General features: G+C 32.9%; 3 protein-coding genes across 3 annotated transcripts; 2 read left to right on the top strand and 1 right to left on the bottom strand.

Annotated features, from left to right (window-relative positions):
- The first annotated feature begins 48805 nt into the window (after positions 1–48805).
- On the top strand, positions 48806–76160 carry LOC133332647 (uncharacterized). Its single transcript, XM_061541035.1, has 6 exons — positions 48806–48914; positions 56949–57045; positions 71331–71468; positions 73390–74029; positions 74096–74734; positions 76029–76160. The coding sequence occupies exons 1-6, from the start codon at positions 48844–48846 to the stop codon at positions 76148–76150; spliced, it is 1707 nt and encodes a 568-aa protein (XP_061397019.1). The 5' UTR covers positions 48806–48843; the 3' UTR covers positions 76151–76160.
- Positions 76161–85279: 9119 nt separating this feature from the next.
- On the top strand, positions 85280–93625 carry LOC133332645 (DNA mismatch repair protein Msh3). The gene is made up of 3 exons (XM_061541033.1): positions 85280–85300; positions 92486–93109; positions 93170–93625. The coding sequence occupies exons 2-3, from the start codon at positions 92495–92497 to the stop codon at positions 93623–93625; spliced, it is 1071 nt and encodes a 356-aa protein (XP_061397017.1). The 5' UTR covers positions 85280–85300; positions 92486–92494.
- Positions 93626–120260: 26635 nt separating this feature from the next.
- On the bottom strand, positions 120261–125395 carry LOC133332646 (coiled-coil domain-containing protein 43). The gene is made up of 3 exons (XM_061541034.1): positions 125223–125395; positions 124930–125148; positions 120261–120544 (listed from the first exon to the last, which is right to left on the bottom strand). The coding sequence occupies exons 1-3, from the start codon at positions 125382–125384 to the stop codon at positions 120275–120277; spliced, it is 651 nt and encodes a 216-aa protein (XP_061397018.1). The 5' UTR covers positions 125385–125395; the 3' UTR covers positions 120261–120274.
- Between the last annotated feature and the right edge of the window lie 18784 nt (positions 125396–144179).

Below are 144179 nucleotides of genomic sequence, written 5' to 3'. Positions count from 1 at the left end.
TCAAACTTAATTCAATACGCTATGCAAAAATCGAAAGAACATGGGACTTTGGTGCACTATTTACATAAAATCGGACGAAAATATATATGGGAGATATATCTAAATATGAACCGATTTTCTCCAATTTCAATAGTGTTCGTTCTTGGGCCAAATAAGTGACTGGTGCCAAATTTCATCCAAATCGGATTATAAATGCGACAAATCGAAAAAATATTTATAAAAAATCCACGCGTATATGGAAGTTGAAAAAAGAGTTTTAAAAAATCCAAGCCCATACATGGAAGTCGAAAAAATATTTTTTAAAAAATCCACGCCTATATATGAAAGTCGAAAACAGAGTTTAAAAAAATCTACGCCCATATATGGAATTCGAAAAAATAGTTTTAAAACTCCACGCCTGCTTATGAAACTCAAAAAATATTTTAAAAAATTCACGCCTGCATATGGAACTCAAATATGGAAGTCGAAAAAAATATTTTTAAACAAGAGATGTTAATATCTACAATATCCTGTAGCTAGAACAGACATAGAATCTTTGTATGACCATTGAGATGGAATCGGGCAAAATAAATGTGCTATCTACCATACACATACCATTCTGAAATCAATGAAAAATTGCATGTCAAACGGGCAGACTTGGATTCTTTGGTGTACCATTTGTATGAAATAGAGTAAACTTATGTATGGGACCTATATATAAACACATGGGCCTAATTAAGCAACCTTTGCATAGTTGCTTTGCAACCTATTTAACATCCCTTGCGAAATTTCGTGTAAACTATAGGCCCAATCGGACAAATATTGGGAGTTTGGTGCATCATTCACAAAAATTCGGACGAAACTATATATGGGAGCTATGTCTAAATCTGAACTGATTTTTACAATGCTTGGCAAATTTCGCATACATAAGTATGGACCTGATTCTGTGTGTTGTACAAAATTGTGTCCCAATCGGACAAATATTGAGATTTTGGTGCATCATTTACATAAAATCAGACGAAACTATATATGGGAGCTATATCTAAATCTGCACCGATTTTTTTCCAATTTCCATAGGGTTCGTCCTTGGGACAAATAAGTGAACTGTGCCAAATTTCAACCAAATCGGATCCCAAATGCGACCTGTACTTTGTTAACAAAAATACATGGACGGACGGACAGACGGACATGCGTAAATCGACTCAGAAAGTGATTCTATGCATATTCTCAAAAGGAACCATGGGTCAATTTCGATTCCTTTTGCCTGTTACAAACATATGCACAAAGACATGATACCCTGTACCACAGTGTGGTGAAGGGTATAAAAATTCATGCCTATATACGGAAGTCGAAAAAAATATTTTTATACATGGAGGTCGAAAAATATTTTAAAAAATCCACGCCTAAAAATGGAGAACAAAAAAACAACAACGCCTACATATGAAACTTATGAAATATTTTTAAAATATAAGGAACTCAAATAATATTTTTAAAATTCCACGCTTAACAATTTTTAAAATTCACGCTCATATATGAAACTTTATTTAAAAATCAAACCGAGTGTAGGGTATAATTGATATAATCACCTAACACCGGTTTCTGGCAGAGAGAGTAGGCGTTCTAAGCTAAGTGTAGAAGTGTGGCGTATGAATGAAATTGTGGTGAGCGGTTTTATTATTATTTTTTTTAATATTTTGTTTTTTTTTTGTTTTTTTGCCTAAGGTCAGACAGACCACAATTCAAATTAACATGACAATATTCACAACAACAATGCCAATGAAAAATTATTTATTTGTAATATAAGAAGTTACAAGTTCTAAAACCAGTCTACATTTTTTTTCATAAGACGTAAAGGGAATTCTCATTTTTTTATTCTAAATAAATTTCTATTACAAATTCAGATCAGGCAAGAAAGTGTCGTCTCTATTTTTATTATCTTTTTTTCAAAAGCAAACAATTATAAATTTCTGTTGTTTCTTTTTATTATTTTTTGTTTAAATTGAAATTAATTGCTTTATAAAAATCGGGAGGGTAGGAAAGTAGAGTACGTGTATACGAAAGTCAGTCACCAGTCATTATTGGACCACTCATTTTTATTATTGGTAAAACTACAAAAAAACAAATGATGAAAGTATCATCTTCTACATGATCATGATCATCGTCATCATCAGGATCACAATCATCATGGTGAATAAGTGCTGCAGTCACTGAAATATGTCTTGTTTTGAGTTAATGACAGACGTTGGCGGGTATCAGAGCTATATAAAGTGATCTTCATTAATTTGAATTCAAATAACAGTGACTTCAAAAAATACCAGTGTTTCTGAGGCCAACCTTTTTTCTACAGAGCATTTTTTCATAGGAGTGGATGTTTGTAAAAATATTTGTTCACTTCAATATATAGGATTTTATAATTTTTTTCACTTCAACAAACAGGCGTGGATTTTTTAAAAATATTTTTATGACTTCCGTATATAGGCGTGGATTTTTTAAAAATATTTTTATGACTTCCATATATAGGCATGGATTTTTAAAAAAAAAATTTCGGCTTCCATATATAGGCGTGGATTTTTTAAAAATTTTTTCGGCTTCCATATATAGGCGTGGATTTTTTTTTAAATATTTTTTTGATTTCCATACATAGGCGTGGATTTTTTAAAAATATTTTTTTGATTTCCATACATAGGCGTTGAGTTTTTAAAAGCATTTTTTTCACTTCCATACATGTGGTGTATTTTGATGTGTTCGAACCACTGTCTAAAACATTGGATGATGACTCTCTTCACGATGAGTAATTAAAATAGCTGTACATGTGTAATATAGCGGTTATTCCGTTGTTATTATTTTCTTCTTTTTAACTACAATATAATTTGAAATTAATTTAAATAAAGATGCCATTTACACTGTTTTTAACAATGTTGGCTCCAGCAACATTTGTCTGCTGCCGGCATTTTTATTGAGGCTGATTAATCCGATGCGATCTCTCTCTGTCATGACAGACAAGTGAAATGGCGCTTGATTTTTAGCATTGCAGGAAGTGTAATTAATATTTCTTTGTGTTATGTCTTAATAAAAAATATTAAAAAATTACAAACATATATAAACGGAAAATTGTAATCTCTAAAATTATTAAAAAAAACTAAAATTTAGCCTTAGCATTTGGAGAACAAACCCCCTAAAATTCTAAATAAAATTCCCTATTCTAAAACTTGTTTCTTTTTTTCTAAATATGTAAAATAAGCGATAAATATATACTTTGGATATCTCAAAGCTCTCAATGGGACCTTTCAAAAACAAACACCCCTTTGGTACTCGAAAAATAATTCAACCCACCCAAAGAAATAATCTAATAATTATCATTCATGCATTAACAAGTTTTGACCACAGAAACAGGTCACAACAAATGTTAGCTAATAGAATATTTAAATAATTTTTTGGACAAAAAAAAAAGCAACACCAAAAAATATTTACCCACACAAATATACTCAAATATTTTTTTGTTTTGTTTTTGGTGAGAAATTTTTGTGGCATTCTTTAGTGACATACGTGTATACATCATCACATTAGCATGTGGATTTGAACCGAAATGCTTGCATAAAAAATTTTATTTTCAAAAAATATTTTTTTGTTTTATTCTAGTCTAACAAGATGTTTTGTTGTTTGTTTGTCATAAACAAACATTGCTGACCATGAGATATCTGGTATTTGACATATTTTTTCTCATATCTGACTATTAAATAAATGTAGATGATTGTTTATTTTTAGTATTATTCTTTTTTTTGGCCATAGATTAACCAAATATGGATAAAATTGTTACACCCACTCCACATTTAAAATGGATATATTTTTATGACAGTTATAAAAATTGGATAAATTTAAAAATTGAATACATTTTTCGAAAATATACTTTGACATTTATTTCTTGTATATATATTTTTCGATTTTTGATGCGAGAGTCATTGAAAAAATGGAAAGTCAAAAAAATATATTTTTAAAAAATCCACAATGAACTCTTATGTATGGACCTACAAAAAATATTTTTAAAAATTCATGTAAAAAAATATTTAAAAAAAATTACGCTTATGTATGGACCTACAAAAATATTTTTAAAAAATCCACTCTTATGTACGGACCTTTAAAAATATTTTTAAAAAATCCATGCATATATGTGGACATTTAAAATTTTTTTTATTAAATCCACGCCTATATGTGGACCTTTAAAAAATATGTTTATAAAAATTCACGCCTATATGGCGTGAATGTGGAAGTAAAAAAAATGTTTTTAAAAGTCAAAAAACAAATTTTAAATATCCACTCCTATATGTGGCAGTCAAAAACATATTTTTAAAAAATCCACTCCTATATGTGGAAGTAAAAAATATATTTAAAAAATCCACGAATATATATGGAAGTCAATTTTTTTTAATCCACTCCTTTATATGGAAGTCAAAAGAATATGTTTTTTAAATCCACGCTTATATATAAACCTTCAAAATATTTTTAAAAAATCCACGACTATATGTGGAAGTAGAAAATAATATTATTATAAATCCACGCTTATATATAGGCCGTAAAAAGATTTTTCTATATATAAGAAATTAAAATAATATTTTTAAAAAATTGACGCCTATATATGGTCCTAACATATATTATTGAAAGATCCACGCCTATATATGGTCCTAAAAATATTTTTAAACAATCCAAATAATTTAAAAAATACACGCATTTAAATTGAATGCAAAAACTATTTTTAAAAAATCCGCGCATCTTTATTGAACTTGAAAACTATTTTTAAAAAATCCCTACCCATATATCGTTAGCTAAAATACAAAAAGGAGTAACTAACAAAAAATTTAAAATTGACTTTTTGAATGAATATTGTGAATGTCAATAAACTACATGTGTTGACATTCAAAAAGTCAATTTTCAATTTTTTGTTAGTTACGCCTTTTTGCATTTTAGCTAACGATATGACCATTAAATCCATACCTATATATGACCATTAAAAAATATTTTTAAAAATTCCACGCATATATAAGAATATAAAACGGTATATGGACCTTACAAATATTTTTAAAAATTATTAATATAAACTCCGCCTTATGTTGGAGAATATATAAACGGTATCGAAGTATATTTCGTTCCACATGCCCTTAATACACCTAATGTCATCTATTTGCCTATTTGAATCACGTCTTCTGTCAAACAGAAAAAAAAAATCCTCTACGCTGGAACAATTATTACACACTTATCCTTACGAAAAAATAAACCTCTCACACACTTCACATTAGCTAATTCAATACAATGTCAATGTCATTATCGCACACTCACTCCAAAAAATAACATATTTAACTTAATTAGGAACTTACATGTTATACATACATATATAATTTTCCTATCATCTCTTAAACAAACACGTCTTGACAATTTTCCAAAAAACGTAAAACAAAAAAAAAAATAAAATAACAAAAAATATAATGTGAGCCTTCATACCAAATTTTCCTATAGAGGGAGGGAATTGGCAGAAGCCTCGTAGCTTTTTAGGAAGGCGTTTATTTCATTCAGCAAACCAAATTACCTATGAAGTGCGTGTCAGGCAGCCAGTCAGCCTGCCTTCCCTTCCATTGCATACGTACTTTAGAATGTTTTACTACAAGTTGTACTAGAAAATGACAACTTTCATTGCTGATGGTTTTCATCTCAATATGTGAAAGTTGTTGGTAGTTTTCTAGTGTTGAAGGTAGTTGGTGGTGGGGGGGACTTAGTAGGGGACATGCTGCTGTTTAATAGGAAAGTGCGTGACTTTTTAGGTTCTTTTGTGAAACAAGGCAAACACAAAAAATATATAAAACGTTTCTGTTTTTTCGGGAGATGGGGGACAGACCCCATTCAGTGTTCACTTTTAGAACTTCAACAGCCATGATGATGTAGATGATGATGACGACAACAAAAACAACATTTGTGAATGACACGTAATATTAAAGTGTTCTTTTTAAGTTGATTGTAGTGTTTTCCCAAAAACAAAACTTTCTAAAAATTTTCCACTTTTATTATTTGTTTGAAAGTGTACGTGAAATTTTGGCAAAAAAATTAAAATTTCAAAACTTTGTCGTACAACCAACATGACGACTACCTTCAATGTAACTTCAAACTTTTCGGTTTATGACATTTTATGTCGAAAAAAGGAGTCAGGTTGTTCCAAAGGATTACAATTTGAAGGCAGGTATTTTTGGAAAGTTTAACTAGGAAAGACACCATAATTGGAAATTGTTGGATATTGGCTTTTAATTTTGAAAATATTTTAGAAAGAAAAAACAAGAAAATGTGGTATACAAATAACAATTTGTATAAAAATAAACTAAACCAACAAAATGTTAATGAATATTTTCCTAATTTTTTCCTTTAAGCAATGAAAGAAATTATGAAAATATTCATGCCATTTTTTTCTGTATATAAACAGTTGTATACGAAATTTTTAAATTGTAAACGTACATCGTTTAGAATATAAATAAAAATTATCATGAGAAAACCACTATTTTTTCCAAAATATGTAAACTTTTCATTAATATCAAAATTATGTTCCTACATTGATTTATTTTGCCACTATTTTCGCTTTTTTATCTTTCTCTCTTTCACTCTCTTTTGGTATCGGCCTCAGTCTCTCCCTCTCACTTGGTTGCTGTTAGTTTTCCAATTGTTTGTTCTCTTGTTGGTCTCTCTATTCACTCGATTGTAGCTAGTTATGCTTCCCATTGTTTCCTTATTTCAGACACTGTTTTATAAAATTCGTATATGTATTTTCCAAATTATTTCGATATAAATGCCAAAGGCAATATATAAACAGGCGTTGATACCATCAATAAGCTCAGCCGAAAGTATAACATTGTATAGCATTCTTATAATGGCGTAAAACAGGAACATGTAAAAGTAAGTATGAAAAAATCAAAACAAGATAAAGCAAAGAAAAAAATATTAAAATAATAAAAACGACAAAAAGTTTCTGTGCCATAGTAAACCATCCGTCAAAAAAACACAACTCCATCTTTTATCTTTTTGACAATAAGCAAGCATATAAAATTAAATGAATTGAATTCATAAAATGCAGAAATCTGGACATTGGCAACACTTTCTGGACTAATATATACAAATCTTATGTTCTGTGTATAAAACTATAGTTCTTCAATACCATGCAGTGTCGGTTTGTGCGTCTTCTGTATCTAAAGGATTTTCACTAGTCTTTATAACTGAACGTCCTTCTGAATAGTTCTTAAACCTCTGTGTATCTATATATATAAAAGAGCTTAGTGTTAAGTGAGTGAGTGAGTGACTGACAGATCATCGCCCAGACGAAACGGCTAAAGCTAGAAGCTTGAAATTTTGAGTGTGGGTTGGTGTTGGTGTGTAGGCGTGAGATAAGGCTGGGTTTTTGGAAATTCGAACTAGAAGGGTACGAAAAGTACTAAAATGTACCAAATATGGTACCCTTTGTATTAGGCGAACGGGAAGAGCTAGAATTCTGAAATTTGGAATGTGGGTCACTGATGTAAAGTTGGGAAGATGTACAAAAGCGTTTTTGGAAATTCGTACTAGAACGGTACGAAAAGTACTAAATGTGATACCATTTGTATTTGGCGAACCGGTAGAGCTAGAACTCTGAAATTTGGATTGGTGGCCGCTGAGTGTAGGATAGATGTACCAACGGGTTTTTGGAAATTCGAACTATAAATATCCGAAAAGTACTAAAATGTACTTAATTTTGTACAATTTCGTAGCATGTGAATTGATAGAGCTAAAAACTTGAAATTTGGAATGCGAATTAGGGATGAGATGTAGAGTCCATTTAAGGAGCTGGTTTTGGAAGCGTGTACTCATGTGTACGAAAAGTACTATATGGTACTATATTTGGTACAAATTTAATTTGGAGATACAAATCGAGCTGGAATCCTGAAATTTGAAATTAACATTACCGTCGGAGTGTAGGACTTGTAATGTACGTAGTTTTGGAATTTTTTACCAGTTTCAGTAATTTATATGCATGGGTACTAAATGGTACAATTTTAATTTTATGCGAACCAATAGAGCTAGAATCATGAAATTTGGAGTCAGGATCACTGTTGGGGTGTAAGATCGAGATATGTAGGATGTTTTAAAAAATTTTGGAAATTCGTACTATAGTGTACTAAATTTGGTACACATTGAATTGTGGATGAACCGATAGAGTTGGAATCCTGAAACATGGATTTAGGATCACTGTGGGGGTGGAGGATTGGGGTATGTAGGAAGTTTTGGAAATTGGTACTACTATGCACTAAATTTTGTACAATTTGAATTGAGGGTGAACCGATGGAGTTGGAATCCTGAAACTTGGATATAGGATCACTGTGGGGGTGTAGGATTGGGGTCTGTAGGAAGTTTTGGAAATTCATACTACTGTGTACTAAATTTGGTACAATTTGAATTGAGGGTGAACCGATAAAGTTGGAATCCTGAAACTTGGATTTAGGATCACTGTGAGGGTGTAGGATTGGGGTCTGTAGGAACTTTTGGAAATTCGTACTACAGGGTACTAAATTTGGTACAAATTGAATTGTGGATGAACCGATAGAGTTGGAATTCTGAAACTTGGATTTAGGATAACTGTGGGGGTGTGGGTTTAGTAAGAAGTATTGGAAATTCGTACTACTCTGTACTAAATTTGGTACATTTAAATTTGAATTTGGAATCATTATGAGGGTGTAGGATCGGGGTATGCAGGAAGTTTTGTTGGAAGTAGAAGGGTACGAAAAGTACAAAAATGTAACAAATATGGTACCCTTTTTATTAGCGAACGTGAAGACCTAGAATTCTGAAATTTGGAATGTTGGTCACTAATGGAAAGTTAGAAAGATGTGCAAAAGGGTTTTTGGAAATTCGACCTATAAGTGTACTAAAGGTACTAAACTTTACTGAATTTAGTTCCTATTGTATATATATTGAACATATATAGCTGGAATCTTGACATTTTAAATGGAATACAGGTTGGGAAGTGGTGTTGATGTACGGAAATGGTTTAAGACATTCGTACTTATGTGTATAAAAGTGTAAAATGGTACTAAATTCCGTACTAATTACTCTCAGTTGAGTGTGTAGAGATGGAATCGTGATAATCGGAATTAGCTTTAAAAAATCGTACTTATTTGTACGAAAAGTACTAAATGGTACTAAATTTGGTGGAAGTTGGATTTAGGTGAACAGATAGAGCTGAAGTCTTTAAATTGGGAATTAAAATGACTGTTGGAGTGTAGGACTGAGGTAGATTATGAAATTCGTACTTATTGGTACGAAAGGTATATGTGGTACTAAATTTAGTACAATTAGGATGTTGCTTGAAAGGATAGCACTGAAAACCTGAAATTTGGAATTAAGATTTCTGTCGAAGATTGAGCTATAGAGACATCTTTGGAAACTCGTATTTATGTGTACGAAAAGTACTAAACGGCACTAGATGGATTTGGGTGAAGGGAGAGAGCTGGAAACCCATAATTTGGACTAATGGTTGATGTTTGAATATAGAATTGAGATATGGAAGCATATTACCTATGTGTACTAAATAGTACTATATTTGGTACAACTTGATTACGTGTGAACGGATAGAGCTGGACTCCCGAATTTTTTAATTAAAATTACTGTTGAAGTGTAGTATTGAGCTATGGAGACAACTTTGGAAACTCGAATTTATGTGTACCAATAGTAAATAGAATAGAAAATTCACTAAATTTGGAATAATTTGAATTTGGGTAACGGAGAGAGCTGGAAACCTAAAATTTAGAATGTTGGTCATTGACAGAGAGTTAGAAAGAAGGACCAAAGGGTTTTGGTACTAAATTTAGTGGAGATGACGGTAGAGGTAGTCTTGAAAATGTATAATTATGTGTTCGAAAAGTTCTAAATGGAATTACATGTGGAACCTGTACGTTTTTGCTAATGTGTGGATTTCAGATTGAATTTTTTATTTATTTAATGTTTTAGAATAACTAGCTACAAACTGCCTCTGAGCCCTACGAAATTTTTCTATAGAAATATGTACGCTTACGTACGTACGTGTTTTTATAAAAATATGTATGCATCAAAGTCTTACCAACAATTGTCTATGGAAATATGTTGGCCTCTGAAGCTAATAGTTCGTTTACATTTAACCGGATTTCGTTAACCCAGTGGGTTTCAATTGTCAATTCCTTTGCATATATGTCAAATAAATTTTCATAAAGTAGATTAACCCGGTAAAAAGTTCTAATGTATATGCCGTTTAAGAATAATTTTCAAAGTATATTTTGAAGACCTCTCAGTTTCAAAGCTAGAAATTCTTGTTTTAACCCTATAAAGCTCGAAAGCCTTCAATAGGTCTGTTGGATCTTATACATGCACCAATATGAGAGTCAACGAAAATCATTTCTAAAAAATGTATATTTCTCAGAAGCTTAAGGAAAAAGTCCTATAGAAAATGTGTAGGACTCTAAGCTTTACCAAAAAGTCCTACAAAGACTCTGAAACCTACGAAATTTTTCTGTAGAACAAAAAATTTTCCAAAGAAATTTTGTAAGCCTCAAAGCGCCTACCCTAGCTCTTTTATAATTTAACTTTCATTCAAACGTTTCCTGAAGGCAGGATTTTCAGTGCGGGGTTTTTAGCTTGAAATTCTTATTTTAATCTTTTAGAGCTTGTAAACCGCTCCGAGTTATATATCCTATTATTGCTCGTTTATTACTTAAATTTATTACGAATTGTTCGTAAAGTCCTTGCCTTTGTTATTTCATAATATAACTTCCATCCAAAAGGTTCTTGAAGGCAGGAGTGGGGTTTGTGCATATGTTAGTAACAGGCAAAAGGAAACGAGATAGACACATGGTTTATTTTGAATCACTTCTATGTCGATTTGTGCATGTTCGTCCGTCTGTCTGTCCATGTTGAATTGTAAACAAAGTACAGGTCGCATTTATTATTCGAGTTGGATGAAATTTGGCTCAGCTCACTTATTTGGCCCAAGGACGAACCCTATTGAAATTGGGAAAAATCGGTTCAGATTTATATATAGCTCCCATATATATTTTCGTCTAATTTTATGTAAATGGTGCACCAAAATCCCTAAATATCCTTGAATTTGCACGGAATTTTGCATAGCGTACTGAATTAAGTCTAGAACGGTAAGTGTTAAGATTCGTGAAAATCGGTTCAGATTTAGATATAGCTCCCATATATATTTTCGTCCGATTTAACATACATGATGCACCAAACTCCTAATGTTTGTCCGATTAACAAGAAATTTTGCAAAACGTTTGAAATTGAGACTTGAATGACGTTATAGCGTTTTATTGAAATTGATGCAGATATAGCCATAGCTTCCATATGTATTTCGAACGGGTGTCTAATTGAGATTAAATTTTTAACAGTGCGACGTATCGAATATCGTGTATCAATTTTGCTATACATCGTATCCCATAAATTTGTCCCATGGTACGCAGACGACTCCAAATCTGCCCGAATGAAATTAAATTTAACATAGGTTCCAGAAAGGCATGAGTATGTTCCTTGACATTGACACGCAATCGTAAGGGTACATTTGTAAAATATACCCAAAGTGGTGAAGGGTATCATATAGTCGGCCCAGTCCGAATTTACTACTTTCCTTACTGGTTTTTAATCTTTTCGAGCTAGTAAATCTTCAAAATCTTCGGCTAGTAAATCTTCAATAGACCCCTCGGAGATAATAATCCTATTCTAGATCTTCTATAACTTAACATTCTTCTGAATTGTCCCTAAAGCTAGACGAGGTCTTAAAGCCACAAAATCTTATTTTGATCTTCTTCTTTTTCTGCCTAGTAACCTTGTTGAATCGCCAACCGGCCCTCAATCAGCAATATCACAAATGAAATCATCGCTTAATTATATAACATCATAAAACTACAACACCCACTCCGCCTCCCTCTCCTCCGAACCACCACCACAACTTGGCCCTATAATCATTTATTTTATGAACGCTTGGCAATTCTATTTAAATTGTTAATGCCTGAGAAGGAAAGCAGGTGTTTTGCCCCTTTCAAGTTGTTTTTTTTTTGCATTTTGCCAAGAAGGCAATCAACCAGTCAGACAGGCAGCCAGACTGGCAACCAAGACCAGCATTCCCTTTTCCGACCCTCTATCTACAAAGTATTGAGAGTGAGCAACTGAAAAAACCCCTCACAAATTGTAATGTTTAATGTTGTTCAAACGAATTTCTGTGTTCATGTTTTTCTTTCGTTTATTTGCTGGCTGGTTTCGTTTTCTTCCTCTTTTTCTTCTACACTTTTTCGCAAACTACTGCTGCAACTACTACCACTTCTTCTTACTGCTGCTGCCGTTGTTGTTCTTGTTTGCAATTATATTGTAATCAAGTTAAAAGCAATGAGAATTTCTGTACCGAACGGCAAAAAGGGCGGGTGGTGCTGGTGGTTCTTCAACGATTGCCTGGTCGATTAACAAACAGAAACAGGCATTTGCTCAAGTATTTGGCAAATAAAAGCAGTTCAACTTGAGCCAGAGCGAGTGCAAGCGTGGTTTTATATTTGTCGGGATCGGGATCGGTGTTGAGAGTTTCTCTCTCTTGAGAGAGTAATTAGAGTTGCGCTATTTTTAATTTTGTAACAAGCGTACTTTTGTTCACAAAAGGTACGAATTGGCATAAACGTACCAAAACTAAAATTAAATTTTTTATTATTCTTGAATACATTTACGCTTAAATTATAACATATATTATTTATGCAAATAACTAGTATAAATATTGGCCAATATTTATCGATAATTATGATTTATTATCATTTCAAGTAGAATTTTAGGTACCTTTTCGTACTTTTTTGTTCCTACCTGTGGTAATATTTTCCAACACAAATCACAATTTACCACTGAGAGAAGGAGAAACTCTCAACACCGATCCCGATCCCGACAAATATAAAACCACGCCAAGAAGTGTACAAGCAAATTTGTCGACAAGAATGAGAACATCAACTATCCAGGTCTACGAGAGAATGAACATTCAGGTAGTCGTTGGGATTGGATTTCCACCTCCGTTCCTAAGTACTTGAATTTCCCTAGAAAAGAAATTTCCACCTTCTTGAAGATATACACAAGACATTAAAAATGGTATTTGCAAAATTTGTTTACTGTATGCGTGTATGTGTGAGAATTCACTTCACTATGTATGTGTTAGTGTGTCCATAGAAATTTCCTTTTATTTTATTCCTTCTTGTTGTACAGCTGGCTGACTCGTCCTGACGATGCAATCATTAATGAAAATCTTTGCTACAACTTCTTCCACTTCAGGTACACAACGTTGCAAGGAAAAATGTTTCGCACCTGACCAAATATACCTGGTACACCAGCAGCATGTTGTAATCCAGATTTGAATAGTTTGAAACTTGAGCAAAAGACCAACCAACAACATTATGAGTTGTTGGGTGTGCAAATTCTTAATGATAATTGTCATATTGTAAATTGAGACAATTCAGGGAGATAATTAAGGAAAATCTTGCACTGCACATTGTGTGTGCTCAAAAAGATAAACAAATGTGGAGGAATGTTGCAAGGTGTACCGGAAGGAAGTAGGGAGAATGATACCTGCAGCTGCATAATCCAACATCAACCTATCTTAATGGATGAAGGATTTAATATTGTCAATGACGAAATATTTCCAAAAGAAAACGAAAATACGCCATACGAATTATACAACTCGAAGATCTATCCAAATTCGTAATATAGACGAGTTGGAGTTAATAAATCTCACATGTCTACAAGATCTTCAGCAGGATTAAATAAATTCGAAAAAATCTCAGAGTCCATCTGAAATTATGCTTGAGAAGATATTATAATTACCCATATTTATAGGTCTTTTGGGACTTTAGAAGCCTATGACAAATTTTAGGCCTCTCTGAAGCATACGAAAAAAATTCGTAAACAAATTTGTAGATTTCAGATGCTACACACATTAAGATATGTGCATGCTCCATAAACCTTGTAAGCAATCTGAAATTAGGTATGATTTAGTTCTAAACCACTGAGGGCTACGCCAATAGAAAATATCCAATAGCAAATTTGTAACTTTCGGAGGTCTTCGCAATATATTTTATAGACATTTTGTGGTCCTCTGAAGTCTACAATGAAAATCTGTCTCAGTTATTATTATCGATTGCAGTGTTGGACTGCATTTTAAATCCCATCCCCTTAGGAAAATAAAAATACGGATGTCTGAAAAGTCTTAGGAAAAGAATTTCGATAATTTTGGGGAAAATATTCTTATAACTACGTGAGATAAGTGTCAAGTGGTCTAGGGAAAAAATTCTTAAAAATCCACATATCATATTTCTGATTTTTTTTTAATCCACGCCTTATTGCTACTGTGGTCTTTAGGAAAAGTATTCTTAAAAATCCACGCCTTACGCTTTCTTACAAATCCACGTGTTATTGGCCCTGTGACCTTTGGAAAATTTCTTCTTAAAAAGCCACGCCTTATTGGTCCTATGGCCTTTGGGAACAACCTTCTTAAAAATCCACAATTTGGCCCTGTGACCTTTGGGAAAAATCTTCTTAAAAATCCACGCCTTATTGGTCTGATGGTGTTTGGGAAAAATCTTCTTAAAATTCCATGACTATTCTTTGCAAACAACCACGTCACAACACCATAAATATCCACACCTCACTAGTCCTGTGGTCTTTGGAAAAAATTCTTCTGTAATTCCACGCCTTACAGATCTGTTAATTTTGGGCAAAACACTCTAAAAAATCAGTGCCTTATAGATCTGATGGTCTTTTGGAAAAATATTTTTTTAATAATCCACGCCTTACAGGTAGTCTTGTCTTGGGAAAGATAATCATCATGGTTTCCTATAAGAAGATCTCACGGTTATACGAAGAGGAGTTATGGACGTCTAACAAAACCCATAATGGTATTCTAAAGAATATCTATTGCTCTTCTATGATGAAGACTTGAAGCTTTTCTATAAAGAAGACCTCAAGCTTTTCTATGAAGAAGACCTCAGGCTTTTCTGTGAAGAAGGCTTCAGCTTAACTATGAAAAATACCCTAAGTTCTTTTATGAAGAAGACCTCAAGCCCTTCTATGAAGAAAATCGCATGATCTTCTATAAAGAAGACCTCAAGATCTTCGATGAACAAGGCCTCAAGTTTTTCTATGAAGAAAACTTATTTCTCATCTATGAAGAAGACCTCAAGCTCTTCTATGAAGAATTTCGTAAAGAGTTTTTATAGAATGCCAAAATACAAATAAGATATCTAATAAATTGGTCGAAGGCTTAGAAATTTTTTAGGAAATATTTCAAGGCCTCCACACTTATACGGGAACATTGGCATTACCTCAGAAGACTACACATCTGTTTTCGCTGGTCTCAGATTTGGTCCTTCAGAGAAAACTTCTTACTCTTCCATTTGAAGATATTTTGTTTGGGTTTCGGGGAGATCTTCTGAAGACCTTTTCCTCGAAAAATATTTGCCTAACTCACCCTTATCCACTACATATGGGATTATTATTCCTTTCTTCGTAATCCCTTCACAAAATCCAGTTCTTATCCTGCGAGTAAATATATTTGTGTATTTAAGGGATTTGTGATAAATTGGTGATTGTGTTCTTCCCCATCCCCTTTAAAGAAAGTGACTTCATTTGTCGCATTTTCCATATGACTTTCGTGCCATAACACCATCATCATTCTGCACGTATCTGCATATGTATAAAATATTTTTTTTATTTTATTTGATTTGATTTGAATTATTTGAAGGAACGCAACGAAATATCATAGAAGGATTGTAGGTTTCTTCCACAACAGTAACTGGAAAATATGTTCTCATATTTCCCGCATTTTCCATAATAAATCACAGAAAAGTCAGTAAAGACACGCACACGAACACATACATACCTAATACACATATGTGTGTTTGCACGTAAATCCAATCCAGGATATGACGCTGGTGACGACTACAACAATGATGGTGGTGATGATGATGATGATTATGGTGCTCTAAGTCTCACTGTAGGTTGCTGGTTTTTGTACCCAATGACACACATGTAGACTGACAGACAGGCAAGCTAGCTGCCTGTCTTGTTGACTGACATAACCATAGATGTACATGACTGACTTTCTGACAACGCCTAAACGAGCTGGGCCGTTTTTCTCGTCGTAGTCGTTGTCGTTCAATTGCAATAAAACTCAATGTGGAAAGAGCAGCGATTTTACAACCTGGGTGGTTGCCGACGATACTGATGATGAGGTGTTCCTTAAATGGCAGCCAAGGAAGGCAAAGATGCTGTAGAAGATGACGGCGATGAAAATGATGCCGTTGCTGGTAATGATGATGAAACATATGGGTGTTTTGAAATGAGAGCCATAAACAAGCGACAGCAACAACAGCAACACCTTAAAGGAAAAACTTGTTTTCTTTTGAAATCGACTAAAGAAAATTGCGCTTTAAATTGTCACTTCAAAATGAAAAAAATAAACAACAAAAACCTGGCGTGCTAAAACATTTTCTTCATGCGATTATTTCGATGAGATTTCTAATAAAGATTTGGCAAGACTTATATACACATACATACATGCACACACTCACTCACGCTCCTCGCATAAATGCGTTTTAATGCATAAAACTTGAAAACCTGACTCGTTGCCAGGAACATCTTTTTTGCTTTCAGACTCATCCGACAACGTTCATTCATTCAATTGGCGGTCTCTCCACTTTCAATTGGAGTTGGATTTCAAAATATAATTACTTGTGGCTGGCTGACTGGCAGGCTGGCTGTATTGGCATTTCGGTTTGTTTTCCAAACCACCGCCACCACCATCGCCATCATGTCCAACTTGTTTACAAGTTATGACAAAAGCAACAAAAAAGCGACGAGAAAAACACGCAATTTTTACTTTCTACGCATGAAGCGCCAACATTATTTCTTCTATTAGCCATGTCTATAGCGACCATAAATAATATCTTATTTTTTTTTGCTCCGCTCTGCTTTGAACGTCTCCATATGTCCATATGTATGAATGTCGGCTATCACGATGTTGTGGTATTTAAAACTTCATTAAATTGAAATGAAAAGTTTCAGCAGTTGGTATTTGTTGTTGTAAGAAAAAGAAAAAAAAATGAAAAAGGACAGTGGGACAGAAATAAACAGCAGAGGCTTCAGGAAGGATAACCATGAAAGTTGATCCTTTGAAAAAAATTTTGGCCCTCATAGGTTTCCTGAGAGGGCAACTATGAGATTTTATCCCTTGAGAGAAAAACTATTTATATTCTATAATAAGTAGTTTCATCGGTTTTCTAGAGGCGTACTCCTTACTATGGGATTGTGTTCGTATACCTTAAAGGATTACAAGTTCCGGAATCCATCAAATTTATAAATGAAATGTGTGGTAGGCGTTAGTGGACTATATATTTAATAATATCATTGGCTTCACTGGCTTAAAATTTTTATACGATATATTTTGTAGACCTAGGCCTAATATTTTTTGTTTCAACATTTCATAAGAAAATTTGCATGGGTCTTTTATGACGTCTTAAATGTCTATGACCTATAAATTTCTATAGAAAGTTCTTCGTGAGCGTCAGATTGATTCGGATATTGAAAGAAGTATATTTTGCTAAAAATGAATTATAACACATCTACGAAAAGACCCCTGGAATTGATCGGTTTTGAATGGGATTCAAAATGCAGTTCGACACTGTAATCCAGAAAAAATGAGACAAATTTTTATTGTAGGCCTCAGAGGACCACAAAATATCTATAAATGATTTTTCGAAGGCCCCGAAAGTTACAAAATTGCTATAGGACATTTTCCGCAGGCCTTAAAGATTGCAAACATTAATTAAGAAGTTTTTCATGGCCCTCAGTTGTCTAGAACATATCTGTACGTAATTTGTTATATGGGATATCTTTCTAATCATTTCATTAGGTAATTTTTTCGAGGGCTTCAAATGCCTACAAGATTTATATAGAACACTGAGACTCACAAATTTATATTGGAAAGTTTTCGTAGGATCAGAGGTTTACAGCATTTATATAAATAATTTTTCGAATGCTTCTGAAATATTTCGTGACTTTCAGAGGCTTTTAACTTTTAATTGTTTTTTTTTTCTTTTTTTTGGAACTCGTAGACCTTTTTATAGGAGTCTTACAAAATTTCTTGAGAAATATTTGCGTAGTCTCCTACTTATTTCCATGGGACCCCTCTGACGCCTGAAATATATTCTAACTATTGCAGGAAATCATCAAATTCCTATAATTTTTTTCCATTGGCCTCTTAAGATTACAAACCTGTGTAGGAAGACTTAGCAGAGCTCAGAGTTTGTTCTCTGAAAAAAATCTTATTATTCTATTACTATGTCTTTCGGACCTTTAGACCTTCTATGGAAGACCTTTTGGCCTTATTGAAGTCCCCAAATTCCTATGAAATTGTTCATGGATTTTTTTCGGTTGCCTCAAATTTTAATACGAATTGTCCTTAAATGAAATATTTAAAAAGAACTATGTATGTATATAGGGGAGACTGGGGCACCTTCGGCACTTTTTTTTTAGAGCTCTATATCTCAGTACATATTCAACATATATAACAACTATATGGCTGATTATTGTCCTCTGACACTTAATTATGAAAAATAGTACCAAAAAGATATATAAAAATAGTATTAGTTAAAAAATTTTACAGTTTTGTAAAAAAAGTCAAATTCGCCGAATGTGCCCCAACCCGGGGTAGCTTCGGCATTTGATGGGGCACATTCGGCACCATAGTCATAGCCGGGTAATTGTCATTGCTATCAGTCTGGTTGAAATTCTGATCCTCTAAAGGCTCTATTTGGTTTTAATACGCCACACAATGTTTGAATTATAGGGCTTTATTTTCTAGCGGCGGACGTTTACATCTCAAGGTCGCACACACCATCAGAAATAGGGGTTTTCTATCGCATTTTCGTCAATATAAGCACGTTTGATCTTTTATATGCAATTTCGAGCCATATTAAAGGATTAGTTTTAAAGACAAACTCAAAAACATTTTAAGGAAATAATATTGCACAACCTGTATATGGCCGAATGTGCCCCAATTTAAAATGCCGAATGTGCCCCGAATGTACTTTTTATAGTTTTTTTCATTTTTTTCGATCAGTTTTGTAAAAATATTATATTTTTTAATATTTCTATAATAATACACATCGTAGTTAACCACTTTTTAATAATATTGTTTTAAAAAATTTAAAAAGTTTTATACACGAAATACTTACGAAATGGAATTGAAATATTACAGAAACATCTATAAAAATACAAAAACCTATGTATCTAAATAAGCTTAATAGCTAGAAATTTCAAACTTTGTGTAAGTTATTTATTTCGATATTCGATACCTATGTATCGAAACTAGTGATGTACGGTGAGAGCTTCATATCGAAAACGCGATTGCCGAAGGTGCCCCGATGCCGAAGGTGCCCCAGTCTCCCCTAATACTTAAAAAAATAGTTTTAATAAGACTACGCTTTTTAAAGTCGATGAAAATCTACGCCTGTGCATAGTCATTGAAAAAATTGTTTTAAATATCAACGGTTATTAAAGATCGTTAAAAAATATATTTAATAAAAAATCTTCGACTATTGGAGTCCACAAAAAAATACTTTAAAAAACTAAACATATCCTTTTGAAGTCTTTGACAAAATATTTTAAAAAAAATCTACGCCTATATAAGTCTATGAAAGAAATATTTTTAAAAAATCTGATCTTTTTCAAAAATCTACGTCTTTTGTAGTCATTTTTAAAAATGTTCACCTATTGACGTCCACTAACAAAATAGTTTTAAAAATTCTACGTCTGTGTAAGGACTATACACAGACAAAATATTTGTAGAAAATCTACGCCTGTGTATAGTCCCAGAAAAATATTTTTAAAAAATCTGCAGACGTAGTCCTTAAAAAATTTGTTTCAAAAATATTTTTTCCTATGTATAATTCATAAAAATATTTTTAAAAAATCTACGCATATTGAAGTCTATGATAACATATTTAAAAAAAAAATCGACGCTTATTGAAGACCATGAAAACAATATTTTTGATAAATCTTCATCTATTAAGGTCCATTAAAAAATATTTTAAAAACTTGACGTTTGCTGAAGTCCATGAAAAATCACATTTAAAAAATCGCACCTATATATAGTCCTTGAAAAGCTATTTTAGAAAAATCTGCGCCTATTGAAGTCCATGAAAAAAAAATATTTTTAAAATCTACGCCAATGTGAGTCCATACACAAATTTTAATTAACACTTTCGGTGTCAACAAATTTTTTTGTCAGAATAAAAATCTAAACTTTTGTATTTAAGATCACAGGGCACAGGGTTTAGAAAAATTAGCAATGTTAATTTCAACCCTCGGCCAGGTTCGTCTGTCTTTCTGCAAAAACAAAAACGTCAATAGTAACGGTACATAGGATAACCGAAAAATCGCAAAGAAAGAGAGTACTTTTAAATGTCGAATATATTCGAAAACAAGTGAAAAAGCGTTAAGTTCGGCTGGGCCGAACTTTGGATACCCTCCACCATAGATATATTGACAGATACTTGAAATGAAAATATAGGGAACATAACAAAAAGTGGGCCTATACCGTCATTTTTACAAACCGATCATGTAAATCATAATGTACACCAAACACAAATTTCAGCTTATGGCTATTGGGGGTGTATACACGTTGATACAGTTTAAATGTGCCTCATCAAAATATTGTTTCTAGACCTCATGTTCCTTTGGACCAAATCCGTTTTGATTTCTTCCAAACTTAGTTCAAGTTCGAAGATGGGGAATATCGGTCCTCCCCTTCGGATACGTCCAACGCAGGGGCTAGGCCTAGGCCTAAATGCGCGGAACAAATCAATATAATCAATCAATACAAAAAAGGGGGTTATATGAGGACTACCCCAAAAAGGGGGCGAATATTAATAATTTTTGGTGGGGAGATTTGTCACCATATACGACTACAAAATACCAAATATGGTGGAGGGTATCCAAAGTTCGGCCCGGCCGAACTTAACGCACTGTTTTTTTTTTTAATCTACGCCAATTTAAGTCCATGAAAAACATCTATGCCTGTATATAGGCCTTAAAAATAATTTTATAAATCTACGCATGTGTAGAGGCCTTACAAAATGTTTTTAAAAAATCGTTGCACATATATTTAAAGAAACTACTCTTGTGTATAGTCTTTGGAAAAAATATACAATTTCGTGTAGTCCTTTAAAAATGTTTTTAGAAAATAAACGAATGTGTATCGTCTAAAAAATATTTTAGAAAAATCCAATCTTGTGCATAGACCTTAAAACTATTTTTAGAAAAGCTACATTTGCGTGTAGTCCTTAAAAAAATATTTTAAATATATATATTTTTGTCTTTTTTGCTCCACTGTTTTAATCTACCATCATCCTCATGTCTACATATAACATTATTTTTTCCAATTAAAACTCAATCTCACAATTACTGTTTTTCTTCTTCAATACCGGCATTAACGGCCAACTAAATGAAAATGGCAATAGAAAAACAAATAAAAGTGTTTAATAATTTTCATTACATTATACGGTAATGTTTTAATGAATCTACACATATTTTGTGAAACATTTCTCCTAATGAGGCGCCACAATTAAAGCATGCATTTCCAAGCGGCCGAGCGATCGGCCACATGGACAACAACAATATAGCAAACAAATATCCGTACACCGTAATCCACTGGATGTTGTATAACATCTTAAAGAGGTTGTCTGGCGGGCTACCTCGTGGCTGCCACAGAGAAAATCATTTTCCTTTTCATCTTATGCATTTCCATTTGAAAATGCATTCGTTTTCATTTTCATCCAAAATGCTGCTGATAAAATTATATAAAACACTTGAGAAAAAATAACTAAGGAAAACGCATGTATGGCTAGATGTTTGTTACTCCCCTCTTTAACACCTTCCGTAAAAAAGGAGGAGAAGCAGAAATGTACAAAAGAGACTAATGTAACAAGTAGTTGAGAAAAATATACTTATTTTTTGAGGCGGTAGGGATTTAAGAGTACGTACGGGTTCAGCATATGTTTGGCTTATCTTCGGACGATATGCAGTGGCAGAAGAAGGATTTTATTCCATTATCCATAAGTGCATGTGTGTGTATGTATGTGTGTGTTGCGAGGTTCTTTCCATTCCTCTAATGTGGGTGTTTACATTTTTGATTATAATTTATCTTAAAACCCATCGTTTAAAATAAGTTTCAAATTTCCCGATATATTCCCCGTTTTAATCTCTATTTAGGATGAAGAAAAAACGCAATGTTTTCTCAACGCCAACCACTACATAATGAGTTGAATAAACATCTTGAGACCATCCTGGTGTATTTGTGTGTGGGAACCTTAATGTAAATATCAACAATTTCCATTGAATTGTCAAACAAATGTCAAAGCATACTTATAAAGGGTGTTTGCTTAAAAAACCACACAGTTGTTTCTTACAGGAAAAAGGATTTACATAGAGGGATATATTTTAATGGAATTTTGTTAATTAAAAATCACTTAATAAAATTTTGAGTAATCCCTTTTAAAAATATTATAATTAATTTTTAATTTTCTCTCATTTCAGGTATGTTTTTGAAAAATTAAAAAATATTATTTTTTTATTAAGTAAGTACACTGTTCTTAACTAAATATTGTCCTTGGAAAAATATTTTTACAAAATATACACCTAATGAAGTCTTTGCCAAAATAATTAAAAATTGTTTTAATCTACACTTTAGTAAAATCTTTTAAAAAATATTCAGTTTCTAAATAAATTGTTAACTTATAAATAAAATTTGCAATTTTAGTATAATACCTGTCCACACAAATGTGGACATACTTCTCATGTAAATCACGACGAAAAACTCTTTCAGAATTATTTTTTTAATCCGTCGTATGTTTACCAAATATGGCCTAAACAACCTATCAAAATAACCCAGACCACACTCCGGACGTCTAGTAGTTAAATTCATTTATAATTTATTATTATTTTATTTTTTCCTTTCATCTCTTTACTAAATGTTAATATTCTTATGTTGGCAGATCAGGTATTGATACAAAAAAATAGCATCGCAATGTTGAATTTCATGTCAAGTCACAAGTCAATTCGACCATTTATGGTGAAAACAACTTTACAGTATAACACCCAAGTACACAGTAACCACAACAACAAAACCAACAATTACAAAGCAAACGAATGAAATTAACGTCAGTAAAAAACTGAAAGTAAAATATTTTACAAGTAAAAAAAAAACTAATAAGTATATACAAAATTCTGCCTCAGTGACTGAGGTCTTTTTTCTGTAGAAAAAAATTCGACTTCAGTGACTATAGAAAAAACCGGTGTGAATAGCTGTGGTCTTTTTTTCTATAGAAAAAAATCGGCGTCTAGAAAAAAATCACCTTAATGATCGAGTCTTTTATCTTCTGCCTCAGTGACGGAGGTCTTTTTTTCTATATAAAAAATCGGCCTTAGTACCAGGGTTTTTACGGCATTGGTATGGCACTTACAATTTTTTTAAATATCTAGGGCTTAGTATAGTCCTTAAAATATATATATATATATATATATATTTTCAAAAATTTACGCCTTGGTATAGCACTGAAAATTTAAAAAAAAATCTAAGACTTAGTAGAGTCCTTGAAATCTACGCCTTGGTATAGTCCTTCCAAAAATATATATTAAAATCTATGGCTTAGTAGAACCCTTAAAAACTATTATTAAACAACATACGCCTTGGTATAGTCCTTAAAAATTATTTTTAACAAAAATCTATGGCTTAGTAGAGTCCTTAAAAATTATTTTTTAAAAATCTACGTATTGGTATAGTCCTTGAAAGAAATATTTTTTTTTAATGTAGGCCTTGGTACAGTCCTTGAATAAATATTTTTAAAAAATCTATGCATTGGTATAGGTCTGGAAAAAATATTTTTAAAAAATTTTCAGTGGCTTTCTTTTTCTATTGAAAAATACCTCAGTCAATAAGTTCATTTCTTAAGAAAAGACCTCAGTCAAAAGACCAGAGGCCAATTTTTTATTTTGTAGTGACCTATATTTTTCTATAGAATATTTTATATGTTCTATGGTTTAGAATATTTTTGTATGAAGATAATTTTTCTACAGAAAAATCCTTAGTCACTGAGCCACAATAAGAATATCCCTCTCTTTCATCATACCCACCAAGGATTAACGAAAGGATTACCATAAGAAAGGCTTTGCATCCGATATTTCCCCGACAATACGAATGTTGTGTGGAGAAATTTCCAAAATCTCTTATAAAACATATGTTTGCCAATTGGTAAATTTTCAGAAAATTGTAGATTGTAATTTTCTTTTGACCTTGCTCTTCTAACTTCATGACTCAATGCCGTTATAAAAAGAAATATGAAATATTTATTTCGAAATATTACCTAAGCATGACACACATTACGACCCTGCAGAATATCATTTCTTTTTGGTTCGCCCAAGGGTCGTCCGTTCGGTGGCGTTGAATAATTCAGCAATGACATAAACAAAATTATGACAATCATAAACGGAAGTTTTACGACTTTTTACTTTGGTGTAAATTGAAATGAAAAACAGTTTTTGTTTTTTTTTTTCAAATGTCAGTGTCTGGCGTCCAACTGACTGGCTGGCTAACTGACTCCGGCAAAGTGGTAATAAAACTTTGAATATTTTTTAAATAACAGCAGAACAATAAAAACAATAATGGACAATAAGTCGAATAAAAAAATGCAACTTGTTTTTGGCAAATAATAATAATAAAAAAATATTTTTGCTGCTTATGTTGTTGTTGCAAGATTAGGTAATTTCTACTCTAGAGTCTATAGAGGAGGAGACAGACTGGCGTTGAGATGCCTGACTGGTTATTAGTTTGTGGCTTGGTAACTGGGTGGCATGTTATTGTAATTACCAGAGCCGCTTGACTACTGAAGGCGTAGCGTCATATTCTATAGAATTACCTCATCATCACCATCGCGAATTGCTTGGTATTCTATAAAATTTGTTATGGAGCAAAATATTTGCTGGCTTACATTGTGTGACCGGCAGCAGCTGGTGTTTTCATTTATTGCAATGATATTTAAAAGTAAAATGTCAACCTGCAGCTACGTTGCCAGCAAAACATTGATATAAACCAGTCTTAAAATATTTTTAATATGCTATATTTATCACGATTAGCCGGAGATGGAGGTTGGATTCAGGTTAAATTTATGACAATAAAGAACAATAAACACACAGCTATAATATTGTTAATAAATATAATAACATGTTTTTCTATAGAACATTGCTCTCCTCAAGGATTAAAAACTATTTCTGTAGAGAAAAAAAATTTGGCTGTAGTCAAATTTTTCCTATAGAAAAAGACCTCAGCCACTGAGGACGAATTTTTAAATTATTTAATTTTTTTAACTATTTAAAAAAAGGCTTCATAAAATCCTTTAAAAAATATCTAAAAAAGAATCCAAGGCTTCATATAATCTTTAAAAAATATTTTAAAAATCCACGGTATCGTATAGTCTTTTAAAAAATATTTTTAAAATATCTACGCTTCGAAAAAATACTTTTTAAATAATATACGCTTCGGAGACATATTTTTTAAAAAAATCCAGGCTTCAAAAAAAATATTTGTAAAGAATGTACGCCCATGTATAGTCCTTGAAAATATATTTTTAAAAAATCTACGGCTTTGTATAGTTCTTAAAAAAATTAAAAAAATCTGAGCCTATGGAAGTCCGTATTTTTTTTTAATCTACTACTTTGTATAGTCCTTAGTGCTTATCGTGGAGGAAACCTCAGTCACAGAGGACAAAGGCTATTGAAAAAGTAGTCCTCATCTGCTAAGGGTCAAAGTTTTTCCCATCCGCCTTTGATCCTTTCCAATTAGCCGTGGCCTTTGTCATGTGATTATTCCCTGTGACCTTTCCATTTAATCCCGGTTGACCCTTTTTTTGACAATAATTACTTCTTGTTATTACCATCATCAATTTCCATAACTACCACTAGCCTGCATTTTTGGACAGACACATCATCCTCATCAATCTCCGTTTTTGGTGTGTATGTATGTCATTATAAAAGGAACCGAATTTGTTGGGAATTTTCTAAGATTTAATTGAAAATTGATTTTCCCATATTATTTTTGTGTTACTCCCCCGATTTTCTCTCCTCGCTAATGGAGTTTTTCCTATTCTCTGAGAGTTGCCCACATCTCACAGAGCTAGAGAGTGTATGTGTGTAGGGGTCTCCTATATTCAATTGTTGCTGTTGTTTTTGTTGTTTCTTTGTACAAGGTGTCACGCTTTTGATTTGAAAATATTCTAAACATACAATTTTGATTTCTTTCATTGAATAGAATATATGTTTAGATTTGGTTTTTTTCAAAAACAAAAATTCTCTCTCAAACACTCACACACACAAACGCATTTTGAAGGCAGAGGCGCAATTTATAAAGACTATTCAAACGCTCACGCATTATTTTACTATTCTATTGATCTGTATAGTTGTGTGTGCGCGATCGAAGCATTGATTTGCCTTCCCGCCTGTCTGCTTGACTGCCTGACTGCCTACCATGCTAGTTGTTGTATTTTTATGATGATGTTGTTTTTGTTGCAGCCGCGGCTGAGGCGAGCCTTTTTTGTGTTTTAGGTGCTGGTGGCTGGCTGCTTGTCTGCCTGACTATTTGGACGCCTCAACGTTTAGAGCTGTTGTATGACATGTTTCAATATTCTTTTTTCGGATTTTTCTCTCCAAAAAAAGACAGATTTCAACTTCAGTTCTATTGGTTAACTGCAAACGAAAACATGTAGTACGACGTGATTACGGATAACAAAAAAGAAACGAGTTTTTGAAAATATTTTGGATTAAAATATATTCTTAAGGAAGAAATGGAATTTATTTGAAGAAACGAAGAAACAAAAAAAAAACATCCGAAAAATGTGAAATGAAAAGTGTTTTGAAGAAAATAAAAGGTTAATATTATAAAAAAATATAATAATAAACTAATCAATTAGGATTAGAAAATATATGAGTACACGGAGGATATATTACAAAAAATATAAAAAATCAAATAACTAATCAATTAAGATTGGAAAATATATGAGTGTATAGTGGATATATTATAGTAAAAATTTCAAAAATTTAAAAATGATTAAATATTATTTAAAATAAAAAATACCATTTATGTGGATATACAACAACACCAAATATTATGTGGATTATAATAACTCATATTGAAAAAAACTAGCTCCCCTCAAAGGTTCCACGTGTATCATCATATGGATAACAACGAAATAAGTAAATTTGAGTTTGATGAAAGAAAATTTAAATTATGTGGATAATTAATTTACATTGATTTGATGCTAGTTCTTACAAAAAAAAAAAAACATTGGACTTAATGTTTGGAAGCAAAAAATAAAATTGAATGCTCAGGACGAGATTTTTTCTATAGAAAACTATTTAATTACCCCTACCAATTTTATATAGGAGAAAATGCCTCAATATTTGAGGGCAATTATTCCCTTTAGGGAAAACATTTATGCTTATACCCTTCACCACACTGTGGTACAGGGAATTATGTCTTTGCGCAAATGGAATAGAGATTGACCAATGGTTCCTTTTTGGAATATGCATAGAATCACTCTCTGAGTCGACTGATCCATGTTCGTCTGTCCTCCGTCCGTCCGTTCACGTATTTTTGTGTGCAAAGTATGGAATCGATATTGACCAATGAATACTTTTTGGAATATGCATAGAATCACTCTCTTAGTCGACTTATCCATGTTCGTCTGTTCTTCCGTCCGCCCGTTCACGAAGTTTTGTGTGCAAAGTACAAGTCGCACCTATGATCCGATTTGGATGAAATTGGATTGTCACATGCTTGACCCAAGGACGAAATCTATTGACATTGAAGAATGCTGGTTCAGATTTACATTTAACTCCCATATATAGTTTCGTCTGATTTTATATAAATGGAGCACCAAACTCCCAAAATTTGTCTGATTGAGACAAAATTTAGCACAGCGCACTGAATTAGGCCCATACTTATAATGCGAAGTTTTCTTGAAATCGGTTCAGATTTAGATATAGCTCCCATATATGGTTTCGTCCGATTTTATGCGAATGATGCACTAAACTCCCAATATTTTCCGTACTGAATTAGTTTCAGCTTAATGTATGCGAAGTTTTGTTGGAATCGGTTCAGATTTAGTTATAGCTCCCATACATAGTTTCGTCCGATTTTATTTAAATGCAGCTCCTTACTGCCAATGGTTATCCGATTGAGACAAACTTTTGCATAGCGCATTGAAATTATTACATGTTGATGTCCGTGAAGATTTTTATATAGCTCCCATATATATTTTTGTCCGATTGGTAAGGGGTTTCATATAGTGGACCCCGTCTAACTTTTGAACTTTCCTTACTGGTCCCTTTTTATTTTATTTTGGAAACTGAATGCTGATTTTATCTTCACCAGCGTTAGCATAATTTTCAAATATCCGTGTTTCCCACTGAATTAGCTTCTAGCATAAATTTTCTATCATCATTAATTATGAATTCATTTCATATTTGCAAATAATTATAAAACAGATTTTTTCAGGATTTTAGCCAAAATTGTCAATTTAATGTAAAATAAATTCATTTCTCAAGGGCATGTGCATTACACATCTAATTGCGAGTCAAGCATCCTCCTACCTTCCTCATTAACCTACCGATCACTTCAGTTCACATCTGTGTGTGCTCTCTGTGTGGGAAAGAGACAGACACTGTATGTCTCTACCTGCTCTTATTGATTCCCTTACAAAAGAACATCTCTCTCGGTTACAATGACCAAATGAAACAAAACGTTACGCCGCATTAGATTTCTTATGTTTCATAATTGACGTATCTTTTTTAATTTATCTTCAAAATGTTACAACACCTGTCCCGTGACAGATTGTTCTTTCTTAGTAGTTTAGTTTTTGAGATTTACAAAAACAAAACTAAAAACAAAAGATTGGAAAATTCTTTTCTCAGAATTTGGTTGATTTTGTAGAAGAAATGTTTGCGGTTCAATAAAATTGTATGTGTTTTATTTCACAGGAAATATATTTTTGGGAATTTCTTGTGGTGTAAACTTCAAAAAGAGAAATTTCAACAAAGTTGTACTGCAAATTTTGTTAAATGACAATAACATTATTCTTATTCTTTTCAATGTAAATTCTTGATACACATGTTATATTTTCTGAAACTCAGCCACCTGTTCAATATAGAAATGGATACAGATTTTGTCGAAGGAAATTCCTTGAAATAAATGAAATACTTTATTTTTAGATTGTGTCAAACAATATGAATCGATTTAAAATTTTTTAAATTTAAGATTAGATTCTGAAGAGCATAGTCTCTATTTGTATCTGCGACAATATCCCATGTTCTTGTTTGTTTTCCCTTTTAAAACTTCTTATTACAAAACTGCTGACCACATAATCCACCCATAATATTTGAAGGTGTTGTATTCCACTAAATGTTTGACAATACTTCTAAACCCAACCTGATTAAAATCTTTATATTCTAGTTAAATCTAAGGAATAAGTTCAAATATAAAAGAATAAGCATTTTTTTAATGGAAATATGACTAAAAAAATTGCACAAAAATTCTTAAAGAAATATAAAACACAACTACAACAACAATAATTGTGATTGCGAAATTGTCTAACAACAGCAATTACCCAACATAAATTTGAGTCGATTCTATACAAAAAAAAAATTGTGACTATTTTGCAATGGGCAAAAAACTACAACAATTTTTCTCCAATCGCTCAACAACCGAGGAGACAGGTTGGACAATGCACCATCCGGATCAGCAGCAGCAACAACAACAATTGCAAGATGTAAGTTGAGATTTTAAGAAAAATTGTATATATTTTATTTGATATGAAATATTGCAGATATATGCGAAAAAGTCTTATACCCAAAAACTGTGTGGAGTTTAAAAAAAAGTACTATAATTAACATATATTTTAAATTCTATACAAGAAAACACCACGTTGGGCGCCATAAATGTTTAGTTTCATTAATTTCATCGTATCATTGAAATCAGATTATAATTTTAGGCATAGTTGGACAGAATTGAATTTTCAGAAGTGGGCCCTGTAAGATATACAAACCAGCATGGCATACTTTGTGTCCTACGTTGGGCGCCATCCACGTTAAGTTCTATTTCAAAAAGTTTTTCTCGGTATGCTGAAGTTCCTAGTAAAATTTCGAAACATTATTTTTATTCCTGGTCTACTTTTTTTTAAATTAACCGCCATGTAGTGCTCAGATTGAGATTTTTAAATTACCAACTTCTTTCCGGCTGATTTTTTTACGATAGCAAGTAGTTCAATGTGAATTTTAAAATCAATCAACTTTTTCTTCGTTTTCAGTCTTCGCTTCGAATCCCTCAAAATGCGCCTTCCTTCCCTTGTCACCTAATTGAAATCATCACATGCCATAAATGCCAATGAAATCATCACTTTAACATTAATGTTATCGTCATCATCAGCATCATTAATATGACAAAATAATTTTCGATGAGTTCAAAATCACGTCTAGAAATCTCTATTTTGGAATTTTGTGTCATATAATTTATTCTTTAACTTCTCCATTTTTTTGGGATTCCAGACATGTAAAATTACCAAATAAATAAATCTAACAGAACGATATGTGGTGTCGTAAATTTTGTAAACAAGGAGATTTTACACGGGCAGAGAGAGAGAGAGAGGAATTTGTTATTGTAGGGGAAAGAAGAAAAAATATTTCTTTAAAGAATTTTGGAATTTTAACTATATTTTTAGGCCTCTAACAACTTTGGAGGTGTTAAAATGCCTTTTTTCTGCTCATAAGAAATTATAAGCACAAAACTTATACTTTATATTTTTTAAGTTTCTAAAAATATTTGTTAGTTTTTGTTTGTTGTAGTTTTTTTTTCTTTTTTTTTGTAATTAAAAATTCTTTTTTCTATGATTTGTTTACCAACAACGTGACAAAATTACTTAATTACCAGCAAAAGCATGTTTTCCTTTTTTGGTCTCTCTCGGAGACACACACCCAAGCACTGAGTTGGCTCCTCTCTTCCTCAGCCATGGGATTTTCTATTTTAGAATTTTGTTAAACATATATAAATTAAATATGTTATCAGCAACTTCACTTGCCTTACATACATTCCCAACATTGTCAATTTTATTGAATATTGTCATTCACTCCAAAAAGGGCAGGTTGGTTGTTCACTTCACTTAGTTGTGTGTCTGATTAACCGGCACCCGGACTCCACAATGTTGCCGGTATTTAAGTTGGAATCAATAGCAATCATCAGTAACAACAACAACGACACATCAATTCTAATTTAAAGTATATTGAACTTTTGCATAAATGTTTTACTGATTATGTAAATGGAAATTGAAATGGAATACCATAAGAGGTGGTGGTGTTGAACAGGAAATACTGGTCTGGGTTTCTGTGCCATGGGAAATACTGGCAGCAGTTTACTTGTGAATGTCTAAAATTAATCAATATGGCATGGTGTGTTGTAGGTTAATCCCTTTGGCATGGAGAAGTTGACATTTTGCATTGAATGTCGTATTGATTAGACAGTGGAACATAAATATGATAGATAGTTTTTGTTTGACGAGGTGACATAGAGCCAAATTTCTGTCTAATAAACTAAAGAGGAATTTGAAGTTGATTTAGTCACCTTTTCCATACATTGAAATAATAAGATTGTTTGATTTAATTGCTTAAAAATATCAATTGTGTATGTGGCGCCCAACGTGGGAGATTAAGTAAATAATTGTTAATATTTTCATTTTTTTCTACACAACAATTATACTCCGATTGGCTTAAATTGGTACATAGAGTGAGTTAATGAAATAAGACCAAGAATCTTTGGCGCCCAACGTGACATATATAATTTATTTGTATCGTCATAATTATTTGGAAACAGTAATTCTCAAGAATAAATGTAGTTGCATTGTTTAAAATCACTAAGTGTATATTGTGGCGGCCAAACTGAGGTATAAATTCGATGGTGAGCTAATTTGTGTAGGAATATAATTTTAAAAAGAATTAATAAAAGAATGTTTGGTGTCCAATTAATTTGAAACAGTAATTCTCACGGTAAGATGTGACTTATTACTAAAAAATACTTATTGTATTTTTGGCGCCCAACAAGGGGTATACTTTGGAAATAGGGTTAGTAACTTTTTGCATTCATTGACATTAAGATTGAATTTGGATTTATTATATATTTCTATTGACAAGAAAATGTATTTCATCAATTGTGTATGTGGCGCCCAACGTGGGAAAGAAAATTATTTTAATCTTATAATATTATGTTCATATTCCTACAATACGATTACATTTAGATGTATTTATACTGAGCTAAAATAGAGTATAGTACTTTGTGTCGGAATAAAATTAATTTATTGAATGAAATTAGAAATCGAATTTGTTGCGCCCAAGGTGATTTATAGTACAACACATTGTAGGATGGATAAATTGAATTATTAAAAACCACTATTATATGACATTAAAGATAACTTGTGTGGCGCCCAACATGTCAGGCAATATAGGCATATTTATTATCAGCATCTTTTTATCAGCATTTCCCGAAATAGGTTTCGATACATAACATTGGGTTTCGTATTTATGACGCCCAACATGGGACAGTCAGTACTTTTATAGGAATTTTTAGCGCCTGACAACTGTATCATTCTTGTATCTCTTATGGCTGCGATATGCTACTTAATGTTCTCAGAAGCTAAAAAAATTCCTTCAAAAAATTATTTAATACAATTTAATAAAGGTTCTTGAATAAAAAAAGTTATAACTCGATTTTCGATTTTTTTTGTAATTCGATATAACAACAATTTTATTAAAATTATATTAGGTAGTTATAACATAAGGTATCTTTATGTCTCCACGTTGGGCGCCATTCTAGTTATAATAAGCCGAATACTAAATTAAGTGGGAAATGATAATATTAAAATAAAATCAAATGGAAATATATGAATGAATTGTCGCGAAGGAGATACGTTGATCATTGTAATGATGAAATAAAATGTATAAAATGATACTGTTGGGCGCCACCATGTTAAAAAATTTGTCAATTCGGTATTTCGTTCGATTTTTTGTAAGAAATAAAGGAAATTTTGGGATAAAGGAAATTTTGGTTATTGCAAGTCATTTTCTATACCCTTCACCACACTGTGGTACAGGGTATTATGTCTTTGTGCATATGTTTGTTACAGGCAAAAGAGATAGACACGTGGTTCCTTTTGAGAATATGCATAGAATCACTCTTTAAGTCGATTAATTATAATGTATTCTTTCGTAAGGGATAAATAACCTTCCCCACTCCATTCTAATTTTTTCACACAAATTATCGCAAATATTTTTAATCCCTTCTCCTTTATCTCTAGCCACTACTCTTTGACTTTTAACTTTTGCAGTTTGTTTGTCGAGGACATCCATTGAGTGACAAAATTATGAGAAAAAAACGAGGTGACCTTTTTTTACTATTTGTTTGTCACATTATGATTTGTTCGCTGATGTTCATATTTCCGCCATTCTACTTTTAATGAACTTTTAGCAACGATTTCTTTGTTTTTTTTTTTTGTTTTTTTTTTTTGTTTTGAAAAGTCCAAGTGTTTTTCTCTTGCACTCTTTTAACAGCACAGAAATTTACATCAGTTGCTACAATGAACATTATTACAAGTTGATTTTTTTATAAATGCTTCTTATCTTTGTGCCTTTATCTCTTTTTTCTGCTGTTTTTGTTTCTTTATGGTAAATATTTAAACTTCACTAATTAGTAAAAGAATGAATGAATGGATGAACAAAAGCAAAAAAAAGAACAAAACGCCAGAGAAAACTTAAGGAAATATACTTCAAGATAACAAAACAACAAATTTCTGACAATATGGATGGCAACAACAAGGAAAAATTATGTTCTTTCATTTAAGAAAAATGAATGGACATAAAGATGATGATGGTGATGAAAATAACAACAACAACAAGAAAAAATTAAACAAAACAAAAACTTATATTACATGTCAACATTAAACCCTCCCAACCCCAGCAAAATCTTAGGGGACCGAAGAGTCGTCTACACTATGACACAATGACAGCTAGCTGGAGAACAAAAGCCCTCGCCAGACCCTGAACCATCATGCAATGAAAATAAACATTGAAGTTAACATTAAGTAAACAATTTGTAAATAAAATAAAAACAGAATTCATACAAAAAGACGGAAACTTTACTAAACTTAAAACAAAAAAAGTTTAAATACACGCGGGAGATATATTTACCAGGGTACAACGGACCAACGGACGGAAATGTGGACTGGAAGGTAAATAAACTAAAGTGTACAAGGGCACCATTTTGTTATAATTATTTAATGGATCAAGTGTTGACCATTTGTCTTGACCATGTTTGCAATGCATTGTATATTGATTGGAAACATATGGTCAATTGGAAATTAGAATTTGAAAAAAGGTGTGTGTGTGCATAATTTTCCAGCATCCGGTAATAAATATTTTGAGAATTATTTTTGATTCCAATTTCAAATATTGTATTCTTTTTGAGATGAATGTGAAAGAGACGCTTATTTGTTCACAAAATTAATCCTCCAATAAACAGTGCGACAGACTTTAAAATCCTTTGAGTAAAATTTGTTAATTTTTTTCTAACCAATAACTGCACAATGCATTAAATTATATAGCAGATTAAAAGTTAAGTAAAAATGTATAACTATAAATTTCAATTGCGTTGGGCGCCACTATATATTTAAATTTGCTTGAATCTGCATTTTATCCATTTTAGTTTCTCAAATCGGCGGTACCTTTACATGCTTTACCAAATGTTTGATCAAGCCACTGTGAACATAAAGTAGAAAATCAATACTCAAAATTATAATAAGACCCACATTGGGCGCCAATTATGTGTTACTTTCTGCAAAGAGTTTATTCCTAATAATATTTTTTTAGCCATTCAAAATATTATGTGTCACATTTTATTGAGGATTTCAAACGTTCAGATTAGGAAGATTTCAATTGCTCACGTTGGGCGCCACTATAATTTATAATTTGAAAGAATTTTTAAAGTCACCAAAACATATTCATAATAATAACAATAATATCCTAATATTGTGAAAATTATGTTCAATCCATTCTTCTAAAATCCTTTGCCCAAACACAGAGAGAAAGAGAACGAAATCGACTTTAAATCCCCTCGAGTAATATTTATTCATAAAAAATCTTTCATATTTCCCAATGGCATTTTGTTGTTGGTATTTAATAACATTTTATTGTGTTTGTTGTTGTTCCATTTTTCCTCATGTCACACTTCATAACAATTTAATTGAAATGTCACAATTTCCATCCAAAACACAGATTTTTATCACATAATTAAACATGCAATAAAGTAAACAAGAATATTGGACATCAGCACAAATACACACACATACAAAAAAGAGTTGATGTGTGAGTTAATTTTTGGGTGGAGAAAAAATATCAAAATATTTTAAATCAACAAATGCCAATAATAATAAAAATAATCAGAAGCAAAAAAAACGTATTTTAGACAATTTACATTGGAAATTAATTTAAATAAATATTTTAAATCAAGCATTTAAAATTAATAGTGGTCTTACTTTGAGAGCAATAATCTTCTGAATTAAGTTTACTAACCACTGCAGTAAAAAGTTTGTGAAATCAATTTATTGTGAACACAATGTAACTCAAACCCGCAGAAACATTAGAAATCCCTAAAACTGTTGGATTATGTCGCATAGTAAAAATTTTTCAAAAGTATTGTTGGGATACCTGTTTTGAGGACATTTTAAAAAAGTAGCGATACCAATATATTTGAGTTTTATTACAAATCGTGATATATGTTGCCTTTTTATACCCCACATTGGGCGCCTTTTGCTACTGATTTTTAGATTTTCATTGGGAAGCAAGAAACCAAAATGACAACTTACATCCACTGCGGCTGAATTTTTCCTAATATCATATTAATAATATGCCTTAAAAATTTCCGGACTATTAATATGTTCAAGGAATATGCCTTACGTTAGGTGCCACTATAATATTTTTGACTTCATGAATGAAGAATATGTGCAGAACAAAGAAAATTTCTTACAATTAAAATAACCAAAACCTTATAATCAATATTAAATGTTAGAAACTCCCTAGGGAATATCAATTATTATCCCTTCCACCTCGCTATTTGTTAAATTCAATTTTCAATAGTGTTGGACCATAAATTCTGAATTTAAACTATTTTTAATTTTCAAAATTTCCATTTTTATATCAGTAAAACTCCTACATTGGGCGCCACTCATGCTTATACAATGTAACATTTATAACACCAAACCAAAACAAACTGCAAATATTTTCCATTAGCCTGTAACATATCTATAGACCAAAAACTATGTAATCAATAAATACCAACACACATTTTACTCTCTCAATAAATTTTCCATCCATAATGGATTTTATTAATTTGTAAAAAATATTATTTTCAATTTAATTTCATTAAAAAGTTTAGCCAAGCAAAGTACTCTTTCAAATCACTTGGCTTAGGCATATAGATTTTCATTTATACACTTTTCCAATGCATTGATTTTGAAAATTGATTGAAATGTTAATGGCGTTCATGGTGATAGGCTACGAGGATGATGATGCCGTTGTAAATATGCAAATGAAATTAAATTACACAACATAATTATGATCATACCCCTCTGCCTCCCCTCAACACGATATCACAGACGAATGCAATGCAATTTTCATTTGCTGGATTTTTCTGTAATTTACGCATAATAAAATATTCACATCATCTCTGCGTCATTGGTTTTCCATCATCATCATCAACGCCACAATCAACTTGATTCGATTTGCATAGCCAAAATGTGTTCAGGGCAAAAATGAGAAAAAAAAATATTTTTTCCAAATCGGTTTTTATTTTTACCACACAAAAAAACCACTGCTGCATTTATGACTGTAGAGGGTGTGCTGTTTTGGCTATACGTGTGAGTGAGTCATTATTAAGTGGTAAATGGAAATTGTTTTAAAACCGACTGCCGCAGCACACAGCCGATGGATGCATCATCGTCATCAACACCAATCATGGATTGCAAACCTAACTGACATTATTTGGCCTCCACATGGCCTGCAGTGGAGGAGGAGGTGGTTAATCAAAATCAATTGTACACATCAACATTTAGCCATCATCATTGATGTGTGTGTCTGTATCCATATCTCGTTTTAGCCATAGAAATGTTCATATTCATCCCAAATTGTTGCCCATACTTTGGGTATGAATGTGTGTGCTTAAGTGTTTGCACTGATGATGATACCATGTCATGCCAATCCATTCCAGCTGCTGTTGCTGGTGCAAATTTTGTCTTTGGAGGTTGATAATATCCAAGCGTACGTTTGGCAAATGTTGGTTTAACAAATTATCATCACGGGGTGAATAAACGAGTGACTGACTACTTGCTATGCCTAACTGATGTTGGTGTCAGCTCCTCCTCATTATCATCAACGCCATGCCATCACCATCATCGTCGTTGTCAGTCAGCGCCATCAGTTAATACCATTTGGCTTGATTTGACTTTTTTCTGAACCATTCATCCATCTCCCGCTCGTTCCCGGGTTTTAGAAAATTACCAATCTCTAGGTCATATAATTTTCAATGAAATCAATTCATTTGACTAAAAGTTTTTGGTACATGTGTTTAGCTGAAACACCTCAAGGGAATAAAAGAAGAAAACAAGTTATGAGAACTTTGTTATTTGCGGAACTTTTTAACAGAAATTCTTTAGATGGGCGGGCAAGTAATGGGAAGGGAAGCTGGTAAATTCTTTAAAAATTATCTAATTAATTAGATTTCTGGAATCTGTGGGGAAAATAAAAAAATAAAAACTAATAAAAGAATGGCGCCCAACGTATTTCTTTAAGAATGGAAGAGGGAACATTAGGGGAAAAAACTCAAATTTATTAAAATAATAAATACTTCTCTGCTATAAAAAAAACGTTGGCGCCCAACGTATTTTTTAATAAGGAATGTAGGGGAAAAATAATAAAAAAAAATAAAAATAATCTGTAGGAAAATAAAAAACCACATCTTATTATGAAATAATAAATATTTATATTTTTGGCGCCCAACGTAAAAATAAAATAAATGTGCCGAACTCTGGTGAGAAAATGAAAAATAGAACTAACAAATCGTATTCTGAAATACAAATTGGCCCCCAACGTATTTTTTAATAAATGAGGAGGAGAAACAACCCCTGAAAAATTTGAGTACCCCGAAATCTGTAAAAGAAGATAGTGAACATGTTTCCTGGCATTCTAGTAACCAACGTAAATGTAAACCTGGGAAATATTTACAAAAATAAACCCACAAAAATAAATTTTGATGCCGAAATAACACTTGAATAAATAATGACAAATACTACAAATATAATTTTGGCGCCCAACGTAAATCTCTTTGTTTTCATAATTAAAGGCATAATGGAATAAATGTTATTTATGATATCGAATACTTTAGAGTTTTGTATATATATATATATATATATATTTGTTTAAGAAATTATATATTTCAAAAAACAACACATTCGATTAATTAAAAATATTTTGAAATATAAAACTTATGTCACCGGATATAGCAACATTGATTAAAATACCTTCTTAAGTATGCCGACAACTTTCTTAATGAATTAATCAAAGCGATTTTATATGATTTGGACAAATTGATAAAAACTGAAATCACATCTATTTTTTTCTTCTTTCGAATATGAAAACATTAATACTTTTAAAATCCAAGCCAAGCTGAGCCTATGATAAAAACACACAAAATCTCAACTATATGAATATTTTCACTTTGATTAATTATCTGAAGAAAGCAAACTAGGCATCGAAAAGTGACAGTAACCAATAAACAATGATGACCACCTTTTTATCAAACAAAACATTTCGCTATTTAATTTTATTTCATTTTACTTTTTTAACATAAGATCCACTTTGATGAATGTGTGTGGAATAAATTAAACGACAATATATAGTGTATTAATATAACGTTTGTTTCTTCTGTCAAACCAAATATTGGCAAATTAACAACAGCATTTATAAATAAAAAATATCGCACAAATATGGCAAAAAATTTCAGACATTTTTCCCATCAAAAAGTTTTTTGTTTATTTCCTTTAACCAAGTTTTTTTTTGTAATATTTTGGTTCAATGGGAATATTGTGAACGCCATACCTTCACTTTAGTTTAAACGAGAAAAAATAAATAAACGTAAATAAATAACAAAAAAAGAAACTAATCAATAATGAAGTACAACAGCGAGTGTGCAAAAAAATCAGTGTGCTAAAACAAAAGTGGCCAACAAAATCATAACACGATCGTCCAATCGATCGTCTGTAGTTAACCAAACCGTCAACACTCAACTCTGTCTGTTATTTTCAATAAATATTTTTTGCAAATATATCGTTTAAAACTGGATAAACAACATTTTTTTGGAGTGTGTTTGTTTGAGTTTTGTTTTCAATTTTTTTCATAATGATGTTGTCTTATTCTTCGCAATAAAATGTAGCGTTTTATTGTTGCATAAAAAAATGTTGAATATTTTTTGTCTTGCATTTCTGTATTGCAATCTCAGGAATTTGTTTTCATGAGAAAAATATTAATTATTATTTCTGGTAAATAAATACGAGAAAAAAATGGTTGGTGTTTTTATTAATAACATTTACAAAGCGGCTAGCCTTAAAAACGATTAAATCGTTATTTTCTCACATTTATAAATTTAAAATTTTACGATTGGCGCCATTGCATTAATATCATGCTTGTGATTTCTTTTAAATAAAAAAGTATAAAATTTCAGGCCCTAAAAAATATTTAAGAAGTCCACGCTAAAAAAATTATTTTTTTTTTTAATTTATATTTTAAATATGGGACTATTTGTAAAAAAATATTTAAAAAATATACGCCTTGTTGTAGTTCTTAAAAAATATTAAAAAAACAACGCCTTGTTGTAGTTCTCTTAAAAATATTTTTAAAAACTGTACGTATTGTTGTAGTTATTAAAAATATTTAAAAAAAATCTATGAGTGATTGTAGTTCTTAAAAAATATTTTTATAAAATCTACGCCTTGTGATTATTCTTCAAATATATTTTTAAAAAATTAAAAAAAATATATTAAAATATCTTCGCCTTGTTGTGGTAACTAAAAACTATTCATAAAAAAATGTACGCCTTTTTGTAGTCATTATAAAATATTTTTAAAAAATATACGCCTTGTGATTTTTGAAAATTCGTTTTTAAAAAATCTACGACTTGCGCAATTCGGCAATTTGCCTTGGTGATTGTCTTCCAAATTATTTAAAAAATGTCCAATACACTCTAACGGACTTAAGGGGAAAATTCAATTAAGCCCATTACTTAGTTAGGATTATGCACTTTCCCTCCCCCCTTTCCCTATTTTATTTGCTATTCCGTATGGAAATCAAATGATTTAGATTGCATAAAATCACTGAAAACGGTATGGAGAAAAGAGATCTGCATTGACTTCATTCTTTGGGCCAGGCCAATCTACTTCCATTACAATATTGTTGTTTCTGTTGTAATAACATAATATTCCCTGGCTCGAATATAATCATGAATCTAACTATACCCTCATTCTCGTATAGCACACCGTGTAAACAATCAAAGTTGTTACAATCCTCCCTCTCGTTGTTTTTGTTGTTGTTGATTTTCCCAAGTTTCATGCTTGGTTGCTTTTTGGCAATTTCATCAACTCGTAATCATAATGCCAACAAGATGTTTTTTTCTATCTTCTACTCCAGAGTAACCAATGTTGATGATGTGAATTTAAGTACTGATACTGCTACTCCTCCTGCTTCCCATCAACATCATCATAATCATAACGGCAAAGGCAGGCTTAGAACTGCTGATAATGTTGGCAGCTTACCCGCCAAAGAACTGTTCCCTCTACCCCTCCTGCAGAGTTATGTTCCCTGCCAAGCATATTATTATTGCCATTACGACCAGTATTCAGTTTTAAAATTGACTTTTTTGCAAATATCTAAGTAAGTATGTAGCCAGGCAGGCAAAAAAATCCAGACTGTTATAGGAATATGAAAATGAGACAAAAAACTGAACACAACTCTGGGAACTTTGTCTGCTTGTGCAGATATTATTTTATCCATTTATTGCCATGTTACTCACATAGGCCTCGGCTAGGCTCTTCAGTGTCTATGACTTTTTGGATTGAAGTAAAAAAAAACACCAACAACAGCAACATCATATAAACAAGACAAGTTATATATTCCAGCTCATGTGAATGGGATTTTTATGGCTTTTTATGTTAAGTCCAGATGATGTATGCCACAAAAATATGGTGGGTATTTGAAGGAAGAGGGGTTAGAAATCTCATAAAACATTACAAAAAGTGGCATGTATGAATGATACATTGCATATTAATTAATAAACACTTAACAAGTGTGGATAAGGTTGAACAGAAGAGAAAATGGAGAAAAATTATATTAAAAGAATAAAATTATAATTTAAGAAATATGTGTATTTTTAATAATCTTTAATATTTATCTTTTAAAAAATGAACATAATTTTCTGAAATTTCAAAAATATTTTTTGAAAACAACCACATGGATAGATTTTTTTAAAAACAATTTTTCGAGACTATTGCAGGGCGTAGATTTTTTTATAAATATTTTTTAGGAACTAGGCGTAGTCGTAGATTTTTATACCCTTCACCACACTGTGGTACAGGGTATTATGTCTTTGTGCATATGTTTGTAACAGGCAAAAATAATCGAGATAGACCCATGGTTCCTTTTGAGAATATGCATAGAATCACTTTCTAAGTCGATTTATGCATGTCCGTCCGTCCATCCGTCCGTCCGTCTGTCTGTCTGTCTGTCCATGTTAAATTGTAAACAAAGTACAGGTCGCATTTATGATCCGAATTGAATGAAATTTGGCATAGGACACTTATTCGGCCCAAGGACGAACCCTATTGAAATTGGGAAAAATCGGTTCAGATTTAGATATAGCTCCCATATATATATTTAACCGATTTAATGTAAACGGTCCCTATATATCTTTCGATTTGCACGAAATTTGGTACAGGCTAATCATTTAGGCCTAAAATGATGTCTGCCGAGTTTCGTGAAAATCGGTCCAGATTTAGATATAGCTCCCATATATAGTTTCGTCCGATTTCATGTAAATGGTGCCCCAAAATCCCTATATATATTTTGATTTGCACGAAATTTGGCACAACGTACTGAATTAAGCCTAGAGTGATGTCTGCCAAGTTTCGAGAAAATCGGTCCAGATTTAGATATAGCTCCCATATATAGTTTCGTCCGATTTCATGTAAATAGTGCCCCAAAGTCCCTATATATCTTTCGATTTGCACGAAATTTGGCATAGCGTACAGAATTGAGCCTAGAATGATGTCTGCCAACTTTCGAGAAAATCGGTCCAGATTTAGATATAGCTCCCATATATAGTTTCGTCCGATTTCATGTAAATGGTGCACCAAAGTCCCTATATATCCTTCGATTTGCACGAAATTTGGCATAACGTACTTAATTGAGCCCAGAATGATGTCTGCCACGTTTCATTAAAATCGGTCCAGATTTAGATATATCTCCCATATATAGTTTCGTTCGATTTCATGTAAATGGTGCCCCAAATTCCCTATATATCTTTTGATTTGCACGAAATTTGGTACAGCCTAATCATTTAGGTCTAGAATGATGTCTGCCAAGTTTCGTGAAAATCGGTATTTAGATATAGCTCCCATATATAGGTTCGTCCGATTTCATGTAAATGGTGCCCCAAAGTCCCTATATATCTTTCGATTTGCACGAAATTTGGCATAACGTACTGAATTGAGTCTAGAATGATGTCTGCCATGTTTCGTGAAAATCGGTACAGATTTAGATATAGGTCCCATAAATAGTTCCTTCGATTTCATGTAAATGGTGCACCACATATATCTTGCGATTTGCACGAAATTTGGCATAACGTACTGAATTGAGTCTAGAATGATGTCTGGCAAGTGTCGTGAAAATAGGTCAAGATTTACATATAGCTCCGATATATAGTTTCGTCCGATTTCATGTAAATGGTGCACCAAAGCCCCTATATATCCTTCGATTTGCACGAAATTTGGCATAACGTACTTAATTGAGTCTAGAATGATGTCTGCTAAGTTTCATGAATATCGGTCCTGATTTAGATATAGCTCCCACATATTTTTTCGTCCGATTTCATGTAAATGGTGCACCAAAGTCCCTATATATCTTTCGATTTGCACAAAATTTGGCATAACGTACTGAATTGAACCTAGGGTGATGTCTGCGTTGTTTCGTGAAAATCTGTCCATATTTAGATATAGCTCCCTTTTATTATAGTTTGATTTTAAGTAATTGACGCATCAAGGAACCAATAGGAACAAAACGTTCTGAAATTAGTATAACCTAACCTGTGACAAGTTTGTTTGAAATCGCTTAATATTTGGATAGAGCTTTCATATATATTTTCGCCCGATTTCAAGTAAATTGGGCATCAAACTCCTCATGATAGTCAGTTTGACATCAAGTTTTGCACAACGTACAAAATTGAGATTAGCATTATGTAGTTGCGTTTTCTAGAATTACAGACATAGCCCATCGGATGACCTATTTATATTTGTTTGAAGTCGATGTACATACTTTATGGATAGATATACGTAGATTCACATTACGATAAATATCGCATATTTTATTTCATCCAATTTCATGCTAATAGTCCTGTTTAATATACCCATAGTGGTGAAGGGTATCATGTAGTCGGCCCCGTCCGACTTTACTGCTTTCCTTACTGGTTTAAAAATATTTTTTTAGGAACTAGGCGTAGTCGTAGATTTTTTAAAAATATTTTTAAGAACGACAAAAAGGTGTAGATTTTATAAAAATACTTTTTTTATGACTATCACAAGACGTAGATTTTTTTAAAAATATTTTTTGAAGAACTACCACAAAGCGTAGATTTTTTTAAAAATATTTTTTGAAGAACTACCACATGGCGTAGATTTTTTTAAAATATTTTTTGAAGAACTACCACATAGCGTAAAAATATTTTTCAAAACTATCACAAGGCGTTGATTTTTTAAAAATAGTTTTTTTAAGGGTCCTACACAAGGCGTGGATTTTTTAAGGTTCCTACAAAAGGCGTTGATTTTTTAAAAATATTTTTTGAAGAACAACCACCAGGCATAGATTTTTTAAAAATATTTTTTCAAGACTACCACATTATACTTTAAGTTTTTTTATATCCAATAATTAAATAATTTAATTAAAATAAAATATATATATATATATATAAATTTCCCAAGAGCTCTCAGTATACCCCAGCAACTTGAATGTTCATGTTACTGTAATTGAATAACACTTCTGTTACAATAATAAAAAAATGGTGTTCATGTCACTGACCATTGCAGAGTTAACGTTTTCTGTTATTTAATATTGTTTGTGTTTTTTTCACATTTAATGATACATTTTAATTAAAAACAATTTTGCAGAATACATTCACATATATCACTGTATGTATTTTATTTCAAGTGTTATAATATAAAAATGCTCCCAAAGTGGCTAGGCTGAAATAATAATAAACAAAAATTAACAATTATTACATTGGCCAAGCACACACACACACATTCACACAACTCAAATATATCCTATTATGGCAAAATGTTGCAAAAAATAATAGTAATATGAAAAATTAAAAAAAAAAACAAATAAATACTAAAATAAAAAGTAGCAACTGCTACCTGCATTCACTCCGAACAGAATGTTGTGGAATTTCTCGTTTACCAATAAAATTTATGAATTTATAAAAAGGTTTACCCAACATGGTCATTCAGATAATTAATTAATACAATAATGGCAATAACTAAAGTGGTATTACAGTAGAACCTAATAATGAACAACTAGGTAAAATTTTATCAAAATATTATGGGCCTTCAAAAACACTATTCGGAAGGCAGTCACAATTTTGGAATTTATTCCCTAAGTCCGCTTAATTATTTACTTGAGAAGTGCAAGCATTTTTATTTTGTAAATCCGTATTCGAAAGCGGCCAGTCTTAGAATAACAGCCTTTACTGTTTATTAATTTAATTTACATTTTATTCTCGATTATTGTTAATAATGCAATTATTAGCCATATAAAGCTTCAATTTATTCCGCCTTAAAAAGTTGTTGTAAAATGAATAGTTAATGAAATATTTATTAAACAACATACCTACATAACTCTCGGTTAATAGCAAGTGTTAAGAGATATGAGAGGAAATTGAAAGAAAAATAAAATCAAAAATTTACTGAAGCTGGGAAAAAATTGTAAAAAAAGTCTTCTTAATTTAAAAATATAAATATTTTACAAAAATTAGCATTGTTGCAATTTTCATCAACATGGAGCGAAATGGAATTGCAACAAATTTTTAAAACATATTTGAATTTAACTGAAAATTTATTATTTGCAAAATATGATAATTTGTTTAAGATGGAACGAAATGGAAATGAAACTAAAGTCGCAAAATTAAAAACAAAATTAGTAAGAGGCACATTTTCTTACACAAAAAAATTAATTAACTACAGTAGCCACATTTATTCCAATTGAGGATGATTTCCAGGTCTAAAGGAAATAGAAATTTCGCAATTTTTCTTAATTTGGAACAAAATGGAATTGAACCACTTTTATGAAAATATGCGAAATTTACTAAAAAAAAATCTTTATTTCAAAAATTTTTACCAAGCTGGTCCAAAATGGAAATGAAACACAATTTTAAATAATTACGAAAATTTCAATAAAAACACTCTTTAGTACCCAAATAAATAACATTAACTGAAATAAATATAATTTTACGGTAGATAAAAAACTAATTTTAATGTTATTTCTCGATTTGGAACAAAATCGAAAGGAACATAATATTCAAAATAAATATAAAATATTGAAAATATAGGAACTTTGCCATAAATTAGCTTATTTTTCAGGGTTTCTCAACATGGAACGTTCCGTTCCTGTCTTTTAATTGCGTTGGAAAATGGAATTGATACACTTTTTCCCCTAATGAAACAACACATTTAATTTTACAGTGAAAATACTTTTTTTAAAAGTGTTGTTATATCATAACTTGAAACAAAATTAAAATGAAACAAAATAAAAACAAAAAATAATTTAGTTTTTTTTTCAAATAAATTTAATAACTCCTCAAAATTCCATTTCATTTCGTTCCTGTGATTCAATTACTTTGGAACGAAATGGAATTGAAACACATTTTTCCACAATTATGTCATTTTAATTTTAAAAAACATATAATTTTCCTGTAAAATAATGTTTTCATTTCATAAAACAACTGTCTTCAATCAAATCATACAACCATTAAATTACCAACCCACTTATCATTTTTTGCGCCTTTGTCTTCCTTCCTGGCCCAGAGAAACAGCACAACAATTATTTATAACATTTCATGTTTTTGTAAAATTTAATTTTTTTGTGTTCCACACCATTTTTCTGCAAAAGTAGGCTGGTAACAAATGCGTGTTGTTTTCTTTATTCAGCCAGTTGCAGACAGACGTATATAGAATTATTACCTTATTTAAATGAAATATATCATTGCCATATTTTCTGGTTTGGTAATATTTTTCATTTTCATGTCCCATATGTTATTTTTATATGAAATTTATGTGAAATATGTAATATTTGTCTCCTCGGCTGGAAAGCCGTTTTAATGAGATGTTATTATTCAAAAAAATATACGAAGGAAAATCGTAGAGTAGGCATATTATTGTGCCTTGTTACCAGGTTCTTAGAAATTGTACATGAACAAAATTTTAAAATAAATTTAAATCCACGCCACTGGAAAATTCCGCAGCTAACGGTATTAAAGGTATCATTCCTCTTTTACTAACATTCTTCTAAAAATTTTAAGCGTTTGTTGGCTGTAGCATTTAATACTTTTTGTATTAAAAAATTCACAAGAATATGCTCCCATTTAAAAAGCAGTAATTTAAAACCATAAAAGCCCATCTGAATACCGCATAATGAGCCTGATGGTGTTTACTTTTCCTCTGAAGGCATTTTGCCTACGAGAAAATTCGTTAAGGAGAATGGAGTAATGGGCCAAACATTTAAGTCTAAAGAATTTCTTGGTAAGACATAGTGTGTATTAAATTACATATGGACGTTTCTATATCATGTTGTTCCATCTTAAAGGAATAGAAGCTAATCCGTTATCAAATTTGGATGAAGTAATGAGAATTTAGTAAAAAAATGTTTATACATGTATTGCTATTTAAAAAAAAAAATAATAAAATGTGTTTCAATTTCATTTTGATCCAAATGTAAAAATAATTTTTTTTATGTTTGTTTCAATCATTTTGTTCATTTTAGTGGTGGAAATTCAATTTCGTTCCGAGTGTAAGCATTTGTTTACTATGAACAACTTATTTTTTTATATAATTAACAATATGTTTCATTATCACGTTTCAATACCATTTTGTTCCAACATAGGAAGATCAAAACTAACCCGATACCAAATGTATAGGGAATAATGAGATTTTGGTATACATTATGGATACATTTATTCTTATTTATTTATTTATTTATTTTTATTATTATTATTTTTTTGAAAAATTCAATAAAATGTGTTTTAATTCAATTTTGTTCCAAAAGTGAAAATAGCCATTTCACAGTTATTTCAATAATTTTGGTCAGTTTAGGGGTTGAACTTAATAATAAATATTTTCTTAGAAAAAAAAAACACAAACCGTTTCATTATTACTTCGTTTCCAAATCATATTTTTTTTTTTGAATTTTAATGGGGTTTTTGTAAAATAATTAATAAAAGTATTGCATTTTTTAAATAAAAAATGTGTTCAATTCCATTTCGCTCCATATATAAACTAATTTTTAGAAGAACTTTCTACACTTTTTGGCAATTTTAATTTTAAGAAATTATTTATATAAAAATGTCGTTCCGAAAATAAAAAATCTTTACTTAATTTAGATTTTTAAAATTAGAAGTAATTAAATAATTGTGTTAAAATGGAGTATTTTTATATTTTTGATTTGTGATATTTTTTACTTTAAAATATCATAATGGTATTAACCGGAAAGTAAAACTCCATATTAAAAATGTGTTTCATTTCCATTTCGTTTCATAAATGTTTTCTTGTTTAATTTGGCATTGTTAAATGTTATTATAATATCAACTGGCCAATAAATTTCCACATTAAAAATGTGTTTCATTTCCATTTCGTTGCAAAAGTCATTAAAAAGTATTAAAAAAATACTTTATTTGTTATAATTTTTCTTTAAAATGGCATAATAACACTAACCGATCAATAAAACTCCACATTAAAACTGTGTTTTATTTCCATTTTGTTCCAAAAATCATATAAACTATTAACAAATTTATGTTCTCCAAATTTTGTCATTTTAATTTAATATTTATTACAAAATAATATAATTACCTTAACCGGCCTCTGAAACTCCATAACTAATAGGCTACTTAAATATTTTATAAATTCAAATTACCCCCATTTACCTCTAGTGCCCTCTCCATTTCATTAAGCTATAAAATTGCCCTCAATTTCAGTTATTTATAATCAAATTTATTCAGTTGGCGCCCCCTACAATAACTCCCTCATTTTCGTTTGTTTCTATTTACAGCAATCTCTGTTGGCAGGACGTATACCGGTAGCCTCAATGACGGGTCCAATTAAACGCGGCCTTTTATGGCAGCAACGTGATCGTTTGTTTTCACGTTGGAAAGAAAGGTAAGAGCGAATGGCATACAAAAACAAAACCAAAACGAATTATTATGGTACACACAGAATGAATGAAATTTTTTATAGAAAATACAATAAAAAATCTAAAGCAAAGGAAAGGAAAGAGGATTTCCTACACACACCCACACAATCAGGCACACGAGTAGCTTTGGTTGATTGTATTAAAATATTCATCACTGCAAATTGCATAGCCATGGCCCAGTGCGTGTTTTTTTTTTTTTTTTTTGTTATGCAATGTTGATATATATTGCCCTGAATTTTCCTTTGGACTTTGTGGGAGGGAGGAGTTTTTCCATTCATTCTCTGGCACACAGACTATGTAGTGAATTTAACTTACGAAAAATAAAAACCGAAAGTTTTTTTTGTATTTTAATTGGTGACAAATAATTGACAGGTCAACTACAGAGCGAGGTACATACAGAGAGTGTGTGTGGGAGTGAATGCATACATGTGTGTACATGATGTGTGGTCCTGACCTGACCTCATACCAAACTTTGACGTGTGTCTGAAAAAAACATTCATTCACTCTCTATATATGTGAAAACATTTCACTCCGCATGAGCTTTATTCAATTGTCTGACATCATTGTTGTTGCTTTGTTTTGTTTTTTCCTGTCGACTTTTAAGTGAATTATTTTAAATAATTAATGAATACATGGCCAAAACTGTTTCAGCTCTTTATGTCGAATACGAATCCTTCTCTGACAATTGCAATCACACACAAAATTGCTGTGAAAAATAAAAACACAAAAAGTTCATTTGCAAAATTGATATAAATGGAAATTGTAATTGATTTGCTGTTGTCTTTTGCTGCTGCTTTTGCATCCGACATCAACAAATAGGGTTAATGGTTTTGGTGTTGCTTTCGTTTTACGAAATTTTTTGTTTGTTATACGACATGTGGGAATTTTTACAATATTTTGCTATTTTTTCGAAAACACAAAATATTGATAAAATCCAGTTTTTTTTTTTTTTTTTTGAAAATCGTTGAAATTTTTAAATGTAAATTGAGTTTCAATGTCTCAATGAAATTGTCTGTGTTAAAATGGGATCAATGATGATTGTTTTTGGGTATCGGAATAACAAAACGCCTGAATGTAGGCAATAAAAATGTAAATGCAATAAATAGGCTGACATAGTTGGTCCAAATTAATAAAAAAATATTTTTAAAGGCTATATATGAATGTAGAATTAAAAAATATGTTCAAAGATCCACATAAGGAGGGACCATACGAACGTACATTTTTGAAACTATGTATTTTAATGTTCCCTCAGTCTTATGACTAATGAGGTTACATACCATTTGATACTGCAAAAATTAGACTCATCGAAATGTTGGGTTTAGACCCCATGTTTCTGTGGACCATATACGTTTCAGACAATTTCAAATTGATTTGCAAATGTCCGTCTGGTTGGCTGTTGTGCACGATAACTGTAGAAGGGAGAAACCGATTTCATCCAAACTTTGCACATCGTAATATTTCTTCGAAACTTGGTTCAAGTTCGAAGATGAGGAATATCGATCCACCCTTTCTGTCCCAAAAAATTGTGAAATTTAAGATAAAAAAATATTTTCCAAACCTAAATCAAGTTCCGAAATGCAGCCCATTGGTCCATTCCTGACGGATGGAAAATTGGGCTATGACCTTAAACTAATCGAAATCCTCAAAATTTTAAAGCCTTTCCAATACGAAATTTTTTGAAGGAAGAATTGAATTTTAATTGCGAATCCAAAATATCAAATTACAGCCATTTCGGTTGAAAAACATGCCCAAAACACTTAATAGTTGGGAATATGTTAGCTATCATGAAGTTTAGCCAATGTGATATTTGGTTAAAAACTAGTCCAAACTCCAAAAAACGCCTTCTTGATGTTTGTGTCCGTGGTTGGGGTCCTTGCTTATTTAGTGTTGTCATTTTCCTCTGGGTGGCGCTCCTCCTATCATTTCTATTTTGTGTTACACGCATGTGTTGATTTCGACGTTTATTATTAAAATATCGGGGACTTCGGATGCATTTCATTTGAAATATTTTAATACCAAACATCCTAGGGCCAGTACTGACAATATATATTTAAAATTTCAAAGCTAAGAGAATTTACATACTTTATGGGGCCTCTGGCCAATATTTTTTTATGTGTTTCTATTGGAAGGACAGATTTAATATATAATTCGCCTTGAGGCGTAGATAATAATAAGTTTATGTTATACCACATTTCAAACCAATGCCATTATTAAGAGCCTATATGTAGATCTGATATAGCCTGTGGTAGGTCAGCCATCTATAGTTGCCTAGAAATATCGCCTTCTTGAATTTTGTGCTGTGGTTGGGGTCCTTGTAATTTATATAATTTATTATCACTATTTGTTGGTGTCGTGATAGATTATTAAATCGAATTGTATTCTATCAAGAATATGCATAATTTATGGGGTTAATAGATGAAGAATAATTATTGTCTATTTGCTGCAATCTGACTGACAAATTGTATATATTTCACCTTGTGCTGATAGTATACATTTTATGTTATGGCACATTTCAATTCAGTACCATTATGAAGCGCCTAAATGTAGATCTGATGCCATTTTTCTCTTGGTGGCACGATCTCCAGTCATTTCTATATGCTGATTTCGAGGTTGATTCAATAAAATAAATATCAGGGTTCTTATTAAAAATAAAAGCCATATTTCAAGGCGCCTGAATGTTGGCAAAGCATTTTTTATACCCTCAACCATAGTATGGAAGGTATATTAATTTTGTCATTCTGTTTGTAACTCATCGAAATACTCATTTCCGACCCTATAAAGTATATATATTCTTGATCAGGGTAAAATTGTAAGACGATCTAGCCATGTCCGTCCGTCCGTCTGTTGTAATCACGCTATCTTCTGAAGGAATTGAGATAAGGTGCTGAAATTTTGCATAGGGTTGTCTTTTGTCTGCAGACAAGTTCGAAGATGGGATATATCAGTCCACATTTAGGCATAGCTCCCATATGAGGGTACCCGCCAAATTTCGGTATTTTGGGATTCTTGAGCGTGTTTTTCAGCCGAATTCGCTGAAATTTGGTACATTTGGTTCTTATTGGATACTAAATGTTTCCACAAAAAATTATAAGTATAGGTCCACTTTTTCTGGTAGCCCCCATATGACGGTACCTCCTAATTTTCAGTATTTTGGGGGTTTTGGTCGTATTTTTCCACCGAATTGGCTGTAATTTAGTATTTTGAGTTCTTAAAAGGTACCAAATCTCTCCACAAAAAAATATGTATATAGGTCAATTTTTTCGGGTAGCTCCCATATAAGGTACCCCCCAATTTTCGGTATTTTGGGGTTCTTGAACGCGTTTTTCAGCCGAATTCGCTGAAATTTGGTACATTTGGTTCTTATTGGATACTAAATGTTTCCACAAAAAATTATAAGTATAGGTCCACTTTTTCTGGTAGCCCCCATATGACGGTACCTCCTAATTTTCAGTATTTTGGGGGTTTTGGTCGTATTTTTCCACCGAATTGGCTGTAATTTAGTATTTTGAGTTCTTAAAAGGTACCAAATCTCTCCACAAAAAAATATGTATATAGGTCAATTTTTTCGGGTAGCTCCCATATAAGGTACCCCCCAATTTTCGGTATTTTGGGGTTCTTGAACGCGTTTTTCAGCAGAATTCGCTGAAATTTGCTACATTGAGTTCTTCTTGGGTCCTAAATGTCTCCATAAAAAATTATAAATATAGGCCCACTTTTCCTGGTAGCCCCCATATAACGGTACCTCCCAATTTTAAGTATTTTGGAGGTTTTAATCGTATTTTTCCGCCGAATTAGCTGTAATTTAGTATTCTGTGTTCTTAATAGGTACCAAATCTCTCCACAAAAAAATTATGAATATAGGTCCATTTTTTCGGATAGCCTCCATATAAGGGTACCCCCAATCTTCGGTATTTTGGGGTTCTTGAGCGCGTTTTTAACTGAAGTTTTTGCAATTTGGTATTTTGTAGTCGTATATGGTAAAAAACTCCCTACGAAAAATTATTAATATTCGCCCCCTTTTTGGGGTAGTCCCCATATAACACTCTTTTATACCCTCCACCATAGTATGGAGGGTATATTATTTTTTATATTAAAATAGTTATCTGATTTGTTCCGCGTTTTGAGTTTGGTTCTAAGACTCTGTTGTAATCATTTCTCCTGCGGAGGATAGCGAGATACAAAATTATAACGTAAAGTTCGATAATGAACCATATCCGCATTTAGACCTAGTCCCTGTGTGGAGTTTCCCCATCTTTGAATTTGAACTAAGTTTGGAAGAAATAACAAGATGGGCAAAGTTTAAATGAAATCGAAATTTTCTGGAACAGATTTGGTCCAAAGAAACATGGGTTCTAGAACCAATATTTCGATGAGGCACATTTTCACCGTGTTAAATTGTATACACCCGTATTAGCCATAAGGCTTAGAGTATAATTATCCACTAAACATTTCTGAAATTTGTATTATGGTTTACATAATCCCTTCTTAAAAATGTCGGTATAGGTATACTTTTTGGTTGGTTCGGCCCGGCCGAACTTAACGCATTTTCACTTGTTTAATATTCTCACAATGTAAAATTTGCATTTCATTAAATATTTAAATATTTCTTGGTTTACTAATTTTTTTTTAATTTGTTATTCCTTATACATGCATCCTCCTCTATATGCCCTCCATATGCCCCAATCAATATTCTATTCTTTTTTATACCCCACACCACACTGTGGTATATGGATTTTTTTTGCTATCATGCCATTCATTAACTGGCCTCTTTTGTGGTCTCGTTTATTGTTACTTTCAATTATGCTTCATTATCATTTTTTTTTTTTGTCATATCCTTCCATATTCTAGCATGTCCATGCTACTGGAACTTGCCATTTCTACATCAACGACAGCATCATCATGTTGCAAATATGGCATAACTGCAAAGGAATTTATCCTTGAAAATGAAATATAAAGCAAACAAAGAAGAGAAGAGAAACTTGGCCATCAGACAGACCAGTGGACTATAATTTTGTTTCATGGGTTCTTAATTCGCTTTAACATAGAAAGGTTTTTAATGGATTTTTTGTTAAAATAATTTAAAATTCAGTTATTCTTTGGAGGAAAGGTTACACTTGGGGTGTTTACCTTTGTGCCACAAAGTTATAATTTAAGAAAACCAAAAATTTTATAAAATTTAAACAGTAGCTTGAATCATGCCAGCAAAATTATAAAGAGAGGGTCATCCTTCCTTGCAACTTGGTTTTAGCAAAAAAAAAAAATAATAATAATTAATCTTGCCATTCGGTTTTTTGGGGTTTTAACATAATTTTTATGTTCTTGTATTGGTTCGACATGTGTGTGATTGCCAAAACCCCTCCTGATCTTCCTGGTAGTTTTTTCTTTAGCCATACTTTTTTGCTTGTTTGTTTTCTGTTATTGTCTGGCCAACTTTGTGTAAATCGCCTCTGGTCATTTCAGTGTCTGTCTGTATGTCTCTCTATTTTTTTTTTTTGTTAATCTGCTGTTTCGTTTTTTTGTTTCCTCGTTTGTTTTTCAAAAGTATAAATTACATGCCAAACTCTTTCGAAAAGTCAATGATTCTAAAATGGCTCAAAAGACTTAGTCAGTCAGCTAAGAGCCAGAAACAACAAAAAACAACAACAATAAGTTATGGAATGCATTGGAAATGAAACATTGCCCTGGGGCGACAACTACAAATATCTTACAACAAAGCAAGCCAAGTCTTGTTTATCAACATTTATGTTGAGACATTCCGGCAGGGCTGGCAGTCCGGCAGACAGACAAACAAATTTCGAACATTTTATTTCACATGTAATGAAATATGACTTTACACAATGTCAGTGAACTTCAAAAAAAATGGGATGGAGTCACAGAAAAAAACTAAATTTCAAATATTTATTGGTCAAACCGAAAGGAATTTAAGGTGTGGGATTCCGACAAAAACGAAAATATTTATGATATAATTCTTATTTTATTGGAATATAAATATATATCAGATAATTTGCGAATGTGTATATACATTTAGCCAACAACAGGCGTGGATTTTTTAAATAATTTTTTCAAAGCCTACAAAAGGCAATGATTTTTTCCAAAATTTTTTCCAAAGCCTACAATAGGCGTGGATTATTTTCAATTATTATAGTACAGGCGAAAAACAGATTTTCCCAAGACCTACAATAGGCGAGGATTCTTTAAATAATTTTTTCCAAGGTCTACAATAGGCGTGGATTTTTTAAAACAAATGTTTTCAAGGCTTACAAACCATCAACATGTGATAGCACAATATAAAAATGTTGGGAGAAAGCGCCACCTAGAGGAAAAATTCAAACACTAAATGAGCCAAACCAGTGCACAATAATTCAAGCAGGTGTTTTTACTAGGGAACGATGGATGGCAGCACAATCATCAACCTTCTACTTAGCAGGAATGAAAAACAATGTATCACTTTAAACCAAAAGTAACATAGGTACTAATCTTGCAGGATAATAACAGGTGGAAAATAATAAAGTAGTGGTAAAGTAGTGTTTTCATAATTATTCAAAAAATTTCCATTATCCAAAATAAGCAAAATTTGTAACAATTTATTTATATTTTTAATTTAACATTACTCAAAAACAAATCCCTCCTTTAGGCCATAATTCCATTTATATGTATGAATCTGAACATATCATAAACCATGTCAAATATTTGTTGCCAAAAAAAAATAAATCGAATAATGTCATAATACGTTTTATTTAAGCCCCCAAAGCTATAATTCTTTATTATTTCAGTATTTCGTGTTTTTTCCTTCTGAATCGTTTTATGAATTGTTAAACAATATTTTGTATCAGTTGCTATTAATGTCATCATTCTTATAAATTCACACATTAATACATACATATATACAACAAATCGTGGGGTGGTAGCCAAAAAAAAAATCTGTTGGGAGGCATTAACGAAACATGTGTATCGTTAATTTTTTTTTGTTCTTCTCAAACAACGAATTTGTTGTCGGTTTCTGTATTTGGCAAACAGGAAGCAATTATAATAAACATTTTTTGGTACAAAAGGCATCATATTGCTGTCATACAAACGGACAACAACAATAAGTACAAACAATTTGTTGATGTTTTTATTTTAATCATGTAGGCAAGCATTTGGATTGTTGTTGAATTTTTTTTTTTTGAGTAATTGAAGATGATGGTGACGAATATATTTTTGTGTGCTATTTTTTGGAATGACCAAGAGCAATAGGCTATGCATGACATAATAAAATACTGACACATATTATAAACTAAAGGCATGGATATGGAAAAAATCTTTCAATCACGAATAAATCCAAAATTTAGTGCCTGCATTTAAATAATTTCTTCCAAGCCCCACAATAGCCATGGATTTTTAAATAATTTTTTCCAAGCCCCACAAAACACATGGATTTTTAAAATAGTTTTTTCATAGCCTACAATAGGCGTGGATGTTTTTAAAATAATAATTTTCAATACATTGCAAAAATAAAAAAAAATCAACGCCTATTAGATGATTTTTTAAATATTTTTGCAAGGGTTATATAAACCATGGATTTTTTAAATAAGCTTTTCCAAGGCTTAAAATAGGCGTAGATTTTTAAAATAACTTTTTCCAAGGCCTACAATTCGCGCTGATTTTTAAATAAATTTTCCAAGACGTACAATAAACGCTGATTTTTTAAATAATTTTTCAGTATTGTATATCCATTCCTTCGGGAGTTATCGTGATTAAATATTATTTGTTGCATACTTTTGGGCGTTTGCAAACATTTTTTATATTTTTACATTTTTCCAACTCAAATATCTACAAATTAAATTACATTTAACAAAAAAAAAAAAAAAACGAAACATTCAATTGAATTTCCCTTAACCCTAGGAAATTTCGAACAAATTTGATTACACACAACTTTCTTTTTTGCATAATCTCATAAATATATTTTTGTACGAACCAACTTTTTTATCCTTGTTGTTGTTTTTTCTCTTCTTTTGCAGATATTTTGTTTTGACACGTGACTATCTGCATTGTTTTAAAAGAGCATCAGGTTCAGCCAATGAACGTGCCTCTGACATGGGACAATTTATATTTAAGGTAAGTTTGAATTTATTTTCCTGCACACACACACATTCCATTCAATTTTCAAGAGAAAATTCTTAAAAGAACGTTGACTTGAGGAAGTTCTTAGAACGAAAAAAAGATGAGGAAGAAATAGCAGAAAAAAATGTTAAGTGAAAAGAAAAAAAAAATAAACCGAAGAAAGCTAGAAAGACCTTAAAAGATGATTATCAGGTCCACATAACGTGATTAATCTTTAAAAAAGAATTTCGAAAAAAGAAAAAAAAAACATTACAGTATGCCATGTAAATCTCTGGGGGTGATGTAGTGCAGTGGAAGTAAAACAAAAATAAAATCACGAATGCTGTAGAAAAAAATTTACGGCAAGAAAAAAATTTCTTCCCACCAAGTAACTCGGTTTGGTTTTGTTGAAAATCACTGAAATCAGCAATGCATTGAAAATGATTTACGATTGTGTAACTTCTACAGTTGTTGTTGGCTGCTGCGTGTTTTTATGGCAACATTTACTTCATCATCAACATCATTGACGACCATTCTCATCGCCATATAGCAGTAGTTGTGCTCCATAATCTGGGAAATAACAACGCCGTCATTAAATTACAATTCATTCACCTTTTGACTCTTTCTTAAGCAGATTTATTTTTCTTCATCGCCCCACAACAGTACTGCTGATCTGTATTTTTTTCGTAGAGGTTGGCTGTTTTTATGGCAGATTAAAATCGTGTTTTTTTCTTTTCGGGGTATTAAAGTCAGTAAGTCAGTTACAGGTTTAATCTGAGGCGTTACAACTGCAGTGGAAAAACTGTTTTGTTATTTGAGGCTTTTTTTGTTTTGGCGAATTTGGTGGAAATATACTTCAGAGGAATACTTCAGAGACGGATTTCATTTGAAATGATTTGATTTTTTGGCACTTCACATTTGCGTGTTATGACCGACCCACCGGCATTGCAATGAAATCAACACCTTGTATTTATTAAGTAAAAATTCATGTCGACTTTATTAACTTACCAAATCTTTTTTGGCGAACAATTTCGATTTTCTCTCATTTTAATGGTTATTTCGTAGATTACTAGGAAATTGAAAGGAATTTACAATTGAGCAACACATGTGAATTAAGTCATTGGTATTTAATTTAAGTAATAAAAACAAAATATTCAAATAACAGTGCATATTTTTAGGAGTTACCTCACAACTTATAAGAAACATTATAATTAAATATTTCAAACCAAACTTTTTTGAATTTAATTTAAATATCTAAAAACAAATAAAATAATTATATAACTTTTCAAATATTATTGCAAACATTTAGGAGTAAAAATAAAACAGTTCAAACATTTTTTTAATAAATTGAAGTACACTCTTAATAGTGGAATTAAAAATTATTGAAGCATTCCTTTAGGAGCAAAACTAAAATAATAATATACTTACTTAGATGGATCAATACTAGTGATATGTAAATCGATGTTCGACTAATCGGCTGTTTGTATTAAAAAGTCTAAATGTCGATTGTTGATCTATGAAAAAATCGTAAAGTCGGCTTTTCAAGATCGACTTTTGATTTTCTTCACAAATACTTGGTTTATTATCACAAAGGACAAACTTACACATTCCGGAACTTTATTTTATTTGCTGACAACAAAAAAAAAAATTAATTTTTAGTCGATTTTTCAACCAGAACTTTCCATCAAATTTGTGACCATCCGCTTCTTTGCGAACCAGCAGCTTGCTCTCTTTTAAATGCCTTTTGAGCTGGGGCGTCCTCATCCACATTCGCACAACATACAGCTCGATACGTCTGACTATGTCGGTTCTTTCGAGGGCAATGTTCAGCGTCGACGCAGATCGGCCGATCTTTCGGAGAATGTTTCTCTCAAACACTTCAAGAGTACCAATGCTTCAAATACATTTGTTCCATAAGCCGTACTTTAAAAAAAATCCAGGTGCGTTGGTCTTGTGCGCAGCTTTTCCAATTTGGAAGACCCTGCTTCAAAATGTTGTCATCTTTCCATCGAATTTGTGGCCAATCTCAGAGGTATATAAAATCGTCGACTACCCCAAAACTGTAGTTTTCTAGTTCCACATCTACTTGCGCAAGTACCCAGTACTCAGATCCACACATTAGAATGTGAGTTTGTCTTTAATTTCTGGGGTGTCGAATGCGGTTTTATAATCGACAAAAAGGGAATGTGTCGATGTGTTTTTCGTGGTTCCTTTCCGGGATTTGGCGTATTGTGAAAATCTGGTCTACAGTGGATCTGTCAGGCCTAAAGCCGCACTGAAAAGATCCAAAAATATCATAGACCATTGGCTTAAGTTGTTTACACAGCACGATGGATAGCACTTATCGGCACCTGTTGCTTTATATTCTTCAGTCGATTAATTGATGATTCTGATCTCATCTTGGCTAGGTGATATACAATCTATATCGTTATCTCTTATTGGTTCTACTTATCTTCTACACCGCTACTATTTAATACCAAAAGCTTTGCTATATGTTCCTTCCACATCCTCAACACGCTATCTGTATTCGTCACCCGGGTTTCTTCTTCATCTCTACGGGAGGATGACGCTGCACCAAAGCTTTCCAAATTCTCCTTGATTTATGTACAAAAAATAAACTCAATATCCATTTTATACATTAATTTATTTATTCTTTTCTTTCGACTATTCATTATTTATTTATTTGCAATAAATATTTGTAATGCATTCAAATGGCTGCACACACAATTAACATCCGGCTAAGAAATCAAATTTACCCCCCGCACCCCGCACTTAAACAATATCGAAAACTTACTGAAAATATAAACACATATAAATTGGCATTTGGCCAATACAAACAATTTTTAATATGAATGAAACGTTTAATGCCAGCCAGCGGGCATTGAAATCCGAAAAACCAACACCCTCCAATTTTTTTTTTATTTTTGGCAAAATATATTTTTTTCAACCCGTTGCACAAATAAATCTTAAAATACTGTGAAATAAGAAGGCAAAAAATTAAATTCAAGAAAAAAATTATTTAAAATGCAAAAAGATGTGAATACAAGAAACAAACTTATAAATCAAAGAATAATGCGTTCAATATCTCGACATAACATCGAATACAATTTAGCGTGTGAATGATCGAAACAAATTTGTTGAAATTTGAACATTTTGAATGATATAAATATATATTTTTTAATTTGAATAGGTAAACGAATATATATCAACAAATTATGCAAATTTGATTTTTCAAGACCACAGTGTGATTGATGTTGATTTGAAAATTAAAAAAAAGTGTAGATTGTTTTCGGGTTATCTAGCAAATTAATAAAAATTATATTATCATAAATATTTCTTGATATAAAAATGGAAGAAATATATAAAGAATGGTTTTCTGAAAGAAATTGCATTATTTATTTTTTCCCTATTACAAAAAATATATAAGAAATTAACCGAATTTTTAAAGGTTTAAAGGCTGCAATCTATCGTTGCGCCCAAAAACAATGTCTCCTTAAATTGTGCGCAGTGGTTGGGGGCCTGCTTACTTTAGAGTTGCCATTTTCCTCTGGGTGGGGCTCCCTCTTGACATTCCTACTCTGGAATTGGAATGTGTAACTGTGTATTTTAAAAACATCCACACTTATTGTAGACCATGAGTTATTTTAAAAATCCACACCTATTGTAGGCCATGAAAAAAAATTATTTTAAAAACCCATGCCTTTTGTGGGGCTTGGAAAAAAATATTTAAAAATCCATGGCTTGTTAATATTTTTTCATTGCAGCAACGTTTATAATTGATCTGCTGTAGCCAGACCAACAATAGATGGGATGCCATTTATAGTTGCCTATAACAAAACAAAGCCTCATTGAATTTTGTGAAGAGGTTGTAGCCCAGACTTACTTTAGAGTTGCCTCAGGGTGGCGCCATACCTTTTTTGTGCTGCCCTCGTATGTTGATAATTAGAACGCCAAGAAGCTTCGGATGTATTTTAGTGGAGAGAGATGCAGGAGGTGGCGCTATCTCCTGTCAATCCTATTTGTATTATCTTCATGTGTGGAAGTTGATGCAGAGGATGGTTATTAGATACATTTCAATAGAGAGAGATGTTAATAATTTGTTCCGATATTCGAACACGACCTTTAAATAATGTTTCCACCTCCGGTAGGATTTGAACTTTTGAAGGACTTAATAATTATTATAGTCCGGTATTTATTTATTATTATTTTATGTATATACTTCAATTAGATACAATGCAACGCCTTCTTGTACAGTGGTTAGAGTTCTCGTTTATTGAAGTAATGACATTTTCCTCCTTCTACTGTAATAAATACAAAATTAAATGGCGTTTAAAGTCCTTCCTTGGGTTTTATTGAGTGGCATTTTAAGGTTTCCATTAGCGATTTCTTTTTTTTGAAAAGTATTGCAAAATATTTAAATAAATACGTTTTTAAAACCTACACAAAATGTCAGCATGACATTATCAATTTTTTCTCCTAATAATAAAAATGAAGACCTTTACCGAGACCCCAAGTAAAGCGCACAACAAAAAACAGTTAATTATTAACATTCACAATTAACCTTTTTCACACTTTAAAAAAGTAATGAAAAAACAAACAACCCACAATGATTTTTATGGATCAGTCATCCCCACACTCATGGAGCACCTCAAAATAAAATAATAATGAAAATTATGTCCACACATTTTGAACATTTAAAAAAAACTAAACATCGTTAACATTTAACAAACAATAAATTTATTTGTTAACAGCGAGGAAACACAACAACAATAAAAAACCTACAAGTTCAAATACAATGTTCCAAAGCAATGAGCATAAAAATACTGAAAATCATATGCCACAATGACAAATCATTAAAACACCCAACAACAATATTACAAAACAACAACAACGAAAAAACGTTACACACGAATTTTTGCTTCGAACTGACCTCAGCAAAGAAGCATTTGCAACGAAAAAAATATTGGGGGTATTATGTTCCGAAATGAAGATGCTCAAATCAAATATTGCCATTGGGTGAAGAAAAAAATGAAATGAAGTGAAGGGTAGGTTAGGTTAGGGCAGCTGAGTGGAGGATTACTTACTTGAGCTTATGACATCAATATTGATTTATCATTTTTTGTGTTTTGTTTCTTTTTTCATTTGTAAATAATACCTTTGGAAACAATGTTGTAAACATGACCGCCCAGGGGGGAGTGGTGGTCACAATGACCGCCATTTAAGTTACCACTAATGGCAGGAAATTAAGTTATGAGAAGTTTATATTAAATTATTGAGCTACATATACAAATCGATATCTTCTCCCCCGAAATGAAAGTTAACTACGCTCCTGTACTTTATTCAAGGTTGCCTTGAAACATGTCATCATTACATTAATGATGGTTTTTATGTTAGATTCATTTTTGTTTTTGTTTGAATTTCGAACAAATAACAGCCAAACCATTAAGTAAATCATTATTCCAAACATTGTTTTCAGATTTATGTGTGGTATTAAGTCATAAGCGTATCATTTTGTTCTACAAATGTTACGATATTAAGGAAATGACAATAAATTAATAAAAATGATATGGGGAAGGGGTAACGATTGGAAAGAAAAGAAATAGATTTTTTTTATAATAAAGGCAATTTTTGTCCTCGAAGCCTTCTCTCTTAGCCATCTTTGCCACAGAAATTAATTTATATGTTCCGATGATATTTGTTTCAATCTCCAAGCATAAAAGTTGTATGGGTCTCACATAAAAGGATTATAATGGTCTTATTCCCACGATTCGGAATTTAATTATGACGGGTCCACTTTTTTGGTCCTGCCGGTCCACTTTTTTGTTCCTGGATGTATACCCAGCTATTTACGGTGTTCTGATGATTTTCGCAGCATTTTTAAACAAACGACGCTGTAATTTGGCAGTTCGAATTCTTGGAGAAGAAAATTACGAAAAAAGTTTATGTTCTGACACAGCCCCGACATAAGTGACCCACCTCATTTTTAAGGTGGTATTTGCATGCGTAGTGGTTGGTATTGACATTCCGGAATTGACATGTAAACCTCAGGTGCATGTATTTACCAAACTTAAGGTAATTTGGTGCTCTCAGCGCCAAAAAATCTCCTAGCAGCCCGACATACGGCAGAGATTTCGCCTTCCTTAAAAATATTCTTTGGAGAATCCTATTGTATCTTAAGACCTTTAAATGTTGTTAGGACCGTTGTTTTTTGCGTATTGGCGTTATTAGTCGTTTTAGTCTCCTAAAAATAACCTTTGGTCTTCAATAAAAGAATAATTCTGGATTATTCTGTCTGGATTCTGGATATTATGTCTTCAATAGTAAGAGTTTGCTTATTCTCTTGCCTTCTTCTCCTTACACTCTGTACAAAAAGCCTATAGACCAAATCTAATAGCCACTTTGAACTTTTTTTCTCTCTATCATTATACTCAAATGATCTGAAACATATTCTTCGAAGCAATTGACCTCTTATAAGTTTCGACAAAGTAAAATAACAAAATAAACTTATTTTCTTTACAACAAAAATGAGATAGTTAAAGTTTTCTTAACAATAACCAAAAAACAAAACATTGTTGAAGATTGTTTCCTCTGTTATTTAGGGTTTTGCAATAATGGCTATTTGCCGGAGAGAAAAAAGTAATAATCATTAGGCCATTAGGTTCATGTTGCGAACATACAATCTTCAAAAAAAGAGAAAAAAGTTCCCAGGTCATTTAGTGGAACAATGGCCAAGAAGGCGAAGCAGAAGTAGGAGTGGGAAATAAGAAAGAATAGCAAAACTATAGTTTTGGCCAAGTTGCAAAGTTTGTCTTGTAAAACATATTAAGTGGGCTGAACATTAAATGCCTACATATGAATGTAGATGTGTGGGTATGTGCACATCCACATTAAATACATTATGGGCAATTTCTGTATAAAGCAATTAGCTTATCTTTAAGATAATTTAATTTGTTGACATAATTTTATGACTGTTCATTTTGTATATTTTTGTATAATCTTCAAATGTTTTATGACCCAGAAAAAATGTTAACGAAAAAATATTTTAAACAACAACATTCTTAATTTTAATAATAACAATAAAAATCAAATGATAAAACATTTAGCAAATATTTAGATTACAAAATCTATGCCAACACATCTATCTGTGAGTTAGCAGCACCAGCAGGCAACCTGCTGTTTGGTGTGCTGCCCACCAAATGATGTCAAGTTTAGCTGACACGCGATTTGTAATCTTGCCAAAAAATAAAATAAATAAAATTGTGGGCCTATATAGCAACAACGTTAACAACAGCACATATACATTTTTGATTGCTACTTGTATGTTGGCCCATAATATTGGCTCTTGGCCAAAATAAAACATGATTGAAAAAAATGTAAAAGAAAAGAGTGCAAATATTAAGAAAATATAATAATGAAATGCAAGGGGAAATAGTTTATTTTTCGAAATATATTCTTTTAAATATATATATATATATATATTTATATTTTTAAATATTTTTTCTGAAAAAAAACTTTTTTATGTTCAATAAAATAAAAAAATAATAATAATAATATATTTTTTATATCCTTCATAAAATATTTTTTTATAAAAATACAAACTTGTCATTTGTCGCACTTTCAAAATGTTTTTTTCCGTTAATCCCTCCTCAGCTTATCCATGATTTCGAAAATATTCAAAATAACTTCAAAAGAAAAATAATGATTCAAGTACTTGTCTTCGTTTGTTGTGAATCATATTGTACGTGCTTAAAATCTATGAAATCTTGGACAGGTAATTATTATTATGGGTTACGATTTCCCCTCAAAAACAAAATCGAAAAATAAACGGCAATAACACCTAGACTGTGATTGTGACCATAAACAATTTCTTCTGAGCACCAACCAACGTTTAACAACAATTGATGTCAATATTGCCGTTGATGATGATGGTGATGACGGGTATTATTATTATGATGTTCATGTTTCGGTGAGTGTTCTTTTGGTAGACTTTCACAATTGTTGAACAGTGGAACGTTATCTTAATGGACAACAATGAGAAAAAAATAAGACTTCAAAAAATCTCTCGAACAGTCATTAAATCGGGGTTTCATTTTATTTATTTATTTATTTATTTTTTTTTTGTAATTTTTCATCTAAGCCATGTGGCACGTGAATGGGTTCGCAGTTCTCTTTGGAACTAATGACCAATCTTGGCAAAGATAATAATAGTGTATGAGTGTGTTTGTGCCTAACTAAAACCCTCCCAGCCAATACAGTTTAGTTTCATTGTTCATGTTCATGGCCACATATGATGCTGATTGTATTTACTCACTCACTGACTGACTAACAAAGTGACTGCAGAATACCCTTGACTTTGCCCGACTATGATTTCATTTATTTGTAGAAATTGCCAAAAAATTTCACTCATCAGCCCCACAGCATTATGTGTTGTTCTGTAATAGCACACAGCGAAAAAAAATAATCGGAAGCATTTTCGAACGAATTACGTCTGTTCGATCTTCTTTCTTCCCACAGGGGTTGTTAACTTTTAATTACAGTATTTATTTGTCTTTTTCTTTGAGATCTTTGTTTTTGTTAATTGTTATTCGAAATAAACAAATGAAAGAAAATAAACGAGATGAACGTATTGTATTCGTGATTCATTGGAAGTAATACCTTTATGAATTTCTAAGTGATTTCCGATAAATAGACAGACAAAATATATTTTTCATTTTCTATAAATTTCGTATTAAGAAGACCTTTTGTTTTTCTGTAATACATCTTCTTGGTCTTCTAAAATAATAAAATTTTCTTAAAACAAAAATTATAAGAGACGAGATTTTGATGTTTCCAACATTTGTTTCATTTCCATAAAATAGTAAACTACATAGTATCGAAAAGTTGGTATACAAATCCATATCTATATTATATATATATGTATGTATATAAAATAGAAAAAAAATTGTTTGTTTGTTTGTTTGTATGTTACCGATAGACGCCAAAACCGCTGAACAGATCTTAATGAGATTTACACTGTATGTCGGGACATGCCCTGAAAGTAACATAGGCTATATAAACTTTTAAAATTCCGCGCGGATGTGGAGTTATAGCATCAATAGTAAACATACCTCAAATTTTCTGAACATGTAATATGCGTATATCTTAAGAACGGCTAGAGATACCGTCTTCAAAATTTGTCTGAATAACGTAGGTGCAAATACACATCATCCATATAAAAATGAGCATGGTACGATCAACGGAAAATGCACTTTCCATTGCATTTTAAATATCTGAATATTAAAAATAGAACACATTTTGGTTGTAGACTTAAAAATCGCTGAACAGAACGTCATGGCAAGTCCTGGGAAAAACATAGGTTATATAAACTTCTAAGATTCCGCGTGGATCCGAAGTTATAACATCAAATGTAATCATACCTCAAAAATTATGAACATGTAATTTCTGTATATTTTAAGAACGGTTACAGATACCGACTTCGAAATATGTCTGTGTAATGTAGGAGTAAATACACATCATCGACACCACCTAAGGGTGGCGCGATCAAGGGAAAATGCCCACCTCATTGCATTTAAATCTATACGTAGAAAATAGAAAACATATTGTTTGAGGAATCAAGAACCATTGAACAGATTTTACTAAAATGTTCACAGGGCATCAAGCGATCCCATGGAAGTAACATAGGTTAGTTAAGTTTTTAAAATCCGCCTGGATGCGGAGTTATAGCATCAAAAGTATTCATATGTACATACATATGTATGTATGTATATCTGAAAGAAAGTATTTATGTATGTATGTTAATTTTCTAAGAGAGGTTGGTTACATGTAGCGGCTACATTTAGTTGAATAACATGGAAGTAAATACGCTTCATCCGATGAGAATAAATTTTGGAACAAAAACGATATAATTTGAAATATGGAAATAAAAATAAAATAAAATTGAAAAAAAATTATTGACATTATAATTTTCTATTTTGTCAGTTTGTGAAACAATATTTATATTAAAAAAATGTTACTTGGATTACGAAAATATATGGATTATAATAAATACCATTTTGTGGGGAAGTAACAGATGGATGTGATCGATAATAAGATGTGCAAAATAGTAATTTTGGTTATTACGTGTCATTATCTGTTTTCATGTACATAACAATTGTGTAAAATTGATAAAAATTATTAACGGTGTGTTTCAAAAAAACAAAAATTGCCAATATGTAGTGTTAATGCGAGCATATAAAAGTTCAGAGTTTTCCTAATTTTAAAATTAAAATTAGTATATATTGCAGCTGCATGTAGGTTGCTTATTAATTGATCATTGGTATATGCTTGATAACTTTATCAGGGGCAGCGAAGGGCCGGTAGACGCCATAACCGCTGAACAGATCTTAATGAGATTTACACTTTGTATCGAGACATGTCCTGAAAGTAACATAGGCTCTATAAACTTTAAAAATTCCGCTTGGATGCGGAATTATAGCAAAAATAGTAAACATACCTCAAAATTTCTGAACATGTAATATACGTTTATCTTAAGATACCGTTTTTTTTTTAATTTGCCTGAATAACGAATGTGTGAATATACACCATCCATACAAAAATGAGCATAGTACGATCAACGGGAATACACTTTTTACTGCATTTTAAAAATCAGCATATTGAAATTTGAACATATTTTTTTTACTAAAATTGTAGACATATTTTAAAATTTAAGCAAAAACACTACTGTTAGATAGGCTCAAACTTTCTACCTATAAATATTGTATTATATTTCATTATAAATGGTATCTATATTCTATTTTATAACAGTACCAAATAATAAATATAATCTATACGCAGCGAGGATTTAATTAAAACAACGCCTTGAAAAAATGATGTCGCAACAATCAGATAATTTCGTCACCTTCATATACAAATTAATATATATTTAAAAATAAAGTAATTGAATTTGAAGCCGTTTATCTCGTGAACATATTACCCTTTTAATGTATTCCGAAATTGTGCTTCATTTCAGAGTTGCAGATGAATTTCTATAACTGCCAAGGAGTTTATATAAATCATACGCAACCATGGCCGTAAATTTACAAATCGCTGTTAAACGTATACAAATTGTATACAAATTGATGTCTTGTTTCTCTCTGATCGTTTAAATATATATTTCTTAATAACTAGAAATTTTAAGAAATATTTATACAAAAGTCCACGCAAACTGAAAACTTAATCAGTCTAATCTAATCTAAATAAAGTAATTTTGTTGAATGAAAATTGTAATTTTTTAGGGAAAATGGAGAGATATAATTCTGACAAAATGTCCATTTACTGTATACCCATTGATTTCAAAGATAAGCAAGAACAATTTCTTTAGTAATTATATTTGTAAGGTCAAGAGGAACCGACTTCAACAAATTTCAATTCTTTGAGTAGAGTCAATATATGTCGTTCAATGTCTTCTCAATATTGATATGATATTGTTTCTATTTTTTTCAATTCTTAAAGTCTTAAGCAAATGTTAAACTGAAGTAAATATTTAACCAATATATTCAAAACAAGAAAGTGAGTGATTCAGAAAACAAACAAATCGTTTCATAAAAAAAGTAAACTGGAATTACGCCTGACTATTTTGCAATAACAAAAGTAATGTCATAAATGTACGTATATGTAACGCCATATCTTATATAAAAACGATCGCAAAATCATTTATTTTCTAAAAACAAAGTATTTGAGTTTCTAACCACAACTCTTGTGAACATATTTACCTTTTACTGCGTTTTTATATTTTGAATAATGGAATAGCTACAGGGGACTTTCTATAACAATCCAATAATTATTATCAATCATACGTACCCAGGGATTTTATTTAAAAATTATTATAAAGTCATTTTATTGGAAGAAAGTTGCCGATTTTTGAGAGAAAATGGAGGGTTATAATTTGGCAAATATTCCACTTACTGTATACTGATTGATGACAAAGAGAATCAAGGACATTTTCGATAAAAAATTAAATTCCTTTAGGAATTATAATTGTAAGGTCAAAAGGAAACAAATCAAGAAATTTCCAAACTTTGGATAAATATTGTGTTTCATTAAAATGAGCTCATTTTTTTACGTATAAGTAACATCATCTCTTATACGCTTCGTGGTCCATAAATTATTATTATTTAAAATTCATATTTTTAATTTAATTTCTAAACGTAAATTATATAAATTAAACATTAGTATGTTATTCGAACATTTCCAGCAATCAGCCAGCTTCTCGCCATAATTTTGGTGCGATAATCTCCTTTCAAATATTATTAAATTATATATTATTGAAATTGTAATCTTTAAAATTAAATTTCAAAATTATTCCCACGTTTCCAGTAATCCGTCTCTATCTCTTCATTCTCTATTATTTCGCCCTCTAATCATTTGTGCTAATATCTTTTCAATTATCAATTATGTTAGCCAAATCAACCGAACCAATCATTTGAACAACCAAACTAATTAAAAAGCTCCCATGGCGGTTCAGACTAAACATTGTAATTATGGTAGGGTAAAGATCCTCTACCTCTCACCGAAGCGGAGGAGGATGATGATGACGATGAAACAAATAATAAAAATTCCAATGAAATCAAAATGGCACAATCAACTTTCATTGATTTAGAAATTTTCCCAAATGAAAAGTCCCTAAACACCCCTTTTGTTTTTGCTGTTGTGAGGCGGCAGCGACACTGAAATCAATTTAAATTATTTGTTACATAATGAAGGAGGTGGTGGTGGTGGAGGTGGTAAATTATTATTCCTGGCATCCTTTCATTTCACAAACTATGTATTTTGTGTGATGTTATAAACAAGCTGATAATTATGTTAATGATGATAACCAATGACGATAATTATGATCAAAGGCAAAATTTGCCAGAGCCAATGCTCTTTGGAGTGTAACAAATCTCCAAGGGGGTGGCGTTAAACACTTAAAGGGTTATTGGTAGAAATACCGACGCTGTACATTCGGTATGAGGAAATTAATTATGAGTTTAGCAGGCACACACTCACACACACAAGGTTAAGTGAATAATTATAAAATGTCTCTCGAGGGCAAATAATGGTGTTCCTAATGAGAGACATATTTTACAAAAGCTTAAGATAAGATTCTATGAAAAGGGGGTTTTCAGTGAGGGACATATGGTGTCTTTAAATTATATAAATTATGGGATTCTAAGATAAATGAGTTAATAGTTCTTCCATTGAATTAAATTTATATAATTTATTTTTTGAAAGATGGAATTTCCTTCGATTATAATGATTTTTTTTTAAATGAAGGCCTTGGGTGCGTATGACTTATATTAATTACTGGGTGCTTATAGAAAAATCCCTATAACTCTGGTATGAATCAACAAAACTGTTTAAGGGAAATATTTTCATTAGATTTTTGACTTTATACTCAAGGCCTTTGTTTTCTTAAGCGAAAATTATTTCTTCGGATTTCTAATATAGAAAATGGAAAAAGTTGTTCGAATTTAAAATATTCATTTAAACTGTCGCCTAACTAAGGCATCAATCAGGATATAAAATTATATATTTGTTGTGATTTGTTTGGTTCGCAACTCAGTCTTAACCCTTTACATTTGTCACGATTAATTTGATCATTTAAATAAATTTATTTGACAAAACAGTAAGCCATATGCCGTAAAGGCATGGGGTGCGTATAATTTATATTAATTATAAAGTATTTAGGGAAATTGCCTTTTAATTTCAACATAAATCAGGATATGGAAAAAGATTCAAAGTGAATTATATCCACAATATTTATTGCTTTAAAATCAAAATTTATTTTCCAAATAAAACATATTTGTTCGCAGTTTTTAACTCATCTCATTCCCCAAAAAAATATTCTAAAACTGCTATAAGCCCCACAATTTATATTAATATAAAGAATATCCTTTAAACTTCAGTTCTAAAGAAGAAATGTTAAATTAATTTTTATTGCCAATAGTTAAGCCCTTTAAACTGAAATCTTTAAACCATCACATGCTGTGAAGCATGGCGGGACAAAGGCAAAGTTGTTCGAGCACACATCAACAATGGCATTGTCTGATGTGATTAGCCGCCAACAATTTTAGCCAGTCAGTCTAGCAGCCAGCCAGGCAATCAGCATGTTAGTCTATTCAGCCAACCAGTCAGCCACCATTTCAGTCAAGCAGACATTTTAAGCAAAGTTGATGGACAAACTCTTTTACTTTTTCGATTTTTTATAATATCTTCTAAACTTTTTTATTTTCACTGGAACCAATTTTCATTTTGTATTTTTTCTTCTTCTTTTGTTACAGGTCAAATTGGTGGATGTTGAAAAAGTGGAATGGTTAAATCGTCGCTCCTACAGTGCTATTGGTTTACTATTGGGACGTGAGGGTAGAGTTTTGTTACGATGTGATGAAGGCCTCGAAGATTGGTTCGAACTACTGGAGGTAAGTTGTACAAAGAGATACCCTAGTATTAAGGTCCCCCCAACCGTACGGATTTTTTGCATGGAAATCTAAGTGCATGTTGTACTTATTGCAGGCCTCTCCGTATGTTTCGAGAGTCTTTTATTTGGCTACGCCTTCTGCTTGGCTTCAATGGCTCTCGATTGTGGGACAATGAACTTGTTCAAAAAAACTGAAGGCTTACAATAAAGCCCCTCCATGAAAAGTCATTAAATTGCACATCGTCGTCGTCACAGCGGATGGGGTGGTTTAATGAAAATTTGTGGTCTCCGTCCATGTTGGTGGGCAATGAGAATGGTTTTGCCAAGAACCATTGAAATAAAGATAATAACATTTAAACGTGGGAAGTTACGGAAAAAATAAAATTGCAAGCATGCGATTGTCAATATTGGTGGAGAGAGGGAGGAGGACAGAACATACCTATTATTTTCCCATTAGAAACTTGTGATTATTCGGATCACTGTTAAAAACTAAAAAAAAACTAAAATTCAAAAATTAGTTTTAAAAATGTTACACTTTTATAGTACTTAAAACAATATTTTTAAAAATGTTACGCATAGTACTTAAAAAAAATTTTAAAAATGTTACGCATAGTACTTTAAAAATATTTTTAAAAATATCAGGTCTTTGAAAAAAATATTTTTAAAAAATCTACGCCTTGATAGTCTTTAAAAAAATATTTTTAAAAAATCTACGCCTTGATAGTCTTTAAAAAAACATTTTTAAAAAATCTACGCCTTGACAGTCTGTAAAAAATATTTTTTAATAAATCTACACCTTGATAGTCTTTGAAAAATATTTTTAAGAAATCTACGCCTTGACAGTCTTTAAAAAAATATATTTTTTAATAAATCTACACCTTGATAGTCTTTGAAAAAAAGGATATTTTTTTAAAATTCCACACATTGCTTCAAAAAATATTTTTTAAAATCCACGTATTTTTTTTAAATCCACGCCTTGATATATGCTTCAAACTACTTGATATATGCTTCAAAAAATATTTTGAAAAATATACATAAGCCTTCATTTAAGCTTCAAAAAATATTTTTAAATACATCCAAGCTTGATAACAAAGACATAAAAGTATAAAGATACGACTATTCCTCTGTTGTTATGATATCATAACAACAGGGCGAACAATATTAAACGTTTCAAGAGCTATATAGCAAGCTTATAAAATAAAAGCATATATTTTAAGTGCAGATCTCTGATTTTATTTCCATTTCATACACACATTCTCGCGTATTGGCGTTTTTATTCTTAACATGCCTCTGTTATGTCTGATTCCACCCATAAACTATTTTTTTCAAAAGGCTTTTGTCGAGTCTTTACGGTTTCTATGTCTTTGTTGATAAATTCTTAAGAACATATTTTTTGAACAATACTTATACACAGTGGGGTTCCCCTCATTATTCCCATTGACTTTAGTTCTCTTTACCTTCTATAAATATTATTAATGATGTTTTTGCAAAATAGTCAGGCTGAATCCCAGTTTGTTGTTTTTATAAAAAAAAAACAACAACTATTTATTAGTGGGAATGTGTGGCATTGTTCGCCGAGGGGTAAGGTAGGGAAGACTATAGTTTCGGATCACGCCACTGATCCTCATCAGTTCCTTTGTTTTTTGTTGGGATATTCTCCACAGAAGCTATTTATTGCTTCTATACAAAAAACCTTTCAAATCCAATTGTCTCTTGTAACAAAGCGAAGTACTTAGCTGACCAACGAAATAAACTGCATGAGAATTTCGTTGGTGTCTCACTTCGAGGTTAACAAGGCATTTACAAACAATAACATACCTTTCTCTGACTATTTTGCAAAAACAAAATACAAATGCTATCCCAAATAAACCACCAACACTACTATTTTCAATGATTTTAATATTTTTTATGTATTTTTCCAGGAATGTACCATAACCTCCAAGGAACGTCGTCGTGCATTAAAAATCGCCCAAGGTCCAAGATCAAGAGCTTCATTGGCAGCCCCCGTTTCCCATGCATCTCTGCAATCAAATCATTTCGGTTTAGGTGGCACCTATTCGAGCGCTCTAGATGATTGGTTAATGACCAATGGTAGTGGCATGGGCGTCGGACGTGGCCAAAAGCTTGTCACGAACAGTGTGTGTGGTTATGGTGGTAATAATCCATTCCTGTTTTCGGATTCAGTACCCGATTTAAGTGCATTAAATAATGAAAATCATAATCATATAAGTGGTATGTCCACCAATCACTCAACACCACAAAAGATACCCTATTCGGCAGCCGCTGCGGCCAGTGGTGGTAACAACAGCCGCTACTCGAATGGCTACTCATCACAGAATTCATCGTTTTCGAATTGTAATGGCTTGTACGGATCACCCAGGCGTATATTCATCAACAGCAGTTTCGGATCGACCCATATTGTCGACGAGGAGGCTGAGGACGGTGAAGTTGAGCTAAGACGTCCACGCATTTTCCGCCATTTGAGTACGGAAAATGGTAACGAATTGGATCGTGATTGGTTGTATCGCAAGCCAAGGGCACCCACAGATATGAGACATTCAGGTAAGGGTATGCGAAGATAACAATTTTAAACGTTTTGTTATTAAATTTCCAATTACTGTTTTGCAGTTCAACCAATGTTGCCTACCCACAATAATTCAAACAACAGCTCGAGTAAACTGATCACCACAGACTTGGATTATTCCGCCCATGATAGTGGCCTTGATACCCCACCCTCTACACATCGACCGTCCAGTTATCGTGAAGCCGCACCCATCAACCAACATCAAGCCTCTCCCCGTGACTCCACTGAGACATCAGTCAGTTCATCCCGTGGCACAATGCTGAATTCACCCGGTGGCAGTTTTCGTGCAAAACATTTGCAACAGGTCAGCAATTTGAATCAGGTCAATGCGTTACACGGCTCACGCTATAGCGTCCAGGAACGTATACTGAAAATCCGCAATGAAGAGGATCGTTGTGCCAGCATTAAGTCAGGCAATCGTGCCAATTTAAACACGGAAATGTATGATCCAAATCAAAATCGTTACTATAAGAATGGTAACCAATCGCCAGTCACTTCGTTGACCCCACAACATACCCCCGTAAAGATGTCACAACATTTACATCCTCAAATGAATGGTAATGGGAATAATAATGGCACATTGAATGGTAATATGCCCAATGGGTCGGCTATATTCCGTGAACGTTATCAGCATCCAGCATTGGCGGCCATTATTAATGAGGCTCAGGGTATGAAGTTCAGAGGTAGGTTGGAAAAACAACTTTTGGTGATTAATGGTTAAAGATTTTTTGTTTTGTGTGTGTGTGTGTTCTGGTGGAATGAAATTGCATGAAAATACTGTTCTTTTTATTATTACGGACCTAGGAATTTTTGGACCTGAAAGGCATATTTTATTAATATTTTAAAGACGTTTAATAATAAATTGCATGGAATTAGCAGAATGTGGGGACTGTAAGGCGTATAACTAACGTCAGCACAAATACGCACCAGGAAATCTTTAAATAATATGTTTAAAACACTCTAGCATTAAATATTTAATATCTTTTTAAATGCTTATCTTTCTTAAATCCACACCTTGTGTTTTCTTAAAAAAATATTTTTTAATAATCCACACCTTGTGTTTTCTTCAAAAAGTTTTTTATAAAATCCACACCTTGTCTTTTCTTCAAAAAAATATTTTTATAAAATCCACACCTTGTGTTTTCTTCAAAAAATATTTTTATAAAATCCACGCATTGTTTATTTTTCAAAAAATATATTTTTAAAAAATTTACGCCATGTTTATTCTCCAAAAATATTTTTAAAAAATTTACGCCTTGTTTATTCTTCAAAAAAAAAATATTTGTATTAAATCCACAAATCCCTACCACTTGTCGTATGACTGCTGTCGTTACTTATACGCCAAATGTCAAATATTATTTTTCTGTGATATTTTATGACATTTTTAAGTTTTATTTGACCATTTTGTTATTGACCTCTTAGCTGGACATCTGTTAAAATATTTTATGTTTGTGTTTTAAAACAAGAAAATTCTCTCGAAATCTCTTTCGAATTGTAACTAATAAAAATATTTTCTTTTTTCGTTTTTTCTTTATATTTTTATGATTGAATTCTTGAAACAAATTAACCGCATGCCTGCACATCAAAAATCAACAATAAATCTCAAAACAAAAACCCCTGTCAAAATACCACACCCATTATCCAAAAAATAAAAACCCAACCAACCAACATCATTGCACTTTACACTACTCCTGAATCCACAAAAACCAACAACAACAACAATTCCACAATGCATAGCAGAAGCATGAATCACCGCCACAGTTAAATAACTAATTCGCAAAACGAAATACAAAAAAAAAAATGGAAATCCAAATGTGAATGAAACTTAACAACAACAAATACACCAAAAAACAACAACTCTACAACAACAAATACTAAAAAATGGCGAACAAAATTAACAAACGAAAAATATTTCTCATATTTTTTGATTTTTTCTCATTCGATCCATTCCAATCCCCATATCTTCTCCATCAACAGATCGTTCATATTCCGATTGCCAACAGATGCCGCCAAGGCGTAATGTCAACAATAATCCATCACCGTTGACCACCAGACGCAATCATGTTAATCCAATATTTGGTACACCAACACGGGTATAGCGCCTAAAGATCTAAACTGGCAACAACCAACCGGAGTACTGACTGCAAGGAGAGAGATCGAAAAATTGAAAATTTAATGAAACAATGATTTGTTTAAGTTTAAAAAAATGCAACATTAAATAAATTTAAATTAAAAAAATGGGAATAAAACAGGTTTAGAAAAATATTATGCGAAACAAAACAACAAACTGAAGTAAATAATTTAAAAAATTAACTTACAATTAAAAAAATATGTAACGTAAAATAATTAATAACAAACTTATGCTGCTGATATTGATATAAAAAATTAATAACTATACTCTTAGTATACATCTATAAACGATATACGTAAATAAGCTGCTTTTTGATATATGAAAAATTGATTGAAGAAAAAAACACTACACTAATGAATTCAAAATTTATAAAAAAACTGAAAAAAATAATATTTATACTGCACTGTGCTACACAAACAAAATAAGAAACAACTTATATGTTATTTTCGTTTAATTTACTTCTAAAGTGGGATAGATCTTTATTTTGTGTTTGGAGTTCCAGTTAATAATTATATTAAACATTGTAGGTTATAACAAACAAATAGCACCACTAAATCAAATAAAAACTTTATAAAATCCAATAAGCAATGCTAAAATAGTGTTGGCGTATAAGTGATGTCGGTACTCATACGCACCAACTAGCTTTATTAAAATATCATGGCTAAGGTATCACTAAAAAAATTGTAAATCCTTAGCAAACACCTTCAAATTAAAATCTCATAAAAAAGAGTACTAAGCTGGTGTATGATTATTTTCAGCTCTCATACATCGCCCCTAAAGTAGGAAACTATCAGATTCTAAGGAATTTTTCTTAAATGAGAAACAAAAACTTAAATAAAAAAATTATAATATCACTAAATAAAATAACATCATTAACAACCTCTTGCCAAATAAATAAATTTACAAAAATAAAATAATAAGCTTGAGTATGACAAATTTGTCAGTACTTATACGCTCTCCCTAACCTCCAATATCCTTAAATAATAAACAGTTTATCAGTTGAACATAAATCGTTGTCTTTATGATCTCTTTTTCTAAATTCATGTAACAAAATATTTATAATTAAAATGCTAAACAAATAAATTTGCAATATCGGCAAGAGGAATATTCGCCTTTAGAAGAATGTAAAAAAATAACAAATACTTGGTCATTTCCTCAAATGGAAAAATCAATTAAAAATCAGCAAACAAAAAAAATAGAAATCTGTTTCAAATTAAATATATATATATATATATATATATATGTTTTGCTGATGTATAAGTATTCCCTATATCTTAAAAAAATATTTAATTATTAGTTTTCGGACAAACTTTGTTCTATTGGTTTTGGATTAATAAAAAAACAGGGTACTCATACACCATTTTCCAACCGAATAAAATTCCGATTAATTTTATTGGAAGTCCTCAAAAAATAGTTGTTGGAATATTCTCAACATAAACAAACAATTTTAAAACCCTAATTTTTTTGGTCGTATACAGATTTTCGGGGCTCATACGCTTCCAGTGTTTCCCAATTGCATAAAATTACGTTTTATTATTATTATTATTATTTTACGGAGACACCAAAAAAACCAATGACCAAACACCCAATGACCTCTTAAAATATTCTTTTCCGACCGAATTAAAAGAGCTTGGAATATTTAACATGTTGACGGACAGTTGCGTCTATAGCCGTCAAGTTCAAGTTCACTATGTGACATGACGGCTGTAGCAGCACAAATGTGCATTTAACAGCGTACAAATAGAAGACTAGTGTCATGTTTTCGAATTTCAGTTGTTTCTACTGCCCGTCAACGTGTTAAGATGGAGCTTTGAAATTTTACACATAGATTGCCACCACTTCTAAGATGTTTTATATTAAAAATCGGAATTTGGTACAAAACCAATCTTGGTGTTAAGGTGATTTGTCATAACCTCAATTTTGAACGTGACTCTTTCCACAACCTAAAATCTTTATTTTTTACTGAAAGTAGGCCGCACGGTCTGGCCCATACTCACTTTAGAAGTAAAAAATATAATTTATTTTGCCTGTAGCACACGCCCCTGGTCCTTATTACTAATAATACTATCACTACTACTTTAAGCATCACATAAATTATTGATAATATATTTTATATCTATCTAACGAAATGTAGTAGTGTAAACAAAACAACAACAAGAAACTGTGAACTTGAATATAGGAGACATTCTAACTAGGCATTATTATTTTATTTTTTATTATTATTATCACATTTTTACTTTTCTTAAAATTAGAAAACAATTTAAATAATATTAACAAAATATTAATAGAGAAAAATGAAATACTTGTTTAAAAAATTCGATTTAAAATTAAACTAATTTTTTGAGTTTCTGAAATATTCTTTAAAATTAATAAAATACTCCAAAATTTCTTTGAAATATAAAAATTATAATTAAATCTTAACAAAAACTAATAACACCAATAATTTAGTAATTAAAAAAATAAATGAAAACAAATTATGAAGAAACACCAAATATTATACTTTAAATAGTAATAATAATACTAAAACAAATTCTTGAAAAAAATTATACAACTAAATAATTTAAAACGAAAAAAATTATGCAAAAAATTAAAAACTTAAAATCCCCAAAATTAAGTTCTTTATATTTTTCCCCCACATAACCCCTAACCAGAGCTTCCCTTTATCACATGTTTTCCTAATTTTTAAAAAATACAATTAAAAATTATTATTACGTTTACTTTATTTTCGTTATTTTTTTATCAAAATTAAGTTTTAAACGAAGAAAACTATTTTCGAAGACATTGTAATTTTTGTTTTTTGTTTTATTATTATTATTTTTGTTGTGTTCCACATTTCACCACCACCATTGTCAGCTGTTATGTTCATATTCGATTTTTATTTTTTTATTACTATGACAATGACATTTACACATGTTGTGGTTTAGTGGTTAACAAAATTAAAACAAAAATAAACAAAATATATTAACTAAATATGTAGTTCAACAAAAACAACAAACACTTAGTATTCTTTAGTAATAATCATATACTGATAATAATTATACTACTAGTAATTATTATTAAGATAATGTGAAGTAAAAGAATTGGAGCATTTGATGTATTTGATAATGAAGTCAACAAATAAAGTGAAATCGCAAAATATACAACAAATAAAACAAATGAATTTTATTTATTACATGAAACTAGATTTGGAACTAAAGGTAAGCATTTTGGATGAAAAAAGATGATTTAGATTAATGATTGAGCTTGAAAACAAATATTATTAAAAAATCCAAGACTTAGATAATGTCTCGAAAAAATATTACTAGAAAATACACGCCTATTAGAGCCTTTGAAAAAATATTAAGCCGGTGCTGCCGACAGATATATAAACTTTGTTTATGGTTTGTGGAATTACACACAGGTTTTGTTATATATAAAGTACATGGTTTTATCAAAGAAGTTTCGGATTTAATGTTCGGAGTTAATGCTATTGTCATTTTTTTTTTTCAATTAGCTTCAAATTAAATTTACAAGTGGTAAACCCAACACGGGGGTATGTTCCAGAAGAAGTGGATCAATGGATTGCATCATCGGACTTTATCTGGGCTTGACAAAGATAATATATTATACAAAATTTGCTTCAAATCAGACATATTAGATTTATAAATATTTGAAAATGTTGACCCTTTATGGGGGACGTACCAGAAGGAGTGGACCAATGGGTCCCATCATCCTACTTGATCTAGAACTAGATTATGCAACGTTTGATTCAAATCGGGCATTCTTTTGCGAAACATCTAATTTATATATATTGAAACTGTGGACCATTTGTAGGTGAGATACCAGAAGAGGGGACCTATGAGTCCCATACTCGGGCTTGATCTAGGCTTGGCAAATATAAAAATGGAGCAAGAAAAATGTATACTAACGCATCAATTGAGAACGGCTGGACCGATTTGACTCAAAATTTCGTTCAGTTGTCGGTAATTGCAGTGGGAAGGTTTTTATGACAGAAATTTTTAAGAAAAATCCGCGGAAATCTTGCAAAAATTATTTTAGAGAAACGGTTGGTTTTAATAAAAGAACATTTTGAGAAAAATCCCCGAAAATTTTGCAAAATATATTTTGAAAGATATTGGCATTTCCACACATTTTATATGGAATCTTTATGGTTTCATCTCTTCATAGTTCTTTTGGACATATTTTGGGCGAAAATGGGCAGCGTATATCTTTAAGTAATTGTTAATTATGTAAATTCTCAAAATATATTAATTTTCTACAATTACTATATAAAATAAAAAAAAATTGTTTGTTTGTATGTATGTTACAAATAGACGCAAAAACCGCTGAACAGGTGTTAATGAGATTTACACAGTATGTCATGGCGTATCCTGAAAGTTACATAAGATATATAAACTTCTAAAATTCCTCGTGGATGCAGAGTTATAGCATCAATAGTGAACACACCTCAAATTCAGTACATGTAATATGCGTATATCTTTATAACGGTAATAGACACCGTCTTCAAAATTTGTCTGAATAACGTAGGTGTAAACACACATCATCCATACAAAAATGAGCCTGGTACGATTGGGGAAAATGTCCTCCCCGTTGTACTTAAATAATTTGCATAACATTGTTTGTGTGATTAGTCAAAAACCGCCCAACAGATTTTACTGAGAATTTAACAGCACCTCATGCTACCTGATAGAAAAATCATAGGCGGAGTTATAGTAATCACAAATCTGAAATGACATAGGTATTCTATGTTTATATCCTAAAGGGCATTACAAATTCCCACTTTAAAATTTGCTTGAGTAAATTGATTACAAATCCATATGAAAATTGGGGTGATACAATGGACGGAATTTACTCACAATTGAATTTAATATATCTATACATGGAAAAAAGAAACACTTTCGGATGTAGACACAAAAATCGCTGAATAGACTCTGCAGAAATTGTCGCAGTCAGTCATGCCATTCCATGGAAGTAAGATATGCAAAATAAACTCTCAAAATTCCGCGATGACGAAGAGTTATAGCATCAACCGAAATCATACCTCAGAACTAATGTTAATTGTCTATGCATATACATATCTGAATATCTTGAATAAATATGTTCATAAAAGTATGTATGATACTCAGATAAGTACACATCCAATCTTAAATGACCAGGAAGTAAAATATGGTCAAAATCAGAAATTTTCGACTCATAATTTTTTGTCCTATTATCAGTAAGTATAATAGCCACCAGTTCAGTAATTCTTTCTATCCAGCTTTCCATCTCTTCATTGTCATATTCATACACATTGGAATAAAATTTGTGTAAAATGAAAAATTTTTGACATTATATTTTTACATTTTGTCATTTTGAAAGAAATATATATATATATTTCAGTTTTTGAAGGTTTTTTTTTTTAATTTTAATAGTTTTACTACCATTGGAGAAAACGAACATGAATTCAATAAAAGTACTGATGCATACTTTGGGAGATATCCAGAAGCGAAATGCAGATGATGGATTTAAATTTATAATAATCTGAAATCTGTGGTGGGTTATCATCATAGCTGACCTGAAAACAAAATGTGTACATTACTTGAGAAATCAAGTTTAGTTGATCAAACTGATATTACTAAAACTATTTATTTCAGTTAAGAACATGATACAACCATGAGTTAAGAAGAAGACTAATTCACATTACAATATTTAGGGATCCCAACCACATAATGGGAAATCAGATGAGAGTACATACATAAAGGTAGGTGGCAGTGGGAATGAAGGATTTTATTGGTCTTTGAACGATTAATGCAAAACATGTGAATATTGTAGAAAATATATTAGTGTATAATCCTATTGAGACAAGTCAAGATCAAGCTTCAAATAACGTATACATTAACCAGCTGCTACAGTATTAGTACTGATACATTACACTTCGAAATATATGTAGTCGAACAGTAATTGGGGCTACTATAATACCTATATCAATCAATCCTATTAATAAATAGTAGCATTTAAACTAAATACAAATAATTTTCTACTATTCTATGTTAATCACTTTGGTAGGGGCAGCGAAGCGCCACGGGTCCGGCTAGTACATTATAAAGAATTTGGTTCAAATCAGACATTCCATTCTGATATTAGATTTATAAAAATTAAAAAAAATTACCATTTGTGGAGGACATAACTGAAGGATTGGACCAATGGGTCCCTTTTTCGGACACGATTTGAAAGAATCGGTTACTCCCCCCGAGAGTTATCATGAGTACCAGCCGCCCAGACGGAAGGACGGGCATGCGTAAATTGACTTCAATTTGCTGAAACGGATTTGGTTTAAAGAAACATGAGGTGTTAAAACAATATTTCGATGAGGCACATTTTTGTGGTACCAAAATGTATAGCCATAAGACTGAGGTTATGAATATAAATTAAAACCAATTAATTGAAAAATGTACCCAAATGTCCTGTGGAGAGGTTGTTAAGTTACCAAGGTCCCGATCACTTACTGTCACTCATAATGCTTAAATAAATCTATTTCACCCCTTAGGACCATCATAGCACCATTGATAGTCCTAAGGGCTGGGGGAGGTCTATAACCATGGATCGATATTATTATTATTTATTTTTTTTAAGTGGATCATATGTTACCCAAACTCTCCAAAATTCCGAAAACGAGGGGTACCTATATATGCAAATGAACCTAAAAGTGGACCGATATTGTAATTTGGTTTATACCCTACACAACTATGTTGTCAGGGTATTATAGCTTTGTGCAGCCCGAAAAGTTTGTAACGCCGCGAAATATTGGTCCTTGACCCACCTTTAAGTATACCGATCGTCATATCTCGACTAGCTGAGTCAATCTAGACATGTGTGTCCGTCCGTCTGTCCATTATAATTTGTAAACACGATACAGGCCACAGTTATGGACCAATCTTCACAAAATTTTGCATGTAGGTTGTATTCGGTCCAATGTTTTTCGTAAAGATCGGTTAATATTTAGCCGGCTTTTCTGGTCGCTCCAGAGGCCGCAGTTATGGTCCGAACATCGTGAAATTTTACATGGAGAATTAAGAATAAGCATGCCTGTTTTGATAAAGATCGGTCAATATTTAGCGGGTCAAATGGACTCTGACTTTTGCGCGAAAAATTACAAATTTTTTTTCTGGGGTGTATATACTTGCTCCTGAAGGACATATACCCGACAAGTTGATAATATATCCAAGAGGAGTTGTTGACCTTCAAATTGATACCAATTATATGACTGTATCTACTCTGATGTGGGAGTTATATGTAATTAGGTAAAGCTGATCGCTTTGAAATTGTACATGAATTTCCGATTATGGTCAAGGTGTGATTTTCGTGGTAGTTGTGTAGGGTATCATATGGTCGGCCCCGTCCGACTATACTGCTCCGCTCACTGTTTTTTTTTAAGAAGTGTTTCCACCTAATTAGAATCTAAAATATCTAATTACTGCAAACAACCAAAAATAACCATATTTTGGAGTTGTCAGAACAATACCAAAACCAGTGAGAGGAGCTGTATAGTCGAATTTGATTTTTTTGTAGAACATTTTGTAAATCCTGAATGAAAAATGTTCAATATATGCAAAATATGTAGAACATTTTGTCCTACTAACTCGATTCCTTTTTGGGTAAAAATTTTCAATATATGTCCATGATTCTACAATATTCCAAACTGAGTGACTGCAAATTGGTATTTAGATAGCCCTTTTTTAAATGATACTGGGTATCTTACATATTTTTTATTTACAAATAATGTCTCCCATTTATACATCTTAGCATTTGAACACTGAATTTCCGTTAAGATTTTTAGATTAAATAGGAAAGTTTTACCATAAAAAAGCTTTTTTCAATGTCTCCACAAGTTTAATAACGTGAAGACTACAATCAAACATTATAACCGATATGGCAACACCAATTTTAAACTTACATTTTTGTGTCTCCACTAAGCTTTTAAGTTGAAAAGTCTACTTCAAAACCAGCCACAAATGGAATACGGCAAATACCCTCACATGCTGGAAAAGTGCTGCAAAAGCCGGTCTAAGAATTTGCAAAAGGATGCCGCACAAAAGAAGAAGAAGAAGCAAGGAAAGCAGGAAAAACATCAACTAGAAAATTGTAAACAAACCACGGAAGAAACACAACCCAGCCACACTATTTGGGAGGACATTGCTTTGCGCCTTTTCTCCGGTAATGTTTACGCATCATCCCCCACAAATGGCCAGACAGGCAAAAGCATCCAGTCAGCCCAGCCAGCCAACAACAGGACATATCAAATGGCAGACAAATAAGGAAACAAAAAACAACAACATAGAACTCAAATCCAAAAAATGGGATACAGACACAGAAGAGTACGTACCTCAGCAAAATAGTGATGGTATGCAACCAGAATTACTTGGGGACAAAGGGGATGGGTGAAGAAAATCTACAACGCCATGCGTTGAGAAGAGAAGGGAACCCGGGTTTTGCAAAACAAATTTTCGGCTACAATGATTTTGGATTTGTAAGGGAACAAGGGAATGAGTATACACTCGCTTTTGCTGCATTCTGCCTCCCAGCCAACCAAAAGATAAAGTGAATAAAGAAGGAAAACGAAATGTCAAGTACATTCTAGGTGGTAGTGTGAGTGTGTGTGTGTGTGTGCCAGTCCGATTCTGTACATAAATTGAAAAACGGAGTTAAAGCAGCATATTGATGGGAGGATGTCAGTGCAGAAAAAACAATCGGCGGTACCACAACAAATAGGACACATACAAGCCGAACGCACCCCGCACAAACACACGCGCACACCAACACATATCGTTGTAATAAAAAAGAAATCAACAGCAGGACGATTGCACCAAACCCGTTAGACAGATATCAAATTCACGGGATACAAAACTGACGAGCCAGAACTTCTTCACAACAAGAGAGAGACGAAGTGAAAATAAGTAAACCAAATAAAAAAAATTAAGAATAAATCTAAGAAAATTTATTTCATCAAACACTAATTCGTGGAGGTTGTACGAAAGAAAAAGTGAAGAGAAAAAAGTGAAATTTGTCGACGAGATAGAAAAAAATCAAAATAAATTTTGCAGAACCAAAAAAAATAAGCAACAGCAACAAACTGGAAAAAGTAAGAATCAAAAAAAAATTCTCAACATTAAAGGTAGTAGGCAATTGGAGATTTTTAGTGAAAACATTCAAAAGTTTATAAAATTACAAAATAAAGTAATTTCATTTAAATATGTACATGGTTTTGGATGAAAAATATTCAGTGAATACATATTCAGAAATGGATACTTTGGTAGTTAATATAGAGATGTAGTTAAGCAAGACGGAAGTGTGTGTGATTCTTGTATTTTGTAGTGCTATCGAAGAAAAACTCAATTTTGTTCCCAAGTATATGAAACATTGACATCTTTGCTATTTGTAATGCATGTGTGAATAGAAAAAAGTTCTTAATCAAGGCGGAAATATGTGGAACCCATTAGATTTGTTTTACTCTTAAGGAAATATTTAATTATAAATAATCCTTGATATCTGTAATAATACATGAATATTTATAATAAAATGTTGATCTAGGAACAATATATTCCAGAATTTGTTGCGATGTTTGTCGTAATCACCCCATCATCCGAAGAACTTAATATAGTGCTGAAATGTTGCATAGAATTGTCGACGTTTCCACATATCCCCCATATAAAGTAACCGCCAAATTGTAGGTATTTTGGACACATTTTTACACCCTACACAACTATGTTGTCAGGGTATGTTGCTTTGTGTAGCCACAAGAGTCTGTAACGCCGCGAAGTATTGGTCCTAAAGCCAACTTTAAGTATACCGATATCCGATCCGATACCATACCCCGACTAGCTGAGTCGATCTAAACATGTGTGTCCATCTGTCCGTCCGTCCGTTTCTTCGAATCGATCTATAGGCCACAATTATAAACTGAACATCACAACACACCGTGGGAATCTGGACATGTAATTAGAAGGGTTTTACTGAATATTAGTAAAATTTGGAAAATTTGTCAGTGTAAGGAAGAGGTCCCGTTTCAACTCTTATCGGGCAAGAGGGTGTAAATATCACGAAATATTGCCCTGGTTCGGAATAAATGTCCGCAGAAAGTTAAAGTTCCGTGGTAGTTGTGTAGGGTATCGTATGGTCGGCCCACTGGTTTTCAGCTTAATTTGCGGTCATTTGATTTTTGGAGTTCTCAAATCTTCACAACAAAAACCAGCAAGGAGAGTAAAGTCGGACGGAGCAGAATACCCTGATACCCTTCACCTCTTTTGACATATTTAACATATGTATCCTGACAGGCGTTGCATATTTGAAAGAACATTGACATGAAATTGGACAAATTTAAATATGTGATTTTTATCTATATGTGAACCGACTAAGATCAATACATCTGCCACATATGCTATATTTTATTTCATTCGAGAAGTTTTAGAGTAGTTATGTGCAATTTGACACACTTATGAACAACGCTTTAGATATAAAGTTTGTCACCCACTAGGAACTGTATTATATATGGCTCCAAAAAACCTAATATAGCAATTTACAGCCCTTTCGGTTGTAAAACGCGTCTCAAACCTTCGAAAATACTTTATATTGTGTGTGACCATTATATGAGAGATATTCCAAAACAGCGACATATAGAGATCATTTTCTGCATAGATGTATATCAGCTGCCAAAAGAAATACTAATAAGCCAAATTACAGCCCTTTCGTTGGAAAAAAAACGCGGTACCGCTATATGGAAGCTATACATGGACAGATCGATCCTAATTTCGACAGACGGACAGACATGCATACATCGACATAGAATTTTATTCTGATCATGAACATTTTATGGGATCACCAAACGAATCTTTCGAGGTCTTGCAAACGGTATGACTAATTTAATATACAATCCACCTTATATGTAGTGTATAAAAATAATGGCGTCCAAAGTGCGAGATAATAAGTGATATTGTCCCATTCAGGAAGTTTCTAACATTTAATATATTTTAAGACCCGAACAAATCCCCTTGTCGGACATATTTTCCTTTCATGAAGTCAAAAGTATTGTGGCGCCCAATATAAGACATGTTCAGTTATAATATTATAACCAAGTTTCCGAAGTTTCTAAGACGAAGTATTTATATGACATTTTAAAATTTTTAGCAATAATTGCCAAACGAAAAATGCGGTATAAAAATACAACATAGATTCAGAATTAGAAATAATGTCCCTTTTTACAGAACAATGGCTTCCAATGTGGGAAAATTACAATTTTGAACAGATTTGCGGTAAATATGTTATTCTAGATTGTTAAAAATTTAATGGCGACCAACGGGCTACATGACGAGAACTTCAGCTATTTTTATACCCTTCACTAAACTGTAGTACAGGGTCTTATTTGTGCACATGTTTGTAACCGGCAAAACGAGATGCACATGTTTGTAATAGGCAAAACGAGATAGACATATGGTTTCTTTTGAGAATATGTCTTCCCGTGTTAAGTTGTAAAAAAAGTACATGTCCCATTTATGATCCGAATTGAATGAAATTTGACACAGGAAAAAAGAAATTTGAAATTGGAAAAATCGGTTCAGATTTAGATATAGCTGCAATATACAGTGGTGGTCACGTAATTAAAACATTTACTACGGTCAACATTTTTGATGGACATTTTGGTATATCCTAAACATAACAACGTGACATCTTTTCACAAATATCACAGATTTTGCTGTCTATTTGGAATACGTTCAAGTTTCAGCCGATGATTCAGATATATTGTGGGATATATGCTATGTCTTGGTTTTATGACGTAACAAAATTGGCTCTCCATCTTTGGTTCATATTTTAATAGTACGATTTTAGGTACACTGAAAGTAAAAAACAAATACCCTATAAATTTCTTTCAATTCGCTATTTAATGTAGGGTAAGGACATTTTTCCATAAATTATCGGTATAGTATCACTTTATGGGATATGTCCCACATAATGGTAGACAAATCGTCCAGCCGTTGCTTCAAAATATGTTTTTCTTCACGACTTTCGCGGATTTTTCTCAAAATTTTCGTTCATAAAAATCTTCCCACTTCAATTACAGACAACTGAAAAGAATTTTGAGTCAAATCGGTCCTGCCGTTCTCAATTGATGAGTTACTACACATTTTTACATAGTTTTTTTTTAATAGATTTAAATTAAGTTTACATCAATTTGATAAGTTACTCTATTTTTCGTTTGATTCCCACGTTTTATTTTTCAGAAAAAATGTATGAGTCGGTGTCGGAATACTTAACCTCGACACACGCCGATTAAGCACCCAATCTCCAATCGGGGAAAACACAAAGAGGATATATATCGCGCCATCTGTCGGACAAACTTAAAATTAAACAGAAACACTCCTCACGCCCCATAGAGCATATACATACAATTTGGTCAGAATCGGTGCAGTAGTTCTTGAGTTTAGCGATCACGAACATACACGTAATTTATATATATTACAAATTACAAATTTCTTTTAAAATTCCATTAAAAAAATTTTAAAAAATTTATTTGCGAGCACATTTATGACTTTTGGTACATAGGTTACGAAAAATATGCTGATTCGAAATCTGCTCGCGTTCACAAATTCGGATGATGCGCACAAAAGTTATAGCGGTTTTAAACCTTGTACTTCAAATATAAATTAAATTAATTCCTATTTGTTTACATCGCGAATTTCTTCACAAACGGATAAACACATTTGTTTTCTTTGTATATATCTTACATAGCATTGATAAATGGTTTAATAATCCGGAAAGACAAATAAAAAAATGAAGACAACTGAAAATAAAATAAATTAATTTTTTATTTAAACAAAACTTTTTTTTATTTTTCGATTTTTACCATGGTTAAGGGAATACGGTTTTGTCCAAATCTTCTACAATATATACCACGCTTTCTTCTTCAAATTCTTTTAGATGATTGTTAAATATCGGTAGATTCGTCTGATAAGAATTTCGACTTTAAAACTGACTTAATATATTGCACTTTCAATACATAAAAATGGTCAATATTGAAAAGCATGCAATTGGCGTATTCGCGGAAATCAGTTGTTGCTCATGCGGTTTTCGTATAAACCGAATCAATCTCTTCCAATAATTATGAATTTTTCGATTTTTCATTTAGCGGATAAAGTGTGCCGCTCGATGCACTTTACTATGCAAAAACCTTAAAAATGGCTAAAAATTACGCAAAGTGCATACGATTTTTATGCGCATCCGATTTCAGTAATCTCCTATGAAAATACACAAAAGGACACATATTTTAAAAGGATCGGTTAAGAACCGCGGTTGTGCCTCCCAATCGATTTTGGATAAAATACGCATATTATTCGCGTATCGATATATTTTTGACCTATTTCCACACAGATTCGCGAATATGATAATACAAGAATGCGAAATCAATTCGAAGAAAAACGCGATTATATACGCGAATTTGTCAAAATAAGTTTTTGCTGTTTTTCCACATTCAAGGTAAATATATCCGCCGTTTTATTGGGCGGAATTGCACATGGATGGACTCATTAGATCCGGCACGTAAAAAACTAAAATCACGCGAGGTTCCACGGAATTTGAATGGAATTTCTTAATTTTAGACTCAAGAAATATGTTTTTTATACAAATTTACGCACCAAATTTTCGTCTTTGGAGCCCAATTGCAAAGAAGCTACGGCGAGCACAATCATGAGATATACACTAAACGAAGCAAAATAACGAGTTCTACAATCCTATAATTAGTTTAGTCCGTTATCTGGATGCGCATCCTAATTATAAGAAAAAATCAAAAAACACCGGAAATCCGACTTCAAAATGTCAGCTTCCATTTCGGGTGGATTCAGTGATATCGAAAAATCATGCATTAGAACCATGTTGTCCATGGGGTATTCTGCAACTTAGTCACTGATCACATATGCGTGCGTTGTGTAATTTAGCCACAAATCAGGAAGGAACACAAAAAAACTCGTTGGCTTCAACGCATTTTCACCCATTTTTTACATTACCAGTATCACAGCTTCCTCCCAACTTATTATTAGACCTCGGATTTTTGCATATTTTTTATGCTTTATGCCGATTGGACTCAAATTTTGTATTTAGGCGTTTCATGCTCCAATTGATCGATATTTGGAGTCACGTTAAAAATATGCAAAATATATGCAAAAAATATGCAGAAAATATGCACGGTATGCTAGGTCGATTTGCGATAAATATGCAAAATATAGGGAAAAATATCCAAAAAAATATGCAAAAATATACAAAATCTGCAAAATATGCAAAAAATATGCCAAATATGTAAAAAATGCAAAAATATGGAAAAATATGGAAAAATATGGAAAAATATGTAAAATATGCTAAAATATGCAGAATATGCAAAAATATGCAAAAATATGCAAAAATGTGCAAAAATATGCAAAATATGCAAAATATGCAAAAATATACAAAAATATCCAAAATATGCAAAAATATGCAAAATTTGCAAAAATATGCAAAATATAGGCGAAAATATGCACGGTATGCTAGGTCGCAATATTAAAGAAATAACTTTGAAATTTTACACATATATTATTACTCCTAGGATGTTTTGTATTGGAAATGGGATATATCGGTCCGCGGTTCATATATGTTTGCATGTTTTATACATATATTTAGCAAATGTTTCATAATGCCCCAAATATCTAACAGTTGAACCATGAAACGCATACATACAAAATTTGATTTCTATAGCTTAAAAATAAAGAAAGCACACAAATTCGAGGTTTATTTTATAGAAATTAAAAAAATTACCAAGAAAAATCTGTTTTTTTTTGGATTAAAATGATTGCATATGTGAAATATGTTTCTCATATTTTGCATATTTTAGCCTATATTTTTGCATATTTTGTCTATATTTGACATATTTTATGCATATATTTTGAATATTTATTGCATATCGACCTAGCATACCGTGCATATTTTTTGCATATTTTGCATATTTTTGCATAGTTTGCATATTTTTGCATATTTTGAATATTTTTACCTATATTTTGCATATTTTTGCCTATATTTTGCATATTTTCGCATATTCTGCATATTTTTGCATATTTTTGCAAATTTTGCATATTGTTTGCATATTTTTGCATATTTTGCATATTTTTGCATATATTGTGCATATTTATCGCATATCGACCTAGCATACCATATGGACCTAGCATACCGTGCATATTTTTGCAAATTTGGATATTTTTGCATATCTCGTGCATATGCATTATATGCAAATATGCAAAAAATTAAAAAATTAGAATTTCGATATCTTCATTATTAAAAAATATGCAAATATGCAAAATCCGAGGTCTACTTATTATTTATTAACTATATTAAAATTAAAATTATATGCAATATGTTCATATTTCGCGAGTTATAACCATGCAAGCCTCAGTTTCAAGGAATTTAAAAGATTTTTGTAATTTCCCATATATATTTTGAGAATTATTTATTGTTTTTTACTAAATCTAGCAATTTCTGGTACATTCGGACCTATATTTTCTATATAAAGGGTGATTTTCCGAATGTTGGGTGTACTTTACAAATTGTTGTCAATTTTGATATATTTTACAGATTTTTTTAAATTTTTTATTTGTTAATGATTTTTTGGTACTTAGTTTACTTAATTTCACAAATAATACCTGTTTTTTTTAATATTTTCAAAACATGCGGTAAAGTAAAAAATCCCACAATGTTTTAATTATGTGACCACTTCAAAGTCGATGTGTTTTATAGAAAAATTGCATGCAATAATTTTCTATTTTCACACTTTATCTCTTAAGTACAGTATATCTAAGTGTTCTGCTTAAAAAAATTAAAATAATTCCAACGAATCGAGGGGTGATCAAAAATGTTTAACACAGAATATGTTTTAATTACGTGACCACCACTGTATAAATGGTGCATCGAAGTTTCATATATCTTTCGATTTGCACGAAATTTGGCACTGAATAGAGTCTAGAATGGTGAGTGTTAAGTTTCGTGAAAATCGGTTCAGATTTAGATATAGCTCCCATATATATTTTCTGCCGATTTAATGTAAATACACGAAACGTCATAAATTGAGCCTAGAATGATATGTGTTATGTTTCCTGAAAATCGGTTCAGATTTATATAGCTCCCGTATATATATTTTCGACCGAAAAGCCCCTATATATCTTTGATTTGCACGAAATTTGGCATAATTTACTCAATTAAATTGTATTCCAAAATCTCTGTATTTTAATAAACAATTTCTAACCTTGTCTCCTTTCAGTCCGATAAAATGCGCAGTCGTACCGAAATGGTCACCACCACTTTTGTCGATTCCGAAGAAGATTACAGCGATGATGACGATTCGGAGGAGGATTGGCGTCCGTCGGCCTCCAATAAAAATGGCAAGAAACAAAAACAACAAAAGTCGACAGGTGGTGGTTCGAAAAAAGGGCGGAAACGTAAAGGTGGTCCGGCGGGAGCTGGGGCAAATGCCAAAGGAGCAAGCAAACGTAAAACTGCCACCTATGCCGAAAGTGATGATGATGACGAGGAGGACGACGAAGATATCAGTGATGAAGAATACGACTATGATGATTTAGGACCAGCGGCAGCAGCAGCAACAACAACAAATGCTACAACAACTAAAACAAAACCAGCCACAAGTTTACCGCCCAAAAAACAATTTTCCGAAAAGAACAACAGTTCTTCGTTATCGGGTAATGGTACGGGCAATAGCAGCGAGGAAGATTCCATTAAATTATTGGTCTATGTAAAGGATCTAGTTGGGGATTATGGTAAAAATAATCGGTTGTGTTTGTGGCGCAAGGATGGTAATAATCTATTGCAAAAATATATTCGGGTCAAGACAACACCGGATGAGTTTTTGTTTACTTCGAGTTCGGTGGTAAGTGAGTCGGATTAAATGTAGAATGAAATGAGAAAATAAATTAATTTTGTTTTTTAGTATTCCAGTTTCGATGACAAACGCATAACCGACTTCTATGAGATCAATGTCAAATCCCTGGATTCAAGTAATCGCCGTGTAAAAATCTCCAATACTTCTGATTTAAAGAAAATCCTTCTCGAAGCAGGCAAAAAGAAACGAGAACAAGCCAAACTGGCAGCCGACGAAGAGGAGGATGATGGCGAATTAAGTGATGATGATATTAGTGAATCGGAGCTGGAAAAAAGTGAAAAAGCCAGTGAAAATAAGGAAAACGTCAAGAAAAAGAATTTAAAAATGAAACTGCTGCAAAAACGTAAGAAGGGTGGGGCTGAGGCCACCGATGATGATGACGACGATGAGGAAGAGGTTGAGGAGGAAAATGATGAAGAGGAAGATGAGGGTGATTTAGAGGAAGATGATGACGATGATCCTGAAGAGGATATTGAGGAAGATGATGAAGGCGATGATGATTAAGGGAGTAGATGTGTGAAGGTAAAATAAGAGTTGCTAGAGTTTTTTTTTTATAAAATGTGTCCCAAACAAGAAAAAGAGTGATTTAATCAAAATAATTTTTAAAGAAGAAATCAACGAAAAAAAAATGAATATAGAATTAAATAAGAAATGTAAACACATCGTTAGAGATTGTAGAGAAAACGTGAGAGCTTTGTAAACCTTAAAACATTGTAGATCTCCCCAATATATTGATTGGAGACTGATCCCATTCTACTCTTCTGATGAAATCCGAAGTTCTTTTTGTCATGGTCACCATGACTGTTAACGTGTCTGAAATATTCAAAGTACCGAAAATTGGAGGTGCCGTTATATGAGAGCTTAAACTAAACGTTGACCGAGATTGATCATTTTTGGTAGGAATATTTGCTAGCCAATGAGAACTCGAAATTAGAGCCAAAACAAGTGAAAAAGCGGTAAGTTCAGCCGGGCTGAACTTTGAAATGAAATGAACTTGAAATGAAAATATAGGGAACATACCAAAAAGTGGACCTATACCGATAATTCTACAAACCGGTTTATTTAAACCATTATGTACACCAGACCGACATATGTCAATTTCGAACCCAATATTTTTCTTTTGTGTCTCAATTCTTTCCTTCAGGAGGTATAATTATATGGGAGAGATGCCTAAATGCTTGTCTATATGTTTCATTATCGTCAGGTTCGAGTTTGTTATCAAGATTTCCTTAGAAAGCGGAATGATTACAACCGATGGGTAAATCGTCTTAGAATTCTATAATTTGTAGGGTAAAACTGACTAGAATACGCCTGTTTGGGGACAACCCCTACACACGGAACTAATCAGCTCACTATTTTAATATAAGTAAGGGGTTATATGGGAACTAACTCTAAAAGGGGCGAATATTAATAATTTTTGGTAGGAAGATTGGTTACCATATGCAACTACAATATACCAAATTACAGAGAATTCGCCCAACAACCCTAAAATACCGAAAATTTATGGTGTCTTATATGGGGGCTACCCGAAAAAATGGGCCTAGATTAATAATTTTTAGTGAGGATATTTGCTACCCAATAAGAACCCGCGCTTAGAAATACCCCCAAAATTCCGTAATTTGGAGGGTGCCGTTATATTTGTGGCTACCAGAAGAAGTAGACCGATATTTATAATTTGTATTGGAGACATATTGTACCCAAAAAGAACCCAATGTATCAAATTTCAGCGAATTCGATTGAAAAACGCGCTCAAGAATATTGGGAGTGCTCGGAAATATGGACCTATATTTATAATTTTTAGTGGAAAAATTTGGTACCCAATAAGAACACATTGTACCATTATTTTTTTGCGAATTCGCTTTAAAAACGCGCACAAGAACCCCAAAAATCCGAAAATTGGGTGGTGCCCTTATATGGAGCTATGTCTAAACGTGGACCGATATAGCCCATCTTCGCCTAAACCCCCCAAAATACCGTAAATTGGGGGTACCGTTATATGGGAGCTACCCAAAAAAGTGGACCGATATTTATAATTTTTAGTGGAGGCATTTGTAACCAAAAATAACTCAATGTACTAAATGTCATCGAATTCGGTTGAAAAGCGCGCACAAGAACCCCAAAATGTCGAAAATTGGTGGGTGCCTAAACGTGGACCGATATAGCCCATCTTTGAACTTGACCTGCCTGCTGACAAAAGACGACCCTATGCAAAATTGTGGCGATCTATCTCAATTCCTTCAGAAGATAGCGTGATTACAACAAACGGACGGATAGAGAGACGGACGAACATTGCTAGATCGTCTTAGAATTTTACCCTGAGCAAGAATATATATACTTTATAGGGTCGGAAATGAATATTTCGATGAGCTACAAACGGAATGACAATATACCCTCCATACTATGGTGGAGGATATAAAAGCATGTATGGGTGGTACTATTATATGGGGCCTAGCTCAAAACGTGGACTAATATTAATCATTTTTGGGCAGAGAGATTGTCTACTCAATGATAACTTTAGTTTTTCATTGAAGAGCAAATATCGCTCATCTGCGGATCTATTCCGACTTTATTATTATCTTCTTTGGTCCAAAAAATGTACGATTGATCTATAAATGGGGCGTGTTGAGTGTTAACAAATTATAATGGTCAGACGGACGGACATGTCTAGAGCTAGTACAGATATGACGATCGGTAAAGTAAAAGATGGGTCTAGGTCCAATATTTAGCACTGCTAAAAACTCTTGGACCATACAAAGCTATTATACATTTACAAGATAGTTGTGTAGGATACTAAAATCCACCAAAATACTTAATTAAGGGGAGATGTAGTTATATTGAGGGCTAACTCGAAACTTCGGCCCAATATTGATCATTCTTAATAAGAAGGTTTTCTACTTAATGAGAATTCAAAATATAAAATTACAGTCAATTCGCTTGAAAAAAATTCCAAAGATCCGTTTTTGCGCTATTGGAAGAGTTTATAAACTGACCTACGATATACTTACGAAGTTCTACATAGAGATAACCTTTATTGCTCATTGCCATTCTTTGTTTCGATACATGTTTATCACTTACATCGACGCACAATTATTAGAAACGGCTTTGTGAATATTTATGACTGGAAAGTTTTTGAATGGGCGCGGCGCGATATATTTATACCGAGCCTTTTTTATCCGCTGCGGATTTCTAATTTTCTACAATGATTTATCACAGCTCTTTGATTGGATATGTACCCATATACATAATATTTGTTGTCCCCAAATTCCCGTAGTGGCCTATGAATCAGGAAATATCGTCATTATAAATTTTTGAAATTTGTATTGGATATGGTCCGGCCCATTATATATTATTTCAGACTGCATAATAGTGTTCCTCGTGGGGGTTTGAAAAAGCATAATTTGCCTAAGTTCACGTAGTTCTTATATCTCCTATATAAAGATCCCGCACGTTTTTGCTTGCATCGAATGTTTAAGGCACACTTCCTATCCTCATACTATGTAGCATAGTTCCTACAGATGTCTTTTGGAATTAATGACGGTATATGACAGCTACATATAATACTTTTTTTAAGCAAAGATCCAATGCGAATGTAAAGGTTTATCTCTTTTACCAGTAATGACGAACGGCGGCTCTATGGCATCGGTGCGGATCGAAATATTTATCAGTATTCTCTTCAAAGATATATGATAATTATTGATTCTTTGAATCGATGTTAACCGAGATGTTTATAAGACTTCTCATCGAAGGGCCAGGAGTCGGCACAGAATTGTATATCTATTTATCGAATAGTATTAAATTATAAACGAATTCCCGAGTAATAATTAAGTTTTGTTGCCGTTACCATTTTAATAGGTCAGTAGTGATATTCTTTAACTGTTTAACAACAGAATAGTCGAAAACTGCAGATTTTCATTTGTGTTCGGAGCTATTCGTTCATATTTTCGCACAATCAAACTTTGTGGTTTACGTAATTAAGAAAAAAAAATACATGAGTTTACACAAGTCAATGTACTGATTAAAAAAATAATTATTTTAAAAAGAATATTCGAATTTTTTATATAAAATGAATATTTAACAAAAGTAATTAATAATGAAAAATAAAAAAAACTTATATTTAAACTTAATGTATATTCATTCCAATGTGCAGAAAAAACATACAAAATTCTAAAACAAAAATATTTTTTGGCATTAAAAATATATATTTACAAAATTTATTAAACTGTTTTGGTAACAAAAAAATATAATATTAAATTGTTTGCACATTTATAACAAAAACGAAAAAGTATTTGTAGTTTTAGCTGAGAGTTCAGATAAAAAAGAAAAAAATGCCAAATTATTTATAAAAATTTCAACTTTTAAATAAAAAATAAACAAATACAACTATTGCTCTAAACAATAAAATACATTAAACAATATCATTAATTTTCAAATCGTAACATTTAACTATTAAACTTAAGCTGATCATAGAATATACATGACAAAAAATAATGATAATACATTTTAATTGAAATAAACGTCTTCTAAAAACATAAAACATTTATATAGTTTTAATTGAAATAGGTGATTGATTGCCTTTAACATGGCGATTGCCTTTAACATGGCGAAGGCCTTTCATCAACCGTTGAAATAGTGTGTTGGGGCGTTTGGTTAGTTTCCCACACTCGGAAAACCCCTCCTACTATGGAAAAACAATAAAAAAGAAAACCAAACCCATCTAATGTTGACGACCCCCAGCAAACGTATAAAGGACCACGATCTACGAATCTGCACTTGGAACAGACGCAATTTTCGCTTTGGCGAATATACTCAAGAAGTACAAAGACCTACAGGAGATGCGATGGAAAGGGACAGGCGCACTGGGACAGCACTGTATTAAAGCTGCCATGAAACGAGACATCATTTTGTTGGCGGATTTATGATTACTAGGAGAATAAAAGTCCTCGTCTCCTGATTCACTCCAGCAGATGAGCGAATTGCTATAATCCGTATAAAAGCGAAGTTATTCTACATCAGTCTTATTTGCGTCTTTGGTCTGCCAAGACCAGACCAAAGACATATTTAACGAGCGCCTAGAAACAGCATATGACGGCTGCCCTGGACATAAAATTAAAATTTTGCTAGGAGATTTTAATGCAAAACTCGGAAGGGAAAATATTTTTGGTCCCACAGTCGGAAAATTCAGCCTCCCTGAAGAAACATCCGACAACGGCATGTTGATTGACTTCGCGGCAGCAAGAAACATGTTAGTTAGGAGCACTAGATTCAAGCATCTCGATATACACAAGGCCACCTGGATTTCTCCTGATCAAGTAACGAGAAATCAAATTGATCATGTTGTGATAGACGGAAGGCATTCATCCAGTGTATTAGACGTTCGATCGATCCGTGGAGCGAATATCGTTTCGGACCACTACCTTGTAGCAGCCAAGGTTCGCAACCGTCTTTATGTAGCAGCAGAATACAGAAGCACAATGGCAAAGGATTGCTCATTGGAAGGTGCATTTTGCAAAGCTCCTTTTATAAAGTAGTGACTGTCAAAATACTGTCAGAAGACTGTCAGTTGTGCAAAATTTCGTGTTAATAGGGCAAACATTACGAGCTTGGTGTTATGTAAAATAGGACGAATATAAATGTGTATGTCGGAGCTATATCGAAATCTGAACCAATTTTCCGAAATTTACCACACATCATTCTATACTCAATTCAGAACGGACATTGGTGCACCATTTACATAAAATCGGACGAAAATATATATGGGAGCTATATCTAAATCTGAATCGATTTTCACGATTTTAACACACATCGTTCTAGGCTTAATTCAGTACGCTGTGCCAAATTTCGTGCAAATCGAAGGATATATAGGGACTTTGGTGTACTATTTACCTAAAATCGAACGAAAATATATGGGAGGTATATCTAAATCTGAACCGATTTTCACGAAACTTAGTACACATCATTCTGGGCTTAATTTAGTACGCTGTGCCAAATTTCGTGCAAATCGAAAGCTATATAGGGACTTTGGTGTACCATTTACATAAAATCGAACGAAAATATATATGACAGCTATATCGATATCTGAACCGATTTTCACGAAACTTACCATACATCATTCTAGTCTTAATACAGTACACTTTGCCAAATCGAAGGATATATATATATGGACTTTTGTGCACCATATACATAATATTGGACGAAAATATATATATGTTAATCTGAACCGATTTCACGAAACTTAGTACACATCATTCTGAGCTTAATTCAGTACACTGTGCCAAATTTGGTGTACTATTTACATAAAATCGAACGAAAATATATATGGGAGCTATATCTAAATCTGCACCGAATTTCACGTAATTTAACACACATGGTTCAAGACTTCTTAATTCAGTACGCTATGCCAAATTTCGTGCAAATCGAAAGATATATGGGAGCTTTGGTGCACTATTTACCTAAAATCGGACGAAAATATATATGATTCTATGCATATTCTAACATGGACGGACGGACATGCATAAATCGACTTAAAAAGTGATTCTATGCATGTTTTCTAAAGGAACCGTGTGTCTATCTCGTTTCATGTTTCTGTTACATCATATACACAAAGACATAATACCCTGTACCACAGTGTGGCGAAGGGTATAAAAATGTAATGGTGATAAGAATGTGATGTTTGAGGGAGCTAGAGAGACTTAAAACTGAAATTTTAATATTTTAACAAATGGGTACGAACATTTAGTGGTTAAGCTGGTATATTATCTTGTTCCTCTGTACGAGTATATATATATATATATATATATGAAATTTTAAAAAAATCTGCACACTGATTGAGTACTTCGTAAATTTTTCTTCTCATTCAGATCATAAAAACCAACCTGTACGTTGTTTACAATACTACATAGACTAACGGAAGAAGCACAGTGTGATTTATATAAATTATGGTATGGTTTATGATAGTATACAAATTAGTGTAGATTTAATAGAATATAATTCAAAATGATTATTCGTAGTGTATTGACATTTATCTAATTAACACATTTGTGAGTATTAAGATTACATCGTTTCGAACAACACGATTGACCAACAAAGCACAAGGAATCCACGAGTAAGCAATTACTTCGTTTCTGGAAAATAGATTCATATTTTATTATTAAATTATAATTTATATGTACACTTACCATCAGAAAAGGTTCACTTATATGTATATCCCTATAGTCTATTTTATATAGATTTCCCACAGAAATTTGGCAAAAGAGGCAACAGCAAAATAATATTTTGTAAATAAACATAGTGAGATAGCGAAGGTTATTATTCACACTTTACCAACTCGCAGGCAAATAGGAAATATATGATTGTCAAGAATATTAACAATAACTAGCGGTGTTATTGTGCAATGTCACTACTATTGTCATCGTCGACAAAATTTGTCATCGTGACGACAAGGTGAAGGTTAACTGATAATAATTTGAAAATTAACAATAATTTTTGTTATTTTTTTATTGTTACGAAAATAATTTTCAAATGCAACAATGGTTATTGAGATACATACACTTTTTGATTTTAATTTTTTTTTATTTTGCCTCTGGTATGATGGGAACAAGGAATGATTTGTCAAGCAGGTTGAGCGGCATCTGCTACATGTTGCGTTTGTAGCTTTTCGACTTTGTTTCCGCGTTGTGTTAGATCGCACCTTTGCTGATACATTAAGACGAATGCGAAAATTGCAACAATTAATAAGCAAAGGCGCAATGTTCAATGGAGCGTTGTTTCTATGCAACGATAGACGGCAGGCAAATAATAATTTTAATATTTTTGATAGACCTGATAGACGTTGCATAGAAACAACACACTATTGACTCCTTTGAATTTTGGGAATTGCCGCAAGTAAACTCGCCTAATCTAAATCAGGACTAATTAACATTTTTATCTTTACATAATTTTAATATTTTCATAACACGTTGGAAGCAATGCCGTACTATATTTTTTTTTTTCATTTGACAAATTTGAATTTATTTGAAAAGTAGCACATTTCACATCAAAAATTGAATACAAATTAAAATAATAATTAATGTTTGGGATTCATTTGCCCTTTTTCCCATTAAACAAACATCGATGGATAATGGGAGCACAGCGTTCACTACAACAATCTGCATGATTTTTACAGGCGGCAGCAATCTCCCCGCAGGCGTTCGCCAAATGGATTGTGGAACACATTAAAAATGTGGTAATGACAAAAACAATTAGTTCAAATTTCATAATGCGTGAGGGAAATTTATATATTCTTGAAAATTAGTCTATGAGAGAATTTACTAAAATAAGTGTTTAGAAAATTCTGGACTTATATTTAAGTGATATGTTACAGAATACCATCAACCACACACGAAATCACGATAGTTATTAAGAATGAGTTCATAAAAGTTAATTATTTTTTTCAAAATTCATTACTACTATATTGGTTGTAATTCGTCTTTCCATATAAAACCGAATAATTTGTTTTATAGTTAGCTCGGCTGAACCCGTCAGAATCTTGGGACTTTTAAATGGGAAATTATTTCAACACAGGAATCTATTTCGACAATTCGCTGGCAAGATGTTGCTGCTACAACATAAAAAATGCTATAAAATGTGCACCATTCTCCCGCAAAAGTAAGTTTTACCTTCCTAGTTCCGGAATGCCAAATTTTCGACACTTACACGAGACAATTCGGTTGAAACCTTAAAAATGCAGACAATAGGGCATTATCCTCAATAGGAGCTATGTCAAAGTATGAGCCTAGATCATCATTTTATGTATCAAGAATCCTTTATAGCAATTAGTTGGAAAATGCGACTAAAGCCTTCAAAATACCGAAAATGACTCGATGCCAGTATATGGGAGCTATACCAAAATGTAAATCAATATTGACATTTTTTTACGAAGATTTGCAATCCCACTAGAACCTAATAGATCAAAATAGAACCAATTTGGTTGAAAAACGTGGAGTTATATAAGAGCTATTTGTTGCTAGGAAGATTTGAAAACCTATGAAAACTCGATATTACAGCAAATTCGTCCATAACATATCACATTTTTGGGGATACCTTTATATGGAAGTGAACCGATGAACCGTGAACACTAGTGGTCGGTCTCTGAACATACAAACATCTTCTATTGGTTTTTCTATTTTTTTATATTATGTGTAATAGACAAAGGAAACGAAATAGACAAATGTCTCCTTTTGAGAATATACATAGAATCACTTTCTGAGTCCATTTATGCATATCCGTCCGTCTGTTGATGTTAAATTGTAAACAAAGTACAGGTCGCATTTATAATCCAATCTGGATGAAATTTGGTTCAGCTCATTTATTTGGCCCAAGGAAAATCGGTTCAGATTTAGCTCCCTTATATATGAATTGAGTCTAGAATGATGTGTGCTAAGTTTCATGAAAATAGGTTCAGATTTAGATATAGCTCCCATAGATATTTTCGTCCGATTTTATGTTAATGGAACACCAAAATCCCTATATATCCCTCTATTTACACGAAATTTGTCGTAGCGTATTGAATTAAGTCTAGAATAATGTATGCAAAGTTTCGTGAAAATCGGTTCACTAAAGACCCAAAGTTTGGCCGATTGGCACACAATTTTGTAAAACGTACTGAAGTTACTTAAACATAAGATGTTGAGATTTGTTGGAATCGGTTCAGATTTAAATATAGCTCTCACATATAGTTTCGTCCGGTTTTAAGTAAATGGTGCACCAAGGCCAAAAATATCAAATATCACGTACTGATGTTAGTATAAACTAACCTGTGACAATTTCGTTGAAATCGGTTCAGATTTGGATATAGCTTTCAAATATATTTTCGTCCGATTGTAAGTAAATGGTGCACCAAACTCCTCATGTTTTTAAATTGACACGAAATTTTGAACAACCTGCAAAATTGAGCATAGAATGACGTAATTGCGTTTTGTAGAAATGCAGACATAGCGCAAACAATTCAATATTTGTCGAAATGAAAAATTTGGTATAAATTGCAGAATGACATGTTTATGGATTGGTCTAAGTCGGTTCACCTTTAGATAAATATGGCATATTTTAATTCGTCCAATTTCATGTTAATGATTCTTTAAAAATGCGATGTCTGTTAATATGCATCTGTTGAATATATCCGAAGTGGTGAATGGTATCATATAGTCGGCCCTGTCCGACTTTACTACTTTCCTTACTCGTTTTTAAGATCATGTCTTCAGTCAAATTGAATGAATATCTTTTCTTTTTGTAAAATATATCCCTCATTGATTTCGATTCGTTGTGCGTATTTTCCTGTTATCTATTAAAACAAACAATCGGATTTGTTTATGAAAATATATATATATATATATACTAGCACATGCCCGCAACTTCGTTAGCTAATGTAGGAGATATTTCAAATGTATTAACATATTATTTTATTTTCAGAGAAAACTGCATATGCCAGAAAAAACAATCCACACAATAATATCGACCATAAATTAAATTTGAGTACCATTTAGTACCAAATTTTATGATTCGAGCTCTAAAGGTTCACCCCTCCTCAACCGATCCTACACCCCCACAATGATTCCAAATTCAAGATTCCAACTCTATTAATTCACCCACAATTAAAATTGTACCGAATTTAGTAGTAGAGTTTCCAAAACTTCCTACTTAACCCAAACCAACACCCTCACAGTGATCCTAAATCTAACTATCAGGATTCAAACTCTCTCGGTTCACCCACAAATTAAATTGTACCAAATTTAGTACATAGTTGTACCAATTTCCAAAACTTCCTGCATACCACAATTCCACACCCACAAGGTGATCCCAAATCGAAGTTTCAAAATTCCAACTTTATCGGTTGACCCACAATCCAAATTGTACTAAATTTAGTATTTAGTAGTACCAATTTCGAAACCCTCCTACATACCCCAATCCTACACCTCCACAGGGATCCCAAATCAAAATTTCAGGATTCCAACTCTATCGGTTCACTCACAATTTAAATTGTACCTAATTTAGTACATAGTTGTACCAATTTCCAAAACTTCCTACATACCCCACCCTATACCCCCACAGTGATCCCAAATCCAAGTTTCAGGATTCCAACTCTATCGGTTCACTCACAATTCAAATTGTACCAAATTTAGTACAGTGATCCTGACACCAAATTTCATGATTCTAGCTCCATTGGTTCACCTAAAATTCAATTTGTACCAAATTTAGTACCATTTAGTACCCATAAGTATTATTTTCTTAAACAGTGATCCTGACTCCAAATTTCATTGTTCCCGCTCTATCGGTTCACCCAAATCCAAACTGTACCGATTATAGTACGATTTAGTACTTTTCGTACGCATAAGTAACACATTTCCAAAACTACGTTCATATCCCAATCCTACACTCCGACGGTAAATTCCAAATTCCAGGACTTTAGCTCGATTTGTATCTCCAAATTAAATTTGTACCAAATATCGTACCATATAGTACTTTTCGTACACATGAGTACACGCATTCAAAATCATCTCCTTAAATGGACCCTACTTCTCAACCTTAATTCACACTCCAAATTTCATGTTTTTAACCTATCCGTCCACTTGCTACAGAATTGTACCAAATTTAGTACATTTTCGTACTTTTCAGATAGTTATAGCTCGATTTTCCAAAAACCCTTTGGTACATCTATCCTACACTCCATCAACGACCACCAAACCAAATTTCAGAGTTCTAGCTCCACCGGTTCGTCAAATACAAATGGTATCAGATTTAGTACTTTTCGTACCGTTCTAGTACGCATTTCCAAAAACTCAACCTTATCTGTCACATTTGGACCAAGAGTGACCCTCATCTAAAATTTCAAGATTCTAGCTTCAGCCGTTTCGTCTGGGCGTTGATGAATCGTTAAGTCAATCAGTCAGTCAATCACTTTATTTTTTTTATTAGTATAGATATATATTTTTTGTATTTCATTATATCTTAAGAAATTGCATTCGACCGTGTATAATTTTATAATGCCTCGCATTTTGCAGCATAGCTTGAACAGCGTCGTGAACAGCAATCATTGTTGGTAAAACATCTACCTCCAATATCATAGCAAGGAATTTCGTTAACTATCGAGTAGGATTTTTGAAGCAATGAAACCACTATGACGAAACAAAGTAATAGAAATTTCATTATAATTATCAAAAATTTCAATTTTTCTTAAATATCCGAAATTAATTGTGATATTCAATGGAAATACCAATGATAAATAACGGAAAATAAGTTATGATCAATATTTTTACCATTTTGTTGTTCTACTCGATCGATTTTAATTGCATTTTTTAGTTGTCTACAAAATGCATTTATTTTTTATTATACATCCCCCTGAATAAATATTATATATTTCGTGACGACTTCAAGATTTAAATAATTGCAAACATATTTTTACTAAAAATTTAATTTGTTTAGAAAAGTTAAAAAATTAATAATGAACTCCTTACAAAAATCTTAACGTTTAATTAATAAAAAATTTTATATTCCTAATAGAGAATCCGGGGTCAGTGGTCTACCTTTTCAGCTTTAAGATGGAGAATGGCACTGATACAGGAGTTTTATGTGGTGAAACTGATTTGGGTGAATTCTTGTTGCCCCTCTCTTTTCACTACAGACCTGTATCGCCTAAGCTAAACTCTAGTGAACCATACATTTCAATGCCCACCATGAGTTATTGTATTCCGTTCAACATTTTGCCACCACACGTCTAATAAATGACGTTTCGAAAAAATCATCTCTGACCTTATAATTGAGATAGATCGCCAAAATGTTTACGTAGCAAATGTTTTGTCTGCAGGCAGGTCATGTTCGAAAATGGACTATATCGGTCTACGTTTAGGCATAGCTCACATATAAGCGTACCCCCCCAATTTCCGGTATTTTGGGATTATTGAGAGCGTTTTGCAACCGAATTTGCTAAAATTTGATACATTGGGTTTTATTGGGTACCAAATTTCTCCACTAAAAATTATAAATATAGGTCTGGTAGCTCCTATATGACGGTACCCCTAATTTTCAGTATTTTGGGGGGTTTTTATCGCATCTGTACCAAATTGGCTGTAATTAAGTACTTTGAGTTCTTATTGGGTAGCAGATCTCTCCAATTAATTATAAATATAGGTCAATTTTTTCGGCTACCCTTATGTGGAAGAATAATATTCTACTTATGGTAGAAAAATATTCTACCATAAGTATGGTATACTGAGACGATTTAGCCATCTGTGGTAATGAATCTGCGTTTTAAGGATATCGTGATAAAATAAGACTCAAACCTGACGATAATCAAATATTCGGTAATTCCTACACGATGCAACCAATATTGATCGCGATTTTGGTACAGCCTCCAGCAGGGACGTACGCAGGGCCAACCCGCCCCCCCAAAAATGAATTTTTTTACAGTAAATTTATGTTTGTAACAGCGATTTTTTTCATTTTGTACCACCGGGCCCCCCGAAATGAAAACCTGTGTACGTTGCTGTCCTCCAGGGACGTACGCGAAATTGTCAGTTTATACCCTATCATTCCACCTTCGAGAATATCGAGATAAAAAAACTAGAACATCAGGTTCGAGAATGAACTGTATCCGCCCTCATTTAGGCCGAGAACCTCTACAAAAATACCTACCAATTTAATATTTAGGACGAAGGAAGGTATTGTGATACAAAACGAAAATTTTAGGTTCGAAATTAAGCTATATAGGTCCTCAATTAGGCATACACCCTCATATAATGATAAATGTTCGGTAATTCATACACGATGTAATCAATATTGATCACCCTTAGGTATAGCCCCACATATAACTTCGCCCTGTAACTTTCAGTATTTTTAGGATCCTATACTCGATTTCCACATTACACCTCGGAAATAGTAGTTTTTTTATATAAACAACAAACTGGGATTCAGCCTAACTATTTTGTTTAGGTCACTTCGGTATAGGTCACTTTTTGATATGTTCCATATATTTCAATAGGATTCATAAGTCATTGGGCCAAATAAATGAGCTGTGCCAAATTTCATCTAATTCGATTCATAAATGCGACCTGTACTTTGTTTACAATTTAACATGGACAGACAGACGGACGGACATGCATAAATCGACTTAGAAAGTGATTCTATGCATATTCTCAAAAGGAACCATGTGTCTACCTCGTTTCGTTTTGCCTGTTACAAAAATATGCACAAAGACATAATACCCTGTACCACAGTGTGGTAGAGGGTAAAAAGAATAATATTATTAAAATAATAAGCTTAAGATAGTGAATAAAAACCTAAAAAGGACAAGTCTATAATAATTGAATGAAATCCTAATATAAAACAGTCCAACAAAAACTAATTGAAAACATACCGGATCATCCCGTCTGCTCAACGTTGGATTGACGAAAGCGCTATACCCGCTCACCGCGGGGTTCAGGTACCTCTGCTTCAGACTACAGACTTACAAACACAGACAAGCTCCAAAATCAGAAATAAGAGGTAACATAGTAAAATTACACCTTTAAGAGCAGAACAGACAGACAGCAGTCAGACTTAACTTTTGCTGAATTAATATCCAGGCCTAAATAGTTTGAGCTCAGGCTAGGCAGGCAAGATTCGGTCATCTGTAGTGAGGAATGTCTCGTATAGCAAGTGATGTCTTTTTATCGGCTTGGATATTGCCTGTAAATAAAAATAAACGGATATACTTTTATTAGATTTTATATACGTACTCTATACAATATACTTACACTTTTCGACTTACTTAATTACAAATTGAAACAGACAGACAGACAGACAGACCGCACTGAAGGTGCAAGTATTCCATCAACAATTCCGATGGCTGTGAGCAAGGGGGAAATAAAGCTTTTAATTTAATTTTATAACATCAATCTTGAATACTTTTAATCACAAATTAGACTTTAAAACGTTATTTCTATTTTGTTTTCGTTTCTTATGAAGTAAATAAAATGTAAAGAAATTTAGAAAGAAAATATGAATATGAGTATTACTGAGGGATAATTCCAAAGGGTGGGTTTCAACTTGGCATATCACCAGCCAATAAAACAAATACACTCGTTCTACCCGTATTTTAAAGGGTGGGGCAAATTTTACATTTAGTAATACAGATATATACACTCAAACTTCTTTTTGGCGCTTTGACATAAAAAAAATCTCGTTTTTCCATCTCAGTCTGGCATGATGAGTTTTTTGTTCCGGTGTTAAGTGGTTATCTTGTCAAAAAACCCCATCATATGCCAGCATCGACAACATACCATGGCGGAGAGTATATACAGATCGGTCCCATCGAACTTCACTACGATTTTCTTTATTTTTGTCAAAAACTCCATCTCAAAATTTTATTTTTTTTTTTGAGCAGGTCCATAATTGTTTCTTAACATTTCTAAACAAATTCAATTCTTAATTACAAAACTGTTTACAATTATTTCAATCGTAAAGTTGGCACGAAATATATTAGAGCATGTATAATAAAAAATAAAATCATTTTCAAAACAGTTAAATAAAAAAATAAATTAAAATCGACCGAGTAGCACAAAAAAGAGTAACATATAAAAAGAGTAACATATGTATTCCCCATAATTTATCATTGGTATTTCCATTGGATACAACAAAAATTTCGGATATCAAGCAAAAAAAGAAAATTTAAAAACTAATCATTGTGAAGGCAACGTATTTATTGACGTTTTTCGTAATTTTGGCTACATTGTTTCAAAAATTGTAATCATGCACGGCCCAAGGAGGACTATGTTCCAGACAATCTGATTGCGTACCTCTTTTGGCTTTGCCAATATGTATAAATTAAAAAAGAATAAATCGATAAAAATTATTTTTTGTTTCTTTTTATGAAAAATAATATTGTCCGTTTTAATAAACGTCATTACACTAATAATTTTTAAGTATTTGTCAATGGCAAAGTATTTGTCGTACTTTTGTTTCGAGTCAAAAGTTGTTTTACCATTCACTACACTGTGGTACAGAGTATTATCCTATACTAATTACGGACAATATTTCCAAACGTTCGCTCATCGTGTATAAATTTGGGTTATCGAAGCCAATAATAGAATTATTCGGACAGATTTATTATGGTCACACATATGAATCCACTGAAAAAAAAATTATGCAGATCAACATGTTCAAGAACTCTGCAATAATAGTTCATATTAAACAAGCTGATCCGGGCAAACGTTGTTTAGTTTTCAAATTTTATTTTCACTGCAAGTCTGGTTCCGTTGCAAAGTCATGGCAGATTTATACTTCGAAGTAGAATGATAGGTGCACAAAATCACCATGGCAATTATTGTTCAAATACCGATTACTGACGCAGAATTTAGCGCCATTTGTCGGACGAACTTCAAATTACAAAGAAACACTCCTCAAGCCCCATAGATCATGTTACTAAAGTTTGGTCAAAACCGGTGCAGTAGTTTTGGAATTTAGAGATCATGAATAAACATATTTATATATATATATATATTGGTCACACTTCCCATAAAAATCAGAATCAGAATTACGCTTGAACAGTATTTCAAAGTAACACCAAATCGTTGTCGACCAAGAATCATATGGCGACGAACAGCAATATCTTAAGAACTCAGACAAAATATGTTTAACTGGGAAGATGCGATGCCTTGTGGGATCCCTATGCTTCCAAGGGGAGTAACAGGAAACATTTGGTAGTCGCGAATCAAATAAGAAGCCGAGGACAATCAGCGTGTTTTGGGCAGGCCTATGATTCTAAGTTTGACGAGAAGAGAATGGCGCCCCTAAATAACCACTTCATAGGTCACCTCCTTCCTAAAGTGTCCTTCTTAACGATATGATGTTAAGTGTCCTCGTATCCATCAGTGAATCCTGGTCAAGTGGCTCCTTATCTCTTCCGGTTCTGTCAATATATACAGACGGGTTCAAGATCGAATTGGATGTAATTTGATATTTTGACCTGGTTGAAAATCTTATTACCAAAAATAATAATTTTAGCTGTTTTGGATGTCCACCTCGTGGCGGAGGGTATATCAAGATCGGTCCCACCGAACTTATTTACGATGTTCCTTGTTTTGTTAAAAACTCCATCTCAGAGCAGTGTGTAAATTGACGGGCCGACCAGAGAAGGTTGGAAACTCGACCATGATTTTCTCTGAGGAATATGTTGTATTAATTAAATTTTAATATTTTTTTATATAAAAAGACCATTATTATGTCTTTACATTTCCAAACAAATTTAGTTGTTAATTACAAAACTGTTTACCATTATTTCAATTTTAAAGTTGTCACGAAATATACTAGGACATGTATAATAAAAAATAAATACATACATTTTCATAACAATTAAATAAAAAAGAAAATTTAAATTAAAATCGACCGAGTAGAAGAACAGCAGTATAAAAAGAGTAACTTATAATGTATTCCCCATAATTTATCATTGGTATTTCCATTGGATACAACAATAATTTCGGATATCTAATAAAAAAAGAAAATATTAAAATTCTCTTTACTAATAATGGTGAAAGCAAAACTGTTGTTGACGTTTTTCGTAATTTTGGCTACTTTTATTCAAAGATCACACTCATGTACGCCCCAAGGAGGACTATGTTTCAGACAAACTGATTGCTGTACAGGACCTTGTGTACCTACTACGACTTTGCCAATATGTGTAAATTAAAAGCAAAAAAACATAAATCGATAAAAAATATTTTCCTTCTTTTCATGACAAATAATATGGTCCGTTTTAATAAAAGCCATTTGTACTGCTAATTTCTAAGTATTTTTTGTACTTTTGTTTTGAGTCGAAAGTTTCTTTCTACGATCTACGATCAACGTCGTTCAGGAAGAGATCCTTCAGATATCTATCGCCTAACAATCAATGATCTTCACTGATGCACCCATGAGAGTCAAATCAATCAATGATTTTCGCTCGTAGGTTTTTAGGAGCCCCTTGTTGAGCAGTAGTGTCGTTATGCTTTGCTGACAGTTTCTGGGACTCTTGTTTCGACACGGCAGGTTTGGCATTCGCCTCTAACTTACCGCTTCGCATCAGATTGCTGATCTTCCAAAACCGCATCCTCTTCACAGTTACTGGAATTGCAGCTACCGCAGATGTTGACACATCTGACGCGAGCACTTCCTGTTTGTCCTGGGGTTTTCCAGCGTCGATTGATCTATTGTCATGGCCCTGGTTCTGGGTTTTGAATGTGTCCTTTCTACAGACTCTTCTTTTAACCGACTTCAACACTACCCTCGCAGTAGAGAATTGTGTCAAGGACTTCGCAAGTGAGGATTTCAGGTCAACCATGGCATAGCTTCGTTCCATAGTAAAGACTTAAGCCTCAATGTATCAAGGCTCCGTTCGAATAAAGTCGATACCCTGATTGCAAACCGCAAAACACTGATGGGCACGAGGTCGCCTAACACCATAGCGTTAAGAAGTACACTTTAGGTGATGTTGTTATTTAGGAACGCCATTATGGCCTTGTCGATCTTAGGATCATAAAACAGGTCTTCGACGAATATTTCAAGGAATTTGAAAGCCTGGTCGGAAAGCGAATATTATATGGTGGATTCATATGTGTAACCCATAATACATTTGTCCAAACGTTCATATTATTGTCTTCGATAACCCAAATTTACGCACGCTTAGAGAACGTGTGAGAACATTTGCCTGTCACAAACCTGGATTGCTTCCAGGTGAAATGTACAATAACTTTCGACTCAAAAACAAAGTACGAAAAATTCTTAAAAATTAGGAGTTTAAATGGCGTTTTTTTAAAACAAACAGTATTATTTTTCATAAAAAGAAAAAACTTTTTATCAATTTATGTTTTTAATTTTTAAAAATCACACCTTGGCATAGGCAAATGAGGTAAACACCGCCCTTCACAGCAATCAAATGGTTGAAAACATGGTTCTCCGTGGCCCGTGCACGAGTACGATTTTTGGAGCAGTATAGCCAAAATTACGAAAAACGTCAATAAAAATATTAACTTCACCATGATTAGTTATGGAAAATTTAATAGTTTCTTTTTGTTAGATTTCCAATTTTAATTGTGGTATGGTTCAATGGAAATACCAATGATAAATAGTGGAGAATACATTATTAGTTACTATTATAATGCTGTGGTCCTACTCGGTCGATTTTAATTGTATTCGTTTAGAAAGTGTATATTTTTTATTATGCATGCACTAATATATTTCGTGACAACTTTACGATTGAAATATTTATAAACATTTTCGGTCGATATGTCTACAGGCGGCTCTGGGATGAAGTTTTTAACAAAACAAGGTAAAATGTACTTAAGTTCGATTGAACCGATCTTGATATACCCTCCGCCATGTTATGGACACTCAATATAACTAAAATTGATGGGAGCTTTAAGTGGGGCTATCATATTTGGTAGGAAGATTTGACGATCATATTAGAGTCAATCCAATTTTAAAACGCACCTAAGTGAGTAAGTATGAGAGCTGTCCTGAATATTGAGTCAATCGGTATGGATAGTTTCTTCCCAATTAGAATCCAAAATACAATTACAGTCAATTTGGCTGAAAGACGATAAATCTACACCAAACATTGTAGAAGTAGTAGCAATGTATGTGAAAATAGGTATAATTCACTTATCCATCACTGATATGGTTATTCCCATATAAGAAGTAACAATTTGTAATCGTGTTAAGGATACTCAAATGACGCAAGTGCGACGGTCGCCACGTTCCTGTTTCTCTGAAATGTAAATAAAAGGTCCCATGGTTGAGTTTTAGAATAATATGCAAGGCAGTTAGTTGGAGGTGTACTTCTGACGGCCGCAGTTATCATGATCGATGCTGATCTCTGAAGGTACACCTGTACATTTAAGCTAGGGATGGATGGATTCCAGGTTCACATTATCGAAGGCTGCTTAAATATCGAGGGACGTGAAAATATGAAACATGAATTATCCATGTGCTTCTCGATGTGTCTGAACACTTTGTGTAAGGCAGTATCCACCGTTTTGTCTTTGATGTATGGAGTCGAAAGAGTTTCTAATTTACAGGTCCAAAAACCTTTCTATGGTCTTTAGTTGAAAGGAGGAAATGCTGAACTATTTTTTGGTAACGTGTAATTCTGATTCTCGGACTACCTCTTTCCATAGATCAACCCACAGAAGGTCCCAAAATCGTATTGTTTGAATGCATGTTCCAGCATGACCGGTGTTATGTCATCTGGACCAGGGCATTTGTAGGGTTGAAAAATATTTAGTTTGTATAACAATTTCGAATAGCTTATCAGACCTTTTATTAGCTTATTTTTTTCGAACCCTATGTCGATGTGTTTCTGGCACACCGACATTGAGATCCATGCAACCTGATAAGTGGGACGACGATAAGAGATCGAAAGTCTCTTTGCCGAAGTTAGTTCACGTTACTTCTGTTCGTCTAATATTACTTTGAGGCTTTGGATCTTTAGATATATACGAAATCTGACCGCTTCGTATATGGACTCAACTCGTGTGTTGATGTTGCTGCTTCCCCAGTGGTGTACATTGAGATCACAGCCTAGAACCCCAAGGTTGCCTCCGACAGGTTGCAAAGGGTAGATAAACAGCAGAGTATTTGCATCTCAAACATTATCCTTATAAAGATACGGTTTCTGCACCACGCTTGGCGGTTCCTACTGGTTAATGTCTGCTTTGCCGGTTGGAAACGGAACTGTAGCTTCGCCATCCCGTAAAAAACTCACCATTGTCCCTCCCAGATATTCTTTTCCTGCGGAGTCGGTGGCGAATTTAGCGACAAGAACGCCGAGCTTCTCAAATGAGGTAAGGATCCTCCTCATTTGACGTCCGTCATTCAGTGTTTTTTTCCAGTTCTCTAAGGGGTGGTGGAATCCAAACTGAGGCTATCATTCCGCACGGTATCTTGTGGACTGCGACAGCCGCCAGCTTACTATCTTCCCAAAGGGTGTCATTGTAATACTTTGCGTTCTTAACGTAATCCGCGGAATCCTTAATTCAACAGTTAATATCCTTTGCCCCGAGTAACTTACATTTTAAGTTACTCTTTTTATAATTCTATTGTTCTACTCGCTAGATTTTAAATTTATTTAATTATTTGAAAGTGTATTTATTTTTTTTTATTATGCATTCTCTAATACATTTCGTGACGAGTTTACGATTCAAATAATTTCAATTTTTTTTTTCATAAACATTTAACTTGTATAGATACAAAAAAATAAATAATATTCCATACAGAGAATCATTGTCTAATTTTCTGCCTATCCCGAATCATGAGTCAATGGTATGGATATTTTCTGTCCAATTAAAACCTAAAATACTAAATTACAGCCAATTGGGTTGAACATCGATATATTAACATCAAACATCCTAGTAAAAAGTAGTAACAATGTACTCGCAAATATATAACCCTGCAGTGGTCTTTTATATCATCCTTAATTTACCCTCGTGCCTCATACATCAGCCAGAAAGTGAAAGTGAAAAGTGTGGTCTACGATACGAAACTACCGATTCGCACTTACCCAACGACCGAAACCACAGCGTAAAAATCAGTAGGGCTGAAGGTGAAAGCTAGAAACAAATTGATAAAATGTATTGCTTACACTTCCTGGAACAAAGATAGAGAAATATTATAACCATTAGTCGCTCCGTTAGTAATTATGCGGCACCAGTCTAGACATATTTCCTTTGCGAAACTCTTTGGCGAAATTTGCAAACCCATACTGCACTATATAGTATCGGGCAAAACATATTGGACTAAATTTAAATTTTCATTAAACTTCATAAACATATAAAATTATTCAAGTTTATAAACAAACTAGCGGGCCCGGCAAACGTTGTCTTGCATAGGAATATTGTTGATGTATAATTCACATAACGATAGTCCGATATTAAGTTAGCATTTTCTACCCTCCACGATTTTAAATAGGGCTCTGAAATTTGCACATACATTGCTACTACCCCTGGGGTATTTGGTATTGAAAATGTTCAATATTGCAGCCTTACCTACAATGCAACTAGCTCGTTCGACGTTTTTCACCACAAAAGTAGAACACATGTATTTATATGAATGTTACCGAAATACGTCGAACGTACAAAATTTAAAGTTGAACAATTTCAACTTTGACAGAACGTATTTTTCATTTTTTTTTCTTTGGTTGAAAACAAAAACAAAACATTCTGGAAATTTAAAATTTCAAATGGAAACTAAAAATACGTGGATTACTTTAATAAAGTTTCAATTTTGTTTTGCGGTTTGTATTATTTGCTTAAAGATATGGATTCGACGTATTTGGGTAATACGGCCGTACACAACATTTTGCCAAAGTGGGGAAGTTGAATATTTTTGTACGCCCCGTCGGATTTTAGGTAACGTTGTTAGTTCACAATTAGAGTAGCCCCATATAACGGTACCTCCCAATATGAGAAATTTTTACGATTTTTTCAACAGAATTGGTTGTAGTTAAGCAGAAAGTGTCCGTACCAAAAATGATCAGTATTGGTCATGTTTCGGGGTACCGCCCATATAATGGTAGCCCTTAATATTCCGTATTTTGAAGATCTTGGGCACGGTTTTCAACAGAATTTATTTTAATTTAATATAGGGTATACTTATATTATACTTAAAACTATCAATATTGGTCCAAGTATCCGGGTAACCCGATAATATTCGGTATTTAGCTGCAATTTTATATTTTGGATGATCATTGAGTAGAAAATGTTCCTAACAAAATTTGCCAAAGCTTACGAAAAGCCTTCATATAATGGCACTCTACATTATACGATCCTTTGGGGATTTAGGCACGTTTTTCAACCTAATCAGCTGTAATTGGTTGTTTTATTTGGTAGCATGAATCCTACTAAAAATTGTCAATATTGGTCCATTCTTCTGTATTTTGGGGGGTTTGGTCACGTGTTTCAACCAAATTGGCTGTAATTTTTATATGATCAGTGAGTACAAAATCACCTTGCAATGAATTATCAATATTGGCCCAAGTTTCCGGGTAGCACCCATATAATGTATCCCCCATAATTTCTCATGTTGTGTCAAATCTTCCTTCAAATTAGATATTATGTCTTGCCTATTGTTTCTAATATTGCTGGTTTTTTGATAGATTTTAGCATAGATCATAGAATCCGAATACCCGGAATGGGCACGAACTCGATTCAGAATGTCTTCTTATTTTCCATCCTTGCATTAGTCCCAAAATGTACGTGCATTCTATGGAAACGTGTACATACAATGATAGCGTGTACATTCAATGATATACTGCTCAATTATGTTTTGTATTGTCCCAAAACAAATGTTTCAATACAATGTCAATCCAATTGAAATTTATTATTATTATTATTTTTTTTTTTTTTTTTGAAAATTTTCAATAATTGAAAAATTTAGGTTTAAAGGAATAATAATACGCTACAAATTTTCGCCAAAATATCTCAAAATAACAACTACGACGTGGTGCAATCAAAATAGCTCGATAATAAATTCGAGGAAATGCAAGCATGTTTCAAAATATTTTTTGCAAATTTTTCGCGTTTTTCACCTTTTAAACCTTCCCTGGAGCTCCACGAACATTTCAAGACTAATATAAGGAAAACCCGTTCAGCGGTTCTCGAGTTTTAGCGAGACTAACGAACAGCAATTCATTTTTATATACATATATGTATATGTATGTATGTACATACTAACGTTGTCTTGCATAGCAATATTTATACCCTACACCATAAGAAGGAGTGTACAGATCTTGGACCTTGGTACTTATTAGAGCACACATAAAGTGACATTGCAGTACTGAATATATTTATAAGACTTGCTCATAACGGTAGCCCAATATTATTCTTTGTACGGTTCGACTGCTTATACATAAGTTGAGAGTTTCTACCACACTCGTAGCTGATTTATCCGGATATTTTTTTGAATTTTCTAACTATTCTTGAATCGTCTTTCGATGTTGTGGCGCTTGGACGGTCACTGTATTGAACTGTTTCGAGTATTCCGGTTGTTGTAAACTTGTTTATAATGAAGCTGATGGTTGATTTCGGTAAACCATACATTTTGCAAACATCTTTTTGTTGTAATCCGTCCCGAAAATCTTTTACTTTTTTTTTACTTTAACTTTAAAAATTAATAAAAATGCCACTATTCATTTCGTAGGCAGCCACCTTCAAATTTTGTAAAATATTAAACGACTAACAAGAGCTAATTACTGCATCACATGCTCCAATATTCTTTTTGTCTTATTATTCTATGCTACGAATTGTGACGGGACATTTGCAGCTTTGTTTTCATAGCATTTGAAATAGTCCAATTTATTTTGTCGCGACCTTTTCAAGCAATTCGAGTTCATTTTGATGATAACAGTACGAAATCCAATCAATACTTAACTTTTTTGAAATATTTTTGCTGGCTAAAAACGTAACGAAGTATACATATTAATTTGAAACCAAATTACAAGTTCAGTTTTTATAATTGTGATCTCAAAGTGCAAAATACTAAAAATATAATTTCAGTTCAATATGTTTTGTCCGATACTGTATGTATGTTCGCAGGGGGGGCGAGGTTTTTGTTTCATCAACAGAAGGTACAATTTCATCGGACGTCAACAGATCATATATTGTTCGGACTCAATGGAAATATTGCATAAACTAACAATCTCTTCCCGATGTCATAAACGACAATAACATCCTCCGACAATTCGGGACAGTGATAGATAAGACCATGTTATAGCAATATTCTCTTTTTCAATAAATCCACCTAACTGTCCTTGATGTCTAAAAATTTCTCATGACTCACCAGATTTATTTCAAATGTCCATCTGAAAAAGGAAATTTAGGTCTCATAGAGTTATGATTAAAGCCAACAGAGATTACACAGTCTCTCCTGTTACACTCATGTAAATTAAAAAAGAAAACAAATAAAATGTCTCCTAAAGTGATGTTCCAAAAGCCCATCAGTGTTTTGCGGTTTGCATTAAGGTATCACATTGGACCAACGTTTAAAACTAAGCGATTTTATATCACCAGTCCTGAGATTTGACGATGTAAATGCTGTTATTCCCAGTAAAGTCGACTGGGATCGAAGTAATCCTCCTCTGGACGATCTGGCTTTTTATACCGACGGATCCAGGCCAAAGCTGAAATTAGAGTAATGACTGGAGTTTTTACTGGACATTGCAATATCAGGACCTTTACCATTAAATGGGACCATGATGTTACTGATTACTGCAAACTCTGTGATAACGAGGAGGAGACGGAGACAATTGAAGATCTACTGTGTCGCTGTCCAGTTCTGGCCTGCACACGGCATCGATTTGTGGGTGTTCACTTTCCACCGTGTCTAAGCTTCTATTCAACTATGGAGCCTGCTTTAATCTACAATATCACCAGAAACCTGAAGTGGTTGGTACAGCGCAACCTGACCACGTACTATGTTTTTGTCCAAATTTCTACAACCATCGGCACTATCCCCTTTCTCCCCTACATATCTCTTCTTGGATGATCACAATGGACAGGACGGTATCCGTGTGTTGAAGTCACATTTAGCTACTGTACATCCTATTCTACACGGAAAACATGGTAAAATCTATGCCGACAAGGTTGAAAGACATCAACTGTGTCGTAGATATAAAATTTATACTCTAGCATTCCTCTGCGGAATAAATTCAATAAACAATGTAGATTATAAATGGCTAAACTAATTAAAAAATCCTCTTCATCACACTATCTTGCGCCTTCCGCTTTTTATAGTTTCTCTATTTTTCAGAGCAATAGACAAAATGTCTTCGAGTGCAATCAACTGATTGCTGAACATCCTTTAACCTAACCTAGATGAAGCCACTTACAACAACTTGAAAATCAAGTGAGCGATTCCTGAGATAAGCTCATAAAATGAGTCAATCCAATTTTTGGGTTTAATATCCACCCATGCCTTTACAGATCGCACACTCATTTCTACCCGTTTAATATTAAATTATCCAACGTTTAAATACCGCTCAAGGCTTTTACAAACAATCCAATGTCATAAAAAGTATTTAACCCAATATCAACAGTCTACATTTCATTCTGGGTTAGTGAAGAACATTTTTAATTATTTTTTTTTAATATTTATGTGACACACATTTGTTATCATCTCCAAACAAACAAAACCGCGACATACTGAACAAAAGCACCGAATGTTCAAAAAATACCTAGTATTTGTTGCCGATTGTAGATTTTGTTATGTTCTGTCTGCATATAGTATCATATGCGTCATCTATGTTACTATTTAAATAGGTGGTAAAAATTTATTTGCAACAACAGTTAATTGCAGGTGTTAAAACCATAAACAACTTTTGAGTTCTATACCGAAGGAAAAAAAAACAACATCCATTATGAAATTTGTTTGCATATTTGTTTTGATTGCCTTGATCGTGTGCAGTATCCTGGAATTTAATGAAGCATCACCACTTATAGAGGAGGAGAAAGCGACACTGTTAGCTGTTACCGATAATGAAGTTATACCGCAATGTCTTGCCAATGGTAGTAAATGTTATTCGCATGATGTTTGCTGCACAAAACGTTGTCATTATTATGCCAAGAAATGTGTCACTTAATTAAAAAGGATATTGATGAAATAAAAAATAATATTGTTCATAATGTTTAAAATTACAAAATTAAATTTCAAGAACAATTTGTTTGATACCTACACCTGACCAAAAGCTGGGTCCAAGGCCTATACGTGGTCCTTAGCTGGGGCTATGTCTTCCAAGTTCTTTGTTATTTCAAAACAAAATGTAAATGTATTTTTCATTCACCAAACACTATCTGCTCCTGATCATTTGTCGACATTAGAATTACAATTATATTGGGTTCAACAATTGATTACATTTTCATTATAACACACATTTTTATAACAAAAACCACACGATTATTCTTTTTTTTTTCATATTGCTTATTTTTTTAATGTAACACATCAATAATTTATTAAAAATATTAGTTTCGTTTTGTTTTTATTTTCTTGAAGAAAGAGTTATGCTGGTTGCTTGTTTTTTTTTTCTTTTGTAACTTTTACAATCTACCAAAAGTGAATGGAGAAGGATATATGTTGTAGTTTTTTGTATAAAAAGATGAGCATGCTATCTTAGACGCCCACATGCTACCGTCTACGTTCACCCTTAACAGTTTTTCTCTTTTCCTTTTTCTCTTCACGTGTTTGTTTTTGTTTTTCTCGATCTTCTTTATCTTTTTGTTTTTTGGCCGCAGCTTCAAGACGGGCCTGTTCACGTTTCTCTTTAATAAGATTCTGAACATCCTGGGCATTTGTGTTACGTTCAATGCCGGTTAAACCACCACCACCTCCACCGCCATGTTTGTCACCCTCTTCGTCGGATTGAGCAGGTTCATAGTCATCATCGGAGACTTCAGTCTATAAACAGACGAAATAAAAATAATTAATTTTGGGTTCAATTATATTAACATCTTCAAACTAATCATCAGATGGTCAAAAATTTCAATATTTATAAATCCAATATCAGGCGAATGGAATGTTCGATTTGAACCAAACTTTGCACAACTTATTACCTTTACAAAACCTAAATCAACTTTAAAGATGGGAGCCATTGGTTCACTACGTCTGGTACCTTCCCCACAAAGGGTCACAATTTTCAATATTTATAATTTTAATATCCGCGAATAGAATGTCCGATTTGAACCAAACTTTGCACAACCTATTATCTTTACCAAGCCTAGATCAAGTCCGAATATGGGGCAAATTGGTCCACTCCTTCTGGTACCTTCCCCACAAAGGCTAAAAATGTACAATATTTATAAATCCAATATCAAGAGAAAGGAATGTTCGATTTAAACCAAACATTGCACAACCTATTATCAATCCCACGGCGGCGGGTTCTACGATACCGGATTGACCCGATTTATTTCGGCCAGCGGCTGCCAACCCAGTTATATATGTTTGTATTGTTTTTTTCTGTTTTGGGAGCAACATATCCCGGAATGCTTGCTCCGGATTCTTTTGGTCCGTGCCGGGATCGAACAAAACCCCGGACCGTGGTTCTGTTCGGTTTGCCAGAATATCATTAACCACAGGTCAGTGTCGGTGAGATGTAATGGGTGCAGGGAGTGGGTGCACTTCAGGAATTGTTCCGGGTTGGCCCGGTTGCGAGATTACAGCGATAGGAATTACGTTGCCTCGTGCTGCGACAGCGCAATCCCCAGTGAGTCTTCGTCTACGTCGTCGTCTTCTTCGTCGGAGTACGGAACTCCACCGCAGTCTCCTGAACAGCAACAAAGTATGCAGCACTTAACACCGCACGTTGCTGTTCCCACCCCTGATAGTGCATCGTTTCTGCAATTTAATTGCAACGGTCTCCGTGGAAAAATAGATGAGAAAGTGGATTTCATGAATCGGAAAAATATTTTGGTCGCGGCGGTGCAGGAAACCAAGCTCAATGAAAATTGTAGCCTACAGCGTTGTGATGGTTACAACGTTCTGAGGAAGGATCGCACCAGAAGTGGAGGTGGAGGCCTAGCATTCCTTATGCACCACTCTGTTCAATACAGGCCTATCTCGCTTGAGCTTGACTCTAGTGACCCATACATGGAATGTATGGGGGTAGCAGTTAAATGTGGTACTGCCGAGGTAGAGGTGCTTAACGTGTATATACCGCTGATTAATAGCTGTGAACCGCGTTATTTGCCCAACATTAGTTTTCTATTGGAGGGTAATAGGTAATAATCAGAGGGGAACAGTGCTGGCAGAGCAAATTGATAGCTCCACGTTCTGCACGGTAAATGAGGATGCTCCCACCAGAATAAGGGGAGAGTGTCACAGTTCGCCAGATATAACCATTGTTTCACCGGGTCTGATAAATGACGTCAGCTGGCAGCCCGTCATTTCTCTTGGATCAGACCATCTCCCCATTATCGTCTCCATCAGCAGACCGCCCGATTTCGTCATCTCTGAACGCCGCACTTTCCTTAACCATAGGAAAGCCAACTGGCAAGGATTCAGAGAGTTCACCAACCAGCGCTTCAGAGAACTTTCCATTCCTTCTGATGTACGGGTAGCAGAAAGGAAATTCCGAGGCATCATCACTGCTGCAGCTGCTAGATTTATACCTGCTGGTCGAATACCCGAGATGAGACCCAATTTCCCAGCAGAAGCAGTTGGTCTGGCAAACGAGCGTGATGAGCTCCGTCGATCTAACCCAGCAGATCCCAGGGTCAGGGAACTTACGTTGGAGGTCAGCAGATTAGTCGCGGAGCACAAGCGGAATAAATGGTTGGAGCACCTGAAGAGTTGCAACATTGGTGCCGGAGTAAGTAAACTGTGGGCAACGGTTAAGTCGCTCTCGAACCCTGGAAAGAAGGATGATAGGACCTCAGTCACATTTAACGAAACTGTGACTGATCCGAAGAGATGCGCATGTCATTTTAACCGACAGTTTGTCGAGCATCCCGAGACCGAAAGGGCGATGAGAAGAGTACTTCGTCGTATAAGATCTCTTCCAGCCGAGGAGGTACCACCACAGTTTACGATGGGTGATGTTACATGTGTCATCCGTAACGCGAAGTCATCTAAAGCGTTGGGCCCAGATGGAATATCTATGTGTATGCTGAAGCAGCTGGAGCACCTGCCCTCTCCTCTGGTACCACCTCCAAAAAGGGTCAATATTGTATTTGTATTTGTGTAACTCCGAAGACCTCAGAAAACCATAGCGTGAGGGAATACATCTGTTGGCAACACCGACTGACACTTTTACTTGTTTTGGACTACAAATTGTCGAGCACACCGAGAGTGGCAGGACGAAGAGTAGAGCACTGTTATATTACATCTCTTTCCGACATGCGGTACCTGTCAGTTCACGATGGGCGATATTGCAAGTGGCACTAAGTCATCCAAATCGTTGATACCTGACGGAATATCTATGTTAATACTGAAGCAACTGGATGAGTCGTGAATCAAGTACCTGAACAAAGATCTCAATATGTCGAATGAGACCCACACCATTCCCCAAGCCTGGACAATGGGCAAAGTAGTCCCGTTACTGAATCCACACAAGTATGCCAGATAAGGTTAATCGTACAGACCTATTTCACTTTTGTTGCCGGTAGCGAAGATTATTGATGAATTATTCTGTCACAGTATTAGGAAAATATATTAAGTAGCGGATTATCAACGTGAGTTCCATAACGAGTGTGAGAATGTCACTGAATGTGTAAATCGAGGGACATTCCGGGTTCAAACACAGAAAGCTTTGGTCAGCAATTTGGTGGCAGTGTAGCCCACGAGTACTAGAACTCCGTATATAGAGGTATACAGATTTGCCAAATTGCTATATTGAGAACTGCAGTACATCAATGAAACTTCCACATGTGTAGACCAATATTTTCCATTACATTACCAAAATAATACGCCTTCGTGAATATAGTCCTCAAAGACCTCTCCCACCCATGGGAGTTCAGAAAAAAACGTTCTTTCTTTACCTCGTTAGGTGTGACAAGAACTGTGTAGTGATTTCTCTCCATGTCCTAATATAGGTATGGTTTCTGAACTAGAGCGATATCTGCTTTACTGCAGGATAGAGTGAGGGAGGAGTAGCTCTGCAACCTTTGTCTTACAATAGTGTAGATTTATCTACACTATTTTCAGACCTCGCTGCATTCAGTTGCTTTTGCGACGGAGGCAGGCCCGAAAAAATCTGTCCCATTCCATACTAAAAACCGCCTCGGTTCCTCCTCAAATATTCCTCCCCTGCTCTATTTGTGCCATATTTAACGAACAGATCCCTGTTTTTCCCAATGTTATTAAGCTTGCGCCAGATTCCCAATTGAAGACCGAGGTTCTGCTTCTCGACCAACCTCTGCATTCTGCTGATCCAGGTCCAAAAGAGGAGGGGAACCACACAGAGGTCACCATTCCTCACGGGATGTCATCAATCGTAACGGCCGCAAGAAAACTACCCTCCCAAAGGGGTTCAAGGCCATAACCTGCCTTAATAAGGAATTCAGCGGTCTCCTTATTACCGCAGTTAATGACCTTGGCACCCTTGTAGAATGCAATCTTACTAAACAATAGGGGCTAATGTATGGTCCACTAAAATTACGGCTACTATAAGTTTATGTTTTGTTTATGATTTTATCGGAGTTGCCCATTTGCGGGATTGTTCCAAAAGAAGTGGGAAGTTAAGTTTGGTAAAAGTATTACGAAGTGCAATCAATTCGCTTCATATGCAATTCATAAGTTTTTAATGTTTACGGAAGTTGCCCATCTTTGGATGTGATCTATGTTAAAATACTATGATGTGACATTTTTGGATAAAATCGATTTTGTAAAATTAGATTTTTAAAATTTGAACACTTTGTATGGGAGAAACTAGAAGGAGTAAACCCATAGGTTAAGTAAACATATGAGGTTGTGCAAAGTTTGGGCAAATCGGATACTTCGTTCGCATGATATTTAAAATATATATTAGGGTCACCGACACATGGAATCTAAAACAAATATGTGGATAAGGCACATTACAACTGTTTTACATCCTTCAATCATAAAGTAAAGTTACAGATATGACGATTTTATCCGAACATAATTACAATTTTAGAAACAGGCTTAGTTTAAGACTCAATACAAGGCCTTGATTCAGAGAAAATTAAACTTCGAGAAAATCAAGCATTGTCTCTAACTTCGAAAATAGGTCACTCCTCCCCAAAGACGTCCTGTTAATTCATCAGATTTCCAACTCGTTACTTTTTACTTAAAATATAGAGTGATCATTAAATTCTAATTAATATTACCTGTGAATATTGTGCCAAAATTTGTTCACGTATTCTTTTCTCCTCCTCAGTATATTGTCTCTCCTTTACCACAGCTTGAACTTTGGTTGATTCCAACAATTTTACCAACTGCTCATCAACATCAATTTTAGGTGCCTTATTTTTCTCGTCATCTTTGCTATTGGAGCAGGCTTTCCATTTATCCAGAATTGTTTCGATCAGTTCTGAAATGTTATCAGTCTGTAAGGAAAAGTAAATGAACAAACATTACTACCAGTTTCCACTCAACTCCCATGGATCTTCAACACCCTTACCAATATTTCACCTAAAATACCCTCCAAGGCTTCCTTCTTTTCATCCAGACTATCTTCGTCTTCCAGTATGCCCGTAATATAGCTACCAAATACAGATTCATCTGTATTCAGTTCCTTTAGTTTTTGATTTAGCCATGTGGCGAATTCGGTGGTAGCGGCCATTGGTTTGGATTCCTTTGGAGGATGATAATTAATACTATTTGGAATACAACAAGTGGTGTGTAGTTGTATATAATTTCAAAATAGATAAATAATTTAATTGATATCTTCTTTGTTTGTGTGCGTTTTTTCTCTTTCTTTCAGAATGTTGCAATTCCTTAAGAAATGTTTCTATTTTTGGGTATTTTCGGTCTTTTTTGTGACACTTCACTGAAAATTGTTTTGACATTTCACAAATGTCAAAGTGCTGACGAGAACAGCTGATTTGATAAATTCTATTGAGAGTGAGGGTTCTGGTAAAATGTAGTGTATGAAAAATTTTGTAGGTAGCGCTAAGTTATAATTTTTTTAAATAAATAGTGTTGGTAAGCGTTAAAATTAAAGACATTTTAACCCATAAATGAGCAACCTAATATACCGAACTGTAATTCAAAAATATGTAATAAAATCTTAAAAAAGGTTTCGACAGTACGGCAGTATAGTGAGTGCGGGCCATTACAACATTTTCTAATTCGATTTTACTGGTATCAAACTATCTCTTCAAATATAATAGGGTCGGGTAAGAAAATGGTGTGGTATTGAAAAGATTGTGGACTCACACCATCGTAAATATTGAATTCTGAATCTAAATCTTAAAAATACGATTTTCCCACGGGTATGAAATTTTGCTCAGACATTGCTATTACAAATGGGATATATCACGTTTTGGTACAATTTCAATTAATATTTTCTGTATTTTTAGGATTTCAGACGAATTTTTCAACTGTAGTTTGATATTCTCGGCATTGGAGGCTGATATACACATATGAAGCATAGCCCTCATATAAAGGCCCAGATATCTTGAATATAGGTTTTTAAATTCATATACACATTGAAAAGAAATGACTGTAATATGTTACTCCGGGAACTTGGTGTATATTTATATTTTGAAATAGCCCTCACATAAAGTTCTCACATATTTTTAGAATTTTGAAGATTATAGCCGTCTTTTCCACATGAAAAAAAACTGCAATTTATCATTACGAGTCCTTGGAGGTTAAAAGCCATATTCGAAGAACATTTGGGTCGTACCTATATGCATGCGTACGAATTTATTCACCTCAAAAGTTAAATATAAGTATTTTCTATGAATGTTATCAAATACGCTTTGCCTATCAAAATATAAAGTTAAAAAATTTCAACATTGACAATGCAGATTTTGAATTTTTTGTTTTTTTGAAATTTGAATTTCAGCCATTAAAAATTTGTGTTTCTATAAGAGTAAACATTTTTCGATCAATTAAATAAATGTTTTCACAGATGCACTTGAATAATACGGACGTCTAACAAACCCTATAAAGGTGAGAAGGGGAGTATTTTTGTACGGAGCGCAATAAATTAGGTACGACCCTTTAAGATATAAGTACAAGCATGGTATAATTATTACTAGGTAGGGCACAATTACAATATTTTCTAAATGTTTTCTAAAGGTGGCTTGTTCCATCAAATCAAAATACATATTTTGTGTATGTGTGTGTATTGTTTTGAATACTATGTCAAATAAATTAAATAAAATTCAAAATAAATTGAAATATATTCAAATTCAATTGAAATGAAAAATACTTTTTTAACACGTTCGTCTGGAAGAAATTACTTTGTTAGGGATGAAACAAACACTTGATGGTATTCCCTACTGGATATTGGAAAGAAATCATAACCTTTCATTAATTTTTCGCGTTTTTAGTTTTGTGTTGAAAATGTCAAATAAACACAAACACTTGTTGAGTATATTTATTTTATTTTTGACAGATGAAGCTACACGTGCATAGTTGCTTTTTTGTTATTCACTTCAAGCTGCCCTACCTTGTATTATTGTACCATGAGTACAAGCATTGACATAGTCCCCATTTAACAGTACCTTCCTATTTTCTGTATTTGGTATATTTAAGGGAACCCCCCCCCCCATTCTCGATTTTTTATTTTTAAGATTTTAAATGGGCTGGTAAATGAATACCAATGCTTGCTAAGGTTTGTAACTTGGCACATATGTATTTGAAGATTTAAAAAGGAAGAAAAATAATTTACCAAAATTTGTTGTTGTTTTTTGGGTTCAAAGAAAAGTCCATATTTTCGATGGCGGGCATGATAACTCCTCACTGGAACATCGGAATCCGAAAATTCCAACTGTTTTAGAAAGATGACATGTCTGGCTCTCGTATGAACTAGGATTATTGACTTCGCACAACAATTAACAAAATGGCGGAACTTTGAAAAAAATTTTATGGGAAATCGCCTCTTTTTTACCACAAACTAAGTTAAAAAATAAGGAAGATCTTCACCGATTAGCTTTATCCTAGTTCATACGAGAGCTACACACTCCCAGAGAAACGTGTCAAAATTTGAAACCGATTGGATTATTAGTTTTTGAGTTATCGTGCCCGCCATTCGTTTTGAGAAAAACGCGTTTAAAGTTTGAGAAGCCCTTTAGCCGTCACTTGATGCTAACACAATAAATCGGCTATATCTTTAAGAGTTCTTGAGATTTTCACTTGAAATTTTGTAGAGACATTCTAGAATTAGAGTAGATTCGAATTAAATCAAAAAAAATTTTGACACCGAGAATGGGGGGGTCCCCTTAAGTCGAATTTTAAAATTGAAGTGAATGAAGGTTTAAGAACATATTTACTGAGGAGAGTTCCATGCATTGACATAATTCCCATATTTATTATTTTGGTGATTTTAGGTGCATTTTCAGGTCGAAAGAATTTTTGATTCTGTGTAAATGTTCAGTGTTCTCAGTGTAAAATATATACAAATCCTCCCAAGGGTCCCAAGACATTATTGGTATTCTGAGTGTGCACTTCATGGTCGTTGGTATAAAATTTCGATCAGTATGAACATAACGTTTTTACTTGTTTCTAGTTCCATTTACAAAACATTTAACTTTTTCGTTACATCATTGATTTTTATACCCTTCATCACATTGTGCATATATTTGAAACAGGCAAAAGGAAATGAGGTAGACCCATGATTTCTTTTAAGAATATGCATAGCAATTATGATCTGATTTGGATGAAATCACTTGTTTGGCCCAAGGACGATCTCTATTGCAATAGGAGAAAATCGGTTCAGATTTAGATATAGCTCCCATATATATTTTCCATATAGTAGTGTTGGCTGTTTATTTGGGATACCATTTTATTTTGTTTTTGCAAAATAGTCAGGCTGAATCCCAGTTTGTTGTTTTTATAAAAAACAACTATTTATTAGTGGGGAATGTATGGCATTGTTTGCCGACGGGTAAGGCAGGGAAGACTATAGTTTCGGATCACGCCACTGATCCTCATCAGTTCCCTTAGTTTTTTGTTGGGATATTCTCCCCAGAAGCTATTGCTTCTATACAAAAAACCTTTCATACCCAAATGTCTCTTGTAACAAAGCGAAGTACTTAGCTGAACAACGACATAAACTGCATGAGAATTTCGCTGGAGCCTCACTTCGAGGTTAATAAATAGTTTTTTTTTTATAAAAACAACAAACTGGGATTCAGCCTGACTATTTTGCAAAAATATTTTCCATATATATGGGAGCTATATATAACGGTACCCCAATTTTCGGTATTTTTATATAAATATACTATATATTTTCGTATATATTATATATTTTCGTCCGATTTTATGTAAATTTTGCATCAAGGTCCCTATATATCTTTCGATTTGCACGAATTTTGGCACAGCGTACTGAAATAAGTCTAGAATGATGTGTGCTAAGTTTCGTGTGTGCTAAGTTTCGTTCAGATTTAGATATAGCTCCCATATATATTTTTGTCCGATTTTATGTAAATGCTGCATTAAAGTCCATGCCAAAACTTTGTTGAGGAAAAATTCTAGATTTTGTTGAAAAAAAAAAATGCTAGAAAATGCTAAATAATTTAAAAAAGTGTTAAAATTTTCTAGAAAAAAATTGTTAATATTTAATAATGAAATATTAATCAGAAACCCCATTTATTCTTAACGGCTATTCGTTGTCGATTTAGGCATGTCCGCCGCATTGAGGTCGCAATATTGAAGACAGAGCTTTGAATTTTGCACATACGTTGGTACTACTTCTATGAGATTTGATATTGGAAATGGAATATATCGGTCCTTTTTGGGTACACCATACCCCAATATTTTTTTAAGCTTTTAGGCACATTTTTATATTCTCCACCATAGTATGGAGGGTATATTAAATTTGTTTTTCCGTTTGTAACTCATCGGAATAATCATTTCCCACCCTATAAAGTATATATATATTCTTGATCACCGTAAAATTCTATGACGATATAGCCATGTCCGTCTGAGGACAATTTGGTACATTGAGTTATTATTGGGTAGCAAATATCTCCACTAAAAATTGTAAATAGGAGTTCATATTTTCGGATAGCCCCCATATAAGGGTACCCCCAATTTTGCGGCATTTTAGGGGGTTTGATCGCATTTTCCGACCGAATTCGCTGGAATTCGGTACTTTGAGTTCTTATTTGGTAGAAAATTTTTATATTAAAAATTATAAATATAGGTCATTTTTTTCGGGTAGCCCCCGTGTAAGGGTACCCCCCAATTTTCGGTATTTTAAGGTTCATGAGCGCGGTTTTCAACCGAATTCGCTGAAATTTGGTACATTGAGTTCTTATTGGGTACCAAATTTCCTCACTTAAAATTATAAATATAGGTCCACTTTTTCTGGTTGCCCCCATATAAGGGTACCTCCCAATGTCCAGTATTTTGGTGGTTTTGACCGAATTGGCTGTAATGTAGTAATTTGAGTTCTTATTTGGTAGCAAATCTCTCCACAAAAAAATTATAAATATGAGTCAATTTTTTCGGGTAACCCCCATATAAGTATACTCCCAATTTTCGATATTTTGAGGTTCTTGAGTGCGTTTTCAACCAAATTCGCTGAAATTTGGTATTTTGTAGTCGTATATAATATTCACCCTTTTTTAGGGGTAGTCCCCATATAACCGTCCCGGCCGAACTTAACGCTTTTTCACTTGTTTATATTAAAATAGTTATCAAATGTCGGTATAGGTACACTTTTTGGTATGTTCCCTATAATTTTATATATAGTACCTGTCAGTATATCTATGGTAGAGGGTATCCAAAGTTCGGCTTTTTCACTTGTTCAACCTAAATTCCTGTATATTTGTATATTGTGTTCTTATAGTCTTCTTACTAGAACTTATCAATGTTTAATATGCTAGGGGTAGCCCCCATAGATCAATTTTTTTTGAGGACGTCGGACACGCAACCGAATTGACTAATTTTTTTCTATTTTTGTTTTCGTCCCATTTGTGTACTTTTAATGTCATAGTCACCACATGAAGTACCCGACCATTTTTTAAGAAATTTGGAATGCACGGCACACGGTACAGCATTGGAAAATCAAATTCATCGCGTGAAACATAGCGAAAATTTAATATGAAATCGAGAAACCGGATTTTTTGCATTCAAACCAATATTTTGTAAAAAAATTCCTAAGAAATTAAAAAATGCTAAAAAAGTGCTAGGTGCTAGATCAATTTTTTTGGTGATAAACTACCTAAAATTCTGATCGTTTGTACTAAATTAGGGTAGTTCCTCAATTTATTATTGTATAAATAATAAAAATATTTATGAAAATACAGTGGATAAATAATTTAAAAAATATTTTGTGCTTATCGCCATGCCTTTGAATTCTATAGCTTCTGAATATTGTACTAAATATAAATTAATTAAAATCAACGAATCAACACGGAACTAGGTTGGGCAAATGAACTAGTTCCTTTCTAAAAAAGGAACTAGAATGATTGATCCACATCTACAGATTGTCCAACTCTACCTTTTCTATATCGAATCATTGTGTATGTTTTTGTCCTTAATTTTTAATGTCAATGCGAGATAGTTTGGCCTTAAAATATTCTACAAATATGTCGATGGAGAAATTGTTCGCTGGAAACAGATTCGGATCGTTATATTTTTTTAGACTCATTTTCAGATAATAAATCCGAATTGTTATACTGGTTTTAAATCAACCCCATTGAATGCTAAAAGTATTGTCAATCGCATGGAATAAAGCTCAAAAAACAACTGGACAAGGAGTTAAGGATCGGTTAAAGTGAAAAAGGACGATGGAAACATAAAAACGACTACATGTTGTCTTTAAGGAGACGATCTAAAGTCCTATGAGCTACAGTTTTGTAGAATATTAATTTCAAAATATCTCTTCTTGTTTACGTTTAAAGAAAATAGAATTGAATAATAGGGTTACTAGCAAAAAATTATCTTTTTACTAGGCAAGTGCCAAAAGGGATTTTCAACCTCCAAAATCTTGTTGCATATTCAATTGAAAGTTATTAAAATGTTAAAAAGGTCCTCAGAAAAATAACAGAAATAGCCTTAAGTTGTTATCAGAATTTAGAACATAAATAATTTACTCTCTCCTAATTTGTAGTTTTTTTACATTTCAGTCAGAACTCTGATTTCAATAAAATTGTTATTTTTTTCATAGCTTTGTTGCTGCAAAATATTTTCTGTTTTATGGTTAAAAATACAAAAATTACACGAGGGGGAAACGAGTCGACAAATAGTGATTATTTTCGTATAGAACAATGAACTCTTTGCGGAATTGGATATGTCCAATGCTGAAAGATTTATCACATTGTTGAAACACGTTTATGTTATGTGAATGTTGTTGGACATTTGTCCACTAGTCAGTTACAATTTTTATAATTGATATATAATTAATTGAAGAGAAATTCAATTTATTGAATTCAAGATATATGAGTTCAAAAAATTGGATTTCCAATTGGGAGAAGTGAAATTGGACAAGAAAAATACATCATTTTTCAACACAAAAAAGGCTCAAATTTTAGAGTCGATGAGAGGATAATCAGGGTAAATAACAGTGGTATTTGAAGTATGCGATTTTATGGATACAGAATAAGCGCCAGTTATGTTAAATATTCCCTAAAATATTCCATGATATGCCATGGGGAAATTTCTTCATATTAAAACTTTATAATGGATAACTCCAACTTTTCACTAAGTCCCAAAAATCGACTTAAACAGAATTTGATAAATCTATAAAGTTGCGAATAGATGAACTAAAATTATAAACACGCCATTCTCCCATTTTATAAATAAGAAAAAATAAATATTGTTTTGTATTATAACCCACTCCTCCCTCAGAAACTTGAATACTTCTATCCAAGGACTCTGTTTAAGTGGATTTTCCTTCCATGTCGACAAAAATTATATAATTCCCTTTTGTCTTAATCCAAATCCTCGTGGAACTATCAGAATTCACAATTGTCCTTGGGACACCTAATATCCCCCATCAAGGCTATACGGTAATATGACAATTTCAAAACATAATCTAATTGATTTTTATTATAATAAAACTAAGGTCATAATTCCCAAATGTCTTTGTTACTACTACCTAGATCATGCTAAATATCCTTACCACCTTCTGTGAATGTCCTTCTCCATTTGTTTCTGTTGCTATCTCTCTAATAAACGACATAAATTATGTTTATGATATCCTTTATTCGTTTGTGTGTTGTAAATATTTTCATAATTTAATATTACCACGAAAGGACACTTCACAACATAAAAGGATAACAAATGGCTTTTGTTTTATGAAGGAATGCTGTTGTTTTTATTTTTTCATTTGGTGCCCCTGACAATTGTTGGGCAATGGATTCTTTTAATTTAATGCTGTTGTCAAGGATAAAAACAATATCGGAATAGGGTATGTGATATTAGAAAAACCCACGCCATAAAATATGCTCGAAAAAATATTTTTAAAAAATTCACGCCCTAAAATATGAATGAAAAAATATTTTTAAAAAATTCACGCCCTAAAATATGAATGAAAAAATATTATTAAAAAATTCACGCCTTAAAAAATGCTTGAAAATAAATGTTTAAAAAATTATTTAAAAAATCCACGCCTTGATAATATGCTTGAAAAAAAATCTTTTCTTATCCACGCTTTGATAATTTACTTGAAAAAAATATTTTTTAAAAATCCACGCCTTCATAATATGAATGAAAAAAATATTTTTTAAAAAACCCACGCTGCTTGAAACAAATATTTTTTACAATATAATAATATTATATAATATTTTTTAATAACACCTTCGTTAAATCCAATGCATACTTTTAGGCGCTGCACCTTTGTTATCCATAAATTCATTAGCTTGGTTGTGTAGTCTAACATTTAATACCTAATTTGCCACTAGCAACAGATGGAAGTCAACAAACTGACGACCGTCAGTGTCTAATGTGCGAGGCCAATAAAATCTACTCTATAACATCTGATATTAGGCAAATAACATTACTTAATTCTTGGTATTAAGGATAACATGCATACACACACACCCTCACACAGAGGTGAGGGTAATTATACTCTCCGTTTTTCGTTGAAGGCTTTTAAATTTGAAATATATTTCAAAAACTCCCGTCGCCAATTTAAAGTGCTGCCCACACAAATGTTTGGAGATAGAAAACATGGCACATCTAAATACTTTCTCACATACAATTTATGACAACCAATGTGACGCAGTAGCTTCTGCAAGAAAAAAAAACAACAACAATAGACCTCCAAAGAATAAAATCGATGAACCTTGACCTTGGCATAGGTCCTTAACACCGAAAAAAATGTATAAAAAAAAAACAAAATAATGCCGCAAAGTAAACGCACACACATCCACATTTAAACGTTGACGCTCTCCCGTTTTGTGTGTGTGGTTGACAAAATTTCAAGTTTATGCCGACAAAAAACTGAAAGAAAATTCGAGGATTTAGGCTTATTGTTGCCAAACATTTTCGTAGTATCATCGACGGCAAGTGAAAGAGAACAGTTACCAGTTGTTGAGATTGTATGAGTGTTTTTAAAGAGAAAAGGCGAAAAAAGGACTTCACATTATTTACTGTAAACAAAAATTACAACAGCAGGGTCCCAACACCCTACCCCATCACCTCATTTGACATATGTGTTTCGATAAAAGGAAATGTATATGATTTGTTGTTATTGTAATATTTCTAATAATATTAAATGGGGAAAGGCATGCAAAATTATAACTAAAACTATTTTTGTCAATGACTATCAAGCAGATGGATTTTTTAAAAATATTTTTTTTCATAGATTATTAAGACGTGGATTTATTAAAAATATTTTTTTTAAATAGATTATCAAGACGTGGATTTTTTAAAAATATTTATACCCTACACAACTATGTTGTCAGGGTATTATAGCTTTGTGCAGCCCCAAAAGTTTGTAACGCCGCGAAATATTGGTCCTAGACCCACCTTTAAGTATACCGATCGTCGCATCTCGACTAGCTGAGTCGATCTAGACATGTGTGTCCGTCCGTCCGTCTGTCCATTATAATTTGTAAACACGATACAGGCCACAGTTATGGACCAATCTTCACGAAATTTTGCATGTAGGATGGGTTCTGGCCAATGAATACCCCTATTATTTTTGGGAAAGATCGGTTAATATTTAGGGGATGAAATGGACCAAATACTAAATTTTTGTCGGTTTTTCTGATCGCTCCAGAGGCCGCAATAATGGCCCGAACATCGTGAAATTTTGCATGGAGAAGGGGATCGGGCCAAAGAATAAGCATGCCTGTTTTGATAAAGATCGGTAAATATTTAGCGGGTCAAATGGACCCTGACTTTTGTGTGAAAAATGACAAAATTTGTATTCTGTAGCGTAAATATTTACCCCTGAAGGACATAGACCCGAGAAGTTGATATTATGTCCAAGAAGAGTGGTTGACCTTTACATTAATACTAATTATATTGTTGTATGTTCTCGGATGTGGGAGTTACACCTAAATATTTACAGGTATCTCCATATTTGTATATTATTTAATAACCCATTATCACTCTAGAGAGCGGAACTATAGCGCTGATCGCTTTGAAATGTTCCATGAGGTTCCAGTTATGGTCAAGGACAACGCCTATAATTTTCGGTGATGATCAGATAATAATTTTGGAATGACGTGGACCGGAAACTTAATTTTTTGTGTTATATTCGAGTCGATCTATAGACCACAAATGAAAGCCGAATATCACAATACAACCCACGGTGAAAGAAAATCTGGACAATAGCTGTACTGAATTCGGAAAATATGTCAGTGTGAGGAAGAGGTGCTGTTTATCTCTAATCGGGCAAGAGGATGAAAATATGGCTAAATATTGCCCATGCTCGGAATAAACATCCGCAAAAAATTTGTGTTCCGTGGTAGTTGTTTAGGGTATCGTATGGTCGGCCCCGTCCGACTATACTGCTCCGCTCACTGGTTTTCCATACATTAGCTAGGCGTGGATTTTTTAAAAATATTTTTTCATACATTAGCAAGGCGTGGATTTTTTACAAATATTTTTTCATACATTAGCAAGGCGTGGATTTTTTACAAATATTTTTTCCAAAACTATTTTGGCGCGGATTTTTTAAAAATATTTTTTCATACATTAGCAAGGCGTGGATTTTTTAAAAATATTTTTTAATACATTAGCAATTTTTTTCCAAGACTATTAACATGGGGATTTTTTAAAAATCAAAATTATTTTATCCAAGGATTTTTTAAAAATATTTTTTGAAAAACGTTTGTTCCTTGCCTTCTTTGTATTCATTTGATTTTTTTTCACATAAAATTGTTATTTTGTACAAAATGACTGTCGTCGTGGCAAAACAATAAAATAGTTTAGTCTATTTTTATTAGCCCCCACCGTCCTACACGTGTTGCGACAAAATTTCATCTAACCAACATAAATCCTGCAATTAATTTGAACACAGAAAATTTGTTTTTGTTGCTGGTCATTGTGAAACCTTATGACGGGTGTCAAAATGCATTTAATTAAGAATACACGTGCGAACCGGGGTGTTTATGGTACTGCAGATTCGAAAAAATAAAATGGCCAAAGATTGTTGTGGTTGTAACGGAAAACTGATTATGTCCCAAAATGACAATTTTTTGGATCTAGGGCAGTAATTATATGAGGTCGTACCTAAATTCATGCGTATGAGTACGAATTTATTCACCTCAAAAGATAAATAAATGTATTTCAGTGAATGTTACCCAAATACGCATTGCGTATCAAAATATAAAGTTGAAAATTTTAAACATTGACAATGCGTATTTTGAATTTTTTGTTTTTTGAAAATAGAATTGAAAAATTTGTTTTTTATGTATGTTAACATTTTTCGATGAATTAAAAACCTATTTTCATCCATTTTCGACGTTTTCCATTGGCACAGATGCAAATAAAGTCCTTGCGTATTGGGGTAATACGGTCGTCTAACAGCCCTATAAAGGTGAGAAGATGAGTATTTTTGTACGGAGCTCAACAAATTAGGTACGACCCTGAAATAAAAATATTTCATTTTAAGCACAATGAAATTGTTAGTTAGGGTTTTTTGAGACTTCGATTTCATTGGTTGGAATGTAAAAACTTACCCTCACCTATATCTGCTGCTTCCGAATGCACAACTTGTATTCAAGACGCATTTCTATCTAATCCACTTTGAATTGTCATCTATATTTGAAATACGCCTCTAAACATTATCATCACCTTTGCCAATCCCTCAAAATATAATCTGTTTTTAATATTTTATTATAAATATACAATTATTCGATTATAAGTTAAAGACTATTTTGATGATTACTGTACCTGTTTTCGTCGACGTTATTTCTCAAATAGTGTCTGTGTGTTTGTATTTGTGTGTGATTATCGTACGAGATATCCTATTACCGAAAACAGTAACCAAGACCACCGATACCAACACCACCACCACCGCCGCCATGGCAAGAAACCCGTGCGGCCCGTGTGCTCAGTACTTTGAAGCAAACGACAAAAGACCCACCAACCGTCCGACCAAAACGACTAACTGACTGACAACTGAAGACTTTGACTGTGATTTTGGCCGGCACCGACGCCGTTTGGGGAGTTTCATTTTTAGCCAATGTCAAAATTCTAGGAATTTATATAAACAACAAATAATGATTAGGTTACCACGTAAATTAACCATTGGAAGATTGCTTTTGGGGCGGCAGCAGCATTAACAGCAACAAGTGGTGGCCAAAAGGTATGAACAACAGCAGCAAATGGATCAATGGCTCACGAACAAAAAACCAAAAGATGTGAATAAACGTTATGAAAATAACAATTGCCAGGGACAATACCAAGGTCAATGGTTAACCATTTGATGCAAGGGGAAGGTGTGGGGGTTTCATTAAAATTATGTAATTGTCATTGGAGTGGGGCTTCATTTCCATCCCTAATAGTCTTTGTAAAAAAATATTATTAAAAATCCACGCCTTGATAGTCTTTGTAAAAAAAATTAAAAAATCCACGCCTTTATAGTCTTTGCAAAAAAATATTATTAAAAAATACAGGCCTTGATAGTCTTTGTAAAAAAATATTATTAAAAAATTCACGATAGTCTTTCCCTAATAGTCTTTGTAAAAAAATATTATTGAAAAACCCACGCCTTGCTAGTCTTTGAAAAAACATTTTTAAAAAATCCTCGCATTGCTAGCCTTTGAAGAAACATTTTTAAAAAAATCCGGCCTTGCTAATCTTTGAAAAAATATTTTTAAAAACTTTTTAAAAACTCTAAGCCTTGCTAGTCTTTGAAAAAATATTTTTAAAAAATCCAAGCCTTGCTAGTCTTTGTAAAAAAATTAAAAATTCCCGCCTTGCTAGTCTTTTTAAAAAAAAACTCCATGCCCTGATAGTCCTTGTAAAACATATTTTTAAATAATCCACTCCTTGATAGTCTTTGTAAAAAATATTTTAAAAAAATCCACTCTTAATGGTCTTTGTAAAAAATATTTTTAAAAATCCATGCCTTGATAGTCTTTGAAAAATATTTTTAAAACTCCACAAATATTCGGAAAAATTTTGAAAGCTGTTACATAAAAATAAAATTATCAATTTCTTGGAAAGAATTCTAGACCTCAGCCTACGGGCTAACATTACCATTCTGAAAACCAAAACACATTGATTGTCAATATTTTGTTTTTCTTTCATACTTTATTGAAGGCGATGTCAATCACCTACTGGCATCAGCAAAAATTTGTTTGTGTTTTCAAATTTTATTGAGGTGTTCTGTTTTCGTTTTGGCATGCAGCTGTTGAACTTCATTTGCCCACAATGGATTTTTTTGGAATATTTTATTTATAAGAGAGAAACAAACTGCATTTTCATTGTAAAAATTATATTAATTTGAATTTCCAGCCGAAATTGTAAATTGAAACGTAACACAAGTTTATAGTTTTTTTATTTGTGTATCCATTCTGGAAAAAAGTAAACAAGTTATGTGTGGGAAATATTTTTTTCTGTAATTTTTATCAAAACAATATCAACACATTTTTTGCTTACTCCGATTTGAGATTAATAACTAAAAAAGGGTTTTTAGCTTTTTAATGAGAATTATTTTTGTAATATGTGTATACAGTTTTGTTAGTTTTTCTTTACAAGAAACAGGAATTTAATTTAATAAATGTCCACGAAGATTTATGGCTTTCCAATAGATTCTTCATTTCTATTCTTTATTGGATTTAAAAATATATTAAAAAATGAGGCATCCTTCGACACATAACTACATGGAAGTTTAGCTCAAGAAGTCATTGTAAGTAAAATACAATATCTGTTTAGATGTGGGGATCTACATCCACTAGTCAGCAATTCATCAGAGACCACTTTAGACCATGTGAACTATTACTACTACTGTTCGAAAAATAGGTCATGTCGTTGTAGAAAAACAAAAACATCGAAAAAGAAAATCATTTGTTTTCACAAATAGCCCGTGGCTTAAATATACTCGAACTTAGAAGGGATACCTCCACCCATCGTTCCCTACACTTTATAAACCCCTTTTGCTTGATATTGCCCCCCTACAAAAACAAAATTATAACAAGGAAAGCAAAATAAAACCCAAAGAGATATATGCTATAGCTGAACACAAAATAATCCTTCTTGTTTTTTGCTCATATTCAAGCTGCAGAACTTATTAAAGACCATTAGATAGTAACAAATCTTCATTTGCCCCAGAAGCAGCAGCATCATCATGCGAAGCAAAACCCACACAACAAATTAAGAAAACCTCACCATAAATTTTGCGTTAAATCTGAAAAATCTCAAGAAAAATATAATAGCAACAACAAAAACAATAAGAACGACAACAGCTTCGACCACAGGCAGCGAGACACAACACATTATCAACAACAACAACAATTACAAATGCATTAAGCGTAGAAATCTTTGTTAAGTTGAAGTACATACTGAGAAGCGAAGTCTTAGAAGCGTTTAACAATTTATGTACAATGCTCGTCAGTCTTTTAGCTTCTTCTAATAAAACGCTTCGTTAAGTTAGCTGAGATTTGAAATAAATTCGAGCCTAGTTGAAATGCAAATAGAGTTAGGAAGCATATTCTTCGCTGTCTATAAAAATTGGCATTCTATATGAAGTATTTTCGGTTTTCTATAAAAATAGTTTTTGGTGTTCTATAAAAATATATGTTGGTCCTATATTCGAAGATATTTCCTTTTGGTTTTCTATAAAAAATAGCTTTTGATATTCTATAAAAATATATGTTGGTCCTATATTCGAAGATATTTTCTTCACCGATTAGAAGACCTTATATATAGCTCTTGGCTTTCTATAAGAAAACCCTTTTGGTGTTCTATACAAAATATTTTAGTTTTCTCAAAGTAGGTGATGATAGATATCAAGCAACGGCTTTAACATAGCACAGCCCAGGCTTAGCTCTTTCATCACATTTGTGGACACTGACCTCCCCGCGATACCAATACCCGTTGAAATAGTTAGCTGTTCACCCATTCAGGGTTCAGACGTCGGATAAGTTGCCCACACTCGCAAAAGCAACGAAAAATAAAACCAAATCTCTCTAATGCGAATCTGCACTTGGAATGTTCGCACATTGAACAGAACAAGCACAGTTTTCGCTTTGGCGGATGTACTCAAGAAGTACAAAGCCGATATTATTGCCTTACAGGAAATGCAGTGGAATGGGACAGGCGTAACTAAATCAGATGATTACGCAATGTATTATAGCTGCCATGAAACGAGAAATGAATTTGTCTGCGGATTTATGGTTAACAGGAGAATAAAAGACCTCGTCTCCAGATTCATAAAAGCGAAGTTCTTTTACATCCATCTTGTACTGCCCGTGCTCCGACGGAAGACAACGTTGAGCAGACAACAGAAATAATTTACAAGGGCCTAGAAACAATATATGACCGCTGCCCTAACAGCACCAGAATCAAGCATCTCGTTATACCCAAGGCCACCTAAATTTCTCCTGATAAAGCAACGAGAAATCAAATTGATCAGGTTGAGATAGACGGAAGGCATTCATCCAGTGTTTTAGACGTTCGATCGATCCGAAGAGCGTATATCGATTACCTTGCAGCAGCCGTGGTTCGCCCTCATCTTAATGTAACGGCAAAGGTGCGATCTAAGCCAACATGGATACTCGAAGTCGAAAAGCAGCAGGTAGCAGAGGCCTATTCCGCTCAACTTACCCACCTTAATTCACTCCTTGTCCCGATAATAATATAGAAGCACAATTACAAAGAATTGCCCACTTCCTACAAACTGCAGCAAAAGCAACACATGGGTACCAAAGACCACCATCAAGAAATCCGTTGTACGATCAGAAGTGTCGTAATGCTTCTGATATGAAAAACGCAGGGTATGGTACAACTATGCAAACAGTAGCGAAAAAGAATTAACAGGAGAATAGGAGAGAGAGGAGAAAAGTATCTTCAGAAAAAAGAAAAAGTGAGCGGGAGCAAATCGAGAAGTACAGGAGTCAGAACGAAGTCCGGAAATTTTACAAACGAGTAAAACATCAAACCGAAGGCTTTGGTGCAGGCTCATCCTCCTGTTCCGGCCGAACAAACTGGTGGTCAGATGCTGGTCAGGACCATACACCATTTGATTAGTGCAATTTGACTAGAAGGATGCATGTCCAGTGATGGGAACCTCAGCATTCTGTGTCCATGGTCAATGACATTATTAGACCATACTAATGCGGCTTATCCGGTTATATCCGGTTATACAGGATAACTTTAACTGACACAAGGACAGCAGTTGAAGTCAGAAAGGACCTATCGGAACGAGAATTCAGAAAAGGTGACAGTTTGTCATGTGATCTTTTTAACATCCTGCTCTGAAAAGGTCATAAGAGAGGCAAATGTGGACAGAAATGACTCCTCCCTCCAGACCAAACTCACACTTTACAAGGCGCCGGCACTACCCGTGCTGTTATATGGATCTGAAGCATGGACACTTCTATGGGTAGTTGAAGATAAATATCTCCGTCGAATGAGTTGTACCATCTATTCTCGGACATCGGCATTGTCAGACGTATTGAGCTGCAGCGACTACGTTGGCTAGGTCATGTTGTGAAAATGGATGAAGATGCCGAAGTTCAAAAGGCATATCTAGTTTCGTTCGAAAAATATAGTGCGACGAAGACAGACGAATTGATACTTCTTTATCGATTGCAAATTGTCTAAAAAACGAAAAATAACTGAAGTAAGTTAAAACCAGTAAGGAATGTTAAAAAGTCGGACGGGCCGACTGTATGATACACTTCATCAATTTGGTTACATAGAAGAGATGCTCATATGTACAATATCATATATATAGAAAAAATTATATAGGACATGCGTGGATAAGTGATCTACATGAATAGATGATCCAATTTATATTAACTCATACCATTCTGAAATCCACGAAAAATAGCATGTAAATCTGACAGACTTGGATTCTTTGGCGTATTGTTTGTAGCAAAATTATGTATGGGATCTGTGTGTAAATCTGGACAATCTGACAAATAATGGGAGTTTATGACACCATCTATATCTATATATCTAAATCTGGTCCGATTTCGAGAGATCAGTATAGGCACAGTACGGTATGATAGCCCTCGGCTACCAGTTAAGTAGTTGCGGGTTTGAAAAATGAGACCGCGGCTGGATCAGTGGGGTTGAACCTTTGGCTTTAAGACGAAATATTGGGCTGTTGCTGTCCCTAGCTGTCGGCAACCTCTTCGAATAAGTTGGCTATCCAATGGGAACGTACTTAAAATAACAAAACTACTAAAATGTTGGGGGACTATACCAAAATGTGAACAGTATTGATAAAATTTATGTATGAAGATTAGGTAAATACCCACTATGAATACAAAAATGCCAAATTATGTCGATTATACACAAATATACCCAAATTTTGGTGGTGACGTTATAGCCGAAAATATGGGAAAATATTGATAATTATAGCCCTCACCACACTGTGGTACAGGGTGTTATGTCTTTGTGCATATGTTTGTAACAGGCAAAAGGAAACGAGATAGGCACATATGCATAGAGTCACTTTTTAAGTCGACTTATGCATGTCCGTCCGTCTGTCCATGTTAAATTGTAAACAAAGTACAGGTCGCATTTATGATCCGAATTGGATGAAATTTGGCATAGGTCATTTATTTGGCCCAAGGACGAACCCTATTGAAATTTGGAAAAAATCGGTTCAGATTTAGATATAGCTCCCATATATATTTTCGTCCGATTTAATGTAAATGGTGTACCAAAGTCCCTATATATCTTTCGTTTTTCATGATATTTGGCACAGCGTCCTAAATTAGGTCTAGAATGATGTCTGTTAAGTTTCCTGAAAATCGGCCCAGATTTAGATATAGCTCCCATGCATATTTTTGTCCGATTTAATGTAAATGGTGTACCAAAATCACCATATATGTTTCGATTTGCCGACATTTGAATTAGGTCTACAATGATGTGTGTTAAGTTTTCTGAAAAGTGGTTCAGATTTGGATAGAGCTCATATAAATATTTTCTCCCGATTTTAAGTACATCAGAACTCAAAATATATATCAAGAACTCAAAAATATAACCTAACCTGTGACAAGTTTCGATGAAATCGGTTTAGATTTCGATATAGCTTATATATATATATATATTTGCTTTAATTTGATTTACATCATTTTGTACCATTTTAAGAAGCATTAACATAAAAATGGATCCATGAACATGTCATTCTGTAATCTATACATAGACTAAATTTTTCATTTGACTATATCTAACCAAATGAAAAATTTAGTCTATGTTGCAGAATGACATGTTTATGGATACATTTTCATGTTAATGGTCCTTCAAAAATTCGGCGACTGTTAGGATTCATTTTTATTTTGGTTGACAAATTTGGTTTGAAAATCGGTTTTAAAATACTGAATGTTGAGAGATACCCCAAAATGTGGGCCAATACTTATAATTTTTGGTAGGTAGATTTTCCTCTTAATGACAATCCCTAATATGAAATTAAAAACCCTTTTTTTTTGAAAAATTTTTGTTATATGAGGATGTGGGGCACTTTCAACATACAAATGCCACATTTATTCCACTTAAATTTCTTATTCGAGAATTGCTTCTGATTACATCTCAATATCTACCAAAACCATGTAAAGAGTCTTTTTACATTGCTCATGTAATCTCGAATATTTTGCACTTTGCTATTTATGCTATTTTGCATTTTATGTGCATGATAATCTAAGCATTTTCTAAAGATTAATAACAAACGAACAAACAAGAAATAACATCACTTCTTCATTTATTGTGTTGTTGTTATTGTTATTATGCTATAGCTCATCTTCACAACTGATAGTATTTGTATTTTCTCTTTTCAATTTTTGCATTTTTGTTGCTCTCTATGAAAAAGAATTGCTTCGTAATT

Source organism: Musca vetustissima, unplaced genomic scaffold (genome assembly GCF_032173495.1).
Source record: "Musca vetustissima isolate MV318-11 ecotype Yass unplaced genomic scaffold, APGP_CSIRO_Mvet_v1 utg3042, whole genome shotgun sequence".
NCBI lineage: Eukaryota > Metazoa > Arthropoda > Insecta > Diptera > Muscidae > Musca > Musca vetustissima.
This window is presented reverse-complemented; position numbering and strand designations above follow the sequence as displayed.

Bases quoted from the DNA above. Each gene is read 5' to 3' on its own strand.
- LOC133332647 (XM_061541035.1), top strand. From the start codon at position 48,844: ATGACGGGTCCAATTAAACGCGGCCTTTTATGGCAGCAACGTGATCGT. The intron at 71,469-73,389 runs GTAAGTTGTACA...GTATTTTTCCAG, and splicing joins ATTGGTTCGAACTACTGGAG to GAATGTACCATAACCTCCAA. The intron at 74,030-74,095 runs GTAAGGGTATGC...ACTGTTTTGCAG, and splicing joins CACAGATATGAGACATTCAG to TTCAACCAATGTTGCCTACC.
- LOC133332645 (XM_061541033.1), top strand. From the start codon at position 92,495: ATGCGCAGTCGTACCGAAATGGTCACCACCACTTTTGTCGATTCCGAA. The intron at 93,110-93,169 runs GTAAGTGAGTCG...TTTGTTTTTTAG, and splicing joins TGTTTACTTCGAGTTCGGTG to TATTCCAGTTTCGATGACAA.
- LOC133332646 (XM_061541034.1), bottom strand. From the start codon at position 125,384: ATGGCCGCTACCACCGAATTCGCCACATGGCTAAATCAAAAACTAAAG. The intron at 125,149-125,222 runs GTAAGGGTGTTG...TTTTCCTTACAG, and splicing joins GTATTTTAGGTGAAATATTG to ACTGATAACATTTCAGAACT. The intron at 120,545-124,929 runs GTAATATTAATT...GTCTGTTTATAG, and splicing joins TTTTGGCACAATATTCACAG to ACTGAAGTCTCCGATGATGA.